Source organism: Ursus maritimus, unplaced genomic scaffold (genome assembly GCF_017311325.1).
Source record: "Ursus maritimus isolate PB19 unplaced genomic scaffold, ASM1731132v1 scaffold_7, whole genome shotgun sequence".
In the NCBI taxonomy this organism is placed as follows: Eukaryota; Metazoa; Chordata; class Mammalia; order Carnivora; family Ursidae; genus Ursus; species Ursus maritimus.
This window is the reverse complement of record NW_024426885.1, coordinates 41,742,381-41,886,559: the sequence shown is the minus strand read 5'-3', so window position 1 is coordinate 41,886,559 and position 144,179 is coordinate 41,742,381. Positions and strand designations below refer to the sequence as shown.

Below are 144,179 nucleotides of genomic sequence, written 5' to 3'. Positions count from 1 at the left end.
CCAGGGACACTGACTATTATGGGATTTTATCAGGCTCATCAAACTCTTAATTATTTATTGATCCCAGCCAGCCTAGTCCCTTTAAGCCCTGATAACCTCTGGGACTGCAAAAGATGCCTCCCCAAAACCAGGCTCCTGGGGAAGCAACTTTACCTCATGAGCAATTCACGCCTCTGTGATAACTTGGCTGAAGAAGATAGATGGGCAAACTCGGGTCATATGATGCATACCCATTTCACAGAGGGGAAAACTGAGGCTCGCCCAAGGCACCAGGCCAGTTGCTGGCAGACCCAGGACTCAGTCTTCTTGGTTTGCTCCTAACTACACAAAGATGTGTTCACAGAAATTAAAACTGAGTCAAAAAATCCTTCTTTTGCACAGAGTTCAGCCAATACAGGTGACTACTTCTACTAAAAAGATCTTCCATTAGACTGATTCTAACAACATTTCTTTAGCATTTCCCACATGTGGGCACCGTGCCTGGCACCCTGCATCTTACCTATGAGGTGGCATTCCCATTTTGCTTATAAGGACATAAAGAAGGATGCGAAAAGATCAATTGTGCCATCAGGAATCTCAACTGGAATGCTGCTAGAAGCCAGCAGTTTACTGCTGAAGCTGTAGACTGAAATGTCAAGACAGAGAGAGAGGCCATGATGGTCCGCTAGGAAGCCACAATCATTGTACCCTAAAGCTTTGTCATTCCAGAAATGCAGACCTCTCCCTTCCCAGCCATCGTCTTTCTCACCCCAGCTAATAACTGTACAAAGGAAGGGCCAGCTGGAATCCTGACTCTCTCAGGTGCCTTTCCCCTGGCACAGTCCCTGAGAAGCTGCCTGCTCAATGTAGAGCCACTGCTGCCCACCCCCCGCAGAGGAGCCCCTCTCCAATCATGTTTCCTCCTAGAGAGCCCCCCAATGAGACATGATACTGTACCCTGAAAAACTGTCTTCCTCTCTCCCTCCAGCATAGAGCCCACCTGGGATTTCCAAGACAGTTCCGCATACACCCTACACGAAGCTTCCTACTGGCAAGAAAGACCAAGGCCCGGCCATTCTCTGCAGGCTTTGGCACAGAAGACAAGGTCTCCCGAGTACATGGAGGAGGCCAACCCAAGTCCTGAGGTCATCTCCCCGGGGTGGGGTCAGCCAGCATCTTAGAAGGAGCCGGGCTTGGAGCCCTGCAGCTTGAGTTCCAGGCTGGGCCCTACCCGTGGGCTCCAAGAAACCCACCCTCTGCCAGGATTCTGAGCTCAGAAAACTTCACTGCCCCTGGCCCCTCTTAACCCACTGGATTTTTCCTTTTTAAAAAACACCTTTATTTATTGCTTATCCCCCCTCCCCCCTTTTCCCTCTGTACTGCCTTTGGCTCTCCAGCTGTATGTCAATTGTCCATCTCTCCTTTGTCTTCCTTGCCCCTTCTTGCCAACCTCTCTCATCTCATTTTCACTGTTTCTCAGCTTATATTCATTTTATTTGATCTCCTTTTATATTACCGTATTTTTTATTTTATTTTTACTCTTGGGTCGCCTCATGGGTTTTTACTTTCAATTTCCCAAGCTGGCAATCTTTTGCATCGCTCATTCTATTATCTGAGCCTTCTATGCATTTGGTCTTTGGTTTTCCTGAGGTTGAAGGTGGGGGAGTGGCGCCTCCAGGGCAGGACCTGCTGGTGTGCCCCCCCCCACACTCAGCTGCTGCACCTTTTCCAGGTACCCCCACTGCCCCACTGGCGATGGCACAGTGCAGGCCCCCCTGGCTGGCAGCCGGGGGAGGGGAGGGCTTTGCTTGCTGGAGCCCTGCCCTGTGAGGAGGAAGAAAACCATACACAGTGTGTCCTCCCCTTATTTTTGCAGGGTAAGGACCCCTCTTTATCCCCATTATACAGTCAGGAAACTGGGGCCCAGGTCAGTGCGCTCAGTCTGCTTGAAAACAAGGTAGTCCAAGCAGTTACCTGTGTGAAAAGTTGTTTCCTTCAAAACAACAAGCTGGACAGCAGAGTTCTGGTCCCTGGACCCAGGCTCTCCAGGCAGGGTGGGTGGCAGAACCGAATACCGTCTCAGGCCCATCTGCGGCTCTCTGACTGACATCTGGGGTTCCCCTTCGCACCCTGGGAGGCCAGCAAGGTCCATCCTTTCCTTAGGCCCCTCCGAAGATCCGACGAGGCAGCATGAAGTTTGCACAAAGGCATTACTACCTGCCAAGGGAGAGCAAAGGGAAGGAAGGCAGACTCCCAGGAAGGACCCTTGTGACCTGTCGTCTTAGTCCCAGGCCTTGGGGCAGCCTGAATCCCAACTTCCTCCAAAGCACTGATCCTCCAGGTGTGCGTTCCCCAGCCTGGATCTAGGAGGTTCTTCAGAGGAGGCTCAGGGCCTCTGGGGCTCTAGACCCACCCCACTTCCTGTGTCTTGCATGTGGATGCTCTGGGTCCGTTGTGGGTGAGGACGGCATTCTGCAGCTGAGAGTCTAAGGTGTGAAAAACACCACCCAAGGAGTCTCTCCCTGAGCACAAAGTCCCTGCCGTGTGGCTTGTTGGAGTCCCTGCTTTGCAGCTACAAGGCCCGGGGAGGCTTTTCCCTTCTTTCCCAGCCCCCAAGCCCTGGCTTTTTTACATTTGGGGGAGCTCCCAATTCCCCAGGTAGGACCAAGCAGCAGGGAACGGCACCCTGGCCTGTCTGTCTGTCCCCAGAGCCAAACTGAAGGCTCTGTCCCTTCATCAGCCACTGTCCAGGGCTCCAGATCCAGAACACGGAGCTCCACAGGTGCGCCTCTCCCCTCCTGCCACCGCCCAGGGCTCCTCCCACCCCTGCTATCTGCGGCAGTGGGCTCCAAGCAGCTGCGGCTGAGACTGTGAGCTGAGTTAAGGAAAAAGGTACACGTTTCAAGCAGGGAGAACAGCAAGAGGGAAAGACTGGAGGGAGAAGCACATAAGAAATGCAGAGGGAGAGGACATGAAGGAGGAGTTGGTGGAATGGCCAGGGTGGAAGTTGCCAGAATGGTCCTGGCTCCAGATGTTGAGGCCAGACTCACTGGTTCCCAGACACACCTCACCAGAGCAACACCCTGGGGCGGCTCCATGGCCAGAAATGTGTCAACCATCGTGTCTTCAGTGGGCATCCTAAGGAAGCCAGAGTCAACTGATCTGCAATGGAGAGTCAAGACGGAGGGGTGAGCGAGGCCCTTGTCCCCGTGGCCACGAGGGAGCTCACAGGAGACTCTCCAACCCTGGCTCTGCAAAGGACACGCTGTACCAGTTGTATGTCCTCCCCAGGGAAAGGGCTGTAGGTGTTCACAGGTGAGGTGAGGCTCCCGAGACCCCCGTCCTGGCCTGCTCCACATCTGCGACGGGTACCCGAGTGTCAACGGACACACGGGGCTGCAGGCTGGGAGCTACACAGTGGAGACCCCGGCCACTTCGTTAAATGAATGTGAGAGGCCCAGCCCGTCCCACCTCATCCCATCCTAAGCCAGGTACAGCCCAGCAGCTCCCACCAACCTGGGTCTGCTCTCTCTCAGAGCTGAGCCGCCCATTTTCCCAGGGGAGCAGGAATTAAGGAAAATGCATCTGCCTGGAGTCCTGGCTCCTCTGGCAGATAACCCCTTCCCCCAATCCAGGCATCCTGCTAGAACAACCCTTAACAGATCAGATCACCCTGCTTATGGACACACCTATTTCCATGAGGAGGTTTTCTGGCCTGTAAACCTCTTCTTTTATCCGGAGATGAAATGAAATTGTGATTGATTTTTTTCGAGTCTGGTTGTCATGACACATTTAGCACCCTGTAAACCCGAAGGATGAAGGTGCCACCTCCCAGAGATGTTCCTGGGGATTTGGCTTGGAGCAGGGGCTGCCCTGTGCTAGTCTGGATGAGACGGGGAGATGGCCCAGGCCCTGCATCTCCTGTTAACATGCTGTGCAACATTGGGCAAGGTCCCTAACTTCCCAGAGACTCGTCTGGAAAATAGAAAGCCCCAGGGTTTTGGTGGCGAAACAAGAGAGGGAGAAGGAGGATGCAGAATCCCCAAGGGGAGGCTCCCAGGGAAGGAAGGGAGTCTGCATGTGTCTATGTGTCTAACAGTTGCCACATTCCAGGCCTGGCCACAGTGTCACTGCATAGAAGGGGACCCACAATGCAAGAAGGAGAAACACGTAGAGATGGGGACAAGGGTCTGCAGATTGGAGGCCCTCAGGGTGTATGCCTCCCAGGTGCTCTTTAAGTGTCTCCAGGATCAGGACAGGTGGATGATAAAAGGGAGGAGTGGAGAAGCTGCCCTAGGAGTTGAGAACAGTCCTCAGAGGTCAGAGGGGAGGGGCAGGGCTCAACCACAGAGAGGCCCAGTCCTTCTGCTTATATGGTTGGTGATTATCACAAGACCCTGTGAGAATGCGCTTCTCATTCCCAATCTACAGATGAGATCACTGAGGCTCAGAGCAGTAAAGTCACTGAACAGTGAATAAATGAGTGTGATAGGCTGAAAAGTAATCCACATTCTAATCCTCAGAACCTGTAAACGTGACCTTCTTTGGAAAAAGTGTCTTTGCAGATGTGACTAAGTTAAGGACTCAAGGTGAGGAGATTGTCCTGGGTTGTCTGGGTGGACGCTAACTGCCATCACAAGTGTCTTTAGAAGAGAGAGACAGAGCTAGACACAGAGACGGAAGGTGATGGGACCACGGAGACAGGGGTTGGACAGATGCAGCCACAAGCCGGGGACAGCCAGCAACCACCCGGAGCTCGAAGAGACAAGGACCAATTCTCCCCCAGAGCCTCTGGAGGGAAGCACACCATGCCAGATTTCACACTTCTGGCTTCCAGAACAAGACAGAATAAATTTCTGTTGTTCAAAGGCACCCAGTTTGTGGTAATTTCATACAGCAACCACAGGATATGAACACAAAAAGGAAGCCAGGATGCGAACCCAGATGGGCGTGGCATGGGCTACCAGGGCCTGTGCTGGGGGACAAACTCCAGCTTGTTTACAGAGAAAGGCCCAAGGGCCAGTGGGCCCAGCCCTGCATCCGCCCCGGCAGCATGCATCCACCCTTTTTGCAGACCAGCAAGTGGGGAGAGCTAGGGCAGGCCCGCAAGGCAGCTAGCGGGACTGAGCCCCCCTCACGGGGACAGCCACGGACCTGCACTTCACTGCATGTTCTCCGAGCTGCACTCGCCTGAGGGGGCCCACATACCAAGAGGGACAGGACAGGAATCAGGCATAGAGGCCTCAGGGGTCCAGCTGCTGCTTTGCTCTGCTGTTGCGTCCCATGTAGCTATCCAGCCCTACCTTATTTCTTAAAACATAAAAAGCCCTTTTTTTCTCTATGCAAAAACTTTTTTTAAGTGTCTGGTTTGATTTAGAAAATGCCAGAAAACACGGAGAAGAAAATTACAATCACTCATAACACCACTTCCATGCTCTTCGCACCTTCCTTCAGCTGGGAGGAGCAGAGTGACTCCTGACCAGGGAGACCCTGACTGGAGCTCTGCTTCTGGGTAATAAAAAGGCAGTGCCTCCAGAGGAGAAAGATTTTGCTCTTCCCCCCTTCTCTCCAACCTGGAATGTGGATGGGAGGCCCAGAACACAGGCTGTCGTCCTGTGACCTTGAGAAGCCAAGCATGGGACTGACAGCCTCACCCCAGGATGGCAGAGCCCCCAGATGAAAACAGTAGACTTTTCCAGCTTCTGACACATGAAACAGTTAAGCCTTCGACTATTTGAGCTACTGAAGTAAGCTTCCAGTTATTTGTAACACAAATCCTAACAATACCGCCAACCAAACATAGCCATTGTTGACACCATGGTATTTTTCCCTGTGCTTTTTTCTATTCAGATATTTTTTTAAATAGAAGCAGACAAAAGTACCACTACCTGAACTCATTTAATTTTTGCTTAGTTTATTGTCTGTCTCCTCCCTAGAGAAGATAAGGCTCATGAGAAGAAGGGTGGTGGTATCTACCTCGCTTATAATTATATTCTCTGTATCTAGAACAATGTCTGGTGTGTCTAGATGTTCAATAAATGTTGGTTAAATCAATGAATTAATTAATAAGTGAGCAAACATTCTAATATGAGCACTTCCCCCTGGCATGCAACTGTTTTCTGAAAACATGATTTTTTTTTAAAGATTTTATTTATTTATTTGACAGAGAGAGAGACAGTTCAAGCAGGGGGAGCGGCAGGCAGAGGGAGAAGGAGAGGGAGAAGCGGGCTCCCTGCTGAGCAGGGAGCCCGATGTGATGCGGGGGCTCGATCCTAGCACCCTGAGATCACGACCTGAGCTGAAGGCAGATGCTTTACCGTCTGAGCCACCCAGGCTCCCTGAAAACATGATTTGTAATGGCTGATTGCAGTTCTATTCCACGGATCTTAACCAGTCACTGCTGTTGGACATTTTTCCCCCACTTTTACCATTATAAACAATGCAACTGTAAAAATACTTATACAGACATATTCAGCTTTTATGCAATTATTTTTTAGGATAAATGCCTAGAAAGGTTATGCATAATTTAAATCTCTTAATACGTATTTCCAAAATTGCCCTCAAAAGCTGTTTTTTAAAACCAATTTACATTTCCATGAACAATTCATGAAAATGTTTCTCTGTACCTTCACAACACTGGAGCATTGTTAATTTCTAATGTTTTTCTCATTTTGGCAAGTGAAAAGTTGTGTCTCAAAGTTGTTCTAATGTGCATCTCCTGATCACTGGGGTCACTGAGTGTTCTTTGCCAGTTTGTGGCTCTTTGACAGGTTCCTAAAGAGGGTGAACTGCTAGAGGTGTGTGACCACGGATGGAGAAGGGGGGGGTTCCTCTGCCAGTGTTCAAGCCCCTCCAGGAATTATGGGGGAGAGCAGCCAAGGGCTAGACCCCTGGAATCCTTGAGACTCCAGGACAGGAATCATTGACCTGAGACCACCCTTTACTCATGCCAAGCCACTCCCATGGTTCACTGCTAAAGGCCATGGCGGGGCAGACAGGAGTCTAGGTGTGAGGCCCTGAGCCTGGCACAGGCAGGACAGGGCTTCTGTTGGGGGCTGGCAGGGGCCAAGGGAATCTGGTGCCAGGCCCTGAGTGACCCAGACGGCTGCTAAGAACTTCTGAGAAGCATAAGCTGGGTTAGGAGAAGGACAAACAGGGGAGCAGTCCAGGAAGCACAAGCAAAGATGCTGAACAAGTTCAAGAATGGCCTGCGCTCATGCCCAGATCAGCCCTCTCTTCAGGACCACACAGCCAGCCACAGACTAAAGCAAAAGCCAACGTATACATGCTTGAGGCCACACTCTCCCAATTGGTCACTTGCCAGATAATGCTGGGCCTAATGCCAGTACATCTACTCCCTAAGGAAGGCCATGGTGGAGGTTAAAACATCTCCTGCCCATTACTCTGCACCCGGCGTGGGCCAAGCCCTGCGACACTGCACAGTTACTCCCATTTCACAGATGGGGAGATGGTGCACGGGGTGAAGAGCACGCTGGAGCGCCTCCACGTTGCACAGGGGCAGAGGAAGAAGCAAATACGTCCCGGGGGCCAAGAGCCTCGTGGAGGTGGAGGTGGGAGCCAGGCCAGAAGAGGAGCCCCGGGCGGCAGAGTCCGCAGTCTCCGGGCTTCCCTGCTCCCGACGCTGGGACAGAGGGGACCGCGCTCCCAGCTTCCCAGGCTGGACCTACTGCGCTGCCCAGAGGCAGCCGTGGTGCAATGCTGCCCCCTGCCGGCGGCCGGGGAAGCAGGCCTGGCTGCAACCCGCAGGAAGCAACAGGAGAGAGGCGACCACCTGGAGCCTTGACCTGAGCCTGGAGAGCAGCGGGCAACTGGGCCGTTGGTCGGAAGCCAGACAGTTCTTGGTCTCAATGAAAATAACAATAATCGCTAACATTTACTATGATCCAGGAACTGTTCTGATACTTTAAACACGTTAATTCATTTAATCCTGACCCGGTCCTTAATAAGGGAGGCGCACTAATTACTCCCATTTTGCAGAGGAGGAAACTGAGATACTAGAAGATCATGTAACTTGCCCAGCTAGTAAGTGGCAGAATAGGATTTGAATCCAGGCAGTCTGGCTCCACAGCCCTTTGAACCATTTGCTTGCTATAGGCGAGTGGGACAGTTTGCCCTTATATGTCCCAACATAGTGTCACTTTCTGCGATTTCTAGAAGCCAAGCCCCATGGCCGGGCCACTGCTGCAGAATAGCAGATAGGTGTCCTCTAGCCCCAATGGTAAATCATTCTCTGCGTGGGCCGTGTGGAAGGACCGAGACCCTGGATTTCCTATGAGCCTTCCCTGGAACCTTTCCAAGGGTAGGATCTCAGCAAGCGCTCCCTCTCTCTCTCAAATAAATAAAAATAAAATCTTTTTTAAAAAAGGAAAGAGAAAAGAAAGAAAGAAAAAAAAAGAAGAAAGAAAGAAAGAAAGAAAGAAAGAAAGAAAGAAAGAAAGAAAGAAAGAAAGAAAGATGGAATCTGATTCCCCTTCCCTTGAATCTGAGCTGGCCTTTAGTGACTCGTTTGACAAATATTAGGTAAATCCTACACTCAACGTGGGGCTTGAATTCATCGCCCCAAGATCAAGAGCTGCATGCTCTACCAACTAAGCCTGAATTTGACAAATAGAACACAGCTGGGATATGCAAGATTAGGGCAGAAGTCTTGCCATTTCCATCACGCCTCTTGCAACTCTTGCTATATGCATGGGGGGGGGACAGCAAGAGGTGATAAAAGGGTACAAATTTTCGGTTTTAAGGTTAATAAGATCTGAGGTTGTAATGTATAACACAGTAACTATATAATAACACTGCACGGTATAATTAAAACTTGATAAAAGAGAGGGGCTCCTGGTGACTCAGTCAGTTAAGTGTCTGCCTTCAGCTCAGGTCATGATCCCAGGGTCCTGGGATTGAGCCCTGCACTCAGTGGGGAGCCTGCTTCTCCCTCTGCCTGCCACTCCCCCTGCTTGTGCTCTCTCTTTCTGGCAAATAAATAAATAAAAATCTTTAAAACAAATTTGATAAAAGAGTAGAAATTAAATGTTCTCACACAAAAAAAGTAAATATGTGCGATGATGGATTGTTAATTAACTCAGGGGAAACCTTTCACAATGTACACATGTATCAAATCATCACATTGTGCACTTTAAATATCTCACATGGTGAGCACTGAGTAATTTATAGAATGGTCAAATCATTGTGTCGTACACCTGAAACTAGTGTAATGTTGCATGTCAACAGTACGTCAATAAATACATAAACAGATAAATGAATAGCTTACAATTTTACTTGTCGATTATACCTCAATAAAGCTGGAGAGAAAATTAAATTAGGTTTTTAAAAACCAAATGAAGTTAAATAACAACCAAAAATGATTTAGGAATGCATTTAGGTGGTAAGGCTATTTTTTAAACTATTATCAGTGAAGCCAGATGATGGTTACATCTAAGAAACGATTCTGATTGGAGAGGAACACGGAAAGACTTTTTAGGGTGTTAATAATGTCCTCTTTTGCCCCAGGTGATGATTACATACGTACTTTATTCATAAAATGGTACACATGTGTTTTGTGTGGTTTTCTGTAAATACATTTCACAAGTTAAATTGTGGTGGGGGTGGAGCCGGAAGAAGTTTCACAGGCTCCCACCCAGCCTCCTCTGTGCACACATCATCTCTCTCTCTTCTTGCTGTGAGTAAAGTGCGCTCACCCCTGGGAAGTCAAGCTCTCTACCATGGACATCGCTGCAGCAACTTACACTCTCTTGCATCAGTATGTTTATCTCTCTGTTGGAACTGGCTGCCTCTCATCTCCCTCCAGCTATGACCCCATCTCTCTCCTTCCCTTTAAAGCAAACTGTCAGAAGTTTGTCTAGACTCGCCTCCAACTGCTCTCTCCTGACTCTCTCTCGAGCCCACTCCAATCAGGCTTTACCCCCATTGTTCACCCAAACAGCTCTGTTAAGGTCACTAATGGCCTCCATGTTGCTAAGTCTAGTGGTCACGTCTCTGTCCTCATGTTGCCCCATCAGCATTTGGTACAGTTGACCGTCCCCTTCTCTAGGAAACACTCTCTTCACTGGCTTTAGGCCCCCTTCCTGGTTTTTCTCCCACCACCCCGAGTGTTCCTGCTGTCTCCTCCACTCCCCCTCCACCCCTACACACATGCCTTTGCTCTTTTCTTTCCACTCTGACACTCTGGATGACCTCATCCAGTTCCAAGGCCTTAAATACCATCTCTGCATCATGACTCCCAAACCTTGATTTCCAGCCTCTCCTTCCTGTGAACTCCTGTCTCTTTTAACCAATCAGCATCAAACCAGCATCACCACTGAGAGGTCAAAATTCAGCTCTAACCAGACATGTCCAAAAGTTAGCCCCCGCTTCTCCTACAGTCTTCCCCCCCCCCAGGTAATTCCATCCTTTCTGATGTTCAGAAATGTGACTTTCCCTCAAACCCCACATCCAATCCAATAGCAAATCCTATCCTCTCCACCTTCAGCTTGGATCTGGAATCCAGCCACTCCTCACCCCTCTGCCACTACCGCAGGGGTCTCCTGATATGGCAATAGCCCCTAACTGGTCCCACTACTCCTCTGTTGTGCCCTGCAGTCCATTCTCAACAGCAGCAGCCACAGAGATTTAGTTATTTTGTGTCAATCCTGTTCAAATTGTGGGGAGAGCCCTCCCCTCCTTACAAGGGTTTCTTCCCTGGCCTCCTCCCAGGTGCCCTCCCCGTCCCACTTCTAGCACCCTGGCCTGCTTGAAGTCCTTGAACACACCTGTGCACTTACTGTTTGCTCTCCCTGGAATGCTCTCCCCCCAGATATCTACTTCTTCAAGTCTTAATCATTTGCCCCCTCTCAGGGAGGCTTTTCCCACATCACCTGACTTAAATTTACAATGCTCTTTCCCAAAGTCCCTATCGTCCTTTCCCTGCTTCATTCCCCCCCCCAGAACTTATCATTAACATACTATGCTTAAAAAAAAAAAAGATTTATTTATGGGGAGAGGGCAGAAGGAGAGGGAAAGAGAGAATCTCAAGCTGACTCCCCCTGAGCACAGAGTCCAACAAAGGGCTCCATCTCAAGACCCTGATTTTGGTTTGAGCCAAAATCAAGAGTCGGAGGCTCCACCAACTGAGCCACCCAGGTGCCCCAACATGCTATGGTTTTTAAAACTTGTTTGTTAATTATCAGTGCCCGGAATAGTGCCTGGCACATAAAAGAGGTCAGCCATCATTTATCAAAAGAATAAAGGTGATATGCACAACCCGCACAGCAAAGCGGCACGAGTGAGGATTTGCTTCCAATACCAATGGAGGGAAGACCCACCTGGTTAACAACCTGGGAAACGGAAGGGGCGGGGCCTGAGATGGGGCGGGGTCCGACTCAGGAAGCCCCGACCCCCACTCCGAACTTCATTTTCCCTCCGGTTCGGTTTGGTGGGATTCTCCAAACTCCTCGTGGAAAGCCAGCTGTGCGCCGGGCCCGAGGAACACGGGGGCGCCTATTCTCTTAGGGTGGGGGCAGCGCCAAGCCTCTCAAGGCCAGGTGGAAGGACCGGAGGCCAGATCTGCCGCTGCCGCTAGGGGGCGACAGAGCCCGCTGGGCGCACCTGGCCCTGGCGGCTGACGCAGGCACGGGGCTCAACTCCTGAGGTCTCTTGGAGCCGTAGCCTCCCGCCCCTTCGTCCGAGCTCTAGGGCCCTGCCAGACGGACTGAAGACGTCCGGGACCCTGGGCCCAGGCATGGGGGAGGAACTACGGCGCCAGGCGGAGGGACTCCGGCATCTGAGCTTAAACCTGAAGAATGAGTCATTATCCAGGTAAAGAGCGAAACGGTGTTGGGAGTCGGGAGTCTGGGACTTTTGAAGCTGGGGACGGGGACGCTCCATGGAAGAACAGACAGGGCCAATGAGGGGAGCAAGGCAAGGAGGGCTTCTGGGAGGAAAAGAGACTCGAGGTCTGGCTGATGGTTTGGGCTTTTTCCCAAAGTGTTTCTAATAATTTTACTGTTTGTTAGCAGAGTGACAGAATCGAATTTGTCTTGACAATCTCATTTACTGCTGCCTTTATATTTCTGTCTATAAGTGCCTCTCCCAAAATGTTTCTGGTAATGGCAGCCTGTCATCTGCCTCCTATCCCTGTGCCACACTATGTGCCCAGCCAAAGAAGCTGACTGTGCCATCCTTAGTACCCAGTGAAGACAGCAGGCTCGCTGCCCCCAGCACTGCGCTTATGAGTGTGGACAGCCAAGCCAGGCTGTCTGAGTTTGTAATGTCAGCTCCAGCTACCTGAACGGGCTTGAGCAAGGTGTTGTGCCTCAGTTTCCTTGTCTGTAAAGTGGGAATGATATCTAAGTATATGATTATGGCAAAGCCCTTAAAACAGTGCCGCGCCTATTGTAAGGGGTTTGCTCTTTGATTAGGAAAAACCGTGATGGTGGGGGGGGAGGGGAACGTGTCCCTTGGACCTGCTGTAACTGCAGCCACAGATTTCTTTAATAAGTTCACCCGATTTTACAAGTAACAGTTGTTTCTCTTTGCACCCCACCTTCCTGAGAAAGCCGCCAGGTGGAGCTGTCACACTGGCAGCTGGCGCTCCTCAGATGGGTCAGGCTGGGAGGCAAAGTGGGCGTCAGAACCACGACCCCGCCCCTCCCCTGCGGGCTTGGACGCAATCCGCCTGGGCCACCGAGCGTCCCAGGCGGTGGTAGTGCACCGCTAGGGCTGGGAAGCTCTGGTCTGGGGAGGTCCGGCAGAGAGCGAAGCAAGAGCTGAGCAGTGGTGGAGGAAGGCAGGGTGCAGCGTGAGCCGCTGGCTCAGGAGGAGGAGCGAGGGGGCGACTGAGATTCCGGCCCTGGGGTGGCAGCAAATCCAGGAGCGCGCCGCACCGCGGACACCGGGAAAGAGGCCGGCGCGCGGGCTGGTGGAAGTCAGGGACTGCAGGCCTTGGACGTGGTCCCCAGAGGTCACGGGGGACCCTGGCAAACAGGACGCAGGGTGCAGATAGAGGCCAAAACCGGAGAGTAGAGGCACCAAGGGAGATAGGCAGAGGAGTAAGTGAGTAGCTTGGCGAGTGTAGACGATTTCTTTTGGAAGCTTGTAGGTGTAGAGAAGGGGAGGCAGCAGACGGGAGCTGGAGGGAGATGTGGAGTCAAGGGAAGTTAGGCTTGTTTTCTTTCTAGGGTGGGAGCTCCTGGGCATGTCGGGGTGCTAGGGGAAGCCTCCAGGAGAAAGAGGAGGGAAGGCGGGGGCGTGGAAGCAGGGCCCTGCGAGACCAGAGAGCAAGGCCGAGCACTGTGGGCCCCTCTTGGAACGAGGGTGTGCGGCACCATAGCTTTGGGATGTAGTATCGGTTACTGGGTTAAGTATTGTGCTGAAAGCCCGAATGGACTTTTCTACACTTCGATGTGCGTCATTTCCATTAACGATGTATATTTCAGTTTGTGTGGTTTTTACATAAATTATAATAATGGTATGTATATCGTGTTGCAACTTGCACTTTCCTCGCATAGTGTTTTTGATATTTAAATTTGTTGCAGGTGGAGCTCTTTCTCCCTGCTTTGCTGCTTCACAGCAATTCCAGAGTTCGCTTACGCGGTCCTCTACCAAGATAAGAGTTGAGTCATTTCCATCCACTTTTCTAGGATTATCACCAGTGACTCAGTAAACCTCTTGGTGCGCGTGTCCTAATGAAGATGGGAAAGGGCATCTCTGTAGCAAACACTTACGAATGTCTCCATCGTGCAGTGTGCAGGGGCCTGGGTAGGACTGGCAATTTGCTCTCCAAGTGATCCACTCGTTTATATTCCGTCAAGCAAAGTCTAGGGCTTCCTGAGTCAGTCACAGTCTTACCAGCACAGTTATTATCAGGCTTATTAATTTTTTGCAAAATTTATGGGTGTGTAAAAGTATATATCTCATTTTTTTAATGGGCATTTCCCTGTTATTAGTAAGGTAGAGATTCTTCACAGCCAATCATGTTTTCTCCTTAGGGAAGTGCCCATTTTTATCCTTCACATATTTTTTATTGGGTTGCTTATCTTTTTCTTACTATTCTGTCGAAGTTTGTCATAGGTAGGCTAATTGTCAGTCACACACATTCGAAATACTTTCTCCTACCCCGTATTTTCCCTTTTCTCTTTGTTATTGGTTTATAAATTTAATGTCAAATTTACCATTATTTTATGGGTTTTGTTTATTGTACCTTGTTCCTTACCGCTAATGTCATAAGAAACATTTATTTATTTACTTATTTATTTATTTTAGAGATTGGGGGGGTGGGGAGGGGTAGAGGGGGAGGGAGAGAGAGAATCTTAAGCAGGCTCCATGCCCAGCCCAGAGCCCAACGTGGAGCTCAATCTCACAACCCTGAGATCATGACCTGAACTGAAATCAAGAGTCAGACACTTAACCGACTGAGCCCCCAGGTACCCTTCGTTCCTATATTTCTTATAAAACATTTTACAATTCTCCTTTTCATGGTTAAATTTTGAATCCATCTGGGAATTTCCCTGTAGATACTACTTTAATGCCACAAGTTTTGATATGCAGTGCTTTCTGTGTAGTTTAGGTTTTTTTTGTTTAAGTAGGCTCCACACCCAGTGTGGACCCAACGTGGCCCGAACTTAGGACCCTGAGTGGGACTTAACCAACTGAGCCACCCAGGCACCCCAGCATAGTTTAGTTTTAAATATTTTCCTAATATCCGTTATTATTTCTTTTTTGACCCCTTGATTATCTAGAACTAAGTTTTTTAAATATAAGTATACTTGACATACAATGTTATATTACTTTCAAATGTGCAACTAGTGCGTCAACAAATCTATACATTGCTCAGTGCTCACCACGGTAAGTGTAGTCACCACCTATCACCATACAACATTAACACAATATCATTGACTATATGCTGTACTTTTCATCCCCGTAAGTTTTGGAAATGGGAGTTTGTGTCTCTTAATCCCCTTCAACTATTTCACCAACCCCCTGCTCCACCTCTCTCCCCTCTGGCAACCACCAATGTTCCCTCTTTGTTTATGAATTTATTTCTGGTGTGTTTTTTTCCGGGGGGGAGGGCGGGGCGCATAATTGTTTGGTTTTGGGTTTTTGTTCATTCTGATTTTTAGATTTCACATATAGGTGAAATCCTAGGATATTTCTCTTTCTCCATCTGACTTATTTCACTTAGCATAACACCCTCTAGCTATGTCGGTGCTATTGCCAATGACAGGATCTCATTCTTTATTATGGCTAAGTAATATTCCATTGTGTATTCATACCACGTCTTTTTTTAATTTTTTATTTTTGAGAAAGAGAACGCATGCGTGTGGGCAGGGGGAGGGGCAGAGTAAGGGGATAGAGAGGGAGAATCTCTAGCAGATTCCCTGCTGAGCATGGAGCCCAATGCAGGGCTAGATCTCAGGACCATGAGATCATGACCTGAACTGAAACCATAAGTCAGACACTCAACTGGCCGAGCCACCCAAACACCCCCATACCACATCTTCTTTATCCATTCATCCATCACGGAACAATTAGGTCACTTCCGTATCTTGGCTCTAGTAAATCATGCTGCGATAAACATAAGGGTGCATTTATCTTTTCAAATTAGTGTTTTCATTTTCTTTGGATAAATACTCAGTGGTGGAATTACTGGATTCTATGATATCTCTCTTTGAGGAACCACCATACTGTTCTCCCTAGTAGTTGCACCAACTTACATTGCCACCAACAATTTTTCTCTGCATCCTTGCCAGGTCTTGTGTTTTGTGGTCTTTTTGATACTAGCTAGTCTGACTGGTGTGAGGTAATATCTCCTTGTGGTTCGGATTTACATCTCCCTGATGATGAGTGATGTTGAACAACTTTTCACTTACCTGCTAGCCATCTGTATGTCTTCTTTGGAAAAATGTCTGTTCAGGTCTTCTGCCCACTTCTAATCAGATTGTTTGTTTTATCTATGCGTATGTGTTGGGTGATTGGTGATGAGTTGTGTAAATTTGTTATTTATTTTGGATATTAACCTCTTATTGGGTATATCATTTGCAAATATCTTCTCCCATTCCATAGGTACTCTTTTCATTTGTCAATGATTTTCATTGCTGTACAAAAACTTTTATTTTGGTGTAGTCCCAGTAGTTTATTTTTGCTTTTGTTTCCTTTGCGCACGGAGACATAGCCTGAAAAATGTTGCTACAACCAATGTCAAAAGTTTACTTCCTGGGGTGCCTGGGTGGCTCAGTCAGTTAGGAGTCTGCCTTCGGCTCAGGTCATGATCTCAGGGTCCTGGGATCAAGCCCCACATCAGACTTGCTGCTCAGCAGAGAGTCTGCTTCTCCCTCTTCCTCTGCTGTGCTCTCTCTCTCTCTGTCAAATAAACAAATAAAATCTTAAAAAAAAAAAAGTTTACTTCCTGTCCTTTCTTTTGAGAGTTTTATGGTTTCAGGTCTCACATTTAGGTCTGTATCCATGTTTAGTTGTTTTCATGTATGGTGTAAGAAAGTGGTCCAGGTCTGTTATTTGCATTTAGCTGTCCAGTTTCCCTGCACCATTTATTGGAGAGACAGTCTTTTTTCCATTGTATGTTCTTACCTCCTTTGTCATACATTTAGTGACCATATAAGCATGGGTTTATTTGGGGACTTTCTATTCTGTTCCCTTGATCTAGGTGTCTATTTTTGTGTCTGTACCATACTGTTTCAATCACTATAGCTTTGTGGTGTATCTTGAAATCTGGCATTGAGATACCTCCAGCTTTGTTGTTCTTAAGATTGCTTTGGCTATCTGGAGTGTTTGGTGGTCCCATGCAAATTTTAGGATTATTTGTTCTAGTCTGTGAAAAATGCCATCGGTATTTTGGGGATTGCGTTGAATCTGTAGATTGCTTTGGATAGTACAGACATTTTAACAATATTAATTCTCCAGTCCAGGAGCATGGTATAACTTTCTATTTATGTAGTCTTCAATTTCTTTCATCAGTATCTTCTAGTTTTCAGAGTATGGGTCTTTCACTTCCTTGGTTAACCTTATTCCTACATATTTTGGATTGTTTTCTTAATTTCTCTTTCTACTTCGTTAGAAGTTTATAGAAATGCTTTATATTTCTGTATGTTAATTTTGTATCCTGCAACTTTACTGAATTCATTTATCTCTTCTAATAGGTTTTTTTGGTTTTGTGGAGTCTTTAGGACTTTCTATATGTAATATGTCATCTGTAGATAGTGACAGTTTAACTCCTTCCTAAGCAATTTGGATGCCTTTTATTAAATAAAAGTATTCCAGTACTATATTGAATCAAAGCAGTGAGAGTAGATATCTTTGTCTTGTCCCTGATCTTAAGGGAAAGGTCTCCATATTTTCCCAATGAGTGTAAGATTACTGTGCATTCATCCTGTATGGCCTGTTTTATATTGAGGCATGTCCCATCTAAACCTACTGCTCTGTTAAGTTTTATCATAAATGGATGTTGAATTTTATCAAATTCTATTTCTGCATCTATCGAGATGGTTTTTATTCTTTGTTTTGTTAATGTGGTGTATCATGCTGATCAAATTGCAGATATTGAACTATCCTTGCATCCCTGGAATAAATCCCACTTGACCTTGTGAATGATCCTTTTATTGTATTGTTGATGTATTACAGTACATTGTAATGCATTGTATTCAGTTTGCTAATATTTTGTTGCAAATTTTTGAATCTATGTTCATGAGGGATATTGGCCTGTAGTTTTCTTGCGATGTTTTTGTCTGGTTTTGGTATCAAGGTAATGCTGGCCTTGAAGAATGAATTTGGAAGTTTTCCTTCCTCTTCTATTTTTTGGAATTGTTTTAAAGAACAGTTAATGCTATACTTCTAAATGTTTGGTAGATTTCATCTGTGAAGCCATCTGGTCCTGGTATTTGTTGGGAATTTTTTGATTATCAGTTCAATATCATTACTAGAAATTGGTGTGTTCATATCTCCTATTTCTTCCTGGTTCTGTTTTTTGGTTTTTGTTTGTTTTTGGTTTTTTTTTAAGATTTTATTTATTTATTTGACAGAGAGATAGCCAGCGAGAGAGGGAACACAGCAGGGGAGTGGGAGAGGAAGAAGCAGGCTCCCAGCAGAGGAGCCCCATGTGGGACTCGATCCTGGAACACCGGGATCACGCCCTGAGCCGAAGGCAGGCGCTTAACGACTGCGCCACCCAGGTGACCCTCCTGGTTCTGTTTTGAAATATTGTACATTTCTAGGAATTTATTCATTGCTGTTTCATTGTCCAATTTGTTGGCATATAATTTTTCATAGTACTCTCCTTTAATACTTCAATCATTTCTTCTCCTTTTTTATTTCTGATTTTATTTAAGTCTTCTCTTCTTTTTTTTCTTGGAGTCTGGCCAGAGGTTTATCAATTGTGTGTATTTTCAAAGAACCAGCTCTTGGTATCATTGATCCTTCCTAGTGGTTTGTTTTGTTTGTTTATTTCTTTTTTGGTCTCTATTTGATTTATTTCCACTCTGATCTTTACTATTTTCTTCCTTCTACTAACTTTGGGCTCTGTTTATTCTTCTTTTTTCTAGTTCCTTGAAGTGTAAAGTTAGATTGTTTGAGATTTTTTTCTTGTTTCTTGAGATAGGCCCGCATTGCTATCAACTTCCCTCTTAGAACTGCTTTTGGTGCATGACAAGGATTTTGAACCACTGTATTTCCATTTTAATTTGTCTCCAGGTTTCTTTGTTTTTGTTTTTGTAATTGATTTCTAGTTTCATACTGCTTTGGTTGGGAAAGATGCTCGACATGATTTCAGTCTTCTCAAAATTTTGGAAAATTGTTCTGTGGCCCAACGTATCTATTGTGGAGAATATTCCACGTGCACTTTGAAAAAAGAAAAAAAGAAAGCATAATGTGCTGCTTTTGGATGGAATGTTCTGTGTATATCAGTTAAGTCCATGTGGTCTAATGTGTTGTTCAAAGCCAGTTTGCTTATTACTTTTCTGTGTGGATGATTCTATCCATTGATGGAATTGGGGTATTAAAGTCCCCTGGTATTATTGTGTTATTCTCAGTTTCTTCCTTTATGTCTGTTAACATTTGATTTATGTATTTTTGTGCTCCTATGTTGGGTGCATAGATAATTACAGTTGTTATATCCTCTTGTTGGATTGATCCCCCTTCATCATTATGTAATTCCCCTCTTTGTCTCTTGTTACAGTCTTTGTTTTGAAGTCTATTTTGTCTGATGTAAGTATTGCTACCCCAGGCTCTGTTTTGTTTACATTTACATGGGATATCTTTCTATTCCTTTACTTTCAGTCTGTATGTGTCTTTAGGTTTGAAGTGAGACTCTTGTTGGCGACATGTCGCTGAGTCTTTGCATTTTTATCTATGCCATCACCTACGTCGTCTGTTTGGAACATTTAGTCCGTTTATATTCAAAGTAATTATTGATAGGTATGTACTTATTGACATTTTGTTACTTGTTTTATGGTTGTTTTCGTAGTTCTTCATTGTTTTTTTCTTCTCTTGCTTCTCTCAGTTTGCTGGCTTTCTTTAGTGATAGACGTGTATTCCTTTCTCTGTTTTTTGCATATCATCAGTTTTTGATGTGTGGTTACCGTTAGATTTATATATAACATCTTCTGCTTATAGCAGTCTACATTAAGTTGATGGTCCCTTAAGTTTGAACCCATTCTTTTTTTTTTTTAAAGATTTTATTTATTCGACAGAGATAGAGACAGCCAGCGAGAGAGGGAACACAAGCAGGGGGAGTGGGAGAGGAAGAAGCAGGCTCATAGCGGAGGAGCCTGATGTGGGGCTCGATCCCACAACGCCGGGATCACGCCCTGAGCCGAAGGCAGATGCTTAACCACTGTGCCACCCAGGCGCCCCTGAACCCATTCTAAAAGCCCTAAATTTTAACTCCTCTCCCTCCCCACCTTTTAAGTGTATGGTGTCATACTCTACATCCTTTCATTTTGTGAAACCTCTGACTGATTTTTATAGGTATACTTAATTTTATTGCTTTGTGCTTCCTACTTTTCTTCTGCTTCTGTTCTTTCCTTTCCATTCAGAGTCCCCTTTAACATTCCTTATAGAGCTGTTTTAGTGGTCATGAATTCTTTTAACTTTTGTTTGTGTGAGAAACTCTGTCTCCTTCTATTCTGAATGAGAGCCTTGATGGATAGAGTATTCTTGGTTGCCCCTTTTTTTTTCAGCACTTTGAGTATATCCTGCTACTTCCTTCTGGCCTACAAACTTTCTACTGAAAAATCAGCTGATAGCTTTATGGGGTTTCCCTTGTATGTAACTGTTTTCTTTTCTCTTGCTGCTTTTAAAATTTTCTCTAGATCACTGATTTTTGCCATTTTAACTATCATGTGTCTCGGTGTAGACTTCCTTGAGTTGATTTTGTTGGGGACTCTCTTTGCCTCCTAGATCTGGATTTCTGTTTCCTTCCCCAGATTCCGAAAGTTTTCAGCTTTTATTTCTGTCCCCTTTTTGCTCTTCTCTTTCTGAGATCCCTGAATGCAAATGTTACTATGTTTGATGGTGTTACTGAATTCCCTTAATCTATTCTCATTTTTTTATTTTTGCTTTCTCCTGTTCAGCTTGATTGCTTTCATTTACTCTGACCTCCTTAAATAAATGCTCATAACTCAACTACTCTGACCTCCAAGTCACTGATCCATTCTGCCTTCTCTGGTCTGCTTTTTACTTTCTCTAGTGTGTCCTTAATTTCAGCTATTGAGTTCTCCATCTCTGATTGGTTCTTTTTTATGTTTCCTCTTTGTTGAGAGTCTCACTGAGGTTCTCACCTCTGAAGTCCAGTGATTATCTTTATGACCAATACTTTAACTGTGGAGAGTGTTCTCCTGGTCTTTGGGCCAATTTCTGGGTTATTTACACTGATGTGGATGTTATCTAGTCCTATCTATGGGACGGGGTGACCTTAGGGTCCTCCTACTCTGCCATCTTCCCTGGAAGTCCCTTTCAGTGTATTTTTATTTCAGCTATTGTATTTTTCAGCTCTGGTTGATTCTTTCTTATACTTTTTCTTATTTTTTTTAACTTTATTAATTAGGCTCCCTGTCCAACATGAGGCTTGAAGTCATGACCCTAAGATCAATAGTCACATTCTCTACTGACTGAGCCAGTCACGTGCCCCCTTTTTATATTTTCTCATTATTGAAGTTCTCACTGAGTTCACCCACTCTTCTTTCAAGTCCAGTGAGCATCTTTATGACGATTACTTCGAACTCTTTATCATGTAGATTACTTATCTCCATTTTGTTTAGCTCTTTTTCAGAGGTTTTGCCTTGTTTTTTTCCTTTGGAACATATTCCTCTGGTCTCATTTTTGTCTGACTTTCTGTGTTTGTTTCTATGTATTAGGTAGGTCAGCTGTGTTTCCTGGTCTTGAAGGTAGTGGTCGTATGTGGAATTCTGTGGGTCCCAGCAGCACAGTCCCCCCTGTCACCAGAACCAGGCACTCCAGATGTGTCCCCTGTATGGGCTGTGCGAACCCACCTATTATGACAAGGGCTGTGGGTGCACTAGTAGGTGGGGCCGGCCCCTTTATCCCAAAGGCAGAAGTCACTTTGGAGGGGTGCCAGTCCCAGCTAGGGCTGCCCACCAGGTGTGGCAAGGTGGTAGTTGCTTTGTGGGGACATCAGTCCTGATTGAGGCTGTCCACCAAGTGTGGCAGTGTGGAAGCCACTTTGGACAGATACTTGCTGGGCTGGGCAGGTTGGGGAGAGTAGATTTGAAGAAGCACACCAGGGCAAGGCAAGCAGTCCTAGCAAGGTGATGTCAGAACTGGTACCCACCAGCATCATGCCATCTAGGCTGAAGGGGTGCCAGAAAATGGCACCTACCAGTACTTCCATTCCCAGGGAAAGTTCCTATAGGTCCTTGCCTTTTCACACACGCCTTATAATTCGCAAATCTCCTTCACATGTACTTCAGGTGCTTTTCAAACTGCTGCCTGTGTGCTGTGTCTGCATTGAGGGATCTTGTTCCGATAGCCCTTGGCTTTCCCGGCGTTAAGGCCCACTGGTTTTCAATGCCAGATACTATGGGGGCTTGTCTTCCCAGTGTGGATCCCCAGGACCAGGCATGTTCAATATGGGGCTTAAAGCCCTTGCTCCTCAGAGAGGATCTCTGCTGTGACATCTGAAGGGCTACCACGCCAGGGATTTGGTTCCTGACATCATCTCTGCCCCTCCTATCCTTCTCGGTGTGGCTTTTTTTCTAACTTTAGCCATGGAAGAGCTGTTCTGCTAGTCTTCAGATCATTCTAGAATGAATTGCACTATATGTAGTTGCAGCCTTCGTGTGTAGTTGCAGCCGTGGTGTGTCCGTGGGAGGCTCAGCATCTTCCCACTCTTCTTCCCCACTCTAGAAATACGTTTTTTAATTTCCAAATGTATGGGAATTTTTACAACTTCATATTTTTAATTTTTATTGGCATTACGTAATCTTCATGATATTAAGTCCTTTGGGATTTCTTGAGATTTGCTTGGTCAGGTAGTATACGATGAATTTTTATGTTTCATAAGGGTTCTATCTTATATTCCTATCTTGTAGTGATTGTCCTTAAACTTCTAATACGTGCACTTAGCAAAGCCTAAAATTAATCAGTATTTCTGTCTTCCTCCCACACAATACAAAGGCTTGAGGAAAGCTTTAACTTCAGTCCCCCCTTTCTCATCTCCCATGTCGTCTTTGGCGTTCTCATTCCCACTTCGCTTTGACTGTGCAAAACAACAATAAAAGACGTAGTAGTAAAACAACAGTGACTCATTTAGAAGGTATGGAAACGAAGTAGTCCTCAAAATGCTAAGCAAAGATAATATGTGAGTAAGGAGTCATTCTTGTACCTTCTAAGTGAGTCGCTATTTATTACTAAGTCTATTACGGTTGTGTTATACAGTCAGTGACTATTCGGCCTTAGACTGGCATTCACCCGTTCCTTGCCCTCAGTGTTTCTCCCACCTCACCCCTCCCTTCTGGGATTCATCAACTGCTTCCTTCAGCATATCTTTTCATACTCTCCGTGAGAACCTGAGAGTGGCAAACTCCGCCTTTCCTTGTCTGAAAATGTTCTTATTAGGCCCTTGCTCTTGAATGATCTCTTTTCATTTTCCACCACTTCTCTCTCTGCAGCCTGCAGCATTCTGGTTTCCTAATTCTCTCTTCAATCATGATTTACCTGGTATCTAACCCACCCAGCAGTGTTCCCATTTCCATGGCATTTCCTGGGTGGGGGGGGAAGCACAGGAAATTCTTTTCCTGTTGTTTTATTTTTCTGTTTTCCTGTTGTCTTTCCATATTATCTTATTCACTTGTGGTTTTAATGCAATCTTTTAAGTCTTTAACCTAAAAGATTTGAAGAAATTTATTTTATAGGTTTATCAGATTATTCTGTTTCCCAAAATTGGGGGGGGGGGAGTTCAAATCCTCCTTCTTGCCATTTTGTTAAATGGGTTTCAATCAGAAAAGGATATTGAATTTTCTCAAATGCATTTTTAGGCCCCAGGGAGGTGAACATATAGTATTCTTCTTAAATATTATTTCTTTTATGTTCTTCCTGACACAAAGACTTCACTTACCGCCCTAGTTGAAATAAAATGTCCCCCATCTCCTTCCTCTGTTTTATTTATATCCATAACACTTCTCAGACACTAGCTGTCCAAATCACAGGCTGTCTTATTACTTTGGGGCTATTATAACAAAATACCACAGACTGAGTGGCATATAAACAGCAAAAATGTATTTCTCACAGTTCTAGAGGCTCAGAAATCCAAAATCAAGATGCCTGCAGATTCGGTGTCTGGTGAAGGCCCATTTTCTGGTGCACAGACAGCCCTCTTTCTGCTGTGTATTCACATAGTGGAAGGGGCCTTTCTCAGGCCTCTTTTAAGGGCACTTATCCCACTCATGAGGGCTTTGCCCTCCTAACCTAATCACCTCCCAAAGGCCCCTCATTCTTCTGTCACCACCATAGGGGTTAGGATGTCAACATATGAATTTGGGGGGACATAAACCTTCAGTCCATAACACAGGCCTAGGAATTTTTCCCCCTCAGGGGAGTCTTTTCCTTACCCAGAGCCTAGACAATAAGGCTTCCTTGATGAGTAGAATGTTTTCTAGTCAGCCTCCTATTAGAGGCACAAACCACCCAGGTTCCTGGTGGTGTGTGTATCTCCATCCCTAATCCCCGTCTCCTCTCCTGTCACAAGGCAGTGAAACCTAGTCACTTGGCTCCATAGACCCATAGCAGGACCCCCACCCTGGCAGCTGAAACACTGGATCACAAACCGGCACCCTGGTTTTCCCTTTCCTCTTCACTCAAGGGGCCTTTGGTCTCTCTCTTCCGAGCTTGGACAGGCCATCGCATGTCTGGGTGTTTGTGGCACAAGAGTGTTCGGACTGTCTTGCCTGGAGCAGGACCTGTTACTTTGCTCCTCGTTGCAATGCCCCTTGTTGACAATGAGAACAGACCTAGGCCTTGAGCAGACAATGGTCTGTTTTTTATGTAGTTATTTTTTTTTTTAATGCTTTCTGTACATGAAAAAATAATTCTGGCTCTCCATTGTTCTCTTTTAAAGTATCCTTTTAAAAATACAAGAATTTTCATGGTGCCTGGGTGGCTCAGTGGGTTGAGCATTGAACTCTTGATTTCAGCCAGGTCATGATTTTGGGGCCATGAGATTGAGTCTGCTTATCCCTCTCCCTCTGCTTCTCCCCCAGCATGTGTGCTCTCTCTCTCTCTCTCTCTCAAATAAATGGGTAAAATCTTTTTAAAAACGCATAAGAATTCTGGGAAGATGGCAGTGGTAGTGGAAATACAGTTTTGTGCCTTCCAGAATTCCCACATAAACACAGAGCAGTAGGATACTAAAACCAAAACCCGTGGACAGTCTTAACAAGACTACGTGATAAGATATCCCCCGTCACCACAAAATGGAAGTGGGGGGACAGCATCCATGAGACCTGTCCTACATCACCACGAGCACTGGGGAAAGCAGAAGCAAGCAGTAGGGTAACTAGATAACAGAGGGCCCTGCCCATGCTTGGTACACGAGCAGAATGAGCCCCCACCCACTCCTGGCAGGAGAACCCCTCCTGGACACAGAATAGGAGCAGAGTGAGGACCTGCAGCTGACCCCGGGAGGGCTTGGCTCACCCCACAATGAGTGAGGTACGGGTGTACAGTAAGGCCTAAAGGCCTGTGAATTCTCACGTGGAGCTGCCTGAGCTCCCTTGACAGTGGACCCCACAAGGGACAGATACTGGTAGGAGTGGAATCAAATTAAGTAGCATGGGAACAGTAAAGACAAAGAAAAAGCTCCGCCTTCAGGCTGGAACCTGAGTGAGGCGAGAAAAGCACAAAATATTAGGAGCATCAAACAACTCAGGAATCAAGGTAAATGAGATTTTACTGCAAGTCTTTTAAAAAGCAAATTTAATGCCAAAAATTCTTGATGAGGGGTGCCTGGGTGGCGCAGTCGTTGGGCGTCTGCCTTCGGCTCAGGGCATGATCCCGGAGTCCTGGGATTGAGCCCCACATCAGGCTCCTCTGCTGGGAGCCCACTTCTTCCTCTCCCCCTCCCCCTGCTTGTGTTCCCTCTCTCGCTGGCTGTCTCTATCTCTGTCAAATAGATAAATAAAATCTTAAAAAAAAAAATTCTTGATGAGCAAAATAGCAAACTTTTAAATCAGGAGAGAATCATTCACAGTCCTCCTGAGCTTGCTCAGAGCCTGAGGCCAAGGGGGGCATCCGGAATAGGGACCCTGCCTTTATTCTAGAGTTCTAGAAGAGCATACCACACCCCCTGAGGAATTCAGAACTAAAAGAACTGATGAGACATTGCAAGGGGGTTGGTGGTGAGCAGGAAATACACACAGTTCCTTGTGTATTAAGATCAGACGAGAATTAAAAGGAGAGATTAGTATGTGCCGGCTCTATGTTCTGAGAATGGAGATACGGTACCAACAAAAAAATGGGGGGTGGAATTTAAATATTGTGCAAAAAAGTTCTAACTGTTTTCAGAAGTCTAGCTAGTTCTGGTATTTTTTTTCTAGGATGTTGTTCATTTTTTTTTATATGAGGTGCAATTGACATGTAACGTATGAGTTTCAGGTGTACAACATAGTGGCTTGATATTTGTATATGCTGCAAAATGATCGCTACAGTAAGTCTACTTAATATCCATTACCACACATAGTTACAAAAATTTTTGAACTTGTGATGAGAATTTTTTTATTAATATATATTGTTAGTTTCAGAGATGAGAACTTTTAATATCTACTCTCAACATCTTTCCAATATGCAAGGCAGTATTCATAACTGTAGTCAGTGCTGTACTTCATATGTCTATGACTTACTTATTTTAGAAATGGGAGTTTGGGGTGCCTGGGTGGCACAGCGGTTAAGCGTCTGCCTTCGGCTCAGGGCGTGATCCCAGCGTTGTGGGATCGAGCCCCACATCAGGCTCCTCCGCTATGAGCCTGCTTCTTCCTCTCCCACTCCCCCTGCTTGTGTTCCCTCTCTCGCTGGCTGTCTCTATCTCTGTCGAATAAATAAATAAAATCTTAAAAAAAAAAAAGAAATGGGAGTTTGTACCTTTTGACCACCTTCACCCGTTTTGCCCCCCCCCCCCACTTCTGGCACCGCCAGTCTGTTCCCCGTGTCTATGAGCTTGGTGTTCTGTTTTGTTTTATTTAGATTCCACATATAAGTGAGATAGTATGGGGTTTGTCTTTCTCTGTCTCACTTATTTTACTTAGCAGATGGACCTCAAGGTCCATCTATGTTATAGCAAATGGCAAGATTTCATTCTTTTTTTACAGCTGAATAATATTCCATTGTATGTATATGTGTGTGTATTACTGTTTTTTATAATCCATTCATCCATCTGTGGACACTCGGGGTCTCCGTGTCCTGGCTGTTACAAATAATGCTGCAGTGACCGTGGGGTGCAGAGATCATCCTGAGTTAGTGTTTTTGTTTTCTTCAGAATAAATACCCAGAAGTAGACTTGTTGCCTCATATGATATTTCTATTTGTAATTTTTTGAGGAACTTCCATACTGTTTTCCACAGTGGCTGTACCAATTTACATTCCCACCAACTGCACACAAGGGTTCTCTTTTCTCCCAAAACTTGTTATTTCTTGTTTTTGATAACAGCTATTCTAACAGGTGTGAGGTGATACCTCATTATGGTTTTCCTTTACATTTCCCTGATGATGAGTGATGTCGAGCATCTTTTCCTGTGTCTGTTGGCCATCTGTGTGTCTTTTTTGGGAAAATGTCTATTCAGATCTTCTTCCCATTAAGGGATTTTTTTTTTTTTTGCTATTGAGTTTTATGAATTCTTTATACATGATGGAGATTAACCATTTATCAGATACATCATTGGCAAGTATTTTCTCCAGTTCGGCAGGTTACCTCTTCATTTTGTCGATGGTTTCCTTTGCCATGCAGAAGCTTTTTAATTTGATATAGTCCCACTTGTTTATTTTTGCTTTTATTTCCTTTGGTTTTGGAGTCAAATCCAAAAAATCTTCACCAAGGCTGATGTCATAGAGATTACGGCCTATGTTTTCCTCTCAGAGTTTTATGGTTTCAGGTCTTACATTCAAGTCTTTAATCTATTTTGAGTTAATTTTTGTATGTGGTGTAAGATAGTGGTCCACTTTCATTTTCTTATGTGTGGCTATTCAGTTTCCTCAACACCATTTATTAAAGAGACTGTCCTTTCCTATTGTATGTTCTTTTTTTTTTTTTTAAGATTTTATTTATTTATTTGAGAGAGAGAGACAGCCAGAGAGAGAGGGAACACAGGCAGAGGGTGTGGGAGAGGAAGAAGCAGGCTCCCAGCAGAGGAGCCTGATGTGGGGCTCGATCCCAGAATGCCAGGATCACGTCCTGAGCCGAAGGCAGACACTTAACGATTGAGCCACCCAGGCGCCCCCCCCCCCCATTGTATGTTCTTGACACCTTTGTTGTAAATTAATTGACTATATATGCATGGGTTTATTTCTGGGCTTTCTATTCTGTTCCACTGATGTAAGTGTGTCTTAATGCCAATACCATACTGTTTTGACTACTGAAGCTTTGTAATACAGTTTGAAATTAGGGAAAATAATGTCTCCAGCTTTGTTGCTCTTTCTCAAGATTGCTTCGGCCATTCACGGTGTTTTGTGGATCCATACAAATGTTAGGATTATTCTGTGAAAAACAAATGCCATTAGAGTTTTGATAGGAATTGCATTGAATCTGTAGATTTTTCTGAGTAGAATGAACATTTTAACAGTATTCTTCCAATCTAAGCACATGGAATATCTTTTCACTTATTTGGGTCTTCTTTAATTTCTTTTGTCTATGTCTTGTGTGGTTATTATTGATATTGTTATTCCGAACCTGTGTGTGCATAAATTGAGATAAAAACAAGCCATGAAATGGATATTGTAATTCAGTTATTCACTGTGTCCTTGAGAACCAGGTTTCCCAGTGTGGAAGAAAGGAAATACAGATATAACAGAAGAGCTTAAGTAAAAACCCCATAGTCTTCAGTTGGAATTGGATGCAGCAGCATAAACTCCCAGAGTATCTTATCATATATGTCATTTCTAGCTTTTCCCACTGAAAAGACCTAGAAATGATCAACCCAGAAGTGAAGAGGATTCCTAACATCCCAGTTGTGGTCTTTACTACTGTTTTCCACTAAAAGAAACCAAGGCTTCTTAAAAAAATGGTTGATTCTAGCCTTGGGTAGAAAATATACAAGATGACCTGGAAACATCTTGCCAAACCAGATAGCAAGGAAATACTTGGCCTATGAGGAGAGTCATGTCAGAAGGACTTAAGAGTTAACCTGAAGAGGCTTCAACTGGCCAAAGATGGGACATTTTGAACATCAGTAATAATAATAACTGCAATGTCTTGAAATCCATCAAATATGTTTAAATCCTTAACTTTCTCAAGGTTTTTAAGATTTATTTACTTATTTATTTATTTGAGAGAGAGAGTGCTCACATGAGCAGGGGGACGGGCAGAGGGAGAGAATCTGCAAGCAGACTCCCTGCCCCTGTGGGGCTCTGTCTCACCACCCATGAGATCATGACCTGAGCCAAACCAAGAGTTGGAGGCTTAACCGACTGAGCCACCCAGGTGTCCCTCTCATGGTATTTTTAGAAACTAACTTACCATCTTTGGAAGATGATAATGTAGCAATAATCTTGAAAGTGGGTAAATAAATGAAAGGAAACAAGCATCTCTCCTGCCTCTCCTCTGTGAACTATTTCACTGGGTAACCAACTAGTAGATGAAGGGCCGTGTCCTTATAAAACCAATCCAGCTCCTGCATGAAAAAGAAATGATGTAATTAGAATTTCACTCTTTTTCACCACGAATTAATGAATATAAGCATTGAATAGTTGAATATCATCTCTGCTAACATCTTGGAAAAAGAGAGACAAGCAGACATTATGTGCGCCTGATGAAAGAGCACATCAACACCCAGGGTGTCATCAAAAATCTCTAACCCTGCGTCCGAGCAAGCCTCTGGATCCAGTGGTCAGTTGGCAGGAGCTGTCGCGAACAGAGGGAGGTGCTGAACTGCACCGAGAATGCAATCTGCAAACTCCGGCCTGGAACACTCTGCAGGGGGAATGGCTCACTTTCTTGCACCTTACCTTGTAAGGAAAATCCAGAGGGAGAGGGAACCTGCAGATTCAGAGGCCTAAAAGACATGAGCAAGACTAACCTCCAGCATCTAGAGAGGCACACTGGAATGATTATAAAAAAAAAAAAAAAAAAAAAAAAACCTATAAAGAAACTCAAGGAGAGTAGCCACTATGAAAGTCAGAGCCTCGGGTACTATTGGAAGGAGGGAGGTGGTTGAGATCCGGATGGGGCCTCGGGCCGGCGGGTATTCAGGAGAGGCTGGGAAAGTACTATTTCTTGGCCTGGATGGTGATGGCAAGGTTGTTCGTTGTATCATAATTTGCTAAGCTTTACATTTGTTTTGTGTCGTTTCCTGTATGTTGGGGATTGGATTCAAACTAAGAACTAACAACTCCAACGTCCGATACCAGAGCCCACAGAGGCAGAGAAGAAAAGAAGGTTCTTGGCCTCTACTCCCGGCGGGGTTTGGGAAGGGGGTTCGGGACCCCCTGCAGGGGGTGCTGCAGGCACGCTGGGACCGAGGCCTGGACTGCAGTTCCGGGACCCGGCCCAGGCACGGGCTCAGAACCCGAGCGGGGAAGGAAACGAGGCGGAGGCTCGCGGGGAGCGGAGCCGGGAGGCCTGCGGGGATCCGGGTCGGGCGGGCAAGCCCGGGCGCGCGGCATGGACCGGGAGAACCAGCCCGGCAGGCAGCCCTCCGAGCCGGGCCTGCAGGCGGCGTCTGGAACTGGCGGCCCTCCCCCGCGGCCGGCCCGGCGGCTCCTTTGCTGGCCCGACTTGGTTTCTCCCCAGAAACCGCTGACTTCCCGGGTGCGGCGCTTAGGCGCCCCACACCCCCACCCTCCAGGCCAGGAGTGGGAATGCAGGCCGGGGCTGTGGGTGCGCGGACGGAGGAGGGCGGGATTGGGGCCGCCAGCCCCTGGCCCCCGGGGACCGCAGGAAGTGGGAGAGGTGGCTGGGCCCGGCTTCCCTGTCGCACGCCCACTTGGCGGATTGGGAGCCAGAGGCCGCGGGCGTGACGGGGCCGGGGTGCCAGTGCCTCCAAAGTCGGCTCGTGCTGACCCCCTGGGGAGCGGCGGGGAGACGGCTTGCTGACCGCCTACTCCCCCAGACAGGGGACGCCCGCAACTCCTGGCCCAGCGCCGCCGCAGAGTGCTGGCAAGATGCCAGGAGAGGACAGAAAAGGACAGGGGACAGGCAGCGCCTAAGGCTTTGGTCGCCCCGCCAGCCCCTGCCCCTTGTCCGGTCAGCCCGCGAGCGGCGTGGCCTTCCCACGGCCTCCGATGGCACCACCGGGACGTGAGCTAAGCGGGGTTTCCGGGTCAGCCGCGCGGTCCTCCACCAGCCCACCAGCACAGAGCTGTGCCCAGGGGCGGGCACTGGACTCGGATCCCACCCACCGCAATCTCCCGCCTTCCCCGCTGTTCCTTGACAGGTTTGAGCTGGAGTTGGGGACAGAAGACAGCCCAACTCGGCTGGTCTCCGAAGCGGTTGCAACTCGGGATTTCTCAGAATGGGCCGATGGGAGGGCAGGACACACCAGTGGCCCTGGGCACCGAAGTGCCCTAGAAAAAGAATCAGCCCGACTTGTATCCGGGGTTCCCACCCGACCCTTCAACCCCGCATCCTTCCCTTCTCCTTCCACTTGAACCTCTGTCCTCAACTCTCTTCTGTGCCCTTCCTCAAAGGACAGCTCTCCAGTCCCATGACTGCGCCTTCCAGATCTCCCCCACACTGCCCCAGACCCCCAGACCGCTTCCGGCTCCTGAATCCGCCTTCTACTGGGCGTGGGGCGCTGTTCCAAGAGCTGGGAAGGGCTCTGGGTGACTCGGTTCCTTCTCTGCTGGGGCCTCCAGTCAGTGCGGGAGACCAGAAACTGGCACATCTATTTCTGTGTCAGCGGGCGACAAGTGCCTTGAAAGCAAGTTAACGGGCGAGAGGGATGGGGAGAGGCCTCTCAGGTGGAGAAGGTCTCTGCCGAGGGACGGGGTAGCCAGCTCTCCGCTGCTCACCCTTTTCTACCTTGTGAATGTTGTCCTGGTTCAGCTCTTTCTCTTCCAAACATGTAAACAGGAAATAGTTTAAAATAACCAACAATAAATAAGATGGGGGGGGCATCATCAATACATAAAATAGGATATAATTTGTTTTTTTAAAAAGTGGCAAACTTTATTTCTTTTTAAACCCTTGTTGGAGGCCAGGAGACAGCCCAAATGGGTATCAAGGTTACTCTGAGGAGAGGAACCAGGTTAGGAGAGGGAGTCAGTGGGACTCCAGTATTATTGTGTTTTGGTTTTTTAATTAAAAAGTTAAAATTTAAAAATTTTTTAAAAAATACAGTAAGTATAGGGGTGCCTGGGTGGCTCAGTGGTTAAACGTCAGACTCTTAATTTTGGCTCAGGTCATGATCTCAAGGTTGTGAGATCAGACCCTGTGTTGGCCTCGCATTGAGCAGGGAATCTACTTGAGATTCTCTCTCTCTCTCTCTCTCTGCCCCCTCCCTCCACTCACTTGTGCTTCCTCTAAATAAATAAATAAAATCTTTAAAAAAAAAAAAATACTGTAAGTATATATAACCAGTAGGGAAACCTGAAGGAAAAAAGGAAAGGCATTAATCCTGAAGAAGAATCCCTGAGGACGGTGGGCAGGTCCGGCCCACAGGTGCTTCTGAGGAAAGGGTGTGGGCAGAACCTTCCTGGTGAGTGGCAGCTCACTGACTGGCACAGGAGTCATGGGAATAGCAGGACTGCTGGCAGGGGACCGATGTATGTGTGCTCCTGAGGGCTGGTCACCACTGCTGAGATGTGTCCTGACTTTGCAATGTCTCCATCCCCAAGGGACCTGAGAGAGAGGTGATTCTTTGCAGCCCGAGAGGACCTACAGGTGGAGTGAAGGGCAGGAGCAAGGACTCCTGGGGAGCAGAATGTGAGCACACTGAGGCCCAAAGAAAGACAGTTTTGTCACAGTGTGGGTCAGTCGTAGCTGAGAGGTGGACGTAAGTCTGAGAGGCAATGAGAGCAAATTGTATGACTCCTTGAAGTCCAAGGTGAGGTGTTCAGACTTCCAGACATGCTGGGCAGCCATGGCCAGTTGTTAGGTAGCGCAGGGGCAGTTCCAGAGTAAGGCTGCAGATGGATGCATCTGGAAGCCAGGGAAGATGGTTGCCTAAGGGCGAGCCTAGAGACTGGTTTGCCACCATCAGGAGAGCCCTAGGGGGACATGAAAAGGACCTGAGTGAGGTGCTGGGGATGGGAAAGCAGGGGTCAGTGTGACAGTTGCTGTGGAGTTCAGCATCCTAGGGAATGATCTGGGAGGAGATCTGGGTCAGGCTTGTTTAACCATGCAGAGAAGCCCACTCAGACTACCAATAGGAGGGGAAGAGGAATTTTCTGTAGGACAGAAATGAAGCAGAGCCAGGCCTCATGGGCACGAGCCTGGGATCTGGGAATCCTTAAGATCAGAGGGGACAACTCCTTGCATGTGTGGGGGGTCCACGTATCTCCTTTCTGTGACTCTATCCTGTGCGCCATGGTTCCAGGTTTCTGCTCCCTGTGACTTCATCCTGCAGTGATCCAGGGTTGCCAGGACCAATTCTGACTTCTCGTCTCTGTGGTTTGGAAGCTCCCATGCTCCGCACTTTTGATCGCAGGTTGGGGTCCTGACATTGGAATAGTTGGCCAGCGCCGAGCCACATGTGTATTAGGTCATATGTCTACTCTTGGCTGAGGTTACCCAGGGCTGCCCCTTCCTGAGCTTTGGCAAAGCCGAGTAGGTTCAGAAGCTGAATGCATGTCTCATAGAGATGACAGAGAGAAGCAATCAAAGACAACAGCAGGGACAATCCATTGTTACTGGAAAATGTTGCTGTATTTCATTAAAAGGAAAGCATAAGGAGGACCATTTAATGGAGTTCAACACCAGACCATAGTTTAAAAAGAATCCACATCAGATATTATTGTCATGAGAAAATGTTAAAATTATTTTAAAACTGGAAATATAAGGGCACCTTGGTGGCTCAGGTAAGCATCTGCCTTCAGCTCAGGTCATGATCCCAGGGTCCTGGGATAGAGCCCTGCATCGGGCTTCCTGCTCAGAGTGGAGCCTGCTTCTCCTTCTCTCTTGGCCTCCCCTCCTCCTGCACATGATCTCTCTCTCTCTCTCTCTCAAATAAATCTTTAAAAAAGATAAAATAAAAAATAAAACTAGAAGTATAAAAAGGATGACTGCAATCAGTCACCACTTCTATTCAATGTTATATTGGTGATCCTAGCCAGTGCAGTAAGAGAAGAAAAAGAAAATGTATTTAAAAAGGGTGAAATCAAACTTTCATTACACAGGTGATATTACTGTCTAATAGAAAACCAAAAAAATAAAAAATAAAAAAATTCCATAGGTAAATTATTGCACTAAGAGCTTATATAAAAAACCAATCACATTTCTATATACCCACAGCAGTTAGAAAACATAATCTAAAAAATAACACCATTTCCATTAGAACAAAAAAAACCCACAAGATAATTATGGGAAAATCTTACAAAGGACATACAACTTCAGTATGGAAAAAATTTAAGGCCTCTATTGTAATACATAAAAGACCTAAATCTAAGAATATACCATGTTCTTAGGAAAACCCAATATTTAAAGAGGTCCATTTTCCCCAAATTGACTATAGAATCAACATAATTCTAAACAGAACTCCAGTAGGGTCTCTTTGAGGACCTTGACAAGCAGATTCTGAAATTTATCTGGAAATGCAAAAGCCTAAGAAGAGTCAAGTAGCCAAATGAAGGAGTCAAGTAGCCAAATGAAGGATCTGCTCTACCAGCTATCGATATTTATTATAAAGTTACCATAACTAAAACAGAAGGATCAATAACAGCTAACAGATAAAGAACCCAGAAACAGCCGCAGAAGAGTATGAAACTTTTGCGTATGACGAAGGTGATGTTGAAGCCGCCTTAGCTTCCCGTTGCTGCTGCAACAAAGTGTCTCACGCATTTAGAGGCTTAAAGCAACACTAATTTATTCTCAGAGGGCTCTGGAGTCGGAATTCTCAATGTGTCTACAAGGCTGTGTTCCTTTTGGAGGCTCTAGGGCAGAATGTATTGTTAACATCTTTTCTAGCTTCTAGAGGCTGCCACGTCCCTTGGCTCATGACCCCTTCCTCTTTCTTCAAAGTGCAGGACTCCGGGGTCTAAGTCTAACTCTTCCCTCTTAGGAGGACCCTCCTGACTACATCGGGCTCACCCACGTAATCCAAGATAATCTCCCCTTCTCACGATCCTTCCTTGCACCTGCCAAGTTCCTTCTGCCATAGAAGGTAACATAGTCACAGGTTTCAAGGATGAAGAAGTGGACATTTTCGGGGAACCATTAGTCAGCTTGTCACAAAGAGCAGGGACAGAAATAGTGCTGAGATCATTGGTTATTCATATGGAGAAAAGGACATTGATATTTGTAACATAAAATCAACCCCAAATAGATCACACACTTAAATATGGAAAGGGGGGCACCTGGCTGGCTCGGTCGGTTGAACACAGCAGACCTTGGTTTCAGCTCGGTTCATGATCTCATGGGTCTCGAGATCAAGCCCCCTGAGGGGAGGGGAGTCTCCTTGAAGATTCTCAGCCTCTGCCCTCCCTCTACATGCACGTGCATGTGCTCTCTCTCTCGCTCTAAAATCTTTTTTTTAATATGAAAAGGAAAGTTTAATATTCTTAGAAGATAATAGGGAAGAATGTCTTGATCAACTTGGGTAGAGAATGATTTATGGACACATCTCATCCGATCGTGGGCCTTGCTTTATTGTGCTTTGCAGAAATTGCATTTTTTACAAATTGAAACTTTGTGGCAACCCTGCGTCCAGCAAGTCTATTGGTGCGATTTTCCCAACAGCATTTGCTCACTTTGTGTCTCCGTGGCACATTTTGGGCATTCTTACAATATTTCAAGTTTCTTCACTGTTCTACTGGATGATCTGTGATGTTACTGGGATTGTTTCGGGGTGCCACAACGGCGTCCATCCCAGGCAGTAAACCGAATTGATGAATGTTGTGTGTTTTCTGACTCACCATTCCCCCGTGTCTCTCCCTCTCCCCAGGCTTCCCTATTCCTTGAGACACAGCAATATTGAAATTAGGCCAATTAATAACCCTACAGTGGCCTGTGTCAAGGGAAAGAAAGAGTCGCATGGCTCTCACTTTAAATCAGAAGCTGGGAATGATTTAGCTTAGCGAGGAAGGTGTGTCGGGAGCGGAGATAGGCCCAAGGTGAGGCCTCTTGCACCAGACCACCAGGGTGTCGCTGCAAAGGCAGAGTGTGTGAAGGAAATCAAAGGCGCCGCTCCAGGGAGCACAGAAATGCTAAGAAAGTGAAACAGCCGTATTGCCGATCGGGAGAAAGGTTGAGTGGTCTGGGTAGAAGATCACACCAGCCACAACATGCCCTTCAGCCAAAGCCGAATCCAGAGCGGGGCCCTAGCTTTCTTCAATTCCGTGAGGGCTGGGAGAGGTGAGGAGGCTGCAGAAGAAAGTGGAAGCTAGCAGAGGTGGTGCACAAGGCTTAAGGAAAGAGGCCTGTGCAGAACATTAAAGTGCAAGGGGAAGCAGCAAGTTCTCCGGAAGATCTCGCTGAGGTAATTAACAAAGGTAGCTACACTCAACAGCGTATTTTCAGTGTAGAAGAAACAGCCTTATAGTGGAAGAAGAGGCCTCGTAGGACTTTCAGAGCTAGAGAGAAGTCAACGCCTGGCTTCAAAGGACAGGCCGACTGTCGTTATAGGGACTAATACAGCTGCTGACTCGGAGTTGAAGCCAACGCTCCTTTGCCATCCTGAAAATCCTAGGGCTCTTTAGGATTATGTTAAATCCACTCTGCCTGGGCTCTGTAAATGGAAGAGCAAAGCCTGGGTAACAGCACATCTGTTTACAACATGGTTTACTGAATGTTTTAAGCCCACCCTTGAGACCTACTGCTCAGAAAAAAGATTCCTTTCAAAATATCACTGCTCACTAACAATTCACCTGGTCACCCAGAGCTCCGAGGAGGTACAGTGAGATGAATGTTGTTTTCGTGTCGCTAACACAGCATCCATTCTGCAGCCCCGGGGACAAAGGAGTCATTTCAACTTTCAGGTCTTATTATTTAAGGAATACGTTTCATAAGGCTGTAGCTGCCACAGATAGTGATTCCTCCGATGGCTTTGGGGGAAGTACATTGAAAACCTTCTGCAAAGGAGTCACCATTCTAGAAGCCATTAAAAATATTCATGATTAGGGGCGCCTGGGTGGCTCAGTGCGCTAAGCGTCTGCCTTCAGCTCAGGTCATGATCCCAGGGTCCTGGGATCCAGCCCATGTGGGGCTCCCTGCCCAGCGGAGAACCTGCTTCTCCCGCTCCCCCCCCCCACTCATGTGCTCGCGCTCTCTCTCTCTCTCTCAAACAAATAAAATTTTTAAAAAATTCATGATTCATGGGAAGAGGTCAAAATATCAACATTCACAGGACTTTGGAAGAAGTGGATTCTAACCCTCATGAAGGACTTTAAGAGATTCAATACTCCAGTGGAGGAAGTACCTGCAGCTGTGGTGGAAACAGCAAGAGAACTAGAATCCGAAGTGGAGCGTGAAGGCGGGACTGAATGGTGACAACCTCATGATCAGACCCGAACAGATAAGGAGCTGCCCCTCATGGCTGAGCCAAGCACGTGGTTTCCTGAGCTGGAATCCGCTCCTGGGGGAGAGGCTGTGAAGCTTGTTGAAATGATGACAAAAGACTCAGAATATTACATAAACTTAGTTGATAAGGCAGAGGCAGGGTTTGAGAGAACTGACTCCAATTTTGAAAGGAGTCCTACAGTGGGTCAAATGCTATCAAACAGCACCGCAAGCCACAGAGAAATTGTGAAAGGAGGAGTCAATCGATGTGGCAAACTTCACTGTTGTCTTATTTTAAGAAATTGCTACAGCTGGGGCGCCTGGGTAGCCAGTCGTTAAGCGCCTGCCTTCAGCTCAGGGCGTGATTCTGGTGTTCTGGGATCGAGCCCCACATCAGGCTCCTCTGCTGGGAGCCTGCTTCTTCCTCTCCTACTCCCTCTGCTTGTGTTCCCTATCTGGCTGGCTGTCTCTCTGTCAAATAAATAAATAAAATCTTAAAAAAAAAAAAAAAATTGCTACAGCTGCCCCAGCCTTCAGCAGCCCCTGCCCGGTCAGTTGGCAGCCATCAACGTTGAGGTAAGACCCTCTACAAGCAAAAAGATGATGATTTGCTGAAAGCAAGTATCAAGTATTTCTCAATCCAGGTATGTACATTTTTTAGACATAATGCTCTTACACACCTAATAGGCTACAGTATAGTATAAACATATCTTTTATATGCGCTGGGAACCCAAAAAATTCATTTAACTCAGTTTATTGTGGTGGTCTGGAACTGAATGCACCTCTCTGAAGTATGCCTCTAGTAAACAATATAAAAAAGTTAGAAAAATTAATGCAACTACATTAAAATTAAGAACTCCTGTTTGTTGGAAGACACAGAAAGTGAAAGTAAAGAAAGTAAAGAAAGTGAAAAGTCCAATCCCAAACTGGGAGAAGATATTCACCACATACATAACCAACAAAGGAACAATACTGAAGACAGCTAAATAACTATAACACGAGTAAGGAAAAGATAACCCAACAGAAATATGAACATGAGACCAGTGGTCCATAAATACATTCCAGTTCATTAGTCATGAGGAAAATGGAGGTTAAGATGACAAGATGGCAGGGCACCTGGTTGGCTCAGTTGGTAGAGCATGTGACTCTTGATCTTAGGGTATGAGTTCAAGCTCCATGAAAAGTGTAGAGCTTACTGAAGACAGTTTTTTAAAAATAAAAAAAAAAGGGGCACCTGGGTGGCTCAGTCAGTTAAGCATCTGACTCTTGATCTCAGCTCAGGTCTTGATCTCGGGGTTGTGCATTCGAGCCCTACACCAGGCTCCATGTTGACCATGGAGCCTACTTAAAAAAATAAAACCAGAGAATATTTCTTTAAAAGATGATGAGATGGCATTTTATGCCCACAAAATTGGAAAAAATTTAAAATCTAATAGTTCAAAGTGTTGGGGGAAACATGGGGCAGTGGGAGCAACTTCAAGTGGGGGGGGGGAGTATAAATTGGTGCAACCATTTTGGAAAACATTCAGACACATTTGGAAAACCACTGTGGAAAATTCAGTATTTTGTAAAAGCCAGTATATACCCATCCCATGAGCAGGGTTTTCCACTCCTAAAGTTATACTTTAGAGGAACTCTTGCACAGATGAATAAGGACATATTAGCAAGCTGAATCACAACTGCATTCTTTGAAATTAAAAAAAGAATACTGAGAACATCCCCTATTTCCGTGGACGTGCTAATGCACAAATGGGAAAAATCCACATACTAGAATGTTATAGTGTGGGAATGGACCTATACCCATCTGCAGCAATAAAGATGGATCCTAGAAGAAAAAGGGAGTGAAAGAAAGCCTCAGAAGGCCAAAACAAAACACCACACTATAAGACACTGTTTTTATAAATCTCAAAAACAAGCAAAACTGAGCAACATGTTGTTTAGAGATGGATTCATACGGGTTAACACTTTTTTAAAGCATGAAAATGGTCACAGTAGTTCTCTCTGAGGGAGCAGTTCCCATAAGGAAGGGCATGCTGCCCAACGCAGGGCTCATGTTCTACTTTGGGGGCGGTTTGTAAGTATTCATTTTATCGTCACTGTAACGTACATGACAGGATACAGTTTCCGAAGTCCTGGGTCATTCCAGTGAGGTGCTTGTGTTAAGCGGAAGACCTCCCTAATAGGCAAGCCAGCAACTGGGAGAACACATTCCCATGCACGTATCTGACAGAGGCGCACCTGCGGATCGACAAGAAGAGGACAAAACTCAATTGGAAAATGGGCCAAGGACCCGAGGCCCCCAGGTGGCCGAGGAGCACATGAGAATGTCCCCTATCTCCTCACTCAGGGGGGACGTGCAAATTCAAGCCTCAGTGATATACCACTCCGGACCAGACTGGCAGCTAGCATTTAAAGACCCACAATATTAAGTTCTGACAAGGATATGCAGCGCCTGGAAGCGATCTTTAATTGACAGAGGGGGAGGAAATTGGTTTCCACGGCAGGAAACTGCTGGACATTATGTACTAAAGTGAAACCGATGCCCAACCTCATGACCCAGCACTTCCACTCCTAGATGTTTACGCAAGAGAACTGAGTGCATATGTCCGCAAAAGACATGCATGGGAGCGTTCCTGACAGCTTTATTCACCGTAGCCGCACGCTGGAAACCACCAGCGCGGGCATTAACAAGGTCAGTACATTGTGGCCTAAAAAGAAACGACTGATACAACAGCATGGATGGACGTATCTCTGACATCCCGGTGAGCAAAGTCCAGCACATACGTGCTGCGTCATTCCATGTATGTGAAGTTCAAGACCAGGCTGGTTAATCTATAAATATAGAAGTCGGAAGAGGGGTCACCTCGTGGTGCCTCGGAAAGCGCACGAGGGAACCTCTGGGGAGGACGGAAACGTTCTAGGTTTGATCTGAGTGCTAGTCACGTGGTATATACGTATGCAAACAATTATAATTTGTATATTCTGTGTACAGGTTATACTTTTTTTTTTTTTTTTTTTTTTGTAAGTCCTGTAGTACCTCCTTCCCAGCGGGTTCCTCCCCTGCCCCGCTGCTCTGCCTGGAATCCTGGAAGCCTTCTCATTTTGCCCGAGGAAAAGCACTGCAGCCACGGTGACCAGGCACAGCAAAGACACCGAGCATTCTCAGCGGCACTGAAAGGCCCGCAAGATACATAAGAAACCAGCGGACAGCCCTGAGAGGAACGGAGATCGGCAGAACGGGAGAGCTGACTGCCCATGAACTCACTTGTTTATTCAACAAAGACTCTGAACTTCTGCCATGGGCACGCACCGTACAAAGTTCTCCTCCGAGAATCCAGCACCGTCTTCAGCCCTCAGCCACACAGCTCGACCCTCCCCTTCCCGGCGGCGCCGCCCCCTCCATGCCGGCCTCCACTCCCTCACCTTTCCACCCTCTTCTCTGGGCGCCTAGACACCTCCTGAGTTTAGCTTGCTGAGATTCAGCCTTGGCCGATGAACCCGTGAATCTTTCCAGCTTTGGCTCTTCCTGATAAGTGTGGTCTGAGCCACCGCTGTGTGACCAAGTACCCCAGAATTGAGCAACTCCCAACACTGGTCCTTGCGTCCGCCCTGCTTCTGTGGGTCAGGAATCTAGGCGGGCCTCCGTGGGCAGGCGTCTCCTTCACGAGGTGTCCTCTGGGCAGCTCCTGCGGGGCTTCCCTCCTCTTAACAATGCGGACTCATTAGGAATTACTTGAACACCCAGCTCCCTGCCCACTGAGCTCTTGCAAAACTTGCAGATAACAGCTGCGGTAATCCCTAACACAAACACGAACCGAAGCTAACGGGGCCTTGGCTTCGCGCAGGCATCGGAAGGCCTCTGCGTTTCTAAGCAACCATGCTTAAGGAAACAGAGATACCGTCCATCCTACAGTTAGGAGACGAAGACTGGTCTAAAAATATTTTCTTTTTCTTTCTTTGAAGAAAGAGAAGAAACTTTATCTTGGGTAAACCCTAGATTGAATAATTAAGTCAGTCCCTTCCCTTGACACTGTTCCCCCCCCCACCCACCCAGCTGCTTCCTCAATTTCTCTTCAGGTTAGATCTTCATAAAAATCAAAGCATCAGTACAAACGTAGGTGGAGCAAAACAGAACTAAATGTCAAAGCTGCACAGATAAAATACATCCATCAGCCTTCTGATCCAGCAGATTATTTCAGGAAACACCCACAGAGCTCAGACAGGAAGTGCCTGTGCCCGGCAGCGCTCACAGACCCAGGCAGCGCCCGCTGTTACAGGACGGGTTTGGAGAACTGGGTCACAGCCCTGAATGAGCCCTTCTCGAGGCCAGAGTTTCCACATGGTCTGTGTGACCATTAACTGGACGGTGCACATCCAGCCCCCAGCACCGTACATAGCACCTCACAGGTGCTCGGGGGCTACTGGACAACTGGTAGTGGGCTCTGTCTACCCACTTTATCAGCCATCATGGAACCAGGCCCTGGGCTGTCTCCACTCAGCACCACCTTTTGCAAAGGCGTGGTTCGTTTTCCTGCTACACAAGGCTGTGCATACCTGTGGCTCCCGCCCCCTCCCCACCCCCACCAATCTGTACATCACGTCAAGTCCTCTCACCAGGTAAAAGATTTGATTACAACAATATTGCATTCATCTGATGTGTAGAAGAGATGTGCATGCTACATCATAAATAACTCTTTAACTTCCAGACAAAGCTCAAAGTAGATCTCCTTTTTTTCTTTTCTTTTTTTTTTTTTTAAGGTAAGCTCTATGCCCCACGTGGGGCTTGAACTCACAACCCAAGATCAAGAGTTGCATGCTCTACTGACTGAGCCAACCAGGCGCCCCCCACCTTTTTTCTTTTAACTTCATATTGCCTTGAAAATTAGTTAAAAGACGGCTTATTCACACCTTATGAACTCTTCAAGCATAGACCCAGAACCCCGAATTGACACATCCGCTCTTCTGGAAGTATCTAAAAATTGAAAGCTGTGCCAAGCATATCCTAGATGCTCAGCAAACATTAGCAGTTTATGTTAAAAATTATCCTCCAGGGGCGCCTGGGTGGCTCAGTCGGTTAAGTGTCGGACTCATAGTTTCGGCTTGGGTCAGGATCTCAGGGTCATCAGCTCGAGTCCCACATCAGGCTGTGCACTCAGAGCAGAAACTACTTGAGACTTTTTCTCCCTCTGCCCCTTCCCCCTCTAAAATAAATATTTTTTTTAAAAAAATTATCCTCCGAAATAGCATCCTAGTTTGGAAGGGAAGATGGCGTAGTACTTGGAAAAAGAGCAGGTGCTTTAAATAGATGGTTTACTTGACTCTATTTTAGTTTCTCTTGTATGTGATTTTGCTATGTCACTTACTCCTAAAACCCTAAAAATAAATGTTGTGTTTAATATTAGTCCACTGGAACTATTTCTGGCTGGACACGGTAGATAGTGCAGGAACTCACGCTCGCGCGTTCAGAAACTGTTGAGTGATCCAAAGGTTAAGGCAGGATGTGGTTTCTACAGGGTCTGGCACGTAAATAGTGAGAGTTCGGGGCGGGTGGACTGGTTTTATGAAGATATGCTTCCATTTCCCCTTGCATGACAGCAACAGAAAACGCAAAAACTTGGAGTACCCGCCTGTGCTTAAGTGTTGTTCGTTTCGTAGGATTTGATTTTGAGTGATAGGCTCTCTGGCCAGAGTGCTAACAACTGCGGTACCGAAACGCTGACCCTTTTTTTTTTCTTCGGTTTAGTCACCAAAAATTATTTGATGCTTCCCGTGGCCAATCACGCAAGAATTCACGCTTGAGTACTTTAGAAACTGTGCCATGGTCTAAAGGTTCAACTCAGGATGTGGTTTCCACCCTGAGGCCGGGCTCAGCTGCCACTCACTTTCCTTTCATAATTTAGCTTTCCTCCCTCCCACAGTAAGACGTGTATGCACCTTAAAAAGTGAAGAGTTTTACAGTGAGGGGTGCCTGGCTGGTTCGGTTGGTGGAGCGAGCGACTCTTCATCTCAGGGTTGTGAGTTCAAGCCCCACAGGGAGTGTAGACATTGCTTAAATATAAATCTTAAAAAAAAAAAAAGTTTTATAGTGAAAAAGCTGACAATGAAAAATAATAGTTCCCTCGGATCTCCTCCAATGCGCTCTGAGCCTGGTCCCCAGAAGCACCTACTTCCAGCTCTTCTAGCTGTTTCTTGTGCCCGTTCCCTCCGTATTTCTGGGTGATATGCTTGTGCTGCTATTTCGTGGTTTTCCCATTGGCTGACTGCTCTAAAAGACTACGATTTCTCTCTCCTGGGCCTCCCCCTCCACAAACTTATCCTCCCAACATAGCTAGATCACAGGTTTGAGGGAAATCAGTATTCAATATTCATTACTACAACCATGTAAATATCACTCCCAAACGAGCCATATGAACAATACCACAATTGCGCTTCGTTTCCTGTGCAACTTTTCCTTACCTCCAAATTAATAATTTACTTTGCTAAGTATCTCAGATTCCCCCCACATTGCAACGGACATGTAAATTGCTTCTCAAAACATTCAAACCAATGAGGGGTCCTATCAGCCAAACTTCTCTTTCTTAACTGTGTCCTTCCTGGAGTCCTCCTGCTTCTAATTACTCTCATCCTTTGAACTTAAAGGGGTTTCCTCCTTGCTATAAGAAATCAGAATTTATTTTAGAAATTCGTCAAGATAAAAATAAAAAAGTTATTTTAAGCTAATTTCATCAGGACCCTGAGCATTCAAACATGAGTAAGTCTTGCTTCCTCCTCTCAACACGTTCAGTCTGGACCGGGAAAGCCATGAAATGGAAAGATGCGGGGACACTTACAGACACAGGGAATAGAGTGAGGGGGCACCCCACGGAGGACAGCATAGGGTTCTGAGACCCCTGCCTTTGGAATCAGGCAGATCTGGGTTTAAATCCTGATTGTGCCTCCTCTGGGACCTCAGTTAACCACCTAACCTCCCAGAGCCTCAATTTATTTTTCTCTGAAATAGATCCCACCTCCCCCCCGCCCGCCCCCCTCACCCCAGGATGTTGCAGAGATGATGTCAGAGAACAGACAGACACATGAAAGCACCCAGCACCACAGTTCAACCGCAACAGTCACGGAAAAACCCACCAAATGGAATCCAGGGGTTACTTACGTGCCTTAGGATTTACATTAATATTAATTGCATACTGCAAATCATCCTCCCATAAGTCACCGTAACATTTGTTGCACTTTTATACTTTTGTAATTAGGGGAAAGAAAAGCTGAATTTTACTGGAAGATAATGAATGACTTCATTTCAGTGTATGCCCATTTTAGAGCTCGACTCAAGTTTTGCATGTCAGAAATTCTTTGCAGTGGTTGTGAGAAAAATCCCCCCAGTAAAAAAATCTGATGTTTCATATTCTAAGAGAAACATACACTTCTTTTTAAAGATTTTTTATTTTTAAGTAATCTCTACGCCCAACATGGGGCTTGCACCCACAACCCCGAGATCAAGAGTTGCACGCTCTACTGACCGAGCTAGCCGGGTGCCCTGAGAAATATATACTTTCCATCAACCATCAGTTAGTATTACTTGAAACTAAAGGGGCAGTTTTATAAGCGTGACGATCGATCGTATAGCATCGCCCTCAGCTTGGCTCCCCATCCGAGGGTTGGGCTCCGGCTGTTCACGCTCCTGCTTTTCCTCCCAAGGTCTTGGTCATTTGTCAGCAAAGAGTGCTCATGTTCTCATCCTAGCCTCGCCCAGAGTTACTTTGAGTTACATCCCTGCTCCTCATGTTTTCAAACACTTCAAGTACCTTAAACTATTCAGAAGTGATCTCGGCTTTCGGTAGTATTTGCTTTTTTCCAGAAGAGTGTGAAAGGATCAAGACCTTCCTATAAAGAACAAGAACGTTCCCAGTGTTGTATTTATCTAGTAGGTGCTTATTGAAACATGCATTATGTGTTAGCCCCCAAGAACCCTGAGTGGCAGAAAACATGTTACTATTTACCACCTGCCACTGGCAGTGAAGGATGGTCTGCTCCCACAAAGGTCAATTCTCCATCGTGAGCTATTAGGACAGTTGGAATGAAGTTAAGTGTGGTTTGCTGGGATACTCTTGAATGTAGCCAGACCATGTAGGCGCCGCTCAATGTTTAGCACCCTCTGCAGACAGCTACCAAGTAGCAATGCCAATAATACCAACTTCTCGTCCGTCCGTTTGATTTTCTGTCCTTCTAAATTTTATTTCCAATACATATGAAATGAATATATTCTCAAGAAATCAATACAGACGACACGAAGTTCACCTGGACATCGCCCTCATCTCATCTTCCCCCAGAAATCATCATTGTTATCAGTTGCCTATGTAGCCGCCCAGAATTTTTCTCTCTGTGCACTCGCAAGCATCGATAGGTATTACGTAAACATATATTTCAATTGATTATTATACACAGTACCTATCACTAGGCAACGTAGACTTCCTCCCTAACAGTATGACGTTGCGTCCTTGTCAGCACGAGAACAGTGTATGGCATTTCAGCAATTGCCCTACGAGGGGCCATGCGGGCAGTTTTGCTCCTGCGCTGTTCCGGTGTTACAGAAAGCCTACTATGCTCACTCTTCGTGTACAGAGCAAGTGTTTTCTCCAGTGGATTGCTAGAAATAAAATGTCTGGGTCCAAGATATACATCTTTAAAATTTCAACAGACACCATGAACTTGGCCTCTAAAACTTTTATCCTCACACCCACAGTATAGGAATGTGGACCTGTGACCCTACATCCTTACAGAATTGGGGATACCAATCTTTTTTTTTTTTTAAAGATTTTATTTATTTATTTATTTGACAGAGATAGAGACAGCCAGCGAGAGAGGGAACACAAGCAGGGACAGTGTGAGAGGAAGAAGCAGGCTCATAGAGGAGGAGCCTGATGTGGGGCTCGATCCCAAAACGCCAGGATCACACCCTGAGCCGAAGGCAGCCGCTTAACCGCTGTGCCACCCAGGCGCCCCTGGGGATATCAGTCTTTTAAGTGTTTGTGATGTTGCGAGAAATTACTGTAGGTCATTATTTGAAAAAAGTACTGATTAGGTGCTTACTGTGTGTCTGTCAGTCACTGTTCTGGGCGCTGGAATTTAGTAGTCATGAAAGAGACAAGGCCCCACCTTCATGAATGTGGCATGCTACTAGGGCAGAGAGATGATAAACAGAAAAATGATAAAAATATATCCGGCAATGGGAAAAGGTGGTGAGAAATAGCTGGATTCCAGGTACATTTGAAGACGGAGATGAGAGGATGATGGATAAATTCCATGTAAAACCGGTGGGAGGGTCAAAATCATTCCAAGTTTGAGCATAAGAGCTCAATGAAAGGAAATGAGATATGAAGGTCGGATGGGGAAGTACAGCTTGGGGGTGAGGAAGGACCCAGAGTTCACTGTAGATGTTAGGCATGAGATGTCTATCAGCTCTCCAATGGGAGGGGTGAATAGGTACCGGGACAGTAAGTTCAGGGAAAGGTTAGGATCAAAGGTATCAATTTGGGAGTCATCGACACATGAATGATACTCAAAGCCATGCATTTGGATAAGCTCCCCCCCCAAAGAGTGAGGGAGAGTAGAGGGCCAAGGACTGAGCTCACAGGCATTCAGGAAGCTTCTGTACACATACCCCAATTGGTGTTTGTCCTAATATAAATTCAACTTTTGCTAGAATCAACTCACTAATATTTTATTTACCATTTCACATCCAATAAACATGAGATTGGATTGTAATTTTTCTTACAATGTCCTTATCAGGTTTTGGTACCATGGACAAGCTAATCGCATAAAATGGGTCCGTTGGGAAGTGTTCCCTTTTGTTTTTTCCTATTCCCTTAAAGCATTTGTGTAAGACTGTTGTTATTTTTTTCTTAAAATGGTAAAAAGTCACCAGTAAAGGTAAATGGGCCTAGTGTTTTCTTTACAGGAAGATTTATTATTTTTAATAGATTCATTGAGGTATAATTGATATACTATAATCTGTAATTCTGTAATAAACTACCTTTATTTAAGGTGCACAATTTGATAAGTTTTGATATAGGTGTAGCCCATGAAACCACCATCACAGCCAAAATAATGAGTATACATATCACCCCCAGAAGTTTTCTCATGCTCCCTGGGAATCTCTCTCTCATGCTGTTCTCCCTTACAAACCCAGACAACCATTGATATGTCTATTCTATTCCCTTAAAGTTCTATTGAAATCTCTTGCCCATTTGTTACTGAGTTGTTTGTTTTCTTATTGAGTTTTGAGAGTTCTTTATACATTATGGGTACAAATCTTTTATCTGATAGGAGAGTTGCGAATATTTTCTCCCAGTCTGTGGTTCGTGTGTTGGTTCTCTGAGCAGTGTCCTTCTAAGAACAGAGTTCTTGGGGCACCTGGCGGACTTAGTTGGAGGACAGAGTGTGGGACTCTTGATCTCGGGGTTGTGAGTTTGAACCCCATGTTGGGTGTAGAGATTACTAAAAAAGAATAAACTTTAAACACAGAAGTTCTTAATTTTGATAAAGTCTAGCTTATCAATTTGTCATTAGAATTATGGAAATTAATGCTCACATATTTTGAGGTCAAATTTTTAAATTTTTGTATCTTCCTTGTAAATTGACCATTTTATCATTAGGAAATGATAATCTAATGCTTATGACGTAGTGTTTTTTGCTTTACAGTTTCACTGTTATTTCTTCTGGCCGCTCAGGGCCAAAGTGGTTGTGAGTGCTGACTTCCTCCTCACCTTCACTCAGGCCAAATAATGTCTTATACTGTCACCTCTTCAATTCTTTTGTAAAAGGATTTTGAGAGAGAGCAAGCATGTTCATGCGCGGTGAGAGGGAGGTGCAATGGGAGAGGGAGAGAGAATCTCAAGCAGGCTTCATGCCCAGCAAGGAGCCTGACATGGGGCTCGATCTCATGACCTGAGATCATGACCTGAGCAGAAATCAAGAGTCAGACACTCAACCAACTAAGCCACCCAGGCGCCCCTCTTTTTATTTCTAAAAAATCATCTATGGATATTTGGGTTTGTTTTTTTTTTTAAGATTTTATTTATTTATTCAAGAAAGAGAGCATGAGCGGGGAGGAGAGGGGCAGCCAGAGAGGGAGAAGCAGACTCCCCGCTGGTGACTTCAATGCAGAGAAGACATTAGCAGCACACCCAAGATTAATGTGGTAAGAAATGGCAGTCCTGAAAGGAGAATAACATCACAGCTAATAAACAAGCTTCTCTTTAACTACTTCAAGATCTTTATTTAAGGTACAAAATGCAGGGGCGCCTGGGTGGCTCAGTTGGTTAAGCGTCTGCCTTTAGCTCAGGTCCGGATCCCAGGGTCCCGCGTTCAGATTCCCGTGGGAATCTATATCTGTATATGTATATTCTTGCATTTGATTTATTGATATCAAATCTTCAAATTAAGGATTTCTTTTAGCTACTCTTTTGGTTTATTTTGAATATTTATCTTTGAATATTACGTGAATTCAATTAAATGCCTTTCGTACATCCACTGAAAAGAACCCACGGTGTTCCTCCTTTATTCTGTTAATGTGGTGAGTTACAGTTACTGTTTTTTCTGATATTAATTTACCATGCCTGTGACAAATCCAACTTGGACATGTTGTATTTTTTATACATTTTATAAAATTGCTGTATTCAATTTGCTAGTATATTTTAAAGAAACTTAGTGTCTGTCGTTATGAATGGGATAACCTCAGATTTCTGTATTCCCTGTTGTCCTTGTCTTATTTCGTTATCCATGTTATACAGACTTCATTGAGTAGAGGATTTCTCTCTTTCAGTGCTCCAGAATAATTTGCATAAGATTGAGATTACTTCTCGAAAATTTAGTGGTAGCAACTTTCAAAACCATGAACTTTGTTATATGTGTCATGGAATTTTTTTAATGCTCATTCAATTTCTTTAGAAGTCATAAAACTCTTCTTTCCATTTCTTTTTGGGTCAATTTTTGTTCACTTTATTTTTCTAGAAATTAATTCACTTCATTTAAGTTATTGAGTTCATTAGCATATATTTACTCAGAGTATTCAATTAATGTCTCTTTTTTTTCCCCCCACAGTAAGAGCTTTCGATAGGAAGTGACCAAATTCCTTTGCCACAGTTTCTGGCCAATATCTGAGCAATGAATAGTTCCAGAAAGTGGCTCAAAAACATTTATATAACTTAGCTGTTGCAAAGGAAATATTGGTTTTGTTTTAATGATTAAAGAGATGATTGCAGGGGCACCTGGGTGGCTCAGTTGTTAAGCATCTGCCTTCGGCTCAGGTCATGATCCCAGCGTCCTGGGATCGAGCCCCGCATCGGGCTCCCTGCTCAGCGGGGAGCCTGCTTCTCCCTCTCCAACTCCCCCCTGCTTGTGTTCCCTCTCTCACTGTCTCTCGCTGTCAAATAAATAAATAAAATCTTAAAAAAAAAAAAAAAAGATGATTGCAGTTTAAACAGTCTTACCAGGAAACCAGAATTGCCAGTGAAAGTTGAAAAAGACTTAGGAGTATAAGCTGGAACCCCTATAATTTCTTCATTGCCCTTTTATCTCCAGAGTCTACCCAAATATGACTCAGTGATTTTATAGTATTGATTTATTTTCCTGAAGTATAATTAACATACTGTGTTATATTAGTTTCAGATGTGCAACATAATGATCCAACAATTCTGCATATTACTCATTACTCACCGTAAGAAGTTCAGTGTCCACGTGTCACTGAGCAACAGTAGTGCGGTATTATTGACTATATTCCCTGTGCTGTACTTTTTATCTCCATGGCTTATTTATTTTATAACTGAAAGTTTATGCCTCTTAATCCCCTTTATCTATTTTATTCATCCCCCGCCCACCCACCTTCCTTCTGGCAACCGTCAGTTTGTTCTTTGTATTTAAGGGTCTGGTTTTGTTTTGTGTTTTAGATTCTACGTGTAAGTGAGATCATATGGCAGTGGACTCTCTATGGTTTATTTAACTTAGCATAATACCCTCCAGGTCCATCCATGTTGTCACAAATGGCAAGATTCCTTTCCTTTTTTTATGGCCACGTAACATTCCATTGTATGTATATGTCACAAATAATTTAGACGGTCGTCTATCAGTGGACGCTTGGGTTACTTCCATGCATTGGCTATTGTAAATAGTGCCATCAATACAGAAGTACGTGTGTCTTTTTGAATTAGTGTTTTCATTTTCTTTGGGTAAATAGCCAGGAGTAGAATTACTGGATCCTATGGTAGTTCTATTTTCTTTTTTTTTTTTTTAAAGATTTTATTTATTTATTTGACAGAGACAGAGACAGCCAGCAAGAGAGGGAACACAGGCAGGGGGAGTGGGAGAGGAAGAAGCGGGCTCCTAGCAGAGGAGCCTGACGTGGGGCTCGATCCCAGAACGCTGGGATCACGCCCTGAGCCGAAGGCAGACGCTTAACGACTGCGCCACCCAGGCGCCCCATGGTAGTTCCATTTTCAATTCTTTGAGAAACCTCCATGCTCTTTTCTGCAGTGGCTGCCCCAGTTTACATTCCCACCAGCAGTGCAAAGGGAGATTTTTCTCCATATCTTCCCCAACACTTGTTATTTCTTGTCCTTTTGATTCTAGCTATTTTGACAAGTGGTATCTCCTTGCGATTTTGATTTGGATTTCTCTGACGATCAGTGATGTTGAGAATATTATCATGTGTCCGTTGGCCATCTGTATGTCTTCTCTGGAAAAATGACTATTCAGGTCCTCTGCCCATTTTTTAAATCAGATTCTTTGTTTCTTTGGTGTTGATTTGTGTAAGTTCTTTATATATTTTGGATATTAACCCCTTATTGGATATGTCATTTGCAAATATTGTCTCCCATTCAGTAGATTGCCTTTTCATTATGTTAATGGTTTCCTTCGCAGTGCAAAGGCTTTTTGTTTAACTGTAGTCTCAATAGTTTATTTTTGCTTTTGTTTCCCTTGCCCAAGGACACATATCTAGAAAAATGTTGCTAAAGCTGATGTTTTCTTCTAGGAGTTTTATGGTTTCAGGTCTCAAGTTTATGTGATTAATCCATTTTGAGTTTATTTTTGTGTATAGCGTAAGAAAGTGGTCCGGTTTCATTTTTTTTGCATGTAGCTGTACAGTTTTTCCAGCACCATTTATTGAAGAGACTGTCTTTTGCCCATTGCATATTCTTTCCTCCTTTGTAATAGATTAATTGACTACGAAAGTGTGGGTGTATTTCTGGGTTCTCTATTCTGTTCCATTGATCTGTGTGTCTGTGTGCCAGTACCCTACTGTTTTGATTATTGTACCTTTGTAGTATATCTCAAATATACTTGTACACTTGATCTTCGCCAAAAGGCCAAGAAGTGATCAAAATCTGGGATTGTGATACCTCCAGCTTTGTTGTTTTTTCTGAAGATTGCTTTGGCTATTTGGGGTCTTTTGTGGTTCCATACAAATTTTTAGTATTTTTGTTATAGTTAAATGAAAAATGCTTTTGGTATTTTGATAGCAATTGCATTGAATCTGTAGATTGTTTTGAATAGTATGGACTTTTTATCAATATTAATTCTTCCAATTCATGATCATGGAACATCTCTCCATTTGCTTATGTCATCTTCAATTTCTTTCATCAGTATCTTTTAGATTTCAGAGTATAGGTGTTTCACCACCTTGTTTAACTTTATTCCTAGGTATTTTATTATTCTTGGCACAATTGTAAATGAGATTGCTTTCTTTTTTTTTTTTTTAAAGATTTTATTTATTTATTTGACAGAGATAGAGACAGCCAGCGAGAGAGGGAACACAAGCAGGGGGAGTGGGAGAGGAAGAAGCAGGCTCATAGCGGAGGAGCCTGATGTAGGGCTCGATCCCATAACGCTGGGATCACGCCCTGAGCCGAAGGCAGGCGCTTAACTGCTGTGCCACCCAGGCACCCCATGAGATTGCTTTCTTAATTTCTCTTTCTGCTACTTTGTTATTAGTGTATAGAAATGCAACAGATTTCTGTATATTAATTTCGCATCCCACAAATTTACTGAATTCATTCATCAGTTCTGGTAGTTTTTTTTTGCTGGAGTATTTAGGGTTTTCTATATAAAGTATCATGTCATCTGCAAATAGTTACAGTTTCACCTCCTTCTGAAAAAATGAGTGCCTTTTATTTCTTTTCCTTGACTTCCAGTATGATGTTAAATAAAAGTGGCGAGAGTGTACATCCCTGTCTTGTTCCTGATCCCCAGCAAGTATGAAATTAGCTGTGGGTTTTTCATATATGGCCTTCATTGAGATATGTTCCTTCTGAACCTATTTTGCTTAGTTTTTATCATGAATGGATGTTGTATTTTGTCAAATGCTGTCTTATGCATCTATTGGGATGATCATATGGTTTTTCTCCTTTCTCCTGTTGATGCCGTGTATCATGTTGATTGTAAATATTGAATTACCCTTGCACCCCTGGAATAAATCCTACTTGATCATGGTGAATGATTTTTTAAAATGTATTATTGGATTCCGTTTGCTAGCATGTTGTTAAGGATTTTTGCATCTACGTTCATCAAAGACATTGGCCTATAGTTTTCTGTTTTTGTAGCTTCTTTGATGGTTTTGGGATCAGGTTAATGCTGGCCTCAAAGAATGAATTTGGAAGTTCTCCTTCCTCTTCCATTTTTTGGAATAGTTTAATAGGTATTAACTCCGGGCACCTGGGTGGCTCAGTATGTGGAGGCTCCGACTCTTGGTTTCGGCTCAGGTCATGATCTCATGGGTCATGAGCCCTTAGTTGGGTCCCATGCTCAGTGGGGAGTCTGCTTGAGAGTCTCTCCTTCTCCCTTTGCCCCTCCCCAAACTTGCAAACGGGCTCATGCTTTCTCTCAAATAAATAATATGTCTTTTTAAATTTTTCTTTTTTAATCTTTTTTTTTTTTTTTTAAGAATAGGTATTAACTTTTCTTTAAATGTTTGGTGGGATTCACTTGTGCAGCCATCTGGTCCTGGTCTTGATTAGTGATTCAATTCATTGCTGGTAGTCAGTCTGTTCAAATTGTGCATTTCTTCCCAATTCAATTTAGTTAGTTTATATGTTTCTAGGAATTTATCCATTTCTAATATATTGTTCAGTTTGTTGGCATATTATTTTTCATAATATTCTCTTACAATCCTTTATATCTCTGTGGTGTTGGTTGGTCTTCATATTTGATTTTATTTATTCGAGTCCTCTATTTTTCTGTTTTTTTTTTAGAGTCCTCTTTTTTCTTGATGAATCAAGCAAAAAGTTTATCCATTTTGTTTATCTTTTTGGAGAACAAACTCAATGATTCATTGATTTTTTTTTTTTTTAAGTCTATATCAGGGGTGCCTGAGTGGCTCAGTTGAACATCTGACTCTTTGGGCTCTGGCAGCACCTTAGGGATGTGGGCTTGAGCCCCCTGGCAAGCACCCCATCAGGCTCCACACTCAGCAGGGATCAGCAGGGATCCCATTACCCATGAGATCGTGACCTGAGTCGAAACCAAGAGTCAGTTGCTCAACAGACAGAGCCACTCAGGTGCTCCACATTTCTTATTTGAGTCAGTCTTGGCAAGTTTGGTTTTTCAAGGAATTTGTTTATTTCACTTAAGTTGTAAAACTTGTTTAACTCAGTCATAATATTATCCTTTTAAATGTCTGTAGAGTCGGGGGCACCTGAATGGCTCAGTCAGCTGAGCATCTGACTCTTGATTTCAGCTCGAGTCATGATCTCAGATCGAGCCCCCAGATGGGCTTCACACTCAGCAGGCAGTGTGCTTGAGATTTTTTCCCTCTCCCTCTGCCCCTGCCCACCACCCCCTGCTCATGCCCTCTCTCTCTCTCTAAAATAAATCTTTTTTCTTTTTTCTCTTTTTAAGATTTTACTTATTTGACAGCGAGAGCAAGTGCACAAGCAGGGGGAGCAGCAGGCAGAGGGAGAGGGAGAAGCAGGCTCCCCACTAAGCAGGGAGCCCTATGCTGGGGCAGGGGTGGGGAGGGTTCAGCCCCAGGTGGGATCAAGACCTGAGCCAAGGCAGACGCTGAACTGAGCCACCCAGGGGCCCCTAAATAAAATATTTAAAAAAAAAATGTCTGTAGTTTATAGTGATATTCCATCTTTCATTCCTGACCCTGGTAATTTGTGACTTCTCTTTCTTGTTGATTGGTCCTGCTAAGTGTTTATCAATTTAGTTAAGTTTTCAAAGAACCAAATTTTGGCTTCGGTAAAATCTCTGGGTTGTTTTTTTTAAGATTTTATTTATTTGAGAGAGAATGATAGAGCCTGAGGCAGGGTGGAGGGGCAGAGGGAGAAACAGACTCTCTACTGTACAGGAAGCCAATGCGGGAGGGAGCCACCAAGGCACCCCAAAATTTGTTGGTTAAAAAAAAAAATTTTATTGCTTTCCGCTCTTTTTTTCTTTCCTTCAGTTTACTTGGGCTTAACTGTTTTTTTTTTTCCCCCTAGTTTCTTCAGGTAGAAATTTAGATTGTAAGCCTTCTTCCTAAGCATTTAAAGCTATTTTTCCTCTAAGGACTGTTTTACCGGCATCCCATAGATTTTTTTAATTTGAATTTTGTCATTCAACTCAAAAACTATTTTCTGATTTCCTTTGTGATTGAGTCATAGGTTATTTAGAAGTATAGATTTTCAAATGTTATTTTCTACATATTGTACTATGTCGACTTCTGATACAATTCCTTATGGTCGAGGCTCCAGTCCTCTGAAATACGTTGAGATTTGTGACCCACATGTAGTCGGTCTTGGTGAAAGCTTCATGAGCATCTGAAGAACTGGTGAGCAGTGTCCCATAAATTTCAGTTAAGTCAACGCAGTTGATCATTCAGATCACTCTTCCTACTTTTAAAAAATGTATCCTATCAATTCCTGGGGGGTGTTAATATACCAAATGGATTGTGACCTACTTGTCTATTTCCTTTTAGTTTTTGCTGTATTTTTAAAGTTCTGCTAGGTGCGTAGACATAATTCTTATTCCTTGTTGATACAGTTTTCCCTTCCCCTCATCATTATGAAGAACTGCTTCTTAAACTTAATCATCTTTTGTCTTAATAGTCACTCCAACTTTGTTTAGTGCTTGCATGGTCTATCTTTTCCCATCCTTTTTCTTTCAAACTATTTGTATTTAGCATGTCTTTTTCAGTTTGACGATCTCTGCCTTATAACTGGGGTATCTGGTATACTTACGTTTGAAATAGTTATTGGTATTGTTAGATTTAGTGGATGTTCTTGTTCCTGTCTTAGCAGGGGGGTTTTGGGTTTTTGTTGTTGTTTGGCACTTTTACTGAAATCTATTTGCTCTTGCTATTTTTCTCAGGTTGTTTTTGTTACTCTTTCCCCACCTTTCTTTCATTAATCAAATATTTCCGTGTTCCATTTTCATTCTTGTAAGCAACTCTACCTATATGTCTTTGCATTGTTTTTTACTGGATGCTGCACAGATTATAACGTCCATCTCTAACTTATTACGATCTACTAAGTATTAAACTAAGATCTATGAACCTCCCAACAGTAGAGCTCCATTTACCCACACCCTCTGTAATACAACTCTAGATAACAAGTCCTTTTAAGTAATTGAGAACTAGTATAGTTTTCTATTTGTGCTCCTTAAGCCAGTACATAGCCTTTGGAGTCTTCAAAATGCAGAGAAACTAAGGAAATAGAGATTTGACCAAAACACTTAATATTATTCAAATTCTTTGTTCAGTTTATAGATTTTCTAGGGGTGCCTGGCTGGCTCAGTTGGAAGAGCATGTGACGCTCAAGGTCATGAGTTTGAGCCCCATGTTAGGTGTAATTATTTTTAAAAAAATTTTTTTCTAGATCAAGTTATTAATCTATGCAACCAATATCCAGAGACCATTAACTGACAGTGAATTGTGCAAACCTCTTCCAATCCTTCCTTCTAATGTAAGAAAAAACCAGAGGGACATGTTTGAGACATTTTAATAATCACTGAAGTTTGTTCCATTTTCTCCCTGCTTTAGTCACTACCAAGATATTAACAATTCTGGAAATAATTTTAGAGACTTGCAGTTAAAGAGATCCAAACCCAGTGACCTCAGCAATATGAAAGCCATTATCCCAGGCGTCTGAAGTAGTCACAGTACTCTGCTCTGTTGTTGAGAACATTTTAATATCCTGACAGAGTGCAAACACAACTGTTTGGTGAAAGCTACCATTTACTTGGACTTACGCTTTGGAACACAAGTGCTACCGCTTCACATGCACGGTTTCATAGTCTTCACAACCCTGGAGCAAGCAGGAGCCCCATCTCCTAGCTGAATAAGCAGGATGAAAGTTAGTCTGGGAAACTGCTCAAACATATATCAGCACTTGTTTTCCAAACGTGTGTGTGTGGCTTAGGTCTCTCTAGATCCACAGTCTGCACTCTTAAACATGGTTATACACAGTTCATGGCTGTAAGGGGTAAGACTGGATGGCAACTCACAGGAGACGCCCTTCAATCTAGATTTGTGATTAAAAGCACTGAGGAGAGGTTGAGGAATCCACCTGAATTCCATGCAGAAAACTTAAGAGTCTGGCAAGAAGAAAACTGAAAAACTAAAAAGCAACTGTAAAAAAAATAAAAAGTTTTGGGTCATAGAGGGGCAAAAAGACTAAGGGAACGAACTTAAAAAATACATCAAGGGCATAACTATATAAGCAGAAAATCACCATCCTTAACCTGAGTTTGAGAGTTGACGTTACATTCAGAGAAATATTAAAAACATGGAGAAGTACACAATGTTTAACAAAAATTGGTTTTTATGTGTATGCTGAAGGGAAATTCACATTAACACAGTCATGTTTCCCCTTAGCTATATCAAGTTCATGAGATTTCTTCCTCCAAAAAAGTTCAATAGATTTATGTTAAAGACAACATGTGTATTGAAAGTAGCAATTTTATTTGAGTTAAAATTATTTACAAAAACCCAAAGACATACTTCATGAAACTGGTACAAACTATTTTTTTTTTCCTGCCGTTGGCTTTTGCTCCAAAGATCACAGCTGAGAAATACTGTATAAAATAAAAATAGGATTGGATTCAGAAAAGTACTCTACTGTTCTAATTTCCAATTGGTAGTATTTACAGAAATATTTACAATGGAAAAAAAGGTTACTTTAAAACTTTAATTTGCAAGTCAGCCTCAAGTACCCTAAAATGCAGAGTTCTCTGAGGGTTAAAAACACACAAATACACTGCCGCTGGTGAGGTGATTTCTCCCCCCACCCCCCACCAAAGTCTGCATCTCTATCAGTGCTTGACAATTAGTTATTATTTAAAAAACAAAACAAAACAAAAAACTGTTAAACACTGAGGTAAATCAATTCTCAAATGATTACCAGTGTAACAGAAAAATGTAGTTCGCCCTGATTGTTCTCATCCAAACATTTTGTAATATTCTTTACCATCTGCCACAGTCAGTTTACCAAAAATCTGTTCCTTTCCCTAAATCCAATGATTAATAAATATCAATGCACTTTAAACAAAATACATCTAACTAATTCAATTTTATGAATATCATTTATTGATATACTTTTAAAATAGTTTGCTAAGCTAGCTTTTATACTCAGGGCAAATAAAACCTCAATCTTTCCCAAGTTACACTGGCATAACTATGCTGTTAAAAGGGTGATGGGTGGGGGCTGGGTGGGTAGAAGGAAGGAAACAATTTGCCTGGAATCAGTTACTTCCTTATAGACTTCCCAACAATCTGCATTATCAAAAATAGGAAGACAATAGAAGGCAGCCACTGCATTTAAAAAACATTACAGCTGGCACTGATACAAGAGCCCCGATTTGTCACTTTATACAAGGAAATAACAAAGTCTAAATGAGTAACAATTAGACTTTCCGCTATTTTCCTCAATACACACCAAACTAATATTTTTATGGCTTCAAGTTTTACAAATCCAATGAAGAAACATGATATAACTACCTGAAAGGTATTTTATGAAAGTATTAATGAAAGAGATCTCTGGAAAGCCTGTATTCAGGCCCAATCAACAAAAAAAAAAGTTTAACCAGTGGTCTGAACAATAATTAACACAAGAAAGATTTGCAATGTTGTGAAATTAAATATATAAAATGTGTTTGTGTGTTCTGTGACTGTTTTCCAAACACAATGTTCTATGAACTAAGAATCTGAATGAAAAAAAGGATCTTCTCTGAACCAGCAATTTAAGGCTTTGCGTTTATGCATTTGATCCTGTCACTCTATAGAAGAATATACACATTATCTGGAAACATGAAGTCCACACTGGTGTTTTAGCTTCCTTGTATTTAACTGTACTGAACAGTAGAAAATATATCTAGAGAGTTCTCCCTCAAAACTTAACGTTTCAAGAGCCTCTCTAGCATTAAGCTGAAACTACCCTGGGTTTGTCTATTTTGCTTTATCCTTTAACAGGGCACATCATCTCACATAATAATCCCTCAAACTGTTGTTGGTCTTCTTGTGTCTACAGCTCTGACTCATCATGGTATGATAACATGGTCATGGTCTCAAAAGTGAAAAATAGCTCAACAACCCAAACCAAATCAAAAATAAACAAAATATACTATTAATCCCTTGTGTCTTTGGATTCCATCTAATTTTAAATATAGACAGTAGTTCAGGGAACAACAATGAAAAAAAATTCACAAAATTATTAAAAGCTTTATTTACGATTGGAATCATTCAACAAAAAAGCAAAAGCAAATGAGCCTGAAAAAGGAACTAAGCTGTTGTCTAGAATGTCCTCAAAACATTCGATACCTCAGTAGCTAAAGCTGCCTTTGCACCTGGCTGGCATGACAACAGTGGCTCAACATACACAGCAGTTGCACTAACAGCAGCACAAATTTTCCCCTTAAAACTTGCCCAGAATAAAGCAAGAGAGCGAGGGGAGAGTATAAACTCTGCCAAAGTAAGTGTATTTAAATACTGCATGGAATTGTTAACAGCCTGAACCTTTTCCCTCATTTTTGATAGTTGCAGATTGATGTAGTAACTGTCATTTAGCAAATGCAGAATGCATGACGAAGAAATCAGGTGGCCTTAAAAATCCAAACATGAATGATACTGATGAATGTTCTTGGTATATCTTCAAGGACTTCTTTCATGACTTTTCTTTGTCTAAGAACAGCTCCAGCATTACCGAGCACCTGAAGCAAAGGTAAAGCAGCTAGCAGTGTTCCAAGTATTCAATCACTCTAGAGATAGATTTCTGGCCTGTGGTTCCAACAGCACACTGAAGGGAGGGGAAGAGAGGAAGTAACAGTTAATATTTAACAAATTTTAACAAGCATCAAATCAAAGCTTAAATTTTTTAGCTTCACTAAACTGAACACTATGAATCAAAACACACTGAACTGTGGCTTTGATAACAGAATATATTTGTCCATAACAACAATTATCTTAAAAATAACCCATCAAAAGAGAGTCCCTTTTTGCTTTTAGTCATGAGGGCCAGATAGTATTTTCATTTCTACGGTCATTAATGCACCATATTTATGATGACAGCAGCTGTAATAGAAGCTACTTACAGTAAGATTCATGAAGCTCAGGAATTTTTTGAGCATCTCTGTCATTATTGAAAAGTCCCCTTCTGGCAGATATTCTCGCACAGTGGTCACATTGATCTGAGAAAACAGATCAAAGAAATATTGGTCAGGTGGCAGAAAACAGGAGTTTGCACTGTGTTGCTGGTTTTGGCACATACCTTCTTCCAAACTTCTATGAGGTCCTTGAACTCCTTGTTTAACATGCCATTTCCTTTTCCACCCTCCCAAAGTCTGCGCGCACACGCGTGTGTATGTGTGTCCGTCCACTCCCTACCCCATCCCATCCTCAGAAAGGTAAAACTGGCAAAAACTACACCTGCATCCACATTTACTTTTGCAAATATGCAGAACAATGCCTGAAAGAACGAACTGCACTGCTGAGTGTATGTGTGTTGGGGTGGGAAGCAGTGTCAAGAAAATAAAGGGGAAATTGAGAAGGTACTCAGGTGCTTCTGGAGTAACAAAAATCGTCATGTTCCTATGTAGGCTGGGAATTAACTAAAGATAATCTCATTTCGTGAGAGAATGTCAGCAATGCCGGGGGAGGACATTACTCTCTCTATATATATATGGTTATTAACCAATCTGCTACAAGGAAAATATATAACTTGTTTAAAAACCTCTTCTATTTCAATATATTTTTTCAATGTTTTAAAGGTTCATAAACAATAAAAGGAAAGGCTCTTTTAAGTATGTTCACCTACAACAAAAAGCACAAAAAGAAAATCCCGAAATTTTAGGCCACAGGCGGGGGGAAGTTTCTGATTTTTGTTGATGGGGGCAGGGAAAAAGACTATGTATTATGCTTTTAAGAAAGTTGCCACTGGTCCCCTCTCTCTCTTTTTATTTTTTTAAGGTGGGGGGAAGGGAGAGAGAGAGAGAAAATCTTAATCAGGCTCCATGCCCAGCGTAGAACGATCTGGATCCTGAGATCATGACCTGAGCCAAAAATCAAGAGTTGAATGCTCAACTGACTAACCCACCCAAGCACCCCTCTCTCCTTTTTTTTTAAAAAAAATTCTTGTCAGTGTACTTTTGAAATTATAAAGAAAACAGTATGAATACAGTTTCAGAAAAGACCTAATAAGCGTTACTAAAGTAACCATATGCTAAATCACGCAACATCAATCGCCCATATTCTAAGGGAGCCACCTTCACACCAAAAGCCACCACCCATCCCCAGCTGTGAGGTGGGGTGCAGATTTACTCCTACCGAGTTAACACTGCAGCTAAAACACAGAGATTTTACAAAATGCTTAAAATATATACTGAAGTGGTGAATATTACAAGGGCAATCCTGATGGCACTACAGAGCTAAAGTAAAGCTGGGTTTAAGAATGTCTTTAAACAATTTCCCAGAAGGCAGCACGACAACTTGGTGCTAGGAAGACCAGTAGCTACGGCGGCTATGAAGGCTGCTCAGCAGAAAAGTGCATTGCTACGATACAAAATAAACGATCAGACCCTGGGTTTTGAGTGAAACCCTCAATAATCAAACCCTTTTCTATCAATTCTCTACAGAATGCAACATACAGTGGCTGGCGCCGTGGGAAGGGCAGTCATAGCATGTGTTTTTAAACAGAGAACAGCAGGTACAAAAAAAAAGCGGGGAGGGCTCTTTCAGCAAAGCATGCAACTCCATCTCGGATTTGTGAGTTTGAGCCCCACACTGGATGCAGAGATTACTTAAATAAACTTAAAAAGAAAAAATGAAAAATGGCATGGCTTATTTGGGAAATTTAGAAAATAGCCAGCAGGTATGACAGATTTAGAAAAAGTAGAAGCAGGGGCGCCTGGGTGGCACAGCGGTTGGGCGTCTGCCTTCGGCTCAGGGCGTGATCCCGGCGTTATGGGATCGAGCCCCACATCGGGCTCCTCTGCTATGAGCCTGCTTCTTCCTCTCCCACTCCCTCTGCTTGTGTTCCCTCTCTCGCTGGCTGTCTCTCTGTCAAATAAATAAATAAAATCTTTAAAAAAAAAAAAAAGTAGAAGCAGTTTTAACAAGTTTTACTTGTAGCAGTGAACAAGGTCCTGATACCCTAATGATGGTAAAGCCAAGAAAGACTGGTGATAGTGATCAGACATGCTCTTTGAGAAGTTAGCTGTGGCGGCAGTGTCCAAGATTTCAGGAGTGCAGTGAGAGTGCAGGAAAGACAAACACCAGTGAGAAGACTGGCCACTGCAATGCGCCAGATGCACGGTGTGCAATGGGCGACGACTCAATTCCCCGGGCTTCCTAACCATGCAGCCCTTTACCACAAAAGCCGCATTTACTATAGTACAACCACCCGCTTTCTCATCTCTCTTCCACTTACACAAATTGTAAAGGAAATTGGTTTGCTGAATGTATATCTAGTTTTTTGGGGTTAATCATAATGACCCCCCCAAGGCAATAAAGACATCTAGAGTTCTATGAATTCACAACATTGTCCAGAACTTAAGGACTTCATGATCTCTTTGGAGAAGAGAGATACAGATGAATAGGAATTTATTTACATGAGAAAAATGGCCAAAGATAAATCACATGTGCTAGTATCATAAATTAAGGTACCAATTACTTAAGAAAGAACTGAAACTAGGGTGTGTGCAAAATAGAATACCTAAACATCATTCAATTTAAATAGTATGCCCATTGTTTTTTGGAGACCTGCCTCTGTCTCTTTCCCCTTTGCTTGATGCATGTTTCTCATTTGCCCTTAAAATCTCTGAATTTAAGGAATTAAGGAAAAGGACTGAGCTTAAAAGATTCCAGAAAAGGGGATAAAGATCCTGCAGGGCCTCCACAGCCATGATGAGAACTTTAGTTTTTTCTTGAAAGCCATGGTGCCAGCAAGGACCACAATGGAGCAGGTTACTATGCATTTAGATCAGAGTTTGACTATAATATAAATATGGGACAGACAGGGAGTCAGAGAAAAAAAAAAATACAAAGGAGAAGCCAACCCTCCCTTTCACTATAGAAGAGACTTCCATTCTTGCCTCCTTTTTTTTTTTTTTTTAAAGATTTTATTTATTTATTTGACAGAGATAGAGACAGCCAGCGAGAGAGGGAACACAAGCAGGGGGAGTGGGAGAGGAAGAAGCAGGCTCATAGCAGAGGAGCCTGATGTGGGGCTCGATCCCGGAACACCGGGATCACGCCCTGAGCCGAAGGCAGACGCTTAACCACTGTGCCACCCAGGCGCCCCCCATTCTTGCCTCCTGAATGCCCTTGGCTCCTAAGGAAAAGAACTTCCTTTTCATTTTAAAATTTGGCTCTTGCACTAGACCTTTCCTTTCCTTAAAAAGTCCTCCCAATGACTGTCCCAATAGCCAGAACTGTCTGCTTCCATGCTGACTCAGCCCCACCAACTGGACACTAATACCTCTAGTTAAATCATCGTAATCTAAATCTCACATAGCAATCCCATTTTCCTTGCCAGTAAGTGGTTCAAACAAAAGCCATGTGAGCTAATGCTGGCCAAGATAACGGGAAGTCTACTTGGTGCAGTGGGTATGAAGGGATCCTGGGGGAAAAAAAAGCTTTGCTCCTAAAAAGCAACAGACAAGAGGACAAAAGAAAAAGACAACATGCAGAGGATAGTAGGGTTTAAAGACAAATTTTCTGAGTCCTTGATAGTATCACTAACACTACACTTTACCATCTTAAGCCAGCTGAGCACTGGTTTTATTTTTATTTTTTTTATTTTTTTAAAGATTTTATTTATTTATTTGACAGAGAGAGACAGCCAGCGAGAGAGGGAACACAAGCAGGGGGAATGGAAGAGGAAGAAGCAGGCTCCCAGCAGAGGAGCCTGATGCGGGGCTCGATCCCAGAACGTTAGGATCACGCCCTGAGCCGAAGGCAGACGCTTAACGACTGCGCCACCCAGGCACCCCTGAGCACTGGTTTTATATTATGCTTTTACTCCAACCAAAGCCATGTAAATCGATTCATCCATTAGTCAAAAACTTTCTCATTAAATCCAATTACTCCTATTTTGGAATGTACCTTTAAAAGTTCACCAAATGAAAAAAATAATTATAAAAAGTTCACCAAATATTTGCAAGTTTTAACATGAGGAGGAAAATAAAGTAACACGTAAGTTAATTAGGTAATGGTACAAAGTTGTCACAATGGAATCTTTTTAAGACACATAAAACAATACTGAACTCTTACTCACCGGACTCTCCTGGCAGAGACACCCAAGAAGGAGCGCTGTGTATGAGGCCACAATGCAATCCTCCATGTGTTTGCCAGCGTGCTGAAGGGCTGAGAATATGTGAACAAAAAACTGTAACAGTGTATCCCCAAAACCAAACAAAAAACAACAAAAAAACAACTCCACCCAGAACACCAACAATTCTGTTAGTTATCTTTTCTACAGAACTCCTTAAACATTGATAGATGGTGCTAGGAAAATGGGATAGCCACACAAATTAACAAAAAATTACGCAAATGGTAGAGGGACCTTCATATAAGCACAAAAACCATAGAATTTTTTTTTTTTTTAAGATTTTATTTATTTATTCGACAGAAATAGAGACAGCGAGGGAGGGAACACAAGCAGGGGGAGTGGGAGAGGAAGAAGCAGGCTCATAGCAGAGGAGCCTGATGTGGGGCTCGATCCCAGAACGCCGGGATCACGCCCTGAGCCGAAGGCAGACGCTTAACGACTGTGCCACCCAGGCGCCCCACAAAAACCATAGAACTCTTAGACAAAAATAAAGGACTAAATCTTTATGACCTCAGGTTAGGAAATGGCTTCTTAGATACCACACCAAAACCAAGAAGTGACAAAAATTAGATAAACTGAACATCAAAACTTTAAACTTTTGTCTTTCAAAAGACACCATCAAGAAAGTGAAGAGGCGGGGCGCCTGGGTGGCACAGCGGTTAAGCGTCTGCCTTCAGCTCAGGGCATGATCCTGGCGTTCTGGGATCGAGCCCCACATCAGGCTCTTCCACTATGAGCCTGCTTCTTCCTCTCTCACTCCCCCTGCTTGTGTTCCCTCACTCGCTGGCTGTCTCTATCTCTGTCAAATAAATAAATAAAATCTTTAAAAAAAAAAAAAAAAGTGAAGAGGCAAGGGAGATATGTAAATGAGCAATAAGCACGTGAAAACATGCTTGACACCATTTATTCAATGGGGAACTGCAAATCAAGTGACATACACCTTCACAGCCACTAGGATGGCTAAAATAAAAAAGACAAATAACTATTTGTAAGGATTTGGAAAAACCAGAACCCTTATATACGGCCAGCAGGAATGTAAAATGAAGCAGTCATTTTGGGAAAGAGTATGGTAGTTCCTTAAACTATTAAACACTGAGTTAATTTCACCCAAGAGAAGTGAAAATGTATGTTCACAAAAAAACTTGTACATTAATGTTATGTCACAGCAGCATCATTCGTAAGAGCCACAGGTGGACACAACCCGAACATCCATCAACCGATGACTAGATAAAGTGAGGTACACATCTACAATGGACTATTTGGCTATAAAAAGGTATTAAGTACTAATAACATGTTACAACATGAATGAACCTTGAAAACATTAGGGTGAATGAAAGAAGCCAGTCACAAAGGGCACATATTGTTCCATTTATAGGAAATGTCCAGAACAGGCAAATTCAGAGACAGAATTAGTGGTTGCCACTGGCTGCGGAGGGGAGAACAGGGAGTAATGGCTGCTAAATGGGTATGGGGTTTCTTTTGGGGGTGATAAAAATGTTCTGAAATTACACAGTGGTGATGGTTGCACAACCTTGTGAATGAACTGAAAACTACTCAACTGTTCACTTTAAAAGGGTAAATTTCACCTTGTTATGGGCTGAACTATGGCCCCATCCCCTGCATATGTTGAGCTCCCAACCCCCAGTACCACAAGGTATGACGACACTTGGATAGGGTGTTTAATTAAAGAGGTAGTTTAAATGAGGTCACTGGGGTGGGTCCTAATCTGCCTGCCATCCTCATAACAGGAGATTAGAACAAAGATATACACAGAGGGAAGACTATCTAAAAAGATAGGCAAAAGATGGCCATCTACAATCTAAGCTCGGATAGACAAGCGTGAGACCAACCTGACACACTGATCCTCCAGAACTGTGAGGAAATCCATGTCTGTTGTTTAAGCCACTCCGTCTACAGTACTTTGCTACAGCAGTCCTCAAAAGCTAACACTTACCCCAGTTATTAAAAAAGACTGCTAAGCAACCCGAAATATTATGCCAAAGGAAACATGAATACTTAGTGAGAAAATGGAACAGCAATTCCTTATGATACTAGAACTAACGGCATTAGTGGAACAGTGGGCATAAGAGAAAGACGCTAGACTCAGAGAAAGACATTTGCTGGGACTTGCTTCCTAGCTTGGTGAGGCTAAACATATTATTTAATTTCGTAACTTGAGTGATAAATGGCTATCCCGCAGTACCTGCATAAACAATAAATCCAATACCAGCTGCTGACAACAGATAATAAACGTAATGTCTCCGTCAGTGTATTCCTTACTGTGCTTGCAAGCTACGACATACCATGTGAGAACTATTGCTCTAATTTATGATAATAAATCTCAATTTATAAAGTGAGGCTCATAAAAGAATCTCAAAATTTCAAAACCGTAAAAACCTTTAGGAGTCTGCTCAACCACTGTCTTTTCAGGTGAGTAAAGAAAGGCCAGAGCAGAAAGGAAGGCAGACCTTTCCCGCACTGCATGTATGCCTTCCTCACTGCTAGGAAGCCGGCAAAGGACTCCTATGAGCACTGAAATACTACAGCTTGTCTGCACTGAACTAGAGAGGCCATAAAATAACTGCAAGATTATGACAACACATGAATTAAAAATGTTTCAGAGGGAGAAAACATATCCAATTTGAATACACTACTTAAAATAAAGGTACCTTTATTGAGGTCAAGTTCTTCATCCTCCTCCTCCTTCTTATGTTTCTCTTCTGTGCCATCGGCCTTTTCAGTTGATACCCACTGTATTTCTCCACTTGTCTCTTGCCACTCTCCACTCTTATCATGCTGAGTGGTGGGAGCATCTTTGATCAATTCATCTGTTTTACTTTCTGCCAACTGGGCTGCTCGTTCTCGCTCAAGGAATAGCTGATAAAAATTATTTTTTAATAATTTTGAATCATTAAAAGAACACCAAGCAACATGTATGTACCCAAATACACGGTATGTTTGCTTTTAAATTCACTAACCCTAAGAAGCATGCTGTCTGGTTAAAGGGGTAACAACAAAAGCTTTTACTCTACATCCAACTGAAGGCAAAAAGGAAAAGTATAGATGCTGCTGGGATTCAATCAGGTAAACTAAATATATCAACTAATGATACAGGCATTCTGTTTGCAGGGATGCAAATCTCAACACTCGCCCTTGAACTGGATATGACAGGCTATTTCAAGCAAAATACACAAACTTGATGTAAAAAAATTTTTTTAAAGCCTGAACAGACTGAATAAATTAACAAAGGACACCAAATAAAACTACGTGATATTGGGGAAAAGCAACACGGCCTCTTTAAGAAGAATTTAAAGAGAGAAACAGTCGGTTAAGTGTCTAACTCTTGATTTCGGGTCAGGTCATGATCTCAGGGTAATGAAATCGAGCCCTGTGTCAGGCTCTGCACTGGGTGTGGAGCCTGCTTAAGACTCTCTCTCTCTCCGGGATGCCTGGGTGGCTCAGTCGGTTAAGCATCTGCCTTCGGCTCGGGTCATGATCCCAAGGTCCTGGGATCGAATCCCACATAAACCTCTTTGCTCAGCAGGGAGCCTGCTTCTCCCTCTGCCTGCTGCTTCCCATGCTTTTGTGTGTGTGTGTGTGTGTGTGCGCGCGCGCGCGCGCACTCTCTCTCTCTCTCTGACAAGTAAATAAAATTTAAAAAAAAATTCTCTCTCTCCCTCTGCCCCTCCCCGCCACCCACCCTGCTGGCTTGCTCACTCAGATAGACAGATATTAAAAAAATAGAGATAAACAAGAACTAGTAAAAATAAGCAAAAGGTCTCAAGAGGACTCAGAACTGAACCTCAATTAATATTATTAACAATGGAAGTACACTGTGAGAACTAAATCACAAAGGAACCACTGAATCCCTTGCTTTCATGTACTTTATTTTCCTTGTGTTGGTGCAGAGCTGAATGTATGGGAAGTATTTACTGATATGATTTGGGAAGAACTCCAAGATACTAACAACAACTACCTGAAAATCAAATGCCAAATAGATCTCAAAAATTTGCTGAGTATAGAGAAGAGTGGTATATAAACTTTAATACCCTTAGGAAAATAAAATTTGAGCTTTATATAAAAGTCATATTAAAATTTCTTAAAAATTAGGGGATCCCAAGACCCCTCTAGAGAATCTCTGAGGTCAAAATCATATTCATAATAATACTGACTTCTTCTTTCATTCTCTCATGAGTGCACGGTGTTTTCCAAGATCTACCTGTGGTTATGTTATGCTCTGATGGCTAATGGAAGAAGTGTCTTTGTTTTATAATTTTCGCAGTTTTGATTTCAGATTCAATAAATATCAATAGATCGAACATACATAAACAAAAATTCTCCGGAGTCCCCAATAATTTCTAAGAGTGTAAAAGAACTCCTGAGATAAAAATATTTGAGAAGAGAATGATGGGGTCCTAGTTATAACTCAGGAAAAGATCAAGTTGTTGTGGACTACCTTCTTTCAAGTATTACTAGTTTCAAAAAGGCCAAAAGGATTAACAGGGTAGCAAAGGTCTCAAAAACAATGAAATGGACAATTCATTACCAATTCTGAACATGTACAAATTGTCATTTAAGGAAAGAAATAACAAAGGTAGTTAGGAACCTATTAGATTGGGGGGAAAAAAGTTAAAAACTGCAATGCCCACCACTATCAAGAAACAAAAATTCACATGCAGTTTTTTGGGAAAAGTGTAAACTGAGGAGAGGGACTATGTTTAGTAGCTGGGATCAGGTGAATTAGGGACACTGATTTTTATTTTTACTTCATTTTTTAAAAGTTTATTTAATCTCTACACTCAATGCGGGGCTCGAGGTCCTAACTCTGAGATCAAGAGCCTCACGCTCCTCCAACTGAGCCAGCCAGGCACCCCACAGAGAGATCAAATTCTTTTAAAGATTTTTATTTTATCTATTTGTCAGAGAGAGAGTGCACAAGCAGCGGGTATGGCAGGCAGAGGGAGAAGCAGGCTCCTGCTGAGCAAGGAGCCCGATGTGGGACTGGATCCCAAGACCCTGGAGTCATGATCTTAGCTGAAGGCAGACGCTAAACCAACTGAGCCACCCAGGCGTCCCTCAATTTTTATTTTTTAATTTTTTTTGTTAGTGTCCAATAATTTATCAGTTTCTTATAACATCCGAGACATCAAATTTTAACTATACATATTCTGATACAATTCTTTTTTTTTTTTTTTTAAGATTTTATTTATTTATTCGACAGAGATAGAGACAGCCAGCGAGAGAGGGAACACAAGCAGGGGGAGTGGGAGAGGAAGAAGCAGGCTCATAGCGGAAGAGCCTGATGTGGGGCTCGATCCCAGAACGCCGGGACCACGCCCTGAGCCGAAGGCAGACGCTTAACTGCTGTACCACCCAGGCGCCCCTTTTTTTTTAAGATTTTATTCATGTATTTGAGAGACAGCATGAGGTGGTGGCAGGGAGGGAGAGGGAGAAGCAGGCTCCCCACTGAGCAGGGAGCCCAATGCTGGGGTCAATCCCAGGACTCCAGGATCGTGACCTGAGCCAAAGGCAGATGATTAACTGACTGAGCCACCCAGGCACTCCCTGGCACAATTCTTAAGCCAGGAAATTACTCCACAGACATACTCTGAAAAGTATTCCCTCACCCCCCAAAAGGGGAAAGGTATGGCCCAATATTTAGGAACACAAAGTACTAGACACAGATCAGACCAGAAGTAAATGCTTGAAGGACTTGAACTGGATGGGATTGGGGCTGGGATGTGATTTCTAATTTGTTATTAATAATTTTCTGATTCATCAACAAATACGCCTTGTTTCTGCTTTTCACTAATAATGCCTAAGGAGTGAACTGTCAGTGGAGTAAAGTAAGGAAGGGTATAAATTCCAACCCAGTGCACCTCTCAGTAAACTAGTAAGGTTGAGAGAGAGAGACAGACAGAAGACACATACATACAAACACACAGAGAGGAGGAGGGGGGTGCAACTGATGAAGAAGTTGGACAATGCAACAAACTGAAGGTGTTCACTTGTTTTGAAGTTGTTCCTTACCTGCACTAAAGCCTGAACAGCATGAATCTGTCCAGCTATCCTTAAACTATCATCTCCTTCTCCACTACAGAGGGAAGAATCAAAAGAACACGATGTTTCCATGTTGACAAGACAGTGCCGATTCCGAGCACTATACTCCACTAGATTTATCAGTAGACCTAAGCCCTACAAAAATGAAAACATGCATATTACCACAGGTGAGAATTAAAAGCACATCACCACAATATACATAACTTTTGTAGGCAGCTAGAACCCTAATCAGTGTTCTACCACCCACTAAATGGTTAAAAACCAGTATGTAAGATGATGGGCTTCCCAATGATTTCACTGCTTTTTAAAAATTGCTTTTAGTTCTTATACTTTTAATTTTCGCACAGAACCCTTAAGAGCTCTCTTTTGTATTACAAGGTATGTTCACAAGGAACCCAGTGAAATACACAATATATCAAATGGTTGGTTCTCAAACCCAAAATTAAGATGAAGTTTGTATTATCTCAATAGATCAAATACTCCTTTCTGAAACAGTCACCCCAACTCACCAGCACTCGAATATCAAATCTCTGCTCCTGAGGTAGGTACTTTGGAACCTGAAGCACACAGTTCATTGCTGTGCCAATCAAGCCATCCTGTTCTCCTGTTTTGGTGCTGCCCCACTCTGAAATAAGGAATGTTAACAACGTGAAAATTGACTGATTCCTCTATATGACACTAATAACCAATATTCATTAACACTGACATTAAAAGTTAGAAACATATAGCTATTTCTTTATTGAAATATATTTTTGACTGTATTATATCCAAACCAAGCTATGAGGCTGGTCCTAAAAATACTACCCCTAAAAGTAGTTGTATCTATACGTAAGTGAATTACATGATGGCAATTAAAAAAAATCACTACATCTAGAAACAAGGGGAATGACTTGTTTTTACATGTAATATACAAGCTTTCAGTGACAATACATATAAAAAAATACTACTTACCATTATCATTCGTTAAATTGAGCAACACCCCAATGATGGCCCTCATGCAGTCTTCTACTGCTTTGCCCACATGGTTGGTTACATTCTGGTGAGGCAGAGGCTTACTGTCAGGTAAGCATATACTGTTCTCAGCACGGTTATACTGCTGAATCAATCCTTCACAATGTTGTAATGCTCTTAAGAGAAAACAAAACGTAGACTATTATGCTAAACAAAATCAGTTACACTAAGAATTTCTACTTACTTGTATTTTGAATCTGTCATAAATGCTGCCAAACTAATTTCTCTTTCTACTCCAGAAGTTATAATGTATTAACTATTTAATCATATACCAAGCGTGTCTAATACCACACTAAGTGCTAAATTTTATTTTGAGAAAACTCGATTTAAATTTTTCTAAGCAAAGTTAAAATTATAAACTCAATGCAGCAGTTTACATCTGTACTACTTAAAGCTGTCCCCATTTTACCAATCTCTCCAACACAACAGACCTACCACAAGCCCTCCCCAAACAAGGTAAAACCTCTAAGAGCTAACACTGGACATTTCTGAATTTCATTCAGATGTTTTTCATTTAGGATGCAAGCTCTTAGCAGGTACAGAAGAGTATTTGTTAATAATTCATAATAAATAAACTTGTATAGATGGTATTAAATACTTCGTAAACATCAGAGCAAATCGTATTTTTTAACATGAGGTCATTTAACTGACATGTCTCCTGGCAGCCCTATAAGGGTATCAGCTGCATCCCAAGGATTCTCAAGATGCTATCCAAAATAACAAGGAAACGTAATCCTTACGTGAGTCTAGTATTTCTGAAGCCTCTCTTTAAATCACCAGGTCCATTAATTTAAAAAAGTCTATGAGAGACGAAGTAAACTGACTCACAGTTGATTCCTCATGTCCTTTATGCACCATACAAAACCCTTAAAGCACTAAATCTAATCCCTCTCTAGCCTCTCCTTAAAACATACCATATGGGTAGGAAGGTGTTCCTCATGTCTAATCTAAAATAATTTGTTGTTTAAATGTTTGAAGATGTTAGCCAGAAGTATCACGCTGTTATTGTTAACTGCCTTCAGCAGTATTGAACTAAATCACGGTTTGGGTTGGTAAATGAGGGGAGAACAGCAGGGGTGTATCATTTTAATCTTTCATATGCTATCTCTGCATTTATCAGAGTCCCACTGAAATGTTCAAAAAGCCAGAGGAGTGGTATTTCACAAACATCCAATTCTGACCTCTACTACCACTTCTAAAAAGTCTGACAGAAAATTCCTATTCACAATGAAAGACATGAAAACTATCATATTAAATACCTCCTTTTGGAAGATACTTGTCAGGGGTCATGAAGTATATAAGAGACATTTTTAAAGAAGTAAATAGATTTAACTTGCAAGAATACTCTTTGGTAAGGGAGGATAAAACTTTGGTAACAAACAACTAGAATACATGCTGTAAGGGCACTAAGTATGATAGAAAATTTACAAATATAAGGCAAAAAAGGAGAGGGGAAACCTACGAATCTATTGGAAACTAAACACTACCAGAAATTTGAGACTATCGGAAAACTGAATACTGACTGGACGTATGATAATATTAAGCAATCAATAATTTATAGGGTAGGAAAATAGTATTGTCATTACATCTTTTAAAGAGTCCTCTTTTAAGATATTATATATACTCAAGTCATTTAATGGATTAAATTACACAAAATCTGTAATTTGCTACAAAATAATATAGAAGGGTTATGAAGAGGGTTACAGATGGAAACAAGACTGGCCATGGGTGATGATTATTCAAGCTGAATGGCATGTGCATCAGGATTTATCATACTATTTTGTCTATTTTTGTCTATGTTTGAAATGTACCAAAATAAGAGATTTTAAAAAACAGATGAACTTGAGTCAGGCTACAGTGGGTCTTTTGATTATTCCAAGGACTTTGGACACACATTCAAAGACAATAAGGAATCAGAGATGTGGCGTTTGGGGTTATTTTTAAAAAGTTGAGCCCCTGTGGTATTGTGTTGGACAGGCTGGAGGCCAGAGAACTAGGGCAGAAATATCAAGAATCAGGATGGAAATACCAGAAAGAACCTGTTGTACTAAACTCGAACCAAGGCTGGAGAAGAACTGGGAATTTTACACGAACTAAGGTGATGGCATTAGCCTGATGTCATGCAAGTTGGGCAGAGAGAGTGAAATGGGAGCTGCATGGAGATCTGGAAAAATAGGTATGAAGGACAGAAGAGGGTTAGAAAAGGTCATTTACAATAAAAATAAGGAGTAATACTTAGTTTTTACCACATGCTAAGAATTGTTTAGGTCTTTACATATACATTAACACTTTAACAGATATTATACACAATATATATGAGACATAAACATCATTTAAAATATTTTAAAATATGTATTTTACATATAAACGTAATATTTAACAAAGATATTTTTGAAAATGTTGTATATAATTTAACACATAGTAACATATATATATAAACTCTTTTTATTATGAAAACAACCTCAGGTAGGTAAATGCAATTATTACCCCCTTCTGAAGAACTTGTAGCAAGTGAATGACTAGCCCAAAGTGACAGGGCTGAAGTCATGAAGCTGGGATCCACATTTAGTCATTCTGCTCCAGAGTGTGTACTCCTAAAACTTTTGTACTATACTGTACTACTTCTGGTTCATAGGCCTTGACAGAAGTATCTTATGAAGGAAGAAGATGCAATCATATTTCCTTTACAGTCAACTCAAATGCTTTAGATAAATAGCATGTATTTTTTTTAAAGGTTCATTTATTTTAGAAAGAGAGCAAGAGAGAAAGCACACAGCAGGAGGGGCAGAGGAAGAGAGAAAATCTCAAGTAGACTTCCTGCTGAGTGGGGAGCCCAACAATGGGGCTTTATCTCATGACCCTAAGCCAAAACCAAGAGTTGGATGCTTAACCAACTGCACCACCCTGGCGCCCCAATAAATAGCATGATATTTAAGAAAACTTACTTAGCTGAAGAGACAATGAGTTGTGAATCTTTATAAGCTATCAAGTAGCTTTGATTCTCTGGATTATGCACTGTTACCTAAAAGGGAAAAAATTTGAAATAATTGTGGCAATCCATAGCTTTCATTCATTCACATACAACATATATCCCTTATACTGTTAAAGACAAAGATATGGAAGAATCGGCTGTCATCTAAGGGAATAACCAACGTGTTCCAGATTTAAAATTCCAGAGCTGTTCCTTCATTACAAAATTAAAACACTGTTATAATTGCTTGCTCATAAGTAACATATTCTGCACTACACATTCACTGTTATGAATTACCCACTCTGAATGTCAGAAAAGAGCAGTCTCTTACTTACAAACTAATAAAGTCCGAAGTGGATTCATTTAGAATAAAAAAATGCGATCTGTTTAATGCACCTGAAGCACTCTAAAAGCTAGAAAGAACAATTTTAATTTTGTCTATTTCAGGAACTTTTAATTCACACTAGATTGTTTTCCCAAAGAGGTTTCAGAAAGTACTTCACTAATCCAATCTGGTCAATACTACATTCTGAAACACACTGGCCGCATAAATTGTAACCTACACTGAACTAGGTTAAATCATTCATAAAAGCCAAAGAACAAACATACTTAGGGCATACACAGTTCAAGAGTATCATTCTTCTAAGCCAAATATTATTATAATCTGCGATTACAAACCATGTGACCCAATTAGCTAAATCGAGGAAATCCTTATTAATTAAAAAAAAAAAACCTGACAGCTCTTAACTATCATTTTCCACAAACAAGTTAATATATTTAGGAATTCCACGTTAAGGAAAGAACAGTAACATTCTGAAATAAAAACAAACTTGACATGCAAGTTTCCCAAAAAGTGACAATATGCATATTCTTAAACTAAACTGGTTATTTGACTTGTTCATTAACATTGGCTGCTCAAAGAATGCATAACAATTTCAGTTTGGATTAACAAAAGTAAAACTTTGGGGATATTTAATATAAAATATCTGACAGTCTCCCATACACAGCCATAATTAACTTTCCCAACATAGCTGTCCATACTTATACTTACACTTTCTAAAACTCGTAAACATCTCTCTGCTCCCCACAATGAGGCTACCAGTTTCTCTTCGTCTTCATCTCTACTTAAATGATCCACACATTCTTTCACTAGGAGAAACAAAATGGATATAAAATTAGCGGGTCTCATCACCTCAGTATTTATCCCCTGAACTAACATTAAAAGCCATTTGTACACACATGAGTATGCTGGAGGCTCTGTGAACATTATTTACTCAAAGTTTTATAAAACTCTGCGATGTAGAAATGTATGAGCCTCTTATTGTAATTATTTTCATAATTCCAATATCAAAGTGCAAATGGCCTTTCCTTTAAAAGTTCAATATTTTCAAGATGCTCCTAAAAAATAGATCTTTTTAAATTGATGCAATTTCTTCAAGATGTACATAAAATATTTTCTCCAGGTTAAAAATAACACATAAAAATATTATACATGTTTATGTCATACCTTTATCTACAATATGATCCAGACCACCCAAAAGCCGGAGTTCTTCTTTAAACCAGTCTCCTGCTCGTTTAGAAGTAAGGGACAGCAAGGTCTCCATAGCTAAATGCCCAGTCTAAAAATGAGAGGCATCATTAGTGAATATTGACTCTTAGCAATAATTCTGAGGGAACACTTCTAGAGACTTTTTTAGAAAGATTCACTGCATGCTACCAGCCCACAGGATTCTTTATAATACAGTAAGTGCTTTTATAAGTAAAAATGAACTAATTTTTATCAGAATAGTCTAAGTTGAAGAAACATTTTTAATTACTGGCTTGTTTTCACAGAGAAAATCCCTTATTAAAAGTAGTATATCATTTCAATTCAATAAAATAAATGGTGGTACTGTTATTTCTTTGGTATACAAGCACAAAGATAGGACTGTTGAATCAAAGTGCATATATATAAACTATAAATCACTATACTGGATTAATTTACCACAAAGGCTGTAACACTTAACTCCAGGAGCAAAGTGTAGGTATGTCAGTGGCCCTGAATCCTTAAAAGCACTAGATCACTTTACATTTTTGCCAAAGGGTAAAAAAAAGAAAAAAGTTATCTTACTGCTTTGGTCTGAATTTTTCTAACTATAGTAAACTTGTACATTTTTTCACATTTATAAGGTAACTGTATTTCTCCAAAAGTCCCCTGTCACTTATTCTTTATTTTCCTTGCAAAGTTCCTTGGTTTTTTTCTTATTATTCTGTATCTTTTCTTATCTATTCTGAATAAAAACCCTGTTACTTTTAGGGTTTCAGATTCACCAGTCTTAAACTTTATGTGCAGGGTTGGCAACTTGGATACACATCATGTGGCTACCATGACAGAATTATATGTAGTAATGATTGAGGACCACCACTAGAGGAAGCACAGAGCAGTAAAGTTCATAGTTACAACTGAACCAGAGTTTTTTTTTCTCTTGATTTGCTTTTAATTATCATTGTTTTTTTTTTTTTAAGATTTTATTTATTTATGTGACAGAGAGACAGCCAGCGAGAGAGGGAACACAGCAGGGGAGTGGGAGAGGAAGAAGCAGGCTCATAGCAGAGGAGCCCGATGTGGGACTCGATCCCAGAACGCCGGGATCACGCCCTGAGCCGAAGGCAGACGCCTAACGACTGCGCTACCCAGGCACCCCTATCATTGTTATTTCTTACTACGGTTCCTTTTAAAAAACATACCACCACCCTCTAACAAAGAACAATCTGGTTCCTGTTGCAATAAGGAACAACAGCATAACAAAATTAGCAAAGCTGATACGACCTGGTTTTCTTTCCAAAGCTGCTTTCCTTTCAAAGATACAAGTTTACATTAAGTCCTCCTGGCCTATTTAGAACTGAAGATAGATTAGATACTGAGGACTGGAAAAAACAGCGCTTACCAGCAAAAATCTTAGTATTACAGATTTAGAAGAGATCTAGACTATTTTAGTCTATTCCTTAAAAAAAAAAAAAAAAAGGTTGATGTTCAAGGTGACAAAGAACTAGAAATCATCACTACAGAAAGATTCCATTTTGCCCAATTCTTACTCTAAGTCCCTGAAAAAGTAATTTAATAAGATCATTTCAGGTATATTAGCTCAAGACTCATAGTAGTAATAAAGATGAAGCCTTATGAGGCTTTCTTTGTTCAAGAAGAAAGGAGATAGTAAATTGATGTTAATATAGCAAAAAATCTAAGTTTGTATGCTAAAAAGGAACTTCAGTTTGTTTTTTATCAGCATGCATAAAAAAGACTGTCTGATGTTTTAGGCTATATTCAAAAAGCCTACTCATAAGCTAGCAACTAAAAATAGCCTACAATTCAAACATTTTATATGAAAACTGGAATAGTCCTCAAAGAGTTAAAGCGCAGTCAAATCACTAATCAGAGTATCAATGAGCAATTGTTAGCTCTCAGTTACATGAATTACATATGAAAACACTATAATATTTTAAATTATCTTCTCATGACACATCAGGAATAGTAATATATTTCAAGGAAGTAATTAATAAAAAACTAAAACTAATGTGTGGAGGGACAATCACTGTACAAAATAATGTCTATCGTAAGATTTATAACAAATATAATATTCAAGACTAGCTGAAGTGGGGAGGAAAAAGAGGCATCCTAAGATTAGCAACTGTGTTCTGGTTTTAATCATGTAAGTAAATTACTTAACACAATACAAGAAAGTTATTATACTGTTATTTGCCATCCTAATAAATTTAACATACCCTGGAGAAAATTCAATGAACAAGTATAACATGTTATTTAATAGTAAATGCCTGGAAAGAATCTATAAATGTTGAACACGGAAAACCCCTGCAAAAAAGGTACATTTATTCAATGATGCAGCAAATAAAAATTACCTCAAATTTATTCTTTCACAAGATTAAAAAATCTGTATATTCTGCAAGTGTTAAAAATTACAAATATATTTTAAATATAATATACAAATCGTCTGGCGAGGTACAGGGATCTTTATCCACCACCTGAGAATAGCAGCTATTTTTCCAACTTTACTGAATACATTCAATTCTGTATCTTGCCATTCAATGTTAACATGCTTTCCCCTCAAGCCCCACTTTACACAAATATCCTATTCTACCTTGAACAGAGCAATACCCCTAAGTCATAGCTGGCCAGCATAAAGCATTCTGTAATTTTTGAAGCAAATGCTGCAGTCTTCAGTTTAGTAGGCAGTAGAAAAAAACAATGTTTATACAGTTTTGATATTGGAAATATCTGAAAGTCAGGTTATGTATAAACAAATAATCGTGTTTTTTCAAAATGACAAGGCCAATTATCTTCTACTGGCCTAGTAACCTGTGGGGATATTACTGATTCTCTAAGTAAGAAAGCCAGAGAAAAGGAAAACTGGAATCAACCAGAAGCAACACAATCATCTACTTCAGGAGTTGTGCTGAACCTAAGAGTTACTACTGGCCATGACCCCAATATTATGATGGCCATTGATCCACGGAAGGCAGGTGCCTAGGAAATTTCCTTCTGAGTCCTGGGTCCTTGAAGAGTTAATCAGACACCTTGAGATACTCTGGAGTAAGTGAATACTCATTTAAATGGCCCTTGCAAATCCTCTGAATTCCTGAAACTGACAAAGAATGAGAATTCAAATTCCTAACAGCCTAAACATAGTTAATACACACACAAATCACACACACACACAAAGGATAGACAAAATGCAACAGAAAATTTACTGGCAAAAAATCTAAATACAGATGGGACTAGTCTAGGAATTTCAGGCAGGGAATAGAATTAGGCTCAGAGCTGAACCTTAGAATTGTTGACCAAGAGGTTAAATGATTTCTCCAAAGCCACACACCTGTTGTGACTAAGGTAAAACTTTCTGAAAGTAGTTTTCATTTTAGAGTGGAAGGAAGGAACCCACCGTTATATTTTCTAGATCAAGATGCTTATTGTGTACAGTTTCACAGAGCCTTCGAATTTTTTCTTTGATTTTGTTCATGTCTTTTTCATTCAGTAGCTTAGCTGAAGAAGCATCTTGTTCCAGTTCTAGAAGTCGAATCATTAGATCTAGGCTAGCTCTATCAAGATCCATGTTCAGACGATCTCTACTCAGTATGTACATGAGGGCAGCTGTACAAAGGGACAGATTCTTCAAAAGACAAAAATAAAAATGTGAGCAATTGGTGACAATTTCAGTTAATAAGACTGTTTTGACATTTGTTCACATGTTCGAAGCCTTGAAAATGTTTTATATTCAGTGAAAATTGCCCCCTTTCGAATACTCTAGGAAACTATGCGTTAAATAAAGCTTTGTTACTTAAAATTTTCTTTTAGAGAGGTTCCCCATAACAATGCTCCCAGACTAGAAGAATGTGAGTGGAATTACATATTTCTTTAGACATTCTGTGCTAAGAGTTTAAAGAACATTTTTTCCAGCTATGCATATACACACACATATATATAAAATAGTATTTTACACTATACTTCATTTTATTCTTTACGATGTAGTTGATAAAGGTGAATTTCAATTTTATTTCTTATAAAGATTTTATTTATTTGACAGAGAGAGAGAGAGACAGCCAGCGAGAGAGGGAACACAAGTAAGGGGAGTGGGAGAGAAAGAACTAGGCTCCCAGCAGAGCAGGGAGCCCAATGCGGGGCTCGATCCCAGGACTCCGCGATCACGCCCTGAGCCGAAGGCAGCCACTTAACTGAGCCACCCAGGCGCCCCTGAATTTCAATTTTAAATCAATAATGTAAATGTGTCTTAAAATCTGCATCAGACAGCTATTTTTTTCTATAAAATAAACACAGCTGAGTTTGTGTCAAAAATATAAAGCTGGGGGGCGCCTGGGTGGCGCAGTCGTTAAGCGTCTGCCTTCGGCTCAGGGCGTGATCCCAGTGTTCTGGGATCGAGCCCCACATCAGGCTTCTCCGCTATGAGCCTGCTTCTTCCTCTCCCACTCCTCCTGCTTGTGTTCCCTCTCTCGCTGGCTGTCTCTCTCTGTCAAATAAATAAATAAAAAATCTTAAAAAAAAAAAAATAAAGCTGGGATGCTCAAACATATTTAGATTCATTTCTTTAAAATAAATCAATCAGGTCTGATTGAATCAATTTTTAAGAACCATTAATATAATGTGCTTGCAAAATCATTTAGATAGGGGCGCCTGGGTGGCTCAATTGGTTAAGCGTCTGCCTTCAGCTCAGGTCATGACCCCAGGGTCCTGCGATGGAGTCCCACATCAGGCTCCCTGCTCAGTGGGAAGTCTGCTTCTCCCTCTACCCTTTCCCCCCCCTGCTCATGATCTAAGAAATAAATAAAATCTTTTTTAAAAATCATTTAGGTAAGATAGTTAGCATACTCTGCTTATAGTACTAAAATCCAGGGTCCTGAGGGATGCATTTTAGGTAAGCATTATATAACAAAATGGTCTATGTTGGGATATTCCAACATTTGGAATATTTTCTACTTACACTTATTTCAATGCACAGAAATATAAATAACTATCTAAAGATTTTTTTTAAAGATTTATTTATTAGAGAAAGAGAGAGAGAACGAGGAGGGGAGAGGGAGAAAGAATCTCAAGCAGGCTCCATGCTGAGTGCAGAGCAAAAACCAAGAGTTGGATGCTTAACTGACTGTACTACCCGGGTGCCCCTAAAGATTTAAACTCTGAATCCCCCAACGTAGAAAAATTTTAGACTAGGTGACTAAATGCTTACAAAGCAAACTGTTTTTGGAAATTAGAATGTCACAGTACAGGCCTTGGGAGATCCACTGCCCCCAAGAGCACACACTATTGCCTTGGTCCTCTCATAACTGTATAACAAAGCAAATTAATTATTAAGTCTCTTCTCCTCCCCCTCATTGTTCTGTAGCTGATACAACCTGGCAATGGAATTATCCTCACTAAGGGTTAAGTACACTGCTTTCAGTTTCAGAAGATTCAGTACTAGGGGCTCCTGGGTGGCTCAGTTGATTCAGCGTCTGCCTTTGGCTCGGGTCATGACCGCAGAGTCTTGGGATCGAGCCCCACATCAGGCTTCCTGATCAGTGGGGAGTCTGCTTCTCCCTCTGCCCCTCACCCCACTCATACTCTCTCTCAAATAAATAAGTAAAAAAAAAAAAAAAAAAAAGATGATTCAGTATTAGACTGTGTCACCTCATCTGCATTTGGAACATAATTTCCTTGAACAAAAATATAATAAAGTCATCTGAAAATACCACTATTGATAATGGTTAATGATTTTTTTTTCTAATTTCAAAAATGTTAAACCTGACTTTTATTACAGATATTTGATTTTTAAGAGATTAGTGTCCAAGTCATAATGAAAATGAGAATTTCTTTCTTTTCACAATGGGCTAGAACTGGATTCAACATCCAACAAAATGTTTTAAAAAATCTTAATTTCAAACTATTTTTCTCATGCTATTAATATGAAAGAGTAAAAAATGTTTCATTTTGTTTTTTTTAAAGTAGGCTCCATGCCCAGCATGGAGCTCAATGCGGGGCTTGAACTCACAACCCTGAAATCAAGAACTGAGCTGATAACAAGAGTCAGTTACTTAACCAACTGAGCACCCAGATGCCCCTAAAAGATTTTTTTCAGCATTTCATGATTAGAGGAAATCAATGCTCACAGAATTAAATATCCAGTACGGTATGGTATGTTAGGTGTGGTAATTGATGTTTTAATAGTATAACTGACAATAATATTAAGAGAAAAAGGTGTCATGAGAAAATAACCTTAAATAATGTATTAAGCAAAAACATCTAGTATTAAGCTCTATATATTTAGCAAATAAAGCTCAACCCATAATTAGGAAATATTTATATGAATATCCAATGAAGATATTTTTCAATAGCCAAATACACAAATTTTTAAAAAGATTTATTTATTTGAGAGACAGTGAGGAAGCACATTAACAGCAAGGGGGGCTGGGTAGAGAAACTCAAGCAGACTCCCTGCTGAGTGCAACCCCCCCCCCCATACAGGTCTCGATCCCACAACCCTAAGATCATGACCCAAGCCGAAATCAAGAGTCAGGCACTTAACCAACTGAGCCACCCAGGAGCCCCCAAATAGACTATAATTTTTAAATAATACTTCCTAATCCCAGAAATTTAAGAATACCTGATGGTGCTGGGAATCATCCAAGGTTTTAAAGACCATTGCTACCATTCCGTGTGCTCTCAGGTGCATTCGAAAACTGGGCATGGCACATTTAGTAGCCAAGCTAATAACACTAGGAGAAAATAGACTAGGTTAGGGGGGACTGAAAATAGCTAGTGCATTAGTTTTTTGTTTGTACAATATCAAAACAAGCAAATGGGGAAGGGTGGGGGGTGTCAACCCACTGCCCATATGGATCACAATATAAAACACATGGGCAAACTGAATTATTAAAAATCCGTTGATGCACACTAAGTGATTAGTATAAATATAAATAACACATGATTGTCTTTGGTGAGTTCCTTACTACTACTACGATTAAAAGCAGAAAGTCTCAGCTACCTTTCATAATGCTTCTGATACATGAAGACTACAGATAATATTTGATTGGATATATTCCAACTGACTGGATAATTCAATCAAATTAAGATAATTCAATCCACTATAGTATGCAAAAGATGATCCAAATCAAAACACGCTTAAATCAAACTTATTTACCACTTGTCTGAAATTTGGGGCTGAAAAAGAACTTAAAAGATTTGTTAGCATAACATCTTTTAAGCATCTGTAAACTGAAGCCTATACTATGCTAATAGGCTACAATCATCCAACTCTCCTTTGTCCATGTAGAATCAAGTCCCTTATAAGAAATCAACCACATTAAAAAAAAAAAAAATCAACCACATTTTAACTTATTTCCATTGGGTATAAACTATATTCATGATAATAAAATCATGGTAACAAAATGCTCTATTCGGCTGGAAAATTTTAGTAAGATAGAGCATGCATATATTTATCAAATATAAAAGTAAGATCTCACCTAAGGCAACGTGTGTTTAGAGGCTGAGTGCTCTTTAAGCCACTTAACAGGTATTCAATGTCATCAGTGAACTCTTGATTTTCACCAAATTCCACCACATCATTGAAGTGCTTCACATGCTGAACAACAGTATACAACTGCCAAGAAAAAATAAGTCCACTTCTTTTGTAACCATGAACTAGCATATTTAAATCTACGGGCTAGCTGTACTTCACTTAGAAGTATATAAAAGAGTTCATTATATGGCAACTAAAAGAGAAGTTTTAAAAACATCAGTAGTACTACGAAAGGTAAGTTCGTGGATATCTGTTCAAGACATTAAAAGGCTAAATGTTACATACAAAAATCTATCCATGTGCAGTAAAACTGTATATGGCTGCTTACTTCTTTGTCTTCTTTTCTGCATTTCAGTGCAGTAACTATATCTTGGTAGGGCTGAGTAGGTATTGTCACAGTTTTTATCACTTTGGGTGGTGGTGCAGGAGCCTTAAAAACTCCATCATCTTTTTGATTTGGTTCCTTTGAAGACAGCCTCACCTATTAATAAAGGCATTAAATTATTGTTGTAAATAAATATATAAAAATAGTAACAGCTCATCTACCTAGCAAATTTGGCTTAAAAAAAAAAGGTGGGGAGAGGCCTCTGAAAAGCTCATAAAGGCTACTTTAAAATTCTACGCACTACTAGGTAAGACTCACAAAAAGAACCACTCAGGAATTCCATCTGGTCTTTTTTAACCTCACATTTCACACGCGGTTTTATTTGTCTCCAAGACCGTTAGAAGGAATAAATAATCACAATCACACACACACTGATACAAAGCTAGGAACAGGACAAGAAAATTACAACAGATAGACAAGAGAACTTTTAAAGTAAAGAATCTGTAATTTAGGGTATAAATAAAGAGCCATAATAAAAGCCTAGTATATAATTACTAATACACACAATGATGATCTTATACTGGTAAATGGAATTTAATATATTCAACTTAAGAACACAGGTAACTGTACATTATTATCTTTTAGAAAGATCTCTATCCCTAATTTTTTTGTTATAAACAATTCATTCCTTGACAGCTCAAGATGACTGAGGTGTTACCATTAACTGAGAAGTATTAATCTATGGTCCTCCCAGTTACTCTGAAAAAAAAATAATAATTTGATAAGAATCTTTTTCAAATGTGTTTTGAACTGAAAGCTATTACTGGAATGCAGGAAAAAGTTCTCCCCTGAAATTAATTACTCAAATTAATTTCAAATTAACCACTCAAAGCTACTCTAAGATCTATGTAGGATATAATTTATAATATAGCTCTTAATAGCTAATACAAACTTCAAATATGAAATGATTTACCCTTAAGACACTAAATACAGTAATTCTGTAAGATGTGGGTCAGGAGTAAAAAGTGATCCAATATTTTTTAAGGCTTTTATCTATAAACTAGTAGCACCAGAATTTCAATAATCCTGTCTACAATCCAATGAATTAAACTGAAGCTTCTCAATTTTAGTGAGGAAGACCAAAATAAACTGTTAAAGTCAAAGATTTTCAAACTGTGAATAAAGATACTAATGGCTTAAACAAAAATGAAATTAAGAAGTACAGTTCACTTACTGTGGCACTCTGAGGTTTTACTACTGGCGGCCCAGGTAGCTCTTCTGAGTCTGGATGGTTCCAATGTCTGGCATTATATACAGCTTTTGTAGGAGACTAAAGAAATGAGAAAAAGATCAACTGTTTCCTTCTTACTTTGCATCCTTATAAAAGTGTCTCCTTTAATAAAATAAAAACCACAAAGAATAACTGAAATACATAAACATGTATCCTAGACAGAGCAGGATAGACAATACCTGGTTTGTTTTCCCACTGTGCTTCCATGCCTATGGAGTCACTGTGGTATTGTGCCACAAAATCAACAATTAGTGCTGTGCGTAACTATTACCAATCTGTACTTAGTAATCAATACAGTTAATTCAACATATACTTTATTCCTCATACTACTGATTCATGCTGCATATTCTTCCAACAATGGAAATAAGGCAGCTTATGAAAAGTAATAAAGGTCCATATATATTCATTTTTAAGCGAAACTGTTGGGGCCAGATGACGACCATGACTAAGAAGTTTTCTAAGTTTTAAAAAGTAGTTACAGAATATATACAATATATTACATAACACGGGAATCTAAAGCAGTACTATATAATAACATATATGATTTCTGCAGCAAAATGCATTCATATTCACATGAAGTGGGATAAAGATGTAAATTGCTCCACCTCAGTTCAGATCAGTGTGCTGACAAATCAATTTAATACAATTTTCAGTTTTGGGAGCCTGGGTGGCTCAGTTGGTTAAGCGTCTGCCTTCAGCTCAGGTCATGATCCCAGGGTCCTGGAATGGAGTCCTACGTTGGGCTCCCAGCTCTCCCTCTCCCTCAGCTTCTCCCTCTCCTCCCTGCTCATTCTAATAAATAAACAAAAATATTTTTAAAAAAATAAAAAGGTGTATGGAGAGATGTGACTTAAAAAAATAATTTTCAGTTTTAACACTCTGAATTTCAGAATTGAGAAAAGACCCATGAGCCCCTATAATCAAATCCAAAGAATTAAATCTGTATGAAAAGCACAAAAACCCTCATCTTCGGGGCACGTGGGTGGCACAGCGGTTAAGCGTCTGCCTTCGGCTCAGGGCGTGATCCCAGTGTTATGGGATCGAGCCCCACATCAGGCTCCTCCGCTATGAGCCTGCTTCTTCCTCTCCCACTCCCCCTGCTTGTGTTCCCTCTCTCACTGGCTGTCTCTATCTCTGTCAAATAAATAAATAAAATCTTAAAAAAAAAAAAAACAACCCTCATTTTCAAAAGGAGATTGAGACTGAGAACATTTTCCCATCCTTTATAAAAGTCATGTTAAATTTTGTCCTTTAATCTTCAAATAAATCATTTGATCTCCTTAGAGATTTTCTGTTTATAAGAATATAATAAACTTCATACTTTCAGTACTGCATGCAAAAAGTTTAAGAGTACAAGTGGGGAAACATATTTCAAGATAGGCCGAAAGTCAACATCAAAACAGTAACCATCTTCCCTTACTAGCTGCAGTGAACTAACATAACTGGAATTAAACATCAAAGTTATCTTTCTTCAAATATTATCTTTAAAATAACCATGTTGTGACATCAAAATAAGCTCCACAAGAACTGGTTTATTAAAAGATAGTTTAAATGGATTTGCATATTAAATGTTAGAAAAATCTTTTTTTTTTTTTTTTAAGATTTTATTTATTCACTCGACAGAGAGAGAGACAGCCAGCGAGAGAGGGAACAGAAGCAGGGGGAGTGGGAGAGGAAGAAGCAGGCTCCCAGGAGCCTGACGTGGGGCTCGATCCCAGAACGCCAGGATCACGCCCTGAACCGAAGGCAGACGCTTAACGACTGAGCCACCCAGGCACCCCAAATGTTAGAAAAATCTTAATACTAAAAGGAATCCAACTGTGAAAGTAGGCACATAAAGTCTCTCACCTGTGTTATGTATATAAACCCATCATTCTTATATAACAGGTTTGCACAAATGAGGTATATTAGACATTGGTAATACCTCTAATGAGGTATATTAGACATTGGTAATCTAAAGCAATTTATACACCCAGGCAATCACTTGATCAGGCCTCTTAGGCACAACCACACAGAGCAGACTCAACATAAATGTTAAAACCTAGCTCCCTATTCCTTACTGTTTTTCTCTCAAACATCAGGTATATAATCCATATGCCTGATATCTGATTTAAGCAACTTCTAATACCCAAAGCACACTCATGAGTCCAGAGAGATCAAGGACATTTGGAAAAAACATGCCTCAAAGCTCAAGTGCTCTACTTCTTTCTAAAAAGCATTGATATAGGGGCGCCTGGGTGGCTCAGTCATTAAGCGTCTGCCTTTAGCTCAGGGCGTGATCCGAGGACCCTGGTATGGAGCCCTACATCGGGCTCCCTGCTCCGCTGGGAGCCTGCTTCTTCCTCTCCCACTCCCCCTGCTTATGTTCCTTCTCTTGCTGTCAAATAAATAAATAAAATCTTTAAAAAAATAAATTTAAAAAAAAGCATTGATACAGGGCACCTGCGTGGCTCAGTTGGTAAAGCATCTGCCTTCGGCTCAGGTCATAATCCCAGGGTCCTGGGAATGAGTCCCAGGTAAGGCTCCCTGCTCAGCGGGGAGTCTGCTTCTCCCTCTCCCCCCTTCCCCACTCGTTCTGTCTTGATCTTAAAATAAATTTAAAAAATAAAGAAGCATCGATGGGGGGGACACACACGCGCGCGCAAACACACACACACACAAAATCGATGTCCAGTAATAATATTTTGGATAGTAAGTTTATCTGGCTCCACAGGTAACAAAACAGCAGAGCAAGTTAAGGATCTAAATTAAATAGACCCCCTTCCAGTTAACCGTGAGTGGCAATATACCTAACAGTTAACAAAGTAGACTTAGAAACCGTAAGGTCTGTATTAAAATCCAGATAAACAGTGAGCTCTACTACTTGTTACTCAACATTTTACTCATCTGTCAAATGGAGTTAATAATAGTACCTACTACAAAGGGTTGTTGTGAGGATTAAATGAATATGTGTAAAACACTTAGAAGAGTGCCTGAAGGAGTACATGCTCTACAAGTATTAATTATTATGGGTAATACTACCCATAATAGTTATGTAATGATGCGTAATCTGAGTCTAGCATCTCCATAAGAAAACTGGTGTATGTGGTCTACACATCTAACAGACGACTGCAATAAACAAATGAAATAACTGACATGAAAACACGCTGTAAACAAGTATTATTATTATAAAAATCAGACTGGGATACATTGTTCTAACTCTTCTCAAAAGTCTTTAAACAAAATAATATCACTGATGACTTTAGATGGAAAAATCCTCAAGAAAATAGTAGAAAACTGAATTCAATAGCACACTGAAAGGATTATACACCATGACCAAGTGGGATTTATCACTGGGATGCAAGTATAATTCAATATGAAAATCAACCAATGTGATACATCATATTAACAGAATGGACAAAATTCTGTCCATCATGACAACTGGTGGAGAAAAAGCACTGGACAAAATTCAACACCCTTTCACGATGAAAATACTGAACAAACTGGGAAAACAAGGCAATTACCTAAACATAATATCATATATTAAAAGCCCAGAACTAATATCACACTCAATAGTGAAAAACTGAAAGCTTTTCCTTTAAATCAGTAATAAGGCAATGATGGCCACTCTCACCACTTCTATTTAACATAGTACTAGACATACCAACAAAAGCAATTAGACAAGAATAAGAAATAAAAGATATCCAAGTTGGAAAAGAAGTAAAATTTTATCAGTTCACAGATGACATGACTGTGTATATAGAAAACTCAAAAGAGTCCACCAAAAAAAAAAAACAACCCCATTAGAATAAATATATTCACTAAAGTTGTATGATACAAAAATCAACATACAAAAATCAATTGCATGTCTATACAACTAACAAAGAACAATCCAAAAAGGAAATGAAAAAAATCCCATTTACAATAGCATCAAAAACAAAACAAAACAGAAACCTTAAGAATAAACTTAGGAAGCAAAAGATTGTACACTGACAGGTACAAAAAACACTGCTGAAAAAAATTAAAGAAGACACAAATAAATGGAAAGACATCTTGTGTTCATGGATTATAAGACTAAATATTGTTAAAATGGCCATATTACCCAATGGGATCTCTAGGTTCAATGCAATTTCTATCAAAATCCCAATGGTATTCTTTACAGAAAAAGGAAAAACCAAACTAAAATTCACATGAAATCACAGAAGACATTGAATTGCCAAAACAATCTTCACAAAAACAAACTAGAGGCCTCACACCTCCTGGTTTCAAAACACATTATAAAGCAACAGTAATCAAAACAGTGAGCCCAGAAATAAATCTACATATATATGGCCGAATGATCTTCACACCAAGGGTGCCAAAACTACTCAATGGGGATAGTCTCTTCAACATATCGTGCTGGGAAAACTAGGTATCACATGCAAAAGAATGAAACTGGAAAAGAATTATCTTTACATTATCTTACACCATACACAAAAATCAACTCAAAATGGATTAAAGATTTAAACGTAAGACCTGAAACCGTAAAACTCCTTGAAGAAAACATGGGAGAAAAGTTACATTAACAGCAGTCTCGGCAATGACTTCTTGCACATGACACCAAAAGCACAAGCAATAAATGCATACACAGACAAGCAGGACATCAAACTAAAAAGTTTCTTTCTGCCTGGCAGAGGAAATAAGAGTAAAAAGGCAACCTACAAATGGGAGAAATATTTGCAAACCATATATTTAATAAGGGGTCACTATCCAAAGTATATAAGGAACACCTACAATTCATAGCAAAACAAAACAAAAAATGATTAAGAAATAGGCAAAGGACTTGAATAGAAATTTCTCCAAAGACAACACACAAAGAGCCACAGATATATGAAAAGATGCCTGACATCACTAATCATAAGTGAAATGTAAGTCAAGTGGCCCCTGGGTGGGTCAGTAGGTTAAGCGTCTTTCAGTGCAGGTCATGATCCCAGAGTCCTGGGATCAGCTCCACGTTGAGCGCCCTGTTCAGCAGGGAGTCTGCTTCTCCCTCTCTCTCTGACTCTCCCTCCCTGCTTGTGATCTCTCTACTGAATAAATAAAAAATCTTAAAGAAAAAAAAAAGTGATGGGGTGCTTGGGTGGCTCATTAGGTTAAGCATCTGCCTTCGGCTCAGGTCATGATCCTAGGGTCCTGGAATGGAGTCCCACATTGGGCTCTCTGCTCAGCAGGGAGCCTGCTTCTCCCTCTGCCTGCTGCTCCTCCTGCTTGTGCTCTATCAAATAAATAAAATCTTTAAAAAAAAAAAAAGTGAAACGTAAGTCAAAATCATAATGAGATATCACTTCACACCCATTAGAATGGCCACTATCAAAAAGAAGAGAAAATAACAAGTGTTGGCAAGGGCACAGAAAAATGGGAACTCATGTTACACTGCTGGTAGGAATTTAAATGGTGCAGCCACTACAGAAAACAGTACAGAGGTTCCTCAAAAAAGAACTATCCTATGACCCCAGCAGTTCTACTTCTAGGTATTTATCCAAAAAAAAAAAAAAAAAAAGAAAGAAAGAAAGAAAAGAAAAAAGAAAAGAAAGAAATCAGGATTCTGAAGAAATATTTGCACTCTCATGCTCACTGCACCATTATTCACAATAGGCAAGAGGTGGAAACAACCTATCAAAAGATGAATGGTTAAGCACTTGGCTGGCTCTGTTAGTAAAGCATGTGACTCTTGATCTCAGGACTCTAACTTCAAGCCCCACACTGGGTGCAGAGATTATTTAAAAAAAAAAAAAAAAACACCAAAAAAAACCCACAAAAAAAGGGCACCTGGCTCAGTGGGTTAAACGTCTGACTTCAGCTCAGGTCATGATCTCAGGGTCCTGAGATCAAGGCCCTTATCCGGCTCCTTGCTCAACACAGAGTCTACTTTTCCCTCTGCACCCCCACACCCAGCTTGTACCTGCACTCTCTCTCAAATAAATCTTTTTTAAAAAAACATTTAAAAAGATGAATAAAGAAAATATGACATATCCATACAATAGGCTATTATTCTGCCATAAAATAGAAGGAAATCCTATCATATGCTACAACATGGATAGACCTTCAGGATGTCATGCTAAATGAAGTAAACTAGTCACAGGACTAATACAGCATGATTCCACTTATAGGAGAAACTCATCAAAACAGAAAGCAGGGTAGTTGCCAGGGGTTTGGGGGAAGGGGTAATTAGGGAGATGCTGATATTCAATGCATATAAAAAAATCATACAAAAGGAAAAAGTTCTAGAGATTGGTTGTACTGTACTGTACACTTAGAAGTTTCCTAAGAGGGAGATTCCATGTTTTGTTTTTTTTACCACAATAAATTCTTTTTCATAAAGCCCTTAAAGCCTAACAGTATACAGAATAACTGAATAATTTATGTTAAAAGGACATATTCAATGAACTTTGTTTACTCTGTTGAACAAAGCAATTTACTAATACTGTTATTTTCAAAGTTTTAATGTTTTACCATTTTAATGCTTATCTGAAAGAAAGTGGATCCAATTAGAACTTTTCCTTAACTATTACTTCAAAGTTCTACATGGTTAATACAGGGTTTATTATAAGGAGGGGGAAGAGATGAAGATACATCCTACCATCTAAGAACTAAAATGAAAAATAACAACTGGATATGGTATATGCACAGATACACAAGGGGCAGGGGTGGTAAGAAGGACGACAACGATGGACTCTTGAGCTCTTTATGGCATTTCAAATTCCATATGCACCTAAGTGAACTGTGTATGAAGACTACACAAAAATACTGTGTCATATGCTAAGGTCACTTAGTGAAAGTGACTGTGTACAGTATCTGCAAAGACACCATATAGTAATCAACTTTTCATGGAAGACGAAAATCATCCTTATCATTCAGCAATCTAGCTAAGTTTTAACCAGGTCAATTAGGCTTACCTTTAATCGTGTTAATTTTATTCTGGTTTAAAAAGGAGACATACCACATTAACCAAATTCCTTAATTTTTCTTGGTGTTGAAATATTTGTGGATTCTGTTTGCTCTAACCTAATCTAATCTAACGAAAAGAGTATTTACAACAAAATAAGAAAGCTCCTTAACAATAACATTCTAAAGATTTGGAATTATTTTAGCATATTTCAGTTCTAGTAATCTTAAGCATATTATTCTCCTCTATTCAATTCTCCAGGGTATGACAAACAAGAAAAATCCCAAGTACAACACTCTATTACAGCTAAGGGAAAAAAACATGCCAGTAACAGACGTATGGAGCACTTATCCATAAGAGAGAATCCAGTTTCTATGAGAACAATGAATAAAAATTGGGTTTTTACAATTTTAATGCCAAGACCATGCTTAACAGACTGGCTTATGAATCACAATTATAAAACAGGGGAAAGAAGAATTCCTTCACCAAAAGCTAAGAAGAAATGACAATATTATGCTATCTTTCACTGAGCTGGCTCCTAAAAGGGGGAAAAAAAACTGGAAAACTGCTTTTAAGTCATCTGAATTTTTTTAACAGTAAGAAATGTATTTCTGAGTTTTAAAGAAGACTATGTACTAAATGAGGATAAACATAGTAAGCTGATTAGAATTCATCTAGCCACACAAGGATATCCTGAGAGCAGAATAGCACTCTTACCAGTAATTAAATCAGCATGTTCTACAACTAAATGAGTTCTGAAAGAAACTACATTAGTGTGGCTACATTGAGACACAGTTTATTGTAGTGATGACAATGAGACCTGTAACATTTTCTGTTAGGCTCATGGAGTAGAGTGGAAGTTACAAGACTTGTCGGTATTAGAAACAATTAAGGAATTATACTTTTAGATCATTTGCCAAAACAGCAATCAGTGTACTTGTACAATTTGACTTCTACGGCCCTAAAGAAATTGGATACCAAAGATTACAGGTGGAGAATTCTTGAAGTATGTCTATATTCAAGTAGAGATCAAAGAAGCCCAACCAAAAGAACTCTGGTCTGACAGTAACAACTGGACTGAACTAAAGTTCTTTTTAAAAGGGCTATTTTGAAGATTATGATTCTAACTTTGGAGGAACTATGGTGATTAGCAGTGGAAGGAATCACATGTAAAATTCCTTAAATAAAAATTTATTGACTTAAGAAAAATGTTACAGAGTTTTTAAAAAGATGCAGGTAGTAGCAGCAGAGGGGGTTTGAGGGAGAAAGTTTTACCAAGATTAGGATAACTTTTAGCTCTTTAGAACTTTCTTTTAAGCATAATTATATAATCTCAAATTGTCCCACCCTATGACAAAAAAACCCTTAAATAAAGTTTCATAATTTGTTAAATATTCAAATTATTAATATTTAAGGGGAAAATGCAGACATCTCTAAACTAAAATCAAGAATGTACTTCCAAGAACAGGACCTTGAGAACAGGTTAATACAGAATAGGTTAACACAGAGCACTACACAGAGAATGTAATCCACAGGTACAAGACAGAAAGCTGAAAATCTTTTCTGCGTGCTTTAAACTCCACAAATAAACCTTTTAAAGAAATGGGATGCTATTTTTCTGAAAAAACTGTTAATTCCTACCTACGTGAAGAACAATGCATATTACCATTCTGTTTATGAGTATAACTTCAAAAGTATAATTGGTAGCAACGATTTTATAGAAGCAGGCCATTGTCACATCAGAATTTAAAATAACATAATCTGAGCATAAACTGTAAAATATCCAGATAATAAAGCATAAATTCAATACATGGCACTTTATGAAAATACAACTCCGCCTACACAATTCAACTATTAAAAATACTAGAATATAAATGCAACTAATGAACTGTTGAACACTACATCAAAAACTAATGATGTACTAAATGCTGGCTATTTGAACATAAAAAAATAAATAAAATACTAAAATGAACCACATGAAAATATCAGCTAAAACAGGCAACAGGTTTTACAACTAAAAATGCCTGGACCAGCTGAAAAGAGAAGCTATAAATATCTTGAGATACCTGTGGCTAGAGAATATTCATTCTCCCCTTCTTTTTCTTTAAGAATATGTAGCTGGATACATGCTTGTCCTGACTTTCTAACATCTCTTGCTGCTTGTGTGGGCACATGACTGTCCTTGTCAATGATGTGTGAAGAGAAGCACAGTACACCTTGTGGGTCCTGGCCTTCTAGATGGGTCGCTACCTCATCTTCCCATTCCTTCTATACTCTTTAATAGTGTAGAGACGATAGAACACTACCACAGAGGAAACTGGACTCTGACAACATAGCAACTTGAAATCAGTCCAGAGATAAACAGACAAGGACTGGTAAGCCTGAGAAAAAGAAGCTACCTATTTACAAACTTATCTGGGATTTCTTTTACATTAGCTAAGCCAAACCCTAAAACAACAACGTGTGAATAATCTGCAACTGAAATTAGGACCAAATAATTACAGAGATGTGAATATACAAAATTTTCCCAACACTGTATATTTACATACACTACACATATGTAACTGCAATTTAAGGGATGTACACAACATGTAAGAGAATGGAGGAAGAAAGAAACTAAGGAAAAAATACAATCTAAACCCAATTTTTCAAAAAAAATTACAAATATATATATTATGAGGATAAACCCATAGAGTGATTTCCAAGGGTTATCACTAAATTTAAAAAACGCAAAGTAAAAAAAGCACATTAGATGCTACCTTTTATTTAAGAAGGAACAAAAATAAGAAAATCTGTGCTTATTTTTAAAAAGTAAATATGGGCACCCAGCTGCCTCAGTCAACAGAGCATGCAACTCTTGATCTTAGGGTTGTGAGTTCAAGCCCCTCAATGGTTGTGGAGCCTACTTTTAAAAAATACATATATACAGGGACGCCTGCGTGGCTCAGTCAGTTAAGTGTCTGCCTTCGGCTCAGGTCATGATCCCAGGACCCTCGGATCAAGTCCCACATCGGGTTCCTTGCAGGAAACCTACTCCTCCCCTGTATCTGCTGCTCCCGCTGCTTGTGCTCGCATTCTCACACTCTCTCTCTCTGACAAATGAATAAATTCTTTAAAAAAAAAAAAAAACACAACAACACACACACATACATACATACATAAAATAAAAAGGAAACACAGGAAGGATAAAGCAGAAAACAATGAAGTTGGTTCCCTACAAGGGATGGGTGATAGGCTGGAATATATTTCAATGAAGTGACTCTTCACTGAACTTTATGTATATTTGTGACTTCTGGAAGCATATTAATGTTGTAAATACACAAAAAACAAATCAGTAAGAATGGAAGGGAAAAAAATCTAAACTGAAAGCAAGCCAGAACAAATAAACCTATTTGTAATTCAAATGGTTAGCAAACACTGAAGAAAAGACAGAAAGACAGACTAAGAGGCAGGCAGACAGAAACAATCCAAGCAACTTACGAACACAGTAATTCACGTGATAACCTCAGTGGGTAGCAGCATAGGGTGGAGCAAGTACAGGATTGCAAAAACAAAAAAATAAACGAAATCCTGAACATATTAGATTTATTATAATAGAATGGACAAAGCAATTCTCTATTTTAGGTGTATTATAGGTTTGAGTAAATGTGTTGATGTTGCTGGAAGTCAAGGTTAAGAGAGAAGGCAAGAAAGAATCCTGTAGAGATAGTTTAGCATTAGAGATAGTGGGAACTCGTGATTTCTAGAACAGGTATGTGCATATGCAGAAACCTATATGTGTATGTGATTTATGTACATATACATGCATGTTTCCTACTGCCATCTGCTAAAAGGGCCAAGAAGCAATGAGCACATCTAGTACCCAGATCTTGGTCTCTAAATACCATACCCCACCGAGAATGGGACTCATCAGAGAATAGGCCTGATTCCAGGGCTAGAGCAGAAGTACAAGATGAACCTGGAACACTGTGTTCTGCCAGAAAATAAGGAAGTACTCACAGAATATGACATGTGATAGGTACAAGAGAGCCAGCATTAAGAGGCCAAATCAGGACAAATTAACTCCAAAATAAGTAATAAATTATGAACCATTAAAAAAGAGAGGGGGGACACCTAGGTGGCTCAGTCGGTTAAGCATCTGACTCTTCATTTTGGTGCAGGTCATGATCTCAGGGTTGTGGGATCAAGTCCTGCATTGGGCTCCACGCTCAGCACAGAGTCTACCTGAGATTCTCTCCTCCCTCTGCCCCTCCCCCCACTCGTGCACACTCTCTAATAAATAAATAAAATCTTTAAAAGAGAGAGAGAGAGATTCACCAGTCCACATTGATAAAAGAAAAATGGGGAGGAGGGTGGGCTCATGCCTATAGCAGTGTTGAGAACTGGTGAACATGGAGGGAGTAGGAGAGAAAGAAAATGATTATTTTGCAACCAGCACAGTAAACACTGGATCATGAAAGAATCATCATGTACACTAAATCTAAGAGTATAGTCTAATGAAAAATAGGGTATTTGAATAGTTTTAAAGTATCTCTTCAAAGACTGCTTTTTAGTTGCAAGGGGAAAAAACAGTTATTATACAGCAGCGGAAGAGACACCCCTTGACTGGATGATCATAATGAACATCCGCCAGATGTGATGCACTGCAAAGAATACATCATCACTTATGTCGTATCCGGCCCTAGAATGAGTAACTTAAATCCAATCTAGAGAAACTTGAGACTAAACCAAAATGAGGTGCTTTTTTTAAGGGTTATGGGGATGTCAATGTTATAAAAGACAAAGATTATGGAAATATTCCAGGTTAGAGGAGACTAAAGAGATACAACAGCTAAATAAAATACCCCACCCTAGACTAGATCCTCTATCCGAAAAGGAGAAAATGCTACAAAGGACCTTACTGTGTAAGTGACAAACTGAACAAAAGATTAGGTAAAAATATTGGAACCATGTTAAATTTACTGCAGTTTGATTACCACAGATGGGGACCATTATGACTAGGAAATACACACTGGTTTTAAGGGTAAAAGCCTATGATATATGTAACTTACCTTTAAATTCTGAGGAAAAAAAATTAAGTACGCATGTATATGGGTACACACACTCACGAAGAGAAAGAACAAATGAAAAAACAAATGTTAAAATAATCAGGATAAGGAGTGTTCTTTGTAGTATTTTATTTTTGCAACTCATCTGTAATTTTGGAAATATTTCCAAATAAAAACTATTTTTAAAAATTTAAGTTCTTGGAGCGCCTGGGTGGCTCAGTCAGTTGGGTGTCTGCCTTTGGCTCAGGTCATGATCCCAGAGTCCTAGTATCGAGCCCCGAGTATGGCTCCCTGTTCAGCGGGGAGTCTGCTTCTCCCTCTGACCCTACCCCCTCTCGTCCTTTCTCTCTCTCACACTCACTCTCTCAAATAAAAATCTTTAAAAAATAAATGAAAATAAAAATTTAAGTTCTCTTAGAAAACTTATAAAATAAAAAAGGTAAAAATCTTTTATTACTCTATCAGTTAATCTTTTAATTTCCATGAAACAACTATATCAAATGCAGACAAGATTAAAGAAAGTAAGAAACCAGGACGCCTGGGTGGCTCAGTTGGTTAAGTGTCTGCCTTCGGCTCAGGTCATGAACTCAGGGTCCCTGCTCAGTAGGGGGAGTCTGCTTCTCCCTTTCTCTCTACCCCTCCCCCTGCTCGTGCTCTCTCTCTCCCCCAAATAAAATCAGAAGGAACGAAGGAAGGGAGGGAGAGAGAGAGGGGAGGGCCAAAGAGTAATAAAAAGATGAATATAATCCTAGTACTGGCAATCTTTCAAGTGGGAAGTGTTAAGAACACTCTTTATTTGTAAGCTGAAATTAAATATTGCTAAATAACCTATTAATAACAAAAAAATTTTAAGATTATTATTACTTTTTTTTCTCTTTTTTTTTTAGTAATTTCTACACCACCCAACGTGGGGCTCAAATTCATGACTCTGTATCACATCGATCTGTATCTCAGGTTTCTAGTCCAAGGGATACAGTAAATTTCACACTACCATCTTGATGACTGGATCCCAGGATGGTCAGTGAATCCCCAGACACAGAACAAAGGTAATCGTGGGTAAAAGAACCTGACAAAAAAATAAACTGCTTCATGAGAATGAGTTAACTGCTAAAGAAGGATACTGTGAAGGAACATCTGCTCTTAGGTAGGAGGTGGGACTACTTGTCCTTTAAAATCTCTTCAATTGTAAGATTCTGTTTTTAAGTTGACAACCCATATAAATTCATTTTATGAAACAAAAAAATGAGTTTATAAAACTATAAAGTTAGATTAACTTTAAAACTGCAGCTTTATGTAATCTTAATAAATACAACTAATATATTACCATGATTTACACTGATAATCAAATTTTAATTCAATTATCCAGAAGCCCACTACCCAGTGTCATACTGGATGACAGAAAGGAAGAAAAATAAAGTCCAGAATGTTCCTTTAAGAGTCAGACAAAAGACAGTGCCAGATAGGCCCAACACTAAACTACAGGAAAATGATAAAAATGAAGATAAAAGTATTTGAGAATTGAAACAGAGATTGACAAATATGGTTCGTTTCATCAGTGACCCAGCAGCAGTCTTAACTAGCAAAATAAGATGGCCAAAATCCCAGGTAAGATATAACCCTCCAAGCACTGAAGGTTAGTTAAGATGATTACACAAATAATGCCATAAGAAAAAGAGCAGAAAGGCAGCAGCTGAATGGAAAGCTAGAAATCAAAACAAAAAGCAGGGAAGGCAAAAGAAATGATTTAAATATATCATCATATATATGATAACTACAAATAACAGAATTCAGGGACCTATACCTAGCTTTCAAAAATAGGATGGCATTTTTTACTCTTCTTTTTAAAAAAGATTTTATTTATTTGAGAGAGAGATTGAGAGAATGAGTGGGAGGGACAGAGGGAGAAGCAGACTCCGTGTAGAGCAGGGAGCCTGATGTGGGACTCGATCCCAGAACCCTGGGATCATGACCCAAACCAAAGGCAGATGCTTAACTGACTGAGCCACCCAGGCACCCGAGGATGGCATTTTTTTAAAAAGGCATCAAAATTAAAAAAAAAAAAAAAAAAAAAAAAGCATCAAAATTGCCAAATAACCAATAAAACCACATAGAGAAATAAGCACTTAAATACAGATATGTTCCAACCAAATCCCTCAAACTCTATCTTTAATTTTCTCCCTAGAAAGTTAACAACTCTTCTGACTAATCATTTCAACTACATTAAAAAAAAAAAGATTTTATTTATTTGAGCAAGAGCGAGAGAGAAAGTACAAGGGGAGGAGCAAAGGAGAGGGACAAGCAGACTCCATGCTGAGCGTAGAGCCCAAAATGGGGCTCAATCTCACGAGACCCCTGAGATCATGACCTGAGCCGAAATCAAGAGTCAGGATGCTAAACCGGCTGAGCCACCCAAGTGCCCTCAACTACATTCTTACCAGAAGTTTTCCTCACCCTTCTCATCTTTCTGCCACGTGTTCCCCTAGCCAACGCTCAATCCTGTTATGAACAACCCTTTTCTATAACCCTGGTTAGGTGCTGGGGAAGATTATCAAAGTAGCATGCTTTAAAAAGTTAGTGTTTTCTAACATGGAGAGGTGGGGGGAGGCAAGAGGGACCTCTTGGTTAGTTGCACTTAAACTGAGGGGATGGCCTGTGTGGCCAGGAAATTGGTTATATACATGAGGATTGAAAAAAAAACATAAATATGTTGAGGATAACAGAAACCAGATCTCTCACTGTCAGCAAAGTGAAAATGGGGAAAGGCTACAATAAAACATGGTGTTGAACTTGAATTAGAGGTATCATTGTGAATTCATAGTTCTAAATATAGATACAAAATAAGCGTGTGTGTGTGTGTGAGAGAGACAAATGCATATATTTACATGCTTCCTAGCTCTGTGAACTCAAAGAAGGCCTAGAAGCAATGACAATGCAGAAGAAATGACCATACCTAATCACCAGACCTTCTTTTTTTTTTTTTTAAGATTTTATTTATTTATTTGACAGAGATAGAGACAGCCAGTGAGAGAGGGAACACAAGCAGGGGGAGTGGGAGAGGAAGAAGCAGGCTCATAGCGGAGGAGCCTGATGTGAGACTCGATCCCAGAACGCCGGGATCACGCCCTGAGCTGAAGGCAGACGCTTAACCGCTGTGCCACCCAGGCGCCCCCAGACCTTCTTTGTTTTTAAATTTTTTAAAGTTTTATTGATTCAAGTCATCTCTATGCCCAACATGTGGCTCAAACTCAGGACCCTAGGATCAAGACCTGAGCTGCGATTAGGAGTCGGAAGCCTAACCGACTGAGCCACCCAGGCACCCCCACCAGACCTTTATTTCTAAATACCATTTTCCACTAAAAGAAAACAGGGGTCCTTAGATAAATAGTTGATTCCAGGGCTGGGAAGGTGTATGATGAGTACTGAACATATCAGTCTATCGTTAAGAAAAGAAATGTAAGAATTGGATACATCAAAAGGCAATTTGAAGAAACGTCCAAATGTCAAATCTAAGAAAATCTGGGCATCAACAGAACAATATTATCATTTAAATAACAGTAACAAATGATTGAATAAAACAAGAATCCATGTTCCTACTGACATAAAGAAATGAATATATAAATATATAAATACAGTCTTACATACATGGAAGTGAGAAAAAGACCTAGCTTAAAGTAGGCCAACTGCTAATAACTATAGAAGGAATGATATAATTAGGAAAAAACATTCAACAATCATCAGAGTAAAAAACTGATTTGGGCAAGAATGAATGCTAAAACTAGTGGGTAAAACTTTAATGAGGAGAGCTAAGGAACCTAACAGACACCAAGGGATCAGTTAACATCAATAGTAATGATACAAAGTGACAACTGTGTGCCACCTAGTATGATGCACTGAGAACACAGCATCTCTTCTGTGGTATTTCCACCAAATACATATAACCTAAATCACAACACATATTGAGGGACAACTACAAATAACAGTAGATCCTAACTCTTCAAAGATGTCAAAGCCATGGAAAGACCAGGAAAGACACAGATGTTCCAGACTGAAGAAGAGTAGAGACTTGTCACAACTAAACACAACATGTGATTCTGGACCGCATCATGGCTCTTTGGGAGGGAGGAGGGTATTATGCCATAAAGCCATTATTGAGGCACTTGGTAAAATCTGAATGGCATCTGTGGCCTAGACTGTATTATTTATCAATGTCAAACCAAATTCCTGGTTTTGATGGGAATGCTGCATCTATAGAGCAGTACTCTTGTGTTTAGAATAAGAGATTTAAGAGTAATGGGCATCGAGTCTACAACTGATTTTCAAGACACATACACACACACACACACACACACACACACACCCCAATGGGAGGGAGGTCCACTTTGACCCCCACAAGGCATTTGACAACATCTGCAGACGTTTTTGGTTAAAGCAACTGATGGTGGGTTTGGGGCGGGGGGGGGGCAGCAGGTTCTACCAGCATCTAATGGGTAGAGGCCACATGTGTTGCTAAATATCCTCCAATTTACTAGGACCAACCCCACAACAAAAATTTATTCAGTCTAAAATATCTACAGTATTAGGGCTAAGAAAGCCCTACAGGTAGGGAGGGAAACTCTTGCCACCACAAGCCATGGGCTACCTCTCCGCTAGGAAATGAGGTCATTAGTGTCTTTAAATCTAATCAGATTACAGAAGACCCAGACACTCCCACTGACCTATCAGCTACATGAGGGTGTTTCTATTATAATGGAGAACTGGAACAACTGCTGAGAACACTTCCTACACCCACCTACTTACCCCCCCTTCTTTTTTCTCTGGAGATTTGGGGGTAACCTACATAAAAATGCCTTTGAGAATTGAGCTCACCTATTTTTTTTTGCACAGATAACACAAATCCTAATTTCTTATATATAAAACATCTATCATTTCCATTATATTAATTTATACATACCACTTCAATGCTTAAAATTTTGATATATTTCCTCTATTCCTTTACACTCATCAAAACTCAATAGATAACATTTCTCTTTTTCTGTTTCTCAATGGCCTTCTCCTTTTTAACAACTCTGAAGTAGTCTTTTAGTGTCTTGAAGGCAAATGGATGACCTATTTCCTATGAGCTATTTTATACTGCTTAACTTCTTGTTGCTCTCTTCCTGAAGTAGGCTTCTAAATTCTTTACCTAGATATTTTTGTAAGGGTACATACCTTCCATGGGATCTAAAGCATTTTTCATTATTTTTATTAAAGTACATTAACACTTGGATTAAAGTTTCATTTTTGAAAATTACTGACCCACCTAAATAGTACTAATATACGTAAAGAAATTCTGACATAATCTCACTTAAAATAAAAAGGGTTTTGGCAAATATTTCAGAAGGGGTTAAAAAGGAATTTAAAACACTTACTGAAGTTCAACCTCTTCAGGAAATAAAATGTTATTTAGGACTATTGTTTTAAGGCAGGACTTTACCCACGTTACATTTTTCAAATAAGTTCACTTTCATAGATATTTTGGTTTTGTAAATTAGCAATCGTTTTCTTAACTTTTCTAAGATATTATCCATCAACAGTAAACAGGTCTTCTGCCTACTAGGTTATATGACCTGATTTACTTTAGGCCAGAGAGATTGCTTCATAATTGGGTCAAGTACATGTACACTGCTGCCTTCTAAGCCACATTAGTAGCAAGGAAATGACTCCAATATTAAGTTTAAAACTAAGTTAAAAAAACTGAACATGAATACAAATGCATGTAAATGAATATTAACATAAGCATGTAAGATAAAATTACTTAAAAATTTGTGAATACATTACTATGACTTCATCCTCAATGAAATAATCTAAAGACAAAAAGAACTGGAAAATTCTTAAACTTCACTCAGTGTACTTATTGTTCGTAATGATATTGGTATTGGGACGCCTGGGTGGCTCAGTAGGTTAAGTATCTGCCTTCACTTCAGGTCATGATCCCAGGGTTCTGGGATCCAGTCCCTTGTCAGGCTCCTGCTTTTCCCTCTGCCTGACACTCACTACCCCTGCTTGGGCTCACTCTCTCTGACAAATAAATAAATAAAAATAAAATCTTTAAAAAAATTTTTTTTCAACTTTTAAGCAACTAATATTTTGAAGACCTTTTACCTACCACTACGAACAGGATAGTTTCCCAATACTTAAGACTTTCCTGATGAGTTTGGCAGTGATACTAATGTGATTATTTGATACCATATAATGAGATGTGTCACCATTTGAAAGATGTGCACATGAATCAGTGTAACCAGTATTTCCCAAATAACCAATATATGATGTCACAAAGCATGTATGTGTAAAAAATCCAAAGTGAAAGACAAAAAAAAAAAAAACCACAAAGTAAAAAACCAAAGATTTTAATATAAGAGTATATGAAAGGTTCACTGGCATGGTTTTAGATTCCAATTGCAACTAATCTTTAAGAAATGCCCATTTGTTGAGTTTCAGCATAGTACCAAAGAAGAAGATTCATGATTACCTGAAAAGGCTTTTTAAAATATATCTACATATCTGTGTAAGGCTGGATTTTCTTCATATATTTCAACCAAAACAAGATAATGAAACATTGAATGCAGGAGCTATGAGAATCCAGCTGTCTTTCACTAAGCCAAACTTTAAAAAGATTTGCAAACAATGTCAAATAATGTTATTCTTCTCACTACTTTTTTTGAGAAAGTAATTTTCATAAAACATTAACATGTAATGGGTTATTGTTTTAGGTGAATTAATATGTATTTTTAAAATGTGTTTTCACTTCTAATTTAATATTGATAGAGCTGCACATATAATCAAAAGTTCTTTAAACAAAAAAGTTCTTTGGGGGTGCTGGGGTGGCTCAGTCAGTTAAGCATCTGCCTTCAGCTCAGGTCATGATCCCAGTGATCCCAGGGTCCTAGGATCAAGTCCTGCATCCGGCTCCTTGCTCAGAGGGGAGCCTGCTTCTCCCTCTCCCAGTCCCCCTGCTTGTGCACTCTCTGTCAATTAAATAAAGTCTTAAAATTAAATAATTTGTGATTCTTAGTAATTTTTAAAGATTGTGAAGTGATCCCGAGACCAAAGAAATTGGTAACTATTGCTATGGAAATCAATATATGCCATACGCATATATTTGGTTTTTCATATAAACCAAAAACCTCACCTAAGCATTAATGACTATAGTCTACATAGTCCATACAGACTGTATTTCACACTGCCCTGGACACAGAGCACCTTAAGTTTATTGAAATTAGCTTAAACACTTGTTTTTTTGGTGACAGGGTGGGCACATGGGGGTACAAAAAGTATAGCACAATTACTCTGAAATGAGCCCCAATTAGATAAAAGAATAAAAATGAGGCTGTAAGACTTGGCCTTATTCATTCTTGGACATGCTTATTCTTTAGCTGTTTAAAAGCAGTTCGACTTGCAAAAGGAGTTGACAACTTGTATTTATTTATTTTTTTAATATTTATTTGTCAGAGACAGAGAGAGAGAGAGAGCACAAGCAGGGGGGAGCAGCAGGCAGAGCAAGCAGAGGGAGAAACAGGCTCCCCAATGAGCAGGGAGCCTGACACGGCACTTGATCCCGGGATCATGACCAGAGCTGAAGACAGACACTTAACCAACTGAGCCACTGCACCGTTCTGTAACTACCCTTTAAAAACAAAACTATTTAATGTATAACAAGTTATATAAGGAAATTTTTTTAAACGATTTTATTTATTTGACATGGGGGTGGGGAGCAAACACAAGCAGGGGGAACACCAGGCGGAGGGAGAGGCAGGCTCCCCGCTGAGCAAGGAGCCCGATGTGGGGCTTGATCCCAGGACCCTGGGATCATGACCCAAGCCGAAGGCAGCCACTTAACAGACTGAGCCACCCAGGTGCCCATAAAGGAATTTTTTTAATGAACAGGTAAAGTCAAGCAAATTATTCTGAATACCCATGCTGGACCATATTTAAATGACTTACATAATGCATAAGAATGAAGCTGGATCCTTTACTTATACAAAAATTAACACAAAATGGATTGGACTTAAATTTAAGACCTAATACTATAAAATCCTTAGGAGAAAACATAAAGGAAAAGCCATGACATCTGACTTGGCAATAATTTTCTGGCAACAAAAGACAAATTAGGACTTCACTGAAATTAAAAATTTGCGCATCAAAGCACACTATCAAGAGAATGAAGAGACAACTCACAGAATGAGGAATCTATGTGCAAAGTATTTATCTAACAGGAGATTAGTATCTAGAGTATGTAAAGAACGCCTATAACTCAACAAAAAGACAAACTCAATTCAAATATGCACAAAGGACCTAAACAGATGTTTCTCTAAAAAAAAAAAAATATATACAAATAACCAGTAAGTACACAAAAAGATGCTCAACATCACTAGCCAGGGAAATGCAAATCAAACCACAATGAATATCATTTCATACCCATTAGAATAGCTATTAAAAAAAAAAAAACCCACAAGGGCGCGTGGGTGGCTCAGTTGGTTAAGCTCCAACTTAATGTCGGCTGAGATCTTGGTCTCAGGGTCATGAGTTCAAACCCTACATTGGGCTCCATGCAGGGCATGGGGCTTACTCAAAAAAAAAAAAAAAAAAAAAAAATAGGGTGCCTGGGTGGTTCAGTCAGTTAAGCGTCTGACTCCTGGTTTTGGCTCAGGTCATGATCTCAGCATCCTGGGATGGAACCCTGCATCAAGCTCCCCACTCAGTGGGGAGTCTGCTTGTCCCCCTCTTTCTGCCCCTTCCTGCACTTGCACAGCATGCTTACTCTCTCTCTCAAATAGATAAATCTTTAAAAATAAAACAAAAACAAAAAACAAAATAAACTGCAGAAAATAAGTGTTGGTGAGGACATGGAGAAAATGGAACCCCTTGTGCATTGCTGGAGGGAACGTAAAATGGTTCAGTCAAGATGGAAAAGAGTTTGACAGCTGAACACAGACCTACCCTATGTTTCAAAATATATACTCTTAGGTATATATCCAAAAGTATTGAAAGCAGAGACTCAAATAGCCAAAAGGTGAAAACAACCCTAATGATGAATAAACAAAATGTGCTATATATACAAAGTGTCCTTCTAGAAGACACAGGGAAAGAGGGAGAAGGCCATGTGACAGAGGCAGACACTACAAGTTATGTAGCACAAGCCAAGGAACACCTGGGGCCACCAGAAGCTGAAAGAGGCAAGGATTTCCCCCTAGAGCCTTTGAGAAAGCACAGTCTTCCCAACATCTTGATTTTGGATTTCTGGCATGCAGAACTGTGACAGAATAAGTATGTTTTAAGTCAGCCAGTTTACGGCTTAAGCTAATACCAACAGTAACTTTCAATATATTTATATCACCTAATACAGGAGTTGTACCAGTGGATGGCAAGAGTCTGGTCTTCTCATCAATAAAACACCCTTGAATCACAACAAATATAGTATATACACACAATGTAATGTTTTTTGGCCATAAAAAAGGAATGAAATTTTGATATGTACTATATAGTTGCACTCTGACAACATTATGCTTAGTGCAATAAGCCAGACACAGATAGGTAAGTATTGTATGATTCCACGTGTATGAGGTAACCAAAATAGGCAAATTCATAGAAACAAATAGAACAGTGTTTACCAGGAGTTGGGACTGGGAGGACAAAGGGGGAGTTATTTTTTAATGGGTACAGAGTTTTTGCTGGAGATGATGAAATGTTTTGGATATAGATAATGGGATGGTTACAAAACACTATGAATGTATTTAATGTTACTGAAATAAACATATAATAAAGATTATCTTAGGTATATTTTTGCACACATCAAAAAATGGTTACAAGTTTAAAAACTGATTTACATCCTTTGAAAGACAAAATCTGTTAGTAATTTTCAAATAAAAAAAGTAAGAGTTGCACCCTCCGATAATAAATAATACAAATCACTGATAATGCTTTACTTACCCGTTTGGGACCACTAAAAATCTTTCTGGTATTTTCTTTTGATTTATCTCCTTGTTTATTTGGGGGCTTCTTCACACTTTCAGGCACACCAGGCAAGTCCTCTGTAAAATCCAAGTTTTCTGAAATGGTAATCAAAACTAGCTAGCTAATACTTCAAATTATCTACCAAACAACCTATGAATATTTGGGAGAGTGGCATATTGCAGGGGGAAAGAATAAAAGGAATAAAAGCACCACTCAGTTCACAAAATATTCCTAACAGTATAAAGTTTTATTTTGCCATTCTCACCCTCCTACTCTAGGAGAAAATCAAAAACCTAGTTACTGTGTATGTGCTTCAGTTTTATTTTGTGTAAATGGCAAATCAATTCTTTAGTAAAATAACTGTTGGTTATCTACGGATACTGACATTAGCATGGTCTAGTTTAAACACACACACATACAATATCAAGTGGTATTCACCCTTAACATTTTTCTAGAACTTAAGTATACTGCATCATGCTAGCCTTCAAAAAATGTCTGCTTGTATCTACAAAAACCACATTAAAAAAACAAAAACAGAAAGAAAGGGAAAAAAGTAGCTATCTTGGCAAAAGATAGAAAACAACCTAGTACAATGTAGCTCAATGATTTGTGAGTCTTCATACAAAAATAACCAAAGAATTAGATTAATTCCTAAATGGTTATACTTTTTCTAGCCTAAACAAAAAAAGAAAAACAGGAAGGCTTTTTGCTAGCCCAACCCTTAAAAATGTTTGCTATTTCATACACCATATGAAGACCCAAATTCCAACTCTGGCTGTATCAATCAAATGGTCTCTAATTTTTAAATTTTATTTGGAATCAACATCAAGTTTTTGAAAGGGAGCCTAATGATGTCACATTTCAACCCTAAAAAAGTTATATTACCCCAAAATGTAAATTTCCGCCAGAGATTTTCAGTTGCTGATTAAGATAGCTTGCTATCAAGGTTAGCAGTCAGAGCTAAGTAAACTGCTGGGAGACAGGAGCTCCAGTTTCGTACATCATTACTTATCATCCTCCCGAGAAAGCAACTGTAAAAGCTGTCTGCCCAGGCAGATCTCATGTGACTAGCAAGGCTGCAGCAAACTTCAGTTCTCCAGAAGAGATTCAAGATAGCACTAGATGAATTCTGACAATATTCTTATTTTACTTATTTATTTTTGCAGTGGGGAATAAGGAGTGAGCCTTCAGGGACTATTCCTATATAATTCTAGTTTTGAAGAATGACTCTAACCTAACAAAACTATTTTTAGGCCAAATACAACAAAATGGTAGGTAGTCTCAAGTATGACTTACAATGTACAAGAGAATCTATATGTAAGAATACTATCAGAGTTCTAATTCGCTTTATTTAGTAAGTAAACCGATAAAGAAAAACTATGTATTTGGTTAAATATATATAAATATAGCGTCTGTATCCCCGAGGCTATCACCTCCTCTTCCTCACTCAACAATCAATCCACTTCACAAAGCCCTTGTCAGATAATGACTTAATTACAGCAAAGCTAACCTACTTCTTTTGTTTGTCTCTCACAGTAGACCATCAACTCCTTGAGAATCTCTAGTCATTACTGGCCCTACAATCAAAGAGACAAATTAAATTTCACTGTTAAGAGTGAGCAAATACTGAACTAGCACTTTCCAATTTTATTAAATCAACTCAAGAGGATGATTTTTAAGATTACTTAAGATGTCTTGAGAATGTTTTAAACATTTGTTGATTAGTTTTGAGCCACCTACAAAGGGTTTTTATCAATTTTAATTTTCTAATTTTTCCCTCATTACAAACCATCTATTGTCAATGTAGTTCTAAATGTCCAAAATCTACAAGTCTCCACTGCATTTGGATTTTCAAAGATGAAACACTAGTTTAGTACCCCTATACACACACACAACTTAAAACTCTCAAGTGCTAACAGCAGAATTAAAACACAAATATGTAAAGACTCCAATCTATAAATTGATTCTTACAATGTGGAACTTAATTATTAACATTTAAAATGCTGTACCTCTGGATAAGGTAATCTGTGGTCCTACACAGTACTTTTATTAAAACTGAACATAAGTTAAAATTAAGTATCTAGGCAGAAACTATGGAGCTGTTGATTTAAACCTGAAAAGCATTTACTTATAATAATTTTTTTTTTAAGTCTTACCTGCATTATTAGCACTAGACTGACTGTCCTGGGAATTATCATTGCTTTCAGGAGGAGGCTGCAAGGAGGGGGATGGAGCTGTTTTAGTTCTTTTTTTGCTTGTCTTTCTTTCCACTTGACAGTCATCTTCATCATCATCTTCACTTTCACTGAGATCATCAAAGCCAAAGTACTTAATTTTGTAATTAGAACTCCCAGAACCTCCTTCATCACCTCCTGTCTCATCATGATCTTCAAAACCAAAAAATTCAAGTTTAACATCCTTTTTAGATTTAGTATTACTAGGTCGAAATCTAGTAGTGGTCTTAGAAGTCGCAATATCTGCCTTTTTCCTTAGACGGCCGGCTTCTCCCAAATCTGCAGGGGTTGTTGCAGTGAACTCATCCATGCTACGTTCCATAGTATCCTGTATGGTAACATTGCAAACTGACAAGCAAGACGGATGTAAAACAGTGTAATCTCTAGTCCGTCCAACTGTCCCTCTGAAACTGGTCCCAGAACTTACACTGCCTTTCTTTGCCTGATTCAGGCCATCTTTATTTGAATCACTGTTTGCTTTGGCTAAGGCCTGACTGGTGCCATCCATTAGCTTATCAAAATTTGATGCTCCTTGTGAGGATTTTGCTTTATTGGCCCTACAGTACGTCCTACAGTTGCTTGGCCTAAGAACACTTTGCACGATGTCTTCCTCAATAGCTTCATTTAGATTTTCCAACCGGTTTTTAAAATCCTCATCCTTCATCTCCAAAAGAGGATCACTATCCAAACTTAAAATACAATCTTCTGATCTGATATCTTCAAAATCATTATCCCATTCATACAAACCAGTTCTTACAGATCCCTTAATGGGAGATATTTCTGATGGAGATTCTGACCTTTTTCCAAGTTGGGAGTTCCAAGTATCATTTGTTTCCTTGATTTCATCAGCTTTGTATCCAGAAGCTACAGTTGTTTCTGCATTGGGTTTCTTAGTACTGTCTTCAGCGTTTTTGTAAATATGGTGACTATTCTTTTCATATTCTTCACTAAAATTCTCCACTTTATCTGTAAAAATTAAAAATAAGTCAAGGATAAAAAGATAAGTGACATCAATGTAAAAAAGTTAACAAATAACAGGAATATCTGGCTAATTAAGAGTATAGAATCAATCTTAAAATAACTACAGTAATGTTAAATTATGAAGATATCAATGAATGTCTACATATTTGACATTTCCCCTTCTACCTTTTTTCTTTTGGGGGGAAGGGGGGCAGAGAGAGAGAATCCTAAACAGGCTCCACACCCAGCGTGCAGCCCTACACAGGGCTCGATCTCATGATTCTGAGGATCATGACCTGAGCCAAAATCAAGAGTCAGGGGCTTAACTGACTAAGTCACCCAGGCTTTTTAGCATAGAGCTCTCATATCTTTTAGTGACCTCTCCCTAGTCATTCAAGTCCCTTAAAATTGTTAAAATTAATTCAAGAGATTTCAACAGTGTTAAGCAACTAGATCAATTCAGAATTAAATGACTCAGCCAAATCTTCTCAGAGGTATTATGGGTTTTGCAAATAAAAATCCTTAAATTGAAATTTATTTAGTAGAATCTAAACAGTATAACACACGGGGAGCCTGAGTGGCTCAGTAGGTTATGCATCTCCTTCAGCTCAGATCATGATCCCAGGGTCCTGGAATCAAGCTCCCCGTCGGGCTCCCCACTCAGTGGGGAGTCTGCTTCTCTCTCTCCCTCTGCTTGTGCACTCTCTCTCTCAAATAAATGAAACCTTAAAAAAAAAATAAAATAAACAGTGTAACACAATAAATGACAACATTCTGGCAATGTGTTTCTCTGGGGTAAGGCTGCCCATAAGGCATGCCAGCTTGGTCGAGAAACCAGTCTCAGGGTCAGGTTTCTTTTGCTATTTCTGCTTTCCATCCTTTCTCCTAATTCTAAATGCCATATAACTTCAAAGATTTTTTTTCTTCTTTAACAGTGGCTCTGGTGCCTAAATGGCTACAGTGGCTTATTTATGCATATAAGTGAGTAGCAAACCTTAAACTTCCTATCATTTTGTACTTGGGGAATTCATTTTTGCTATCTTTAAATTTTATGATCAGAAACATTTTTTGATAACCTTTCTAAATGAGAGATGAAAATATGATTCAAATTGGTATTATGATTAATTCTCCCAGCACTTAGTGGTAGAAAAACACTGGCAAAATGCTTATGCCAAATAATGAAAGTACTTAAGAAATGCACTTATATTTAAGAAAAGCCAATTACAGATCTCAATTAACAAGTCATCAAGTATAGGCAAAGGGAAGATTACATAAATTCAATGCACAATTTTTAATGCTACCCAATGGGTTTAAACATAATTTAACTTGTTAGATTTACATTTACTTACCTTTAGAAGGCGTCTAATACCTGTTTTATTCTTAGACATTTCCCAGCGGAAGGCAAGGAACTATAGTTTTCATTATCTCAGAAGTACCAATCGCTAAGCCTAAAATACTGAAAAGCTAAAAATTAAAAGCTAACTCTGACATCTGATACCTTAAAAGGGATAGAAACAAAAGGCCAAGTCTAAAACCAAACCAGAAAAAATACCACCACTGCTTTTACTAATAAGTGGAAAGAGCAGTGGTAGCTGAGTCTGGAGGCTTGTGTTGCCCTGGCTAAACTAGCTCTTCAGAGCCCAGGCAAGACCCCTAATTTTGGAGTTCCCCTGTGGGCTTCAATTTCCTCATCTTGTTCAAAAGGGAAGCCACTGACCTAGACCACTTCACAGCATTACTAAAGGTATTATTCCCTAATAAATAGCTTATGGGAGCACTTAGTATGCTTAGCTACACAAAGGTCTGTGAGATGTCATTAAATGTTATATCACTTTTTTTTTTTTTTTTTTTTAAAGAGAGGGAGGTTGGGGGGAGGTGAGGGAGGAGGAGAGGGAGAGGGAGAATCCTAAGCAGGCTCCACGCCCAACCAGAGCCCTGGGCTCGATCTCACAATACTGAGATCACAACCTGAGCGGAAAAATTAAGAGTCGATGCTTCACCAACCAAGCATCACTTTTATAACTGCAGAGCATTCTACTGTCTTAATGTCAAAAAATTTATTTAGCCTGTTTCTAATTGTTTTATGTAATAAGTAACTTTCTGACTTAAAAAGTTTATGTGAACAATAAATGTTAGTAACCCTATTTTAAAAACTACTTCGTTTTACTTTTATTACTCCCATTTCTCCTACAGAGAGAATGCATGTTGTTAGTATTCACATAAATAAGCCATCTTTCATATGCCTAACTTTGTTGTGAGCTTATCAAGTAATCTATTTTAAGTGCAAAAAGTAATAAAGAGTCCTATGGAAAATATTCTCACTGAAAGTTATAAATTAGGGCACCTGGATGGCTCAGTCGCTTAAGCATCGGACTGGGTTTTGGCTCAGGTCAACATCTCAGGGTCCTGGGATCGAGCCATGTGTCAAGCTCTGCGCTCAGGGCAGAGCCTGCTTGTCCCTCTCTCTCCCTCCCTGCTCATGTTGTTCTCTGTGTCTCTCTCTCAAATAAATAAAACCTTTTTAAAAATAAATAAAAGTTATAAGTTTCATTAGCAAGTAAATCTACTCATCTATTCAATTATACAACAAAAACAATCCTACAGATGAATATTAAAGTACATTACATATTTTTAAATTTCTGAAATACGTTAGATAAAAGCCAATGTAACCAACAGAGTTCTGCCTAAACAATGCTGTCCAAGTTCTTCACAACAGTATTCTAATATATAAAATAAACACTTTCTATAGTCCTTCATTATTTAAGCCCTGCAACAAATATTTACAACTATACCTTCAGAAGAGAGAGCAAGGCTACCTTATCCTAAAATGCAGAACAATTACTTTCAACCGCCCTCCTCCCTCAAACATCCCAGCTTCTCTGTCACATAAATCCATTTAGTATCTTAAAACATTAAGTAGTAAAGAAAAAGAGACAGTTATTTTCTTCCAGAGAAGTTAAGCATTACTCTGTTTTAATCTAAATTAACTACATAAACAGAAGTGTATTCCTAGCTAAGTTTAGCAGTTAAGTGAATGTGTGCCAAACTCTACCACTTTCTGGCTAAAATGAGGCGTTAAGAAGTTCAGGCCATTTCCTCAGCAAAACAATGAACTAATAAGATCTTTCTGAAGGGCAAGAACATATAAAAGAAAGTAATATATTTAAGGATATTTTACAGGCTATACAGCATCACATGAATAAAAATTATCACAGCTATTTCCACTTTGCCATAATAAAGGGCATATTTTTAATAATCTTTTAGCAAGACTTTCCTTAGTGGGCTCTAACGTGTAAGTTCATCAATACTCCCTTGCGTGTCCTAGATCTACCAGCTTCATGCAAGGAATCCAAACCCACCTTCTAAGGCCTACTGTTCCTCAAGCTAGAGGGTCAAGACTGGAGGTGCAGAAAGTTCTCAATTCAAGACTTAGCCCAGCACCGTCGGCTATCAGATACTTAATAAATGCCTTTTAACATCACTGGATTTTATTTTTAAAATGTATTCATTTAAGTAATCTCTCACACCCAATGTGGGGCTTGAACTTACAACTCTGAGATCAAGAGTCACACACATTTTTGACTGAACCAGTCAGGAGCCCCATAATCACTAGATTTTAGCATCAGTAAATAGTTAATCTTTTATATGTTAGGTTAAGGGAGAGAATTTAATTAAGGAAGAAGACTACATGGAATTTGAGAAGCATGGGGTTAAACCAAACAGCTAAACCAATAACCAGATATGTAAAAATTTGGCAAGCCATATTATCTCTCTAGGCCTCATACTGCTTATCTAAAACACAGAAGCAACCTCACATAAAAGATTAATTAAATGCCCATTACTCCCTAAAGAATTCTGAAGTTTGAAAGGAAATGGATAATTCCCTTAAAAATAAAAACACAAACATACCAGTACTTAGAATAATAGTAGACATAGTTTTATAAAGGAAAATAAATAGGTGGGATGATTTAAGGCTTCTGTGAGCATACTCTTCGAAGTATTTAAGAAGTTAGGAAGGTAAGTTTGAGCAGAGATTTATGAATGGGTTTCACAGGTTCTTCACATTTTGTGAAACTATGAAAATGTTCACACATTTTTCAGGGATAGTATGTATAGTTTCAGCAAGTTTTCAAAACAAAATATATTTTTATTGGTTTAAAAGACAAAGAGAAGGAGCAAAATATATGCAGCACATTAGTGTATGTTGACTGTGGAATTTCAAATCTCTATGGGAAAGATGGATTGTTCAATAAAGGGTACTGGAACATATGGGGGGAAAAAGTTGATTTTTTTTACCTCAAACATTAAAATATATTCTAGATTAAGACTTGAATATGGGAGGGGCACCTGGGTGGCACAGCGGTTAAGCGCCTGCCTTCAGCTCAGGGCGTGATCCCGGCGTTATGGGATCGAGCCCCACATCAGTCTCCTCCGCTATAAGCCTGCTTCTTCCTCTCCCACTCCCCCTGCTTGTGTTCCCTCTCTCGCTGGCTGTCTCTATCTCTGTCGAATAAATAAATAAAATCTTTAAAAAAAAAAAAAAAAAAGACTTGAATATGGGAAAATGAAACTAAACACATATTATAAAATTAAAAAATTTTTAAAAATACATTACCCTGGAATGGAGAAGTTCTTTCCCAGATACAAAGCCCATAATCTGTATTAATTTACATAAAACCTAAAATTTCAGCATGTTAAGTTAAAGGGAACAAAATGTGAAAAACGTAATTGCAAACATTACCAAAAATGGGGTCAATTTCCTTAATTTAAAAAGAACTCATACAGGGGCACCTGGGTGGCTCAGCTGGTTATGAGTCTGCCTTCTGCTTGGATCATGATCCCGGAGTCCTGGGATCAAGCTCCGTGTCGGGCTCCCTGCTCAGCGGGAGTCTGCTTGTCCACAACTCTCCCTCTGTCCTGCTCAGGTCTCTCTCTAGCTCCCAAAAAAATAAATCTTTTTAAAAATAAATAAATAAATAAAAAGAACTCCTACACATCCAGATGAATTAGAGACCTAAATATGGAGAAAATGCAAAGTTTTTTAAAATACAGGAATATATCTTTATGACCTTACGGAGGGAAAGTTTTCTCCAACAAGATACAAAAAGCATTAACCATAAAGGAAGAGAAATTAAATTTCATCGAAATTAAATCTGTCCATAAAACAACACTATTTAAGAGAACTAACAGACAAACGAGAGTAGAGGGTATTGACACTACCTAAATAATGCCTATAATAAAAAAATGCCCAATAAAAAAATGATCAAGAGACTTGACCAGTCCATAAGAAAGGATTTTCAACAAGAGAGCCTGTGTGGCGCTTGATATTAGCTCAGGTCTTGATCTCAGGGTCATGATGAGTTCGAGCCTGGTGCACTGGGCTCTGCACTGGGCGTGGAGCCTGCTTAAGATTCTCTCTCTCCCTCTGCCCCACCCCCACTCACACACTCTCTAGATAGGTAGGTAGGTAGGTAGATAGATAGGGGCGCCTGGATTGATGGATGCATGGATGGAAGGATAGATAGATAGAAAGGTAAATAGATAGAGGCGCCTGGGTAGCTCAGTTGGTTGAGTGTCCGACTCCTGACTTCAGTTCAGGTCATCATCTCATGGCTGTGGCACCGAGCGCGGAGTCTGCTTGGGATTCTCTCTCCTCTGCCTCTGCCCCTCCTGCTCGTGTGCGCATGCATGCGCACTCTCTCTCTCTCTAAAATAAATAAATCTTTCAAATAAATAAATAAAAATAATTGAATATTAGCAATTCCACATGGTTCAGCATAACAGATGTACGCTCATAGCAACATCATTCCAAAACAATGAAATCTAAATATTCATTAACAGGCCAGTCAATAAAGTGGTCTGCTCATACAAAGAAATACTTCAGAGCTACAAAAATAAAACTACATTTCTGTAGGAGCATATCTTAGTATAACCACTACAAAGGACAATTTGGTAATATCTTTTAAAATTAAAAATGTACATGTCAAAGAAGTGAACTTTCCCTTGAAGCAAGCAGTTTTATTTATAACCATTTATTCTACAAATAATAAATATGAAATAAAATAAGTAACAAGGAAACTCACTACAACCTTCCTGGTTTTTGCCTTCATATATACAAACGTCTATGAATAAAGAACTACTTAAATTATCATACCACATATCTAAATACTATGTAGCTATTAAAAAAGAATGAGGCAGATCAACATTATGTACAGATACGGTTGCCCTCAGGGATGGGGATGATGGAAAAGACTTTCCTATCTCGAGTTGTATACTGTCTGTTTAAAAACAGTCTGTTCAAAAGCTTAAAACATAATAAAAACTGGCAAAGGTACATATTAAGTACCTTAAAGAGTAACAATGGTACAGGGTGCCTGGGTGGCTCTGTTAGTTAAGCGTTGGACTCTTGACTTCCACTCAGGTCATGATCTCAAGGACCTGAGATTGAGCCTACTGCTTAAGATTCTCTCTTACCTTTTTTTGGAGTCCTTATCTTTTATTTTTTTTTAAAGATTTATTTACTTGGGGCGCCTGGGTGGCACAGTCCTTAAGCGTCTGCCTTCGGCTCAGGGCGTGATCCCAGCGCTCTGGGATCGAGCCCCACATCAGGCTTCTCCACTAGGAGCCTGCTTCTTCCTCTCCCACTCCCCCTGCTTGTGTTCTCTCTCTCGCTGGCTGTCTCTCTCTCTCAAATAAATAAAATCTTTAAAAAAAAAAAAAAGATTTATTTACTTATTTTAAAGAGAGAGAGTGCAGGGGGCGGGGGGTGGGGCAAAGGGAGAAGGAGAGAGAAACTCAAGCAGACTGTACACTGAGCCGGATGCAGGGCTAGATTCCACTACCCCAAGCTCATGACTGCAGCCAAAACCAAGAGTCAGACATCCAACCAACTATGCCACTCAGGTGCCCCTGGAGTCCTTATCTTCTAAAGAATTATATTTATGTATGAAATACAATGTGTGGAACTTGCTTCAAAATAATCCATTATAAAAAGGGAGAAGGTAGGAATAAAAATAAAACAAGACTATGAATTGTTTACTGAAGCTAGATACATACAGGTATACACATCTGTGTAACTGTATGCTAGTCTCTATATACTAACCAAAAAAATACTTCCTTCATCCTTCTTATAAGAAAGTAAAAATATTCCCTTTTACTTTCACCAAACCCATCATTATACAGATGAGGAAAAATAGGCCCAGAGAGGCCAATGACAGCAACAGTTACCAATTAATCCAATGTCCAAAAGACCTCATAAAAAGGCTCGTACTGATTTCTATTACATTAAACTACCTATAGTGGTAGCTGCTAAAACCTGCAATACTAAAGCAGGTAAACCATCTTAATCCACATTAACAGAAAAGGTCCAGATGAAGAGGTTGAACATCTAATGTTTTGGACAAATGTATCATATGATGTGCTGAGGACTAAATTTAAACAAAACCTTTGACTTCTGACTAAGGAGACTGTATAGAGAAGAGGCTTTGGAAATCATTATTCATTAAATACAGGGGAGATAACTAGAAAAGTTAATTTATGGGGTAAGGGGGAACCTCCATTACCTGCAAGCTGCCTTTAAAATCGGAGTTGTTGTCATGAGAAGAGGGAACAAACTTATTTAATGTGTAGAAATCATTCAATTCATACAAACTATAAGAGCTGAGAGCCAAGAACACTGTCCAACAAAGGGAATGCCTAGGGAAGAGAGCATACTCCCTTGTCATAAAATAAGTATTTGATAAAATGGGACTTGATTAAAATTAGTTAACTTCTGCTCTGCAAAGACACTGTTAAGAAAATGCAAAGACAAGCCAAAGACCCAGAGAAAATGTCTGCAATTAAGTATATTTAATAAAAGACCTTTATCCAAAATATAAAAGAACTCTTAAAATTCAATGAGAAAATAAACAACCCAATTACAAATGAGCAAAAAAAAATGAACAGATATCAGCAAAGAAACTATACTGATATCAAATAAGCACACGAAAAATGCTCATCATTAGTCATTAGGGAAATGCAAAAAGCTAATTTCTTTACCATATTAAAAATTCTTTTTTTTTTAAGATTTTATTTATTTATTTGACAGAGACAGCCAGCGAGAGAGGGAACACAAGCAGGGCGAGTGGGAGAGGAAGAAGCAGGCTCATAGCGGAGGAGCCTGATGTGGGGCTTGATCCCATAACGCCGGGATCACGCCCTGAGCCGAAGGCAGACGCTTAACTGCTGTACCACCCAGGCGCCCCTCATATTAAAAATTCTTACACATTAGCAAGTCCAACATCTCAGTAAAAAAAGAAGCTAGAGACATAAAGAGGCAATCTGCAGAAAAAGAGAAGTGAATAACTTATGAAAAGATACTTTATTTCATTCACAATTAAAAATCAAAATAAAAAAAATTAAAGCACAGAGGCACTTGGCTGGCTCAGTTGGTAAAGCGTGCAAATCTTGATCTTGGGGTTGTGAGTTCAAGCCCCATGTTGGATGTAAAAATTACTTAAAAATAAAATCTTTAAAAAAAAAAGAAAGAAATAAAGAAAGAAACCAAAAAATAAAAAAGTACATGGGACACCTGGGTGGCTCAGTTGCTTAAAGGTCTGACCCTTGATTTTGGCTCAGGTCATGATCTCAGGGTCTTAAGATAGAGCCCTGCATCTGGCCTGCTTGGGATTCTCTCCCTCCCTCTCTCTCTGACTCTCCGCCCCCCAGACACACCCACTCCACCTCTTTCTCTCTCTCAAAAAAAAAAAAAAAAGGGCATAATGTTATATGTTAATTATATCTCAATAAAGCTGAGGAAAAAAACGAAGTAAAACGAAGCTGAACTATATTTATACTTACTAAGGCCTCAGGAGGTGCCCAGTACTGTTCTAAACACTTTCCACATATTAATTCATTTGATCTCATAGCAACCATCTGAGGTAGGTACTATTACAAGTCATAAGGCTTTATCCACAATTCCAACACCCAAAAAGCTCTGAAAACTAAGTTTTCTCATAATACATTCTGAACCAAAACCTGACCTCACCTGAGGCTATTTATTTATCCTACACTTAGGAATATGTTTTCTTTTTCTGAACACTGTCTTCAATTACAGTGCCGCCTCAGACTCTGATGGGATATTAATGTAAAATATATATACTTTCTATATTCCAAAATCATCCTAAATTCCAAGACAAATCTGGCCCCAAAGGTTTCAGGTAAGAAAATGTGAACCTGTACCCCATTCTGCAGATGAAGTATAATAAATGTAAGTTACTGGTTGATAGTCATACAGTTATTAAGTGGTATTTGAAAAGTAAAGCAACTTAAAACGGTAACAAATACTGAAAGCAACCCAAAAGTCTCACATCAAGAAGGAACCATTTAAGGAATTTATAGCACACAGATATTGACGTAACCATACAGCAGTATTTTTTTTAAGTAGGCTCCATGCCCAGCATGGAGCCCAACACAGGGCCCGAACTCATGACCCTGAGATCAAGACCTGAGCTGAGATCGAGAGCTGGACACTCAACCAACTGAGCCCACGAGATGCCCCACCATGCAGCAGCATTTTAAATAAAATATGGGAGGGAGGCCAGAAAGAACACTATTATATACTACAATAGAATTATGCGCCCACCACCACCACCCAAGAAATATTAAGAGAAAGAGCAAGGTACAAAACAGCACGTTAAGATTCATGGATTTAAATACACATACATACACACACACATACACACACACACACGAACTACTTGTGTAGACTATATGTTGACTATATGTGACTGTATAGTTTATGTCAGAAAGACTTAAACAAAAAATATATGGTCACTCTAGGGAGAACTGGGGTGACTGGGGAAAAGAGCTGGGAAGCTTTCAACCATTACCATGTACAAATAAAAAAATTTTTAATTTAAATTTTTTAAAAAGATGTACTTAGGGGCGCCTGGGTGGCTCAGTCATTGAAACGTCTGACTTTGGCTCAAGTCATGATCCCAGGGTCCTGGGATCGAGCCCTGCATCAGGCTCCCTACTCAGCGGGAAGCCTGCTTCTCCCTCTCCCACTTCCCCTGCTTGTGTTCCCTCTCTCGCTGTCTCTCTGTCAAATAAAATCTTAAAAAAAAAAAAAATGTACTTATTCTAAAGTGAAAAAAATTTAACCCCCCCCCCCAATAAACAGTAGTCTTTCAGGTGGGCCAAGTCCAAAGTTTGATAGGATGAGGCAAAAAAAAAAAAAAAAAAAAGCCACACTGGTAGTGGGAAATTTGGCAACATCAACTGAAAATTTAAATGTATACATCCTTTCAATCCACTTCTACAAACATCTTTTACCACTATACTAAGACATGATGCTCAAAAACACAAGTAGGGAGATGTTCAACACAGCAATTATCTGTAATAGAGAAGGACCAGAAACACTCAAAATATCCCTAACAAACTAGTTTTAAAGTATGGTACATTCATACAATGGAAAACCATGAAACTGCTACAAAAGAACAAGCAGATCTATAAATATTGATAAGCATACGTCTTTAAAATTTTCCCCTAAAAGTTTTTTAAGGCACAATACGCTATATATATGTATCATGTTCCCATTTGTGTGTGCGTGTTTAAAAATACGTAGATTTATATGCCGTGCATATTGAAGACTGAGAAAAGCTATATAAGAAATTGTCAACAGCATTTGCTTCTGTGGAAGGGAAAGGATTTTTTTTCACTGTCAACAAGAATATGTAGCTATTTATCAGAGGCACCTAAGAAGCCAAAGAAAAATAAGGCACATCATCTTCAGGGATCAATTTTACTCAAAGATTTGAATGGTAAAGGGTACTTTAAAAAAAAAAAAAAGAGCATTTTAACTAATAATTTAAGGCATTTTTATATTTTATAAAGCATACCTATCAAACACCAAATTTACATGTACTTTAAAAGATAAAACAGTAAAAAAAAAAAAAAAAAAAAGGCAGCACATACAAAAATTACTTCAAAAGTGATACTCAGCTGGGCCCGCTACACAGACAGTCCAAATCACAGAGCAGTCCAAGTCAACTCAACCTCCCCACATCCCCAATCAACACAGCCTGTGTTAACAGTGACAACCTACCAGCAAGTCAAGGAGCTTATTTGCTACTGTGGCTCCTGCTCAAGCTGCCCATCTCTGCCCACCAGGATACAGGAAACTCCTACCCCAGTCACTCCTCAACCAGTGGTCATACCTTCCAGGTGGCAATTAACTCTTCAAACTAAATATACAGACCCCCGAAGTTACACTAAAACCTTTCAAAATATATATAGGCAAGGAAATTCATTTCTAAATCCTCAATTTCACTCTGCTCCAAAAACTGATCTGCCAACCCACCTGGGATTTAATCATTCTCCCACATTATGAATAATGGCATATCGCTCACCCATCCCTAATCTTACTATGATACATTGCTCCAGTTCTGGCATAACCTTTAATGAAATAATGTGATAGATTACTGGCTTCTGTGCTTCCTACCTGAGTAACTCTAATGTCTGGGCAACATCCTTTGCATGTCAGGTAGTTTCCAATTACTGCTTTCCAAATAGAAACTGCTATAACAACTCTTCCCATTCTTATTTTTGTCAATATGGTTTCTCAATACTTACATGTATTAAAAAACAAGAACAGATTGATGCCAAAGCTTTTTCTTATCCTAGCAATGATAGTCATACTCATGAATTGGAAAAAGCCCCACCAATCATTAAGATGTACGTTTCCAATAAATTTTGCCTTTAAAACATACAGCATTCATATTTACTCAATTATGCACTAATAATCATGCTCATAATAATCTAGAAGAATTTTTAAATACTTAAAGCATTACAATCACAGAAAATTCTTAGAAGTTTAAATTTAAATAGATATACACGTTTTTGTACAATTATGAAAAGGATGACCATTAAAAGACTAAGCATAAATATATGCATTAGGATAAAATTCTGAAGGGGAAGTGGAATAGAAATACAATCCAAAAAGAAAAAGGAATATTGTAAATCTTCTGTTAGCAAAGAACTTGCTTTTTTATTATTTTTTTTAATGTATGAAATTGAACAGTAAATAACCTTGGCACTTGCAAGTAAGAAACGGACTATGATAAAAGACAGGAGAGCAGTTATTCTGGGGATGAGGGAAGGCACAGATAAGAGATTCTAGAGTGGTTGCCAAAATTCTATTTCTTAATGTGGGTGTTGGTTAAAAGAGTGTTGCTCTTATAAATAATTCATTAAACTAAAAATATTTTTATACATTATATTGTGTGGTTTTATCTGCGTTTTATTTTACAATAAAAAGGTTAAAAAAATCACTGATATTTAAGTTGAATGTTAGTTTTAAAATATTACTTTACAGGAAATTATACCCTTGGCAAGCATTTAAATTTAAGATCAATGTTTTCATGACCAGCGATCCCACTCCTAAGCACTTCCCCAAGAGAAATGAGGACATATGTCTAACAAAACCTGAAATGTGAATGTTTATAGCAGCTTCATTCATAATTGCCCCAAACTGAAAACAATCCAAATGTCCTTCAACTAATGAATGAATTACAGTACATATATAATAGAATACTATGCAGCAATTAAAAGGGAATGAACTGCTGTTACATGGAATACTCTTTAAAAGCATTATGCTAATTAAAAGCCAGCCTGATAAGGCTACATATATGATCCCATGTACATAACATTCTGGAAAAGATAAAAACCAGAGACAGAAAACAGATCAGTGGGTGCCAGCGGTTGGAAGTGAGGGAAGGGACTGACCAAAACGGAGCACGAAAGAACTTTCGAGATAATAAAAATATTCTGTACCTTGATAATAATTACACAACTGTATACATTTCCACAGAACTTCAGAGTTTTAAGATATTACACCAGGTATTTTCCAATTGTCCTTCCAGATCCACTCTCCACCCTGATCTCAGCCCTCTCAGGAGGCTGGCCTGTATCAAAGTTTCCTTTCTTCTTCCACTGGGTTCTACCCATGAGGAGCCCCAGCAGGACAAGGGAGGGAAGGAGGCAATTTAGGTTCAGGTACGTTACCCCTCCAGCACTTTGCTTATGAAGCCCCTCAACAGAAGGACACTGCTCCTCTTAAGGAGGCTTCCTCTATATGGCTCAGATGATCTCTTGTTCCTGTGAAAATGGGTGATAATAGCCTCACTGCAGCTAACCAACCCTACGACACCATCCTTTGTGCTGTCGCTAACATTCTCCCCACACCTCTGTATACAGCTCCTTTATAAATATACTTTCCTGGTATTAGCCTAATTGCGGCATGCTCCCTATTTCCAGTCAGGACCTTGACTGATAAATCAAGACTGGAACTTAAAAAAAAAAAATACGGGGAGGGGTGCCTGGGTGGCTCAGTCAGTTAAGCATCCAGCTCTTGGTTTTGGCTCTGGTCATGATCTCATGGGTCCTGGGATGGAGCCCTGAGAGTCAGGCTCCATGCTCAGCAGGGGGTCTGCTTGAAGATTCTTTCCCTCTGGCCCTCCTCCCCCTACCCCCTACCCCCGCGTTCACTCGTGTGCACGCTCACTCGCTCTTACCCCCTCTCTAAATAAATCTTTTACATGTATTTATGGTTTGAAAACTGCTATAGGAAAATCTGCTTCTAAAGCCACCATGCTTCTCAAGCCACCATGCTTCTCATCTGTTTCTCTGGGTCATGATCCAAAATGTAAACACATCTTGTGATCTACCTTCTCCTGAACTTTAATACTCAAAAGGTATCTGTACTTCATTCCAATCTCAAAATCCAACAACTGAACACCACCACCACCCAAACCCTTAACTCTAAAGCACGCAGGCTTCGGTGATCAGGACACTCACAAATATATACATGGGGGTTCATTCCCTCTACCGCTTCTGTGCCCTAGCTGACCCTGACTACATGTGCCTGTTCTCCTGCAGCCCTTTAAGTATCTGAGAGTAGGATGCTTTGGGGTCACTGGTATGCTGGCTCTCCAGAGCCTGTTTATAAAACTATTCTTACTCCACCCTCTTATAAAAGCCCATTCTCTTGAGGCTTGTGCCACTTAGCTAGTTACCCTCTAATCTTCCCCCTACCTGTCATCTAACAACCTCTTATTCTTCATTTAAGGGCTTTACAAGGGATATATAACCTACCCCTTCATGCCTGTCTCGCTATCATGCTGAATTCCACCAAATCCCAATCTCCTGACCTCATGATTCTTTTCTTTTTTTAAGATTTTATTTATTTATTTGACAGAGAGAGAGGGAACACAAGCAAGGGGAGTGGGAGAGGGAGAAGCAGACTTCCCACCAAGCACGGAGCCCAATGCAGGGCTCAATCCCAGGACCATGGGATCATGACCCGAGCCAAAGGCAGACGCTTAACTGCTGAGCCACCCAGGCGCCCCCTGACCTCATGATTCTTTAATCATCTCCCATCTGTAGTCTTCTACATTCTAGCTCAGACACCAATTCTCAGTTTCATCCAGAAACCTGTCATGTCCTAGAAGGCTTCACCTCTTAAATATTAAAATCACATAACCCACTTCTCAATCACAACCTACGAACTATCCAACCTGTTCCAGTAACCCCATTTTTTTTTAAGATTTATTTATTTGTCAGAGAGAATAAGCAGGGGGAGCAGCAGGCAGAGAGAGAAGCAGGCTCCCCGCTGAGCAAGGAGCCCGATGTGGGACTCAATCCCAGGACACAAGGATCAGGACCTGAGCCGAAGGCAGATGCTTAACTAACTGAGCCACCCAGGCATCCCTGGTAACCCCATTCTTGACTTCTATTTAATAAGGCTCTCAGTACACTGACCCCTCTTCTCTCCTTTCTCCTATCCACCAGCCTTGTCCAGTTCCTAAACATTTTAAATTCTACAGTCCATCATTTCAGTCACTTTCTATCCCCATTTCAATCACTATCAATCACCCTAAATTCTTTCTTCTCTGTTTATGCTACATCTTGTCAGACAAAAATGACAATCCAGGATAATCTAATTTTCCTGTCCAATATTCTATTTTCTGTGTAGGTTCTGGCTAACAGGGCCTACTAAAGGTGGGGAGAGGGGCACTAACACAATGAGGTTAAGTTAGAAACCATGAGTTTCTAACGATATAAACTTCACTAAGGCCTCATTAATGCCCAGAAATTCTCTCTACCCAGCTCCTTCCTTCCATTTTCTGCAACATCAGTTTGAACCCTTTGTTCCTTCACTCCAGCCCCTGTATTTCCTTGCCCTTCTTTCCCACTTTCAGAGATAACCTCTTCTATCATTTCATGGGGGGTAAAAATGTTTTCCTCCATAAACCACCTTATCTTCCACCTCTCAGTAAGCTCACACCATCACCCATCTTTCCTCCTGTCCAGAAAATGTGTATCCCTTCTCCCAAGACCACTCTCCCCCTTGTGCTTTGAAGCCTATGCTCCAAGGCTCTCCCACGCAATCAAACCTCCCAGAACCCCTCACCTCATAACTTTTCAGAACCTCTCTTCTCCCCTCCAAACATCTTTAACAAGTTGTATATACTCATGCTACCCCCATACTCTATGTACCTACTACTCAGACTGTTCCAACCCAAGCTGCACACTCCAGCGCCAGCTCTGCAGTCCCCATTGTTGTTGATTTTGCAATAACATTCCCATTCAGTTGACCCTTCATGAACACCTTTCTGCTGGCTTCTACAAAACAGCAATGTTCCTACTGGTGCTCTAGCTGCTCTTAATCATTATTTCCTTATCTAGTTTTTCTTCCTCTTCTATAAATTAAGTATTGTAAGTTCTTCACAGCTCAATGCTTTTTCCTCTTACATCAATCTCCTCAATGACTTCATCTAATCCTATAATTTCAAATAATATTTATCTATTCAAGCATTCATTCATTCACTCACTCACTCATTCATTTAAGTAGACTCCACACCCAGCATGGAGCCCAACATGAGGCTTGAACTCACAACCCTGAAATCAAGACCTGAGCTGAGACCAAGAGCCAGACCCTTAACTAAGCCACACAGGCACCCCTCAAATAACATTTATATGCTGAATCTCAAATGTATTAACTCCAACCAAGACTTCTTATCTAAGTTCCATACTAGCATATCCTATCACTCACAAATACCTCAAATCCAATGTGCACAAACCTAAACTGATGAACTTGCCCTCAAAATGTCCCTTTATCTCAATGAACGACACTACCATTTGCTCAGGTGCTCAGATTAAATACCTGAGAATCATTCTTAACGTCTCCTTCTTCCTCACTGCCCATGCCACTAAGCTCTGCCACTTTATCCTTGCTTAGTACAGCAGAAGATCCCAAGTAAATGTTAGCCTTGCCCCTACTCCTCACTCAGACCAGGTAAACAGCCTATTACACAATCTCACAGGACCCTATATTTTTCTTCTTGTTTTTAAAAAGTTTATTTATTGGGGTACCTGGGTGGCTCAGATGGTTGAGCGTCTGCCCTTGGCTAAGGTCATGATCTCCAGGGCCTGGGATGACGCCCCATGCCGGGCTCCCTGCTTAGCAGGAAGTCTGCTTCTCCCTCTCCCTCTGCCTCTCCCCCTGCTCACGCTCTCTCTGTCTCAAATGAATAAATAAAATCTTTAAAAAAAAAATAAAAAATAAAAATTTATTTAAGGAATCTCTACACCCAACATGGGGCTTGAACTCAGCACCCCAAGATCAAGAGTCACATGGCTCTTCTGACTGAGCCAGCCAGGCATCTCAGAGCCTTCATTTTTCTGTAATTTTCAGCACACTTCTTATTCTCTATTCAATCACTGTCTTGCCCACTAAAATGTGAATAAGACAAGATCTTGTTCATTGACATAAATGAGCACTCAGCATACAGGGGGCATTAAAATAATAGCTGAATGTTTGGAAGGCAGGCATTCCCCAGACCTTCCTATGAACAAATTCATCCTCCTCCACCATCAGGGATCTGGAAAAGTTGCGGACTGCTTCCTGGAGTCAGAGACTGGACCTGAAAAATATATGTATCGTCTGGCTCTAAATTCTAAAAATATGGCATATGGAAAATCTCTGAAAAGTATCAAGTATTATACAAATCTGTTGTCACTGTTTCAAAAGCAGCTATTTATTATTACCAGCAGAAATCAACAGCTCCATTCCTAGATGGCAGAGACTATGCTTACAGTTTCTATGTACTATCCTCCCACGGCTGGTATTCAACTTGGATCCAAGAAGAAACTTGTTAGTGGTCAACTGCACTTTTCTTATTGCTCAGACCTTGAAAATAATCCTCCTTTGCCTAAGAAAATATTTTACAAGAACTTAAAGTTCTGGAGTACCTAGCTGGCTCAGATGGAAGAGCATGCAACTCTTAATTTCAGGGTTGTGAGTTCAAGCCCCAGGTTGGGTATAGAGATTACTAGAAAAAAATTAATGAAAAAAAGTTCTACTTTAGAACAAAACAAAATTACAGTGTCTTTCAGAATTTGCATATTGAATTCCCATTTGTATGTAACACAAAAAATAAAAATAGAAGATATTGCTTATAAAAATAAGGTCAGTTTTATTCACTAAGTCTTATAACTACTTGGACCATAATTCTTACTAAAATGAAAATTATTTAAATAGCGACAAGAGGGAATCCATAATATGTTCCCATCAGTTGTTTTCAACATCAAGATAAAACTGATTATACAGTGACACTGTTATTTTTTTAAAGATTTATTTATTTATTTGAGAGAGAGAGAGAAAGTGCACAAGTTGGGGGGAGAGGGAGAGAAAGAATCTCCAGCAGACTCCCCACTGTGCGAGGACACTGATGTGGGGCTTGCTCTGAGCCAAAATCAAGAGTCACTTAACTGACTGAGCCACCCAGGCACCCCAGTGACATGTTATCTTATATATTAAGTCTTTAAATATGATAAAATTATGTCCATTCATGAAAAGAACACTTTGGAAGTTTTTCAGATCTTCTACTGGTAATTCAAATTATTCACTGAACTGTGCTTTACCCTCTATAAAATGGAATAAAGCCTGGCTTACACAGTTGTGATTAAGAGTCTACTGATATACAAAGGGCTCAAAATAAAGTAGGAGCTAAATAAATAATAGGCCTCTTATCTCCTACTCTTAAATGAATTTTAGGTAAGACTTAAATATATTCTAAACAAATACATTCAATACCTAAATGAAAGCTAGGAACTCTTGGTGATACAACACTTTCAGAATTCTTTAATAATCCTCATTAATCACCTACACTTTATCCAATAAGCAAATGAAAATCTCATCTCACCTCACAAGTTCCTGGCCTACGCTAAGCTTTCAGGAATAGAACAATGCATCCCTTTCTAAAAATCATCTTCAGTTCCAAATCAAAGTTCTTAATTTCAGACAATAACATCCCTCTAACACACAAATGCTCAGTACAGCTTTAAGCAAATGGAAAAAATGTACTGGCTACAAAACCAGTCATGCAAATTAAGAGCCTATGCAGTAGTTATCTCAATATTTGGCAGGATGTGTAGACTGAATCCCAGCTGGCTGGCAAGGAAAGTGTGCCAAGCAGAAATATAAGTCTTTGCATACTTTATTCTAGAGTCCAGATTAAAAACCTGTAGCAGAAAGCACAAAGATGGAAAATGGAAGTAGCCTCATCCAAAAGACAAGAGAAACCTTCTCTTGCCCCTAATGCACACACCCCTGGATTCTACACTTAAAGAATATTCCAAGACCTCTTACAAGGGTAAACCTTTAGGTCCTGCTAAGGGCCATTTTTTAAGTGGCACACCTGTTTGAGAACTGACTTTAACAGCAATTGCAACTTAAGTATTTGCAGATAAAATACAAGTCCTGAATCTGCATTAAAATAATCTAGGGAGGGATGCCTGGGTGGCTCAGTAGTGGGCTTGAGTTATGATCTCAGGGTCAGGAGATGAATCCCCAAGTCCTACATCCGGCTCCTTGCTCAGCAGGGAATCTGCTTCTCTCCCTCTCACCACGCACACACTCTCTCCCTCCCCCCCCAATAAATATATAAATCTTTAAAATAATCCAGGGAGTAGAGGATGGGAAGTAGAGAGAGTGTAGACAAATGAAACAAGATCGGAGAGATTGCGGGGGCGGCAGACTCCCCAAAGAGGCTCAATCCCAGGACCCTGAGATCATGACCTGAGCCAAAGGCAAACGCTTAACCACTTAACCAACTGAGCCAACCAGGTGCCCCTTTTTTGTTTTTTAAATCAAAAAGTCAGGACATTTTAGCGACTCAGCCCTTCCTTGCAGTTCTCATTCACAGTTTGTAATCTTGCTTCTAGTTCTCTTTCCCATCAAACATCAAATTGGAAAATGGCAACAATAATACATTTTATCATGACCTCATTCTGCATTACCTCTACAAATAAGCCACAGATTTTAAAAGTACTAGCTGGTATACAATATTATAATAAATATATGAAAGAATTTTAATAGTAGCTAAAAAATCCCCACATATTCCCCTATAGAGAAAGAAATACATCTTAAACTTAATGCCAGGAGAAATGAGACAGTAAATTTGAACTAGATAAGCCCTTTTCACTGATGTGATATAATTCTACAATGAAAATGGTCTGAATTCCACTGGAAGGATATTATGGCATTTAGCTAGCGCACTCTAACAAACTTTACCATAAAATTTCTCAAAGGCTCTTGAATAAAGCATGTAAAAATGACCTGCAAGGAAGTTCTGAGACATTACATGTATAGTTTTATCTTGAGACCAAAATTTTATCATTCTCAAAGGATGTTTAATTCAAAAAAGGTTAGGAACCACTTTTGATTTATAAAGACCCTCTTTATCAAAAATTGAAGTTTGGGTTTCTAAACTTCAACTAAAACCAGAAGGCTTGCTCAATGACAGTAAAGGCAATGACAATCTGACAGACAAAATGCAAGACAGTCGGGAAACAGGGAAATGCCCAAATGTTAGAGGGTAGGGGCAAAGAAAAAGAAGATCATAACATACACAAGTATTTCTAAAACTATAATCAACTTATAAACATACAAACCTATAAATGGTTTTTAAGAACTTAGAATAAGACTACCATGAGAACTAAAAGCATTCCTTCAAAGTCCCCTTCTTATCCTACAGGGGGGTGCCAGGATTGCTGCAGCTCTGGGTGGTCAAGGGAAAAGAGAGAAAAAAAAATATTCATAGCGCTGCCCCAGCCCTTTCCACTAAGGATACCTCGTGAAGGAGGAAGAGGAACAAGATGTTCTTAAACATCTATTTATCTGTATTCTAGTACACATTTTCTCCTCACAAATACATAATGGAGTTTGGGTTCCCAGTCAGTCCACAGTATCAGCAGAACTACGATTTAGCTATCTCAGACTGGGAAGCTAATATTTCTACAGAAAACTGTTTCCAATTCCCACCTAATTTCATATGGCGGTGTGCACAGATACAGATGTAACATCAGCAAAACCATATAAGCAACTGCTGTCTATGTATATTTAATTTCTAAGTTCATACTGTCCCTCTACCTAAACATTCATCCTGCTATTACCCTATGCCTGCCAGTGATGCCCTGTTCTCAAAAAGACAGCACTTGGGGAAGCTACGTCTGCCTTCCTTGACCAGTTTCACCACTTCCTCAGCCTCATCTTCCTTCCTCCAAGCTATGTGCCCCACACTGTGGATTAACTATCAGAGGCCAAGACACAGCAGTAAGAACACAGGATAACTGAAGTGGAACAGCACTCCCACAGCCTATCACAGTGGAGGGTACACAGGATGTGCTCAACATGTTAAAAATCGTTAAATGAATTTCATTCCATTTGTGCCACTAGCCAACCCTGGATAGTCACCTGACCTCTTTGAGCCTCATCTATAAAGTAAGAAGACCTGAGTTAGTTTATTTTGGTTCAACAGTCCTATGATTGTAATATGTTTTTAGGAGCTGACCTGGGAAAGTTTTTAAGCTGTTTGTTTAATGAAAGTTTATCCTAACCTTAAGTTTTGAACAATGCTTCAGAAGAAAATGTGGCCAAAGCATAAGGACAGCCAAGTCAGAATTAACTGGGAGAAGCAAGCGAACGACAATAACAGCTGGCTCATCCTCTCATCCAAGGGTGAGAAAGAGTGAAAAATGTTCAGCATTTTTAGTAAAACTATGCAAGGCAAAGTCTTTTATTATACTGTTTGAGGCACTTAATATTATTAAGCCTCAAGGACAAACTTCTCTTAAGAATTCAGTACTAGGAAAGTTTTTTGTTTTTACTTCCTTTCAAAATATGAGATCTATATAATCTTTTCTATCACCAAACTTTGCCAGGAAGTCGAAATCTAAGGTCTGTTTTCAACTACAGAGCCATCCTTGTCCTCCTGCTAATAAAGCAAGCATGCTATCTCTCCTGCTACCTCCAATCTCTGTTCTTTGGTCTTTTAATTAATTGCACTTTTACCGTTTACTGTAAGTCTCAAATCTTTTACAAAAGGACTAGGGGTAAAACAGACAAAATATATTGGGTTGTTTTTTTTTTTTAATGAACACTAGATGCCAGATTTACAAATTAGCAGTTTAAAAATACACGTGGTTTTGTGGATTAAAATCTATTAATACAAGCTGCTACCAGCACCAGACTGCAAACGAATCTCAAATTGCGATGAAGTTCAACCTTCAATGTTTTTACAATACCTCCTTAATCTTTCTAAACTAGTTTTGAAGGAAAGCCTAACACTCCTAAACTTAATCCTCACTGTAAACGCTCGTCTCGTTTCCATTATCAGTAACAATACATATCCTCCACAGTAACAGAAATGAGATACTGTGTCATCCTAATACAACAACAAGAGATGTTTCCTGCTGTAAATGGAGTTAGGGATGTAAGAAAAACTGTTCCCAAAATGTACCATGAGTAACAGCCTGGAAACATTAATATCCAACTTGCTTAAGTAAAATTTCAAGCCCCAATTGGTTTCTTTAAAGTTCTTAAGTCTCTTCTACAAAATTATCTACAGTCCCTGTTAATCACAAATGCAGAAAGAAAACCCAAGAAGCATGGTATTTTAGAATTTAAAGCATTTAACCAAATGGCTTACACAAAGCTCTTCTGGCTCAGAATAAAGAAACTGAAAACTTACCTGAAGTCGTTAATTTAGCACAGCTACTTTTGCTTGCATCATCTTCTAAGATTCGGTTTGTGCTCTTTTCTTTCCCAACCAAAGTTTCTTCCGAATGTAAGCATTTATCAGACACAACACTGTCTTCACCCACTGCATGACTAATTTTGCTATTAGCTTCAAGTACAGAAGTGACCTCTTCCAGCTGAGCAGCTTCACTAGAATCTGAATAAGAGGAACCCTTACCCTGGGCTAAATTCTTTGAAGAAACTGGCAGAGACTCATCATCACTATCAAATCCAAAAGGATCTCCAGTATTTTCTTCTTCCACTTTAGGTTTCTTCGGAATTTCTTGGATATCTGGTTTAAAATTGGGCCTTTTCTGCCCTAATTTAGCCATAAATGTGGTCTCTCCCCATTTTGTGCTAAGGGTGGTCCGTTTGTTGGAAAAGACTTCATCAAATTTTGAACTGCCATTTCCTCCTTTCCTACTGTATGTTTTCCCAAATCTGGATGTCATTTTGACACCTGTTTCATATTCTCTGTGGGAAAAAAAAATGTAAGAATATATATAATCACCAAATACTTAACAAATGTTAACACTGAATATAAAAACACAAACCAGGGATTCTCCCCATGGGGCTTTTCAACATTCAAGATACCAACCTTTAAAAATGGTTAAATAAATATGGGGAGGGCGTATAAAGAAAGGGGCTCATTTTTTATTCTACAGATTTCCAGACCTCAATTTCCTTATTTCAATGAGTACATATTCACAAGCTACTTACAAAGTAAGCAAGTATAATGACTAACCAACTTATCCCCAAAACCAACTTAGCAGCAGAACATCAATTTTTTTAAGTTTCGAATGAATCTATGCACTATTCTTATCAATATCACTGTTACCCTAAAAAAAAAATAATCTGAATAGAGTTATTACTCCTAATATAAAATTTTAAACATGAAATGTTAACTTTTTTCAGGATCTCAGAAATAATCAACTGACTAAATGAGGTCTTTGAAACTTCAGTGTATTCAAATGAAGGAGAAAAAGGGGGAAAAGTCCGAAAAATAGCAGTATTTTCTCATGTATTAGAACCTACAGCTTTTAAAACAATCTTAAAGCCTCTGATTCTTGGTCTAACGTAGTTTGAACTGTGACCTAAAAGATATTCCCTAGTTGGTCATCTCCCTATGCACAAGAAACCATACTTTTCTATCTTCCTTGTCCCTATAGTGCTGTGCTCATTTGCTGAGTTACGTTTTCTGAAGCTGGTGAACTTCAGCATATTAGACTGGCCTGTTGATTATTAAACGAAGCAACAGAAACATATAACTTTATTCTCCTCTTTGCTTTATAAAAGATAAATGTACTCATCTGATGTGTCTCCGTAATAAATACTATGACAAAATTCAGGACAGTAAATCAAAAGTAAAACATTTTTAAAGCAAGTTACCGTCCTTTTTAAACACTATCAATTCTTATCCATTTTCTACACTTCAACCTTCTGAAGTTTAAATATCAATATATTAAATACACCTAGAAAATAAGAACAATTGTCTAGGTTTTTGAAAAGAAAATCTTCATACCTTGAAATTTAAAATATAACTGTAATGACATTTGACTTCTACTTTTGAATACATTTTGGTCTATACCTCAAACACATTTTTCTTTCACTTAAATTCTTGCAACTTATATGACTATAAACTTAAGTTTTACAGAGGATTTTCCTCTCTCATGTTTGGTTAGAAACCAATTCTAATTTGACAAAGTAACTATTTGGTCATCACACAGATCTCCATTAAGAGAAAACAGCATGAAGACCTTTCAACATGACACAAAACCTTTTCCTGAGAGAGATCTACTTCCCAGTCTACTGTAGATTTACACTAAAGAATCTTTATCTTTCCTGTTACATACAGCCTAAACAAAACTAAGTGTATTTGGCAACTGTAAGAACAACAAAATAAAATCATTTCATTCCTCCAAGAATGTAAAGCCCTGATGTACAGACCTACATTTACATATACACCAACAAAGCTGGAACATTTTGTCTACAATTACACGGTAGTAATCACCTAAAAATGTCGACTAAAGGCCAAACCAAAAATCTAGACTTGAGCTCCTTTGCGCCTTGGAGGAAAATGGTCCTGGAATCACAAAGTATTCACTGTTGCAAGTTAAAGTTGGCAAACGCTTCATATGAAGGAGTTAACTATATTAAGCGATAAGAAAATCATGCTTATGTTTTTTAAGAGTCCATGTCTTTTACAAATAGATACTAAAATACTAATGAAATAACATCAGCAATTCTCTAGCTTTAAAGGGTGTGGAACGGAAAGTGTGTAGATGGGAAACTCGGTTAAGAATAACTGTTGCATCTGAACGACTGTGTATTAAACATAAGTGCTCATTACATAACATCCCCTACATCTGATTTCCTTTAAAGTTCTTCACGTCTTTTTGGAAAAGTCACTAGACAGACAATTGTGATGGCATTATCTAGGCCCAGGGTGTAATGTACGTGGAAATTCAAGTAAGTGTGCAGACAGTTGACATTATATTTTAAGTGTATCTCAAGTACACAGGCTGTCTTGCTCGGGTTTCAAACTCCAAAGACTTTCCTAATGAAAAAGGAAAGAATGATTCACAACTAAGTCTTTTTCGATCGTTGGGCCCTTGCTTCTGCCCAAAGCCAAGTCGAATTTTCAGGAAAGTGCGCTGAGATAAAAAGTCCTCACAGTCAACCCTCAACCAAGCGCAGCGTCTTTAAGATCCCCAAGGGCTTAAAGGTTTCCACTAAGGAGTGAAAGCCGGGAAGGGCGAAGCTAACCACCCAGAAATCCTCACCTGGGGGCGGTCAGTGCGCTGGGAGGTAGCGGGAGAGGCGGCCCCCTCCGGCTGGAAGCTCACGCAACTTTTCTCCTCCCCACCCCCACCGCCAGGAACGGGATGTAGCTTCCGACGCCCCGGAAGCCTCTGCCACTGAATCCCCAGGGCAGTGTAAGGCCTCGGTGGCGGCCAGGGGCGGAGGAAAGACGGCGAAGGACTCAGGGCTGAAATCAACGCACTTGACCGTGCTTGGGGAGGGAAGTAAATCAGCAGCCGCCCGGAAGGAACTCAGAAAAAGGAAAAATAAAAGAGGGAAAAGAGAGTTCTTCAGGTCGTTCCCTGCCCAACTTCCTCAGAGGCTGTGTGGGTGAGACAGCGAGACTTCCAGACCCCTGCCTCCCCCACCCTCCCTGACTCGCTCCGGGCCTAAGCAGCCGCCCGAGACCTCACTTACCCTCGGCGTCTGGCGGGTGCTTTGGCCTCGGGCCGCCTCCGCCTCTCCTGCTCCCAACGGCCCACGAACGGGCGCGGGAGCCCCGCGCGGGAGAACAGGGCCGGCTTGTGCGCGAAGAGAGGCAAGAGGCTCCGCCACCGTCAGAACCCGCGACTCCGCTCTGGGTAAATAGGAAACCCGGTGAAGGAGGGGGGAGGAGCGGCGGCACCGCAACTTCCCTCCCCGCCTTGAGCACCGCCGGCCGGGCCCGGGCCTAGGCCTCCCTGGACGCCGCCGCTGGAGCCGGTACCGGAGCCCGCTGCGTGCCCCCGCTAGGCCGCCGCCGCCTCCTGCGCCGCCGCTTCCGCCGGTGAATGGTCAGCGCTGGAGTTTGAACAGGGCCCTGAACCATCTCAACGCCATTTGCGCTCCCGGCCCCCACCTCCTTCCTCCAACAGCCGCTCGCTCCGTCACTCCGCTTCCCACAGGCCCCGCGCGGCCGTCCGACCCTGCAGCCAATCGCGCGGCCGCTTACTCAAACCGCCGCGCAGGCGCCGCTACCCGCATGCTCCGGCGCCCGCCATTGGCCCGGCCGCGGCGCCCGACGGGAGTTGTAGTCCGGGTCCGCGAGGTCGCTATGCTCCGAGTGGGGCGCGGGAGCGGGCGGCGGGAGGAGCGGTCGTGGCGGGCCTGACCCGTCCGGGCCCGGGAGCTAATTCCAGCTCCCCGCCCCGCCGGGAGGCGCAGGTGCCGCGGGGGAGGGCCGGGGGCGCAGTGCAGGCAGCTGTGTCAATCGTTTCCCCCCCAGGGACCCACCGGTGTCTAGGGACGGTGGGTTGTGCAGCTGCGCCAGGCCTGCTGGGGCCGCGGCCCCGGGAGCGGGGAGGCGGGGAGCTCGCGGCTCGGGACCGCCTTCAACCCGGCTGGCGGGTGCTGGTCCGGCGCAGGTAACGACTGCGGGAACCGGGAAGCCCGGAGCGCTGGGCGCCTAACGCCGAGAGTGATGTAGGATCCAGCTCCTAAATGCTCCCCCTCCGACCTCTCGGCTCTTACGTTCGTAGTTGTCGGGTCTGTCCCGCACCCGTTAAAAGTGACCCCGAGAATCCTGGATGGTATTAAGGAATTATCGTTAACCTTGTTGGGTGTGATAACGATAATGTGGTTATGTAAGAACTAAAAAAAAAAAAGAGAGAGAGACTAAAGTTTTGACGGGTAAAATGATTTCGAGTCTGGAATTTACTTGGAAATAACTCCTACAGATACCTGGCGAGGGAGATAAAACAAACCAGCGGGGTGTTTTTCCATTGTTGCGTGATGCGTACACAAGGGCTCATTATTCCAGTCTCTCTAATGTTTCCGAAACTTTCCATAATGAAAAGTTTAGAGAAATGAACCAGTGATTGCCTCTGGGGAGGACAGGGAGGTGGGAGATGGAGAAAAGTGTTATTTTACACTGTAGACTCCTTTGTGCTATTGGGGTTCTTTTTTCAGATCAATGTATTACCTATTCAGAAAGTTGGAAATTTGGGGGGTTTCTGTCTTTTTAAAAAGCTGCAGTGGGAAAACAGCGTTCTAAAAAGTAGCATAATCAGTTCGTGCTAAGAGAGGTGCGTGATTCATCCGACTTGGACAGCCCTGCTGTTCGGTGGGTGGTTAATGGGGATACACCTGGGAAATTAGAAAACTAATTGCTTCTAGTGAAAACCCCGCCCCTTCTTCCACAAAAGGATAATTTGCTTTGACTGCCCCCAGAAGTTACCAGATTCCTCCAATATATTCAGGAAACTTCAAATAAAGAAAAAATAGTTCAGAGATCCTGCAGCCCTTCCCAATAGGAATTTAAGGTGAATTTTAGCATTGTTTTAGAATTGTTTTATTTTTGCACTACTGCTTGCAAAATTTATATTCTGACTTTTACAATTTCCCAGATATCACAGCAGTACTTTCTCTTGATGGTTTCAAAATAAATCAACTTTTGATAGCTTCTGTGACCAGAAGTTGTAACAGGTCTGTGTGTTCCACTGTGGGCAGTATGTGCATGACTTGTATTTGGGTCAGTTTTGTCTTTTTTAAAAAATCAGCCTAGAATCTTATTTTATCAGTTCGTTTAGAGATTGCCAGCAGAGGTGCAAGCTGCACTTACTATAATTATTTAGATGACAGAGTGGTGGGTGCTAATTAAGGGGTAATTATCATCAGAGGCAAAGGCTAAGATCAAAAAGCCAAAAGTGGTGGAGAGACAATTGCAGGATCTTCCTGCAGAAGTGGTGGTGTGAACCCTCGTGGACCAAATGATGTATTCTTTATGACCTGGCCTGGTTACTCTCCTGGGTCCATGACTCCACATGAGGCTTAAGTAGAAGAGTTAATTTTTTATAGAAAGAGACAATGCACGGAACCCGTTTAGGGGCTTTTTGTGCAGTAGCTGTGTTATTGGAATTCGCGTAGTGTCAAATTCTTGCTTCTCAAAGAGTGATCCCAGGTCAGCAGCATGGCGTAATCTGAAAGCTTGTTGGGAATATAGAATCCCTGGCCCCAACTCCACTGAATCGGAATCTGCACTTTTAACAGGATTCCCCAGGTAACTGGTCTACACATTAAAGGTTGACAAGCCCTAGTTTTTAAAGGATACCTATAGGTATGACTAAACTCTAATCTTTTTTGTTAAGATGGGGGAAGGGAAGGAGAGGACGTTAAGAACCTATTAGGCATCAGGTATGATGCCAGGCTCTTCATTTGCATCCCTGCTTGTTATCCTTGTTTTACAGGTGAGGAAATTGAGAGGTTGGCATTTGCTCAAGGTATGGTAACTAATGAGGAAATCAAACATTTTCTTAAACATTGGACACCCATTATTACTTATAGACACTCTTGAATTTAGTAGAAAATGATACATGATTTGAAAAGTAGAAAATAGTGCGTGTGTGTTTAGTGTGGAAGCTTAGTGTATTAATCCCGATCAGAGCTGTGCTAGGGCTCTCTGCTCTCCTGTGCCTCACACTGAAGACTGCCTGTTCCAGGGCCCCTCCTGGAGGAAGTTCAGACTGGGCCTTCAAGCAGCTCCACTCTGGTGGACTAATACTTTGCTTCAGCTGAAAAAAGTAAATCCTGCAAAGAAAACTAATAGAAGGGATGCCTGGGTGGCTCAGTTGGTTAAGCGTCTGCCTTCAGCTCAGGTCATGATCCCAGAGTCCTGGGATCGAGTCCCCACATCGGGCTCCTTGCTCAGCAAAAAGCCTGCTTCTCCCTCTTCCTGCCTCTCCCCCTGCTTGTGCTCTCTCTTGCGTTGTCTCTCTCTCTGTCTGGCAAATAAATAAATAAAATCTTTAAGAAAACAAAAGAAAACTAAGAGAAGAATCTGTTCTGCCATTGTTGGGTGTTTTTTCTACCCAGGCATGGGAATTCTCAGAACTGGAGTTGCTCAATAGAGCTGTGTAATCTTTTTCTGATAATGGATAATAAAATGTATCCCAATTTGCAGAATTCAGAGAACTAGAAGTCAGAAATTACACATTGCTTACAGGAAATTTTTCCTTGTCTGAGGATGGGGAATAAAATTATAAATCATACACTTGCCCGTTGTAGTGGTTGTGTTACAGTGCCCCACAAGACGAGGGCCAGGCCCTGCCCTTACCTCCCTGACACTCCCCAACCCTTCTATTTTTTCAATTAGTCTATTCCCACCCACACCCCCACCGTCTGTTTTATTTCATTGTAATACCTAGGGCTCCTGGGTGGGTGGCTCAGTCTGCCTTTGGCTTAGGTCCTGATCCTGGGATCCTAGGATTGAGCCCCTGTGTCAGGCTCCCTGCTCAGCGGGCAGCCCGCTTCTCCGTCTGCCTGCCGCTCTCCCTGCTTGTACTCTCTCAAATAAATAAAAGTCTTTAAATAAATAAATAAATAAATAAATAAATAAATAAATAAATTGTAATGCCCCAGTCCTAAAATGCTCATTATTTCTACTTTATTTTTCTTCAGGGCATTTATGTCATCTAATATATCACAGATTTTTGTGTTTATGTTATATATTTATCTTCCGTAGAAGGGGAGGGATCATTGTCTCCTGCTAAATCCTTAGCACATGGAAGAGTGTGTAGCACCTAGTAGGTGTTCAACAAATACTTGTGTAAATGCTCCCCACTTCCTTCTTTCATGTAAGAGTGTATCTTGAAAGTGACTTGAAACTGACAATAGTTTTGCATAACCTGTAGCTCCATAAATAGTTGACTGGGTTTTCCCAAGGGGGAAGGAGTGCTTTCTGGAGTTTCCTTTTGTTCTTGCTTTGGTTTTCATTCTGAGACTTGAGAAGATGAATACTACTGTAATCACAATTACCTTGTTTTCCAGCATAATTGGAATATGTTCTCTGGAGATGGTGACATCCTTTGGGGAATAAACTGCTGTCTAGGTAGTTGAAAGGCAAAGCAAGGAGAATTCCCTGGGGACATGTTGCCTGACAAGGATTGGTACCCAGCAACCCCTAAAAGTCTGGCTACTTGACCCTCATCTCCAAACAGCCATCTCCTCCCCTGGGGTCCTCACCCCTAATGCTCTACGGTATCCTTCCTCCCCCCAGCAAAAACCCTCCTGGGGCTTCTCATCACCAATAGTAAAATCCAAAATCCATCTTGTGGCCCATAAAGGCATGGGTGATTGGGTCCCTGATACTCCTATCCCTTCCCACCTTACCAAGCCTGCCTCCAACTACTGCAAGAACCTGTCAAACCGGCTCCTGCCTTAGGGCCTCTCTGTTCCCTCCTCTAGTCCTGAAGATAAGCACCTGACTCATTCACTCACCTCTTAGGCTTCCACTCAGGTGTCTCCTCGGTAGTGCCTACTTTGTGCTATTTTAGTTAAATCCCTCACCCTGCCAGCCAAGCACTCCATATCTCCTTTCCCTTTTGCTTTTCTTCATGGTAGTCTTCATGTTTGTTTTACCTATTTGTTTATAATTTTTTTCCTTCCATTAGAGTATAAACTCTACGAGGACAGGGACTGTTGACTTGTTCACTGCCAGATGCCCAGCACACCTAGAATAGGCCCTCACACACAGAAAGTCTGCTGTAAATATCTGTTGACTGAATACCTCAGAAATGGGTTCAACTCTTCTAGATCTTCACTAGTTTTTGTGTGTGCTTGACCTACCAATAATACCAGAAGGTATACTGAAACCTCCCACTCTAAGAGTAATTGTGTCCATTTCTTCCTGTCATTCCATTTTCATTTTTATATTTTCAGGATATTTTATTGGGTACATAAAAATTTAGAATTTTTTTGTAACTTCCTGGTGGAATTGAAAGCTCTTTAGGTAATATAGATCAATCACAAAAATCGCCTGAATTTTCCATCCCTCCCTGTATGCACACCTTTTGTAATGTGACTTTGCAGCTCCTCGCAGAATCTGGGCTGGCCTTGTCACTTGGATTGGCCCAAAGAACAGGCCCAAAGGCAGAAGTGATACAGTTCTGAGCTTGAGTCTTACGAAAACTTGAACGCTTCCACATTCTCTCTTGGATCTCTGCCTCTACCAGGAGAACAGGCCTGGGCTAGCCTGCTGAAGGATGAGAAGCCACATGGAAAAGAGCTGAGGTCATCCTACACCAGTCAACAGCCAGCAGCCCCCAAACATGTAAGCCAAGCCAGGGTTAGCATAGCCACTTACCTGACCTGCAGGTGCCCACAGATGCATGTGTGAGCCCACCTGGGGCCAGACCAACTGCCCAGATGACTTTAGACTCATGAGAATAAGAAATAGTGATTATGTTAAGCCTCTGCATTTTGGAGTGGTTTGTTATACTGCATTATTGTGGCAATAGATAATTGATGGTTAATGCCTCCTCCTTTGGTTCTCAGCCCCAGAAAAGCTTTCCTGACTACTCAGGCAAACTAACTCAGCTTCCCAGTCCGTAATACCACAGACTAACACATCACTCTCCAAAATGATTTGTTTACTTTTTTTGTTACGAGTTTCCCATACTAGGCTGTCAACTATGTAAGGACTAAGACCTTGTCCACTTTGTCCCCTGCTATATCCTTAGCACCCAGCACAGTACTGCTCTGTCCTGCTTCGTGTGTTCACAGAGTGCTGGAAATGTGGCCAGCCCAAGTGCAGATGTGCTGAAAATATAAAGCACACACTGACTTTTGTACTAAAAGGCTTAGTACAAAAAAAAAAAAAAAAAACAATAAAAGTATCAATAGTTTTTACACCGGTTAAATGTCAAAATGATAATATTTTGAATATATTAAGTAGAATATGTTATTAAAATTAATTTTATGTTTCTTTTTGCCTTTTATAAAGTGGCTACTAGAAAAAGCAAGTTTGTGACATTGATTATATTTCTATTAGACAGTACTAATACAGAATTCCAGCAACTATTTATCGAAGGAAAAGATTTTTTAAAGGCTACTGAGGGCACCTGGGTGGCTCAGCTGGTTAAGTGTCTGCCTGCTGCTCCAGTCATGGTCCCAGGGTCCTGGGACAGGGAGCCTGCTTCTCCCTGTGCCTGCTATTCCCTTGCTTGTGCTCTCTCTCTCTCTCTCTCTGACAAATAAATAAAATCTTTGGGGGAAAAAAAGGCTTACTGAAAGAAATGACCTATTAGGCCACAAAAAGACATAGAAGAACCTTAAATATATATTGCTAAGGGAAAGGAGCCAGTTTGAAAAGTCCATGTACCATATGATGTTCAGGAAAAGGCAACACTGTAGCAGTTAGTGGTTGCCAAGGGCTTACAGGGAGCAAGAGGGGAATAATGAATAGGTGAAGTGCAGGGGAATTTTTAGGGGGATGAAGTGATTCTGTCTGATACCATAATTGTGGGTACATGATGTTACACATTTGTCAAAACCCATAGACGTGTACAAGACAAAGAGTGAAGCCTAATGTAAACTATGGACTTTAGTTAATACATCATATTGGTTCATTGTGGCAAATATACCACACTAATGCAAGACAACAATCATAAACTATGGGAAGGGGAGGGAAGCATTCTCTGTATTCCATGCTTAATTTTTCTGTGAACCTAAAACTATTATAAAAAAAATCTACTTTTAAAAATGAACTCACCCTTGCTACCAAAAAGATTTAAAACATAAATTTAACAAACCACTTTCCTCTTTCAAAACAAGTTCGGTGACTCCGCAGTGTCTACCAGTATAAGTTCACATCCCCTGGGACTGGCTTTGGTGTTTGTAGTTGTTGCCACTTTACCTCGCCCCTGTTCCAATTCATCTCTCCAGCTGTACCAGACTAGCCAATGGTTTTAGGCCTCCACTGTCTGATTAGCCTCCTTCCACCTAGAAAGTCCTTCTCCTCTCTACTTGTGGAACCCAGTGAGTCATACACCCTCCTATATAATCAATCATCCTCTATTCCTTGTTTCTATAAATTCTAAATTAAAAGTAGATACAGGGGCTCCTGGGTGGCTCAGTTGGTCAAGCCTCTGCCTTCAGCTCAGGTCATGATTCCAGGGTCCTGGGATGGAGCCCCATGTCAGGCTCCCTGCTTGCCCAGAGCCCGCTTCTCCCTCTCCCTCTGCCCCTCTCCCCGGCTTGTGCCCGCGCTCGATCTCTCTCAAATAAATAAATAAATAAAATCTTTAAAAATAATAATAAAAGTAGATGCAGGAAACTGGGCATATGGAGGTTTGGTCATATTGGAGCTTTGTGCCTCTTTCTAAGTAAGTTTGGAGAATGGATATGGAAATGTTGAAAAAGAATCTGATAGCCACAGGCAGGCTAGGGATTGATATCCTTGAGATGGAAACAGTGGGAGCAGAGCAAGGCTATTTAATGGCAGTGAAGAGCTGCTTGGGCTCATCTCCCAGGCAAGAGGTGCTGGGATACCAGGCTGGGAGCAAGATCCATCCCGGCAGTGAGGTGGTGTTAGCTGACTGCCTGCCTCCAGGGATAAGAGACGGGACACCGGGCTGTCACCTGCTCTGAAAGCCAATCTGCCTCTGACTGCCGCTCACCCAAGCCAGGATGCCAGGGTGATTCAATTTCAGGTATTTCACTTCTAGGCCAGATGACTGTGGCAGTGAGAGTTCCCTCTCTACCATCATAGAGTGGAGCCTCGGGAGAACGTGTGAGAAGGCTTCCGGGTACTGAGTTTACAATGCAGATTTCCCCACATCTCCTCCTTTCCAGGAATGTTCTGTTTCTTTCATTTCATTTTATTTTATTTTACTTTATTTTATTATCATTATTTTTTAAGTAGGCTCCACGCTGGGCTCCAACACAGGGCTTAAACTCACAACCCTGAGATCAAGAGTCAGATGCTTAACCAACTTTGCCACCCAGGCATCCCAGGAATGTTCTATTTCTGACCACTTTGCCAATGGGAAACTTAAGGAATATTGAACAAAGATAAGTAACTTGCCCAAGATCACTCAACTTTTTAACAGGTGACTGTTTTTCTCCATAGGTCACAGGCATAAAGCATATGATACCTTGGCTATTTAACATCACACCAGGTAGAGGAACACTATTCTTTTTTTTTTTTCTTTTTAGGTTTTTTTTTTTTTTTTTAAAGATTTTTTTATTTATTTATTCGACAGAGAGAGACAGCCAGCGAGAGAGGGAACACAAGCAGGGGGAGTGGGAGAGGAAGAAGCAGGCTCATAGTGGAGGAGCCTGATGTGGGGCTCGATCCCATAACGCCGGGATCACGCCCTGAGCTGAAGGCAGACGATTAACCGCTGTGCCACCCAGGCGCCCCTTTTTTTGGGTTTTATTTATTTATCTGACAGAGAGAGAGAGAGAGCAAGCATGACCAGGGTAGCAGCAGGCAGAGGGAGAAGTAGGCTCCCTGCTGAGCAAGGAGCCCGATGCAGGGCTTGATCCCAGGACCCTGGGATCATGACCTGAACCAAAGACAGATGCTTAACGACTGAGCCA

At 40.9% G+C, this 144,179-nt stretch overlaps 1 protein-coding gene and 2 long non-coding RNA genes across 4 annotated transcripts; 1 reads left to right on the top strand and 2 right to left on the bottom strand.

Annotated features, from left to right (window-relative positions):
- Window positions 1-39,194: 39,194 nt before the first annotated feature.
- On the bottom strand, window positions 39,195-43,952 carry LOC121101317. The gene is made up of 2 exons (XR_005833321.1): window positions 40,575-43,952; window positions 39,195-39,547 (listed from the first exon to the last, which is right to left on the bottom strand). It is a non-coding gene; the product is annotated as an uncharacterized LOC121101317 (long non-coding RNA).
- LOC121101316 lies at window positions 39,544-40,901 on the top strand. The gene is made up of 2 exons (XR_005833320.1): window positions 39,544-40,071; window positions 40,336-40,901. It is a non-coding gene; the product is annotated as an uncharacterized LOC121101316 (long non-coding RNA).
- Window positions 43,953-57,218: 13,266 nt separating the features above from the next.
- Window positions 57,219-135,786, bottom strand: WAPL (WAPL cohesin release factor). Of its 2 annotated transcripts, none has more exons than XM_008696125.2 (19): window positions 135,300-135,786; window positions 132,034-132,554; window positions 108,923-109,966; window positions 106,743-106,861; window positions 84,768-84,863; window positions 83,537-83,689; window positions 83,153-83,289; window positions 82,294-82,405; window positions 79,078-79,305; window positions 75,648-75,759; window positions 75,192-75,289; window positions 74,115-74,191; window positions 71,110-71,285; window positions 70,668-70,783; window positions 70,129-70,293; window positions 66,768-66,975; window positions 64,045-64,133; window positions 59,864-59,959; window positions 57,219-59,568 (listed from the first exon to the last, which is right to left on the bottom strand). In XM_008696125.2, the coding sequence occupies exons 2-19, from the start codon at window positions 132,530-132,532 to the stop codon at window positions 59,503-59,505; spliced, it is 3,591 nt and encodes a 1,196-aa protein (XP_008694347.1). In that variant the 5' UTR covers window positions 132,533-132,554; window positions 135,300-135,786; the 3' UTR covers window positions 57,219-59,502. The 2 variants fall into 2 exon arrangements, with proteins under 2 accessions (XP_008694347.1, XP_008694348.1); XM_008696126.2 differs by having other exon boundaries at window positions 106,743-106,843.
- Window positions 135,787-144,179: the final 8,393 nt, after the last annotated feature.

Coding starts and splice junctions, on each gene's coding strand:
- WAPL (XM_008696125.2), bottom strand. CDS start 132,532: ATGACATCCAGATTTGGGAAAACATACAGTAGGAAAGGAGGAAATGGC. Junction 83,690..84,767: donor TAAAACCTCAGAGTGCCACA/GTAAGTGAACTG, acceptor CTTTATTAATAG/GTGAGGCTGTCTTCAAAGGA. Junction 70,784..71,109: donor CAATTTAACGAATGATAATG/GTAAGTAGTATT, acceptor TCCTTATTTCAG/AGTGGGGCAGCACCAAAACA.